Below are 110,781 nucleotides of genomic sequence, written 5' to 3' on the forward strand. Positions count from 1 at the left end.
TTCATGATAAACAGCATACAATATTAGTAAATTAGTGAGACAACTCTGAAAACATGCCTATGTTCTTTAAAACACTCATATTTGTTCAAAATGTTTTTATATAAAACCAGACTTTCTGTGATCAAACAGATATCATAAACTTAACTTTGATCAGCCTTCACCTTCAGTATACAAGCTCATATGTCCACTTATTTTGTCCTTGAATCAAATAATTATCACATTATTTTCGAAACAGACTCCTATATCCACCCTTAATCAGTTTGAGGGGCAGTGAGAGAACTAGGCATAATACATTCCTTCCTAAAACTGAATTTAGCCACTGCATGCTTTATTTCATTTATTCCATTCAGCTGGAATAAGGGGCAGAACTGATCAGCCGCTCCACTTAGAAAGCTTGCACACATTGACTGGACTGATTTTTTAATTATTCTTCATGAGATGTTACCAGGATGTGATCGTAATCTAAACTTGGCCAACACAATGGGTAAAAAGAAAGTTTCTCTAAATGGCCAATATTGTTTATTATTGTACAAAAAAAGAGCAAGGAAGAGAGAGAGAGAGAGAGAGAGAGAGAGAGAGAGATTTAATTAATTAGATGGTGTCATGAAATGCCTACAGTAGTTCATTATTATTGAATTTGCCATACAATTCAATCAAAGCAAATTGACACGTAATGTGTTTGGTCAGGTTATGTATTCAAGGGTAAACAGCGATGTGTGTGGTCTTGTCCTCTGTTACTGACATGCTCAAGGCTTCAGCTTGAGTAATGTGTTTTTTCAGCATTCAAGTAAGAAACAACTTTAATCATTTCATATTATTTGAAAGTGTACTTTTACTAATTTAATATTGTTTGAAACATTGATTATTTGTTTTGATTGTTTTGTGATATTTTTCACTTTTCCTGGTAGAATTTTAAATCGTTCTTGCTTTTATTTTGTTGTATTCCAGTAAACATGTTGCTCTTGGCTTATGCAGCATGCAAAAGGACCAGACACAAGTTAGTGCCAGATACCGTATGCCTTTCATATTTTGTTAGCCTACATTTCTTAAATTTTAGGTGCAGCATTTCTTGGTTTTATGAACAGCATAAAGTTTGAATGCCTGAAAAATGTGGTCACATAGGGCTGTAGTACTTGAGTCCGGTCACGGTCTCTTTTTCTGTTGTCTCGGACTTGTCTTGGACTCGGACTTGTCTCGGACTTGGTCATTGGACTTGCCAAATGTTCTAGTTGGTCTCGACCGAGTCCAGCTATGTATGCTTTTTTTCTCTCTTTCAAAACAATTAATTAACCATTAATCTGGCTCGCTTGTTCGGAAAATGGGTAATGTAATTGGTTTAATTTACAATCCATCTGGAACGGGCATTGCCATTGGTCGTCTGATAAATGCACGGCTGCATCATACGCCTGGCTCTGAGTGTGCGTGCTGCACAGAGGCATAATTCATTTTTATTTTGGCCACAGACACAATGTCGGTGAGTTGCATAATACAGTTTGGTTTTACAAAGTTCGTTGGAGTTTTCCCTCTCTATGCCATTCACACAGAATGTGCTTTTGTGTTGACAAAGATGCGACGCGGGCAGTGGAATAGGAAAAAATGCAAGAAGATTGGAGTTAAACATCTTTTAATAACTAGAGCACCGCGTTTTTAGAAAGCCGTTTCATGCACAAGACACTGCAAGAGACTCGAGCACAACAGTCAAACGCATCCATGTTTACATAGAAAAACAATGGAAAAGCAGCGTAATCAAATAAAAAAACCTGTGAAGAACTACTACTGCATGTCTGATATTTCATGTTTGCATCAAGGTGACAGGCTGAAAACCACTGTTCATTGTTTTTACAGAGCATTTATAGTTAATAATAGCACTCTAGCTGTTATACCTTCAGTCATTTTGAATTTGGATTACTTGAGAATTTTTTAAGCATTTTTCTTGTATTATTTCTGAACATATAATATGCATAATAAAAATTTGTACAAGATGTAGTTGTAGTTCATGCATCTTTTCTGCAAATATATTTAGTGATTTGTTTAAAGGTCCCATGGCATGAAAATTTCACTTTATGAGGTTTTTTAACATTAATATGAGTTCCCCTAGCCTGACTATGGTCCCCCAGTGGCTAGAAATGGCGATAGGTGTAAACCGAGCCCTGGGTATCCTGCTTCGCCTTTGAGAAAATGATCTGGAATCTTCCCCTTATGTCGTCATACAGGGAAAGGTTACCTCCCCTTTCTCTGCTTTTCCCACCCATGAGAAAATGAGCTACGACCATGTGAGGAGAGCGAGAGACATCATGGCTTGCAAACGAGCGAAGCACTGTTTTGCGTTTGAGTAATAAACTGCGTATATTAACAGACAAATTATGTTCATATTTAAAAGTCCAAACAGTCAGTAAGCGACAAGTGCTTGTAAACGATTTATTGATGAGTCTGCTGCTTTAAGGCAAACTGAAAGCGCTGCTTCTCTGCCACATGCTGCTCAGAACAGACGCAGAGAGAGGCAACACTCCGCTGGGAGAGAGACCTCGTGCTCTACTGGCAGTACTGGAGACATCTTCCAACTGAATGATAAGTTTTTTTTTTTTTTTTAAGTCGCTAGGTTTGTTAGTATGTACCCATTATGGGAAAAAAGCCGCCTAAAGGGTCTGAAAGTTACTAAATATTGTTCTAAAGTCACGCTCATGTGTGTGAGACGCGGGAGCTGATGGCAGCGGGCGGTGGATATTGTTGCGGTCCGCCCAGGTAAAGTCTATGTGTGGGAAACACTGACCGTATCCAGACACAATATTTTAAACTAACCATTCGGAGACATCCTGCTGTAGCCGCTGAGTTGCAACTTCTTCATCCGGTGCTTCTCCATCCGGATAAGATTCTGGGTCAAACTGAAAAGTTTGAACGACTGCGTGTCTACGAGCCATTGCGATACATCCACTGTCAAGATTAGCGCATGGTACCGTGGCATCCACCCTCCACCTTGCCCTGCCTCTCTCCTCATCATTAGCATTTAAAGCTACAGACACAGAAATGGCTCCTAAGGAAAGCTCATTTGGGGACTGGCTCATAATGGCTGAAATTCTGCACCAAGGCTGAATTTCGGGAACAAGACTTCAGATACAGTACTAGGGACCACTTAGGCCTATATAAAAGCATCCAAAAAACAGCATGTCATGGGACCTTTAACATTTACATCATGATGACAACTTCATGTGTGTGGTGCACTTAGAATATAATTTTCTTTAACTAGAGGTTTAATAAAAAAAAATTTGCTTGAATCATGTTGTAGTTATATTTTCAAGTTGACTAGTTAAAATTGTACAAAATCGAGAATTGGTCAAATATTCTATGAAAATCAATTTATTTATTTATTTTTTTGCCACATGGTCCAGCCTAGAAACAAATAAAAAACCTTCCAATTTTGAATTTCTTTAATTTTTCAATCTTTCATTGTCTGTTCTCTAACTGAACTAAATGATTTTTATTTCTACTATTAAAAATGGCCTCAGCTTAACACCTGCAATTCTGTCTATATCCCCCTATCCCCGCGGATATATATTGCACCTATATTATATGGCCTAAGGTAAACAGCAAACAAATGCATGCGCGGCCACACAAAGACACACAGAGCTGAAGGTGTTTATATGCTACACAGCCTTGCTTGGGAGGGTTACATTGTACTATGCTTTCTTTAGGACAAGGGTCTTAAAACTTGGTCCTGGAGGGCTGGTGTCCTGCAGAATTCAGCTCCAACCCTTATCAAACACACCTGAAACAGCTAATCTAAGCGTACTAGAAACTTTCAGGCAGGTGTTTTGAGACAAGTTGGAGCTAAACTCTGCAGGACACCGCCCCTCCAGGACTCACTGAGTTTGGACACCCTGCTTTAGAACAAGTAACAAGTTCAAGAATGGGAACATGTTGATTTATTTTTTAGACTTATGTTGCTTGTTCTTTGTAATATTTTCCATTGGCAACCCAGAATGTGATTGTTACACTTTAATAAAAATGCTGAAAATGTGAAGTTGCACTTCAGCTTATGTGACTTTAGTGAAATTGCTAAACCTAAAGTAAATAAAATAGCCTAAAATGATCCTACAGTGTTGCTGCATATGCTTTTAGATCATTACAAATAATAATGCAAAATGATTATCTTAGAATAGAAGATATGCTGTCTCTCGTGTCACATAAATGATCAATAATTAAGTATGTGGTTTTGAAGAAGATGCTTTAATTTTCTTTCTCTGTTTTGACTGTCTCATTTGGACTTGGACTTGACTTGGACTCGAACCTCTTTGGACTTGGACTTGTCTTGGACTCGACAAAGGTGGACTTGACTACAGCCCTACTTCAGGGTGCAACCTACTGTGGCTGTATTTTATTGATTTATTTAGTAAGTATTTACAAATAAATATAAATTTTGATAGAAATTGCATTAAAGTATATTTTAGTTTACCATTAATGCTTGTCAGTACATTCGACAATACACTTTAACCATATTTCAAAGACAATAGAATTATGAAATCACATATACAGATGTACTTATGTAGCTCAAAAAGCTCAAGTTCAGTTACATTTAATAGGAATTTAAACTAAAATAATTCATTTAATTGTAAGATTCAGTTAAGTGTCTGAGAACATTAAATTCAATTTGTACTTAAGTATATATTCTTTTAAAGTATATTATTTCCATAAGTAATATTTCTGCAAGTTTACTAAAGTGTACTTTTTTTCACAGGGGTGGTACCACATGATGCACATTTTTAAGTTAACATGTTTAATTAATTATTTATTTATTTTTCACTCTAAGAAAAAAAAGAGAAAAACATGACCACAGCATCAGCTTCTTTTTTTTCTGCTCCGCGTTGTGCTTTTTTAAAATCCTGTTGGTTGGACTCTATGGAGACTAGTTTTTATCCTTGTCCATTTGGAAAATGAATTTGTCTTAGAGTACATTCGATTCATTTACATGTAAGTGTTGGATTTTTGTAATTTACTTTAGAGTGATTTTCTGGCAAAGTTAAGTCTGTGGGGGGAGGTAAATGGAGCACAGCTCTGTCCCTGCCATAGAAACACCACCTCACACCTCACACGATTCACACCTACTGTCCCTGTGGCTTGAATACTTTCTGAAGGTTCCATGCAGTGTGTGTGTGAATCAAGAGATCCTGAAGATTGTAAATACTGAGTGAGAGATCTATAAAAATTCACATTAAAGTGCACTAAATAGATAGATTTCTAAGTAAGCCGAAGGATTGTTTTTGAAAGCCTCTTTTTCAGCAAATGAATCCCAGCATGTAGGAGCATTCATTCTCTGCCATGTTAACCATAACAAATCTGCTAATGATTATGTCGGATAAAAACTAGGCCAATATGGAACATCAGTGTGTATGTGGGAATTAAAAGGAGACAAGTTTTACTCCTTTCAGGTTGCTGTAAAACAGTTCTCTCTTCTTTTGAACGTCAATGTGAACAAAGCAGTCTCATCAGAGTCTCTCTCTGCAGACTGTGTGTGAAGGCGCCAGTGTGCATTTGCTTACAGAACATCTACTGTTAAATGACAGCGTAATAAAGGTCATGCAATTTTATGCTCACAGACGAGCACTTCTTTTTGAATTAAGCATCTCTGATGGAGAAATCATACCTCTGACTCTCCCTAGCTATCACTGTCTCATGGTTTTGTGCTTCTTTTATGTATTCAGTAGCCATACTTACAGCTGTCACTGCTCCAATGAATATGTGAAGGTGTCTGAAACACTTAAGAATCATATTTCATCATTTAATCTCTCTCTGCCGGCGTTGTCATGGACAAGGCTCTGAAAAAAATGTGGGATTTGGGATAAAGAGCATCAGAAAAATAGTGCCTTTATACACTCATCATATGTATGCCATTTGTCCACTTTCTCTCTATTTGCACCTGACACACACACAGACTCAACATCACTCAAGAAACAGATTTGTGTGTGCTGCCTGGCTGCATCTGGAGTCACTTAATCAAATTCTGGATCACAGTTGGTGGGTCAGCCAAAGGAGCATGAGTGAGAGGAAGCCGGTTGATGAGCACCATGCCCTGGGTCTTCTAAATCCCTCCGGTGCTCAAATTCAATTTGAGACGGCGGGGCAAAAATCATCTTGGGGTCTCCTGTTGCACTGGCCCTGTAGTTTGAAATAGGGTCATGAATCTCATCTAAAAACTAGTCACCTGCATAGACCCTCCAAGATCAGGCACAGTGAATACGAGCGAGGGCCTAGAGGAATAGCTAAGTTTAACCAACAGTCCGCTGGGTGGCTTGGCATGCTAGCAACAACATATGACATTCCACACGATGCAGAGAGTGGGAGAGCTAGTCCATTTGGCTCATACGAGCTTGTAGAGGGCAGTCCTCTGCATGAAATATTCACCATCCCAGCAGTCTTTCGCATGCAACAGATGGTTTTGGAGCACAAAGAGCCTCTGCCGTGTGCAACTGTGACACCGTAGTGAAGAAAAGCAGAATTATGTGATGCTTGAAGAGGAGCATCCAGTAAGACGAACCTGCAGATCAATTATTGAAGTATGCAGGCGAAGGAAAAATAAACAGATATGAATATTTTAGTGGGCAATGTCAAGTTTTAGAGAAAGTAGTGACTGTGGAAAATGTGAACTGAATAAAGAAGAAAATGAAAGGAAGCACCAAGAGATGGCACTAAATAACACTGACTGTACACTCTTAAAAATAAAGGTGCTTCACGATGCCATAGAAGAATCTTTTTGTCTACATGGTTCCATAAAGAACCTTTAACATCTGAAGAAACTTTCTGTTTCACAAAAGGTTCTTTGTGGTGAAAGAAGGTTCTTCAGATTATAAGAAGGTAAGAAAGAGATGGTTCTTTGACTGAATAGTTCTTTGTGGAACCAAAAATGGTTCTTCTATGGCATCGCTTGAAGAACCTTTTAAAGCACCTTTATTTTTAAGAGTGTAGAAGCCAAACCACACTAAAGATTCAAGTGACCACATGTTCATGGACACAGACTTGCATCTGCCATTATAGTTTAAGGCCGGCCAGTGTGGTAGCAGTGCATAACTGCTAGAACAGCATGATGAACTGGGACTTTAACGTCAGCCCACGTGTGAATTTGTGTGAATGTGTACTATAAAAAGACCAGTCAGCTAAAAATAAGATGGGTTGGGTCTAATATATGCATGTAGTATGTCATTTCCAGTGTATGCAGCATATGAGATTATGACAATGTTAGAATACTTTTGTTGTTTTGTTTTTGTGCTCAGTTTTATGTACAATACAATATGAAACTATTATTAATGTGCAAAACATCCATTCATCTAGCTGTAGATCACAGAACAGCACCCATATATAGTCGTGTTCATTTTAATAAAAAATAATCTCACTTTTAGGAGCCATCCATAAGAGACCTGGAACAGATAAAGGATCTACTATACCAATTAAATATTTGTGAGTTTTATGTTGCTTTCAAAGAAGATACAATTTTGGGTTTACTAAGATTATTTATGTATTTATTCAGCAATAAGGCATTAAATTGAGCAAAAAGACAGTAGAGACATTTATAATGTTACAAAATATATTTTATTTTTAAATGCTGTTCTTTTGAACTTTCTATTCATCAAAGTATCCTGAATAGAATGTATAATGGTTTCCACAAATTAGTATGCAGCACAACTGTTTTCAACAGTGATAACAATAAATGCTTCTTGAGCACCAAATCAGCATAAAAGCCTAAAACACTTCTAAAATCGAGTCTTTAGCTAAAATTAGCTGCTAAAATTTCTGCTTTGCCATGAAAGGAATTAATTCCATTTAAAAATATGTTAAATTTTTTTTTTTAATTATACTATTTGACTATATTACTGTTTTTAACTATACTTTTTGATCTAATGATTGCAGCCTTGTTGAGCACATAAGACTTCTTTCAAAAACACTAACTGACTCCAAACTTTTGAATGGTTTTGTAGATATCTCTCTTTCTTTCTCAAGGGTGTGAGTATCATGACAGTCTTACCTCATGTAAGGTCAGTCATCATGATCGCTGTATGATTTTCGTCCAACTGCACCACTGTCTTAATCTCTCCTTTTACCTTCCATAATGCCATCTGCTCTTTCTTTTCTTAACTGGCCTTTAGAGGTAAATTATATGATCGTTAAAAACATTATTTAGATAACAGCAGTGACAGTTTTCAGTGATTAGAAACCCTCACCACATGCTCACCTTGTCTTATCTGTATAGTGTTGTATGTGTACTCTAGAAGTGTGAAACTCTAAATGATATGTGATATAAGAGGGCCTCCTAACACCCTGCCTAACACCAATGACTTGTTTCTATGGATACAGTGAAGTCACTGAACGCAAACATGGGAGTGTTTGATTGTGGGGAATGGGTAATACGTCATTCATTTAATAAGAAAAGTGAATGAATATGCCATCTGGCACAGCCCTATCTAGCTTATCCATATCATACTTTTGAAGTCAAAGCATCATCATAAAACCATACTGAAGCATGGATGTCTGTGATGCCGTATAACCTTTCACCTACATTTATAAACAAGAGTGGTCTACTTGCAACCTGTCCTACTCTTGTTTTTTGGAACACCATCAGTTACCATGGAAACTATAAATTTGATCTAACACTTCAAGGTCGTGTTAGAAACGGCTAATGAATTTGACTGATTTGTCAGCAGTCAGGGCTCAAGAACCCAAGCCTTGTGAAATGTTATCTTGAGGCGCTAAACTTTCCATGTGTCTTCACCCTAATGATTAGATCAGACGAACTGCATGTTATTCACTAGCCTAATTATACTGCGAGGTTAAAATCGCACAGAAACGGTTTGATTCCTGTATCTGATCATATTTAAATTAGAACATGTGCTAGAATGTGTGTGTTTGTGCATCAAATCAGCAAAGTAGGATCGTGTTCCACTGCTGAAATTTCAGCTTTGCCATTACTGAAATGAATTACATTTCAAAATCTATTAAAATAATAAACAGCAATATTATTATTAATAAATTGCAATAATATTTTACAATATTGATCAAATAAATACAAGCTTGTTTACTATAAGAGACTTTTTCTCAAAATCATATCATTTATGCATATATTTACTGTATATTTGTATATATTGTGACGAGTCGGCTGTATGGAGTTAGAATTGTTGCATAATTCCAAATAAATACATTATGATCCACAAATAAATGTAAAGTGATTGACAAAAACAAAGCATATTCACAAAATAAATAGAATGAGATCCACAAATAAATCTTAGAGTTCCACAAACATGAATTATATTCACAAGTAAACAAATTAGAATTGCAAATAAAAAACATACTCACAAATATATTTTTTAATTTAACAAACACAACTTTGCCCGGCAAGTTACTTAAGCCAATCAGATACCGGCCAAGTGGGGCTGACCAATCGTTGCATGTTCTCGCTCAAACCAATCACGTTTTGCCTTACAATCAGCGCGGGACCAGCAGTAATTCAGGCCAATTAACCAGTCTCTTCAAAATGGACGACCAGGACAGTTTAAGACAGGTGAGTGGTGCTCATCATATAATAAAACAAGTAATGTTATGTGTAATGTAATCAGTGTTTCATGTATCACTGAGTCGATGCGTGTTTTGACCGTGAGTGTGTTTAGCAAACTGGTATTTTACGGTGACTGGGAGGGGAGGTCTTCGGTTCACTTAGTTTTGTCGTACATATAAACTCGTGAGAACGTGATAATATAACGTGGCCACGAGATATTAATTTGTGGGAACGTCATATTATGTCGTGGCCTCGAGATGCTATGTTGAGGGAATGACATCATTTCTCGTGGCCACGACTTATGATGAGGGAACGGTATATTTTTCTCGTGCATAAACAAACCTTCGTGACCATAGCAACCTGGGATTATCAGAGTTGTTTAAAACATTTTTACTAACATTAAACTTTTAATTTAATATTTGTATCTTCTTCTTATTATTCTTATTCTTATTAATAAGAACGTTATGTAAGATCGAAATGAAGGGAAAATATAAAAATATAATAATAGGCTAATAATAATGATGTTGATGAAGATGATGGTGATAATAATGGCCTAATAATAATATACAAATATTTTGAAGACGATTGAGGGATGGGTAAAAATGTTTTCTTGTATGCCTATGTTATTTAGACTACTTTAGGTAACGTTTATTCATTATAAACTTAATATGAATGCTGTTTACATTGCGTGCAATATAATAATTTATATTTACAAGCTTCACCTTTCTGTTAAACATATTTGATTGGACTGTCCAGCTTTTAATGTACAGAGAAAACTATATGAAGTGAACTCAAAGAGTTTAGTCAAATTTTGCCAGGAAAAGTTTCAGAATTATCACATTAGTGTAAAAAATCTTCTGTAGTTGTTTTTTCTGGTATTTATTGATTTGTTACCGTTTTTTTATCGTCCTTTATGCTGAATAAATATATACTATACTACATGTAACCTTACAAAAAGTATTAATGATATTTGCATGCACCTTGTGACTATTTGTCCATACAGCTAGCACAGACCAGCTACAGAAGCTCATGTCATTTTGGACTGGATGGGAAGTGCCATCGAAGAGTCTGCAGGTTAAAGTTTGGAAGGGGAGATTCTTCAAGGCCTCCACCTGCAGCAGGACCCTGATGCTTCCTGCTGAAATACTGACAATGGATGACTTTTCTTGCACTTTGCAAGCCTGTGTAAACACAACATCTACTGGATTTGGACTTGTTTAAGTCTGGACACTTTTAGAATATGTAGTTCTTATGTTCTTAATTGACTGTAAGGAGTTGTTCACATATGGGTAACTTTTTCTTCATGTTTACGTTTAGACACTTAGAGAATCTGTAGTTATGTTCTTAATGGATTGTAGAAACCTCTTAGAAATGCTTCAAATTATTAATTTGACTGTTTTAGGTTTGAGATTTCCACTGTTTACCACAAGTCATTTCAAATAAACTATCAAGAAATAACATTTCACAAACATTTTGTTCCTCAACTCATTCTTTATTGTACATATATTGTTAAATTTGTTGCAGCAATTAAAGGTCTTTTGACAGTATTTATGGTCAATACAGCTACAGCTAAATGTACAAATGTAGTATATTACAATCAGTGTTAATGTATATTTATAACCCTGTCATCTGGTGAAGCAGGCTAAAAGAGTCAAACACTGCTTTTATATTCACGATGAGTGAATGGTGAAAATGAATTGCAAATAAAAAAAGAAAAAAAAAAACACCCTTCAAATTACCCTTTCTTGAACCATTGTCTCTACATATGTGAGAGTCTGAGGGTATATGTCTACTCCAAATGAATCAGACTCTCGTAATGGGTCAATCTGTGACAAAAGCTGCTCAATTTGCTCTCCTGTGAGCTGCGGCCTCTGAATTTCCGGCACGTTGACCCCTAAGTGAGTGTCTTCAGCATCTCCACTCCGTTGTTCAACTGCTGAATACTGCACCTAAAGGTAAACCAAAAATAATTTGTCAATTGAATGCTGGTAATTTTAAATCAAGGGTGCCCGATCTTGTTCCATGATTTATACCTACCTGCAGGGGTCAGTTCCAACAAACCCATCTGTAATTATCAAGTGTTCATTCAATGAGTTTATTCAGATGCATTTTATTAGGGTTGGAACTTTGCAATATGGTTGATCTAGAGCAGGGGTGTCAAACTAAACTCTGCAGGGCTCTGGCCCTCCAGGAACTGAGTTTGACACCCCTGATCTACAGGAACAGAATTGGGCACCCCTGTTTAAAACAAATAATTTCTACCACAGGAAATCAGTAACAGACACTGACAATTGTAGGGTGGTCCCTCTGTACAATAGGGAAAAAAACTGATCGACAGATCAAAACCAGGGGCCTCATTTATAAAGCGTGCATTTTCTGTACGTACATTAATTTTATGAATCACACGTATGCATACTTGACAGATTTTATAAATGAGGCGACATGAATGCACAATAAGAAGAAATAATTACCTCAGGGTTACTTATTGGATTCTGATACTGGCCAGTCTCCCATAGTTGATTTGGGGTTAAGTTGCTCTCTGTCCTCATGGAATGGTTATCCCATGCATCCCTGAAAGCATCAAGGCTGGCTTGTATGCGAGGCAAAAAACCGTATGACAGCAGAAGAGGTGGGTGAAGTTGCTTAGATCAAGAAGACCACAGTCCTCAAGACGATGTAAGATGTCGTAGTACACTGAGGTGACGCACATTCGAACATCTCGCCAGAGGCGTTCCACCCTGATGAAACAGAGCCCATAATAATGACTGACTAACGTGACAAATTCACATGCCTAATTAAAATGAAGCAGAGTTTAACTATAACCCTAATCAATCAAAATGAGTAAGGATGTGGTCATTTTACCTCTGATTGTGCACACTCTTGCCAGCCATGAAGCTTGCATTCTCTGTTCCTCTCACCAAAAACATCAGCCGTGCCACTCCTACATTCTCTCCTCCATGATCTCCACGTACTCTATGAAAAATAACAGAAAAAATTTATAAGTTATGATAACACCATTATGACACCATCAAATAAAGTAAACCAACAAAGAATCATTAAATAAATATATATTTTTAAATTATTTACATTCATTATTATTTGTTTTTGGCATAACAATAAAAACAATACTAACTGGATGAAGGGCAAAACTGTACAGTATTACAGAAACTATTTACAATTTAGACTTTGTTAAATTTGTGGATAATAATACATTACCTTAAGGGAAAGCCAAACTCTTCCACTGCCTCTTTGAAAAATCGGAGGGTTGTTTCAGAGCGGTTATTGTCTGCGATGCATAAATACATGATCTGAAAAATAAATAGCACTCATTCTGGCGAAAGTTTTTTTGAAGAAAAAAAAATTATATATACACACACATATATATATATATATATATATATATATATATATATTGTAACGGGGTGAAGGATCACACGACAAGATAGCGGACACGCGTCACACTCCCCCCCCCTAAGCGTTGTCCTGGTCCTGCGAGACAAAGGGGAGATTAGGGGTGGATGGGAGGTGAACCCTGACAGACCTGCGAAAGCTGCCCAGACCCGGGAGAGTCCGTCCGCGTTGGCGTTGGCCGACCCCGCCCGATGTCGTACGACGAAGTGGAAGTCCTGGAGCGCCAGGAACCATCGAGTCACTCTTGCGTTGGTATCCTTAGCTCGTGCCATCCACTGTAGGGGAGCGTGGTCAGTGATGAGGGTGAATTTGCGTCCGAGGAGATAGTACCTGAGCTCCAGGACCGCCCACTTGACGGCCAACGCTTCCCGTTCGACTGTGGCGTAGCGACGCTCTGCTGGGGTCAGCTTTCGACTGATGTAGACCACCGGATGTTCCTCACCGTCCACTACTTGGGAGAGGACCGCTCCTAATCCGGTGTCAGATGCATCGGTCTGTAGGAGGAAGGGACAGCCGAAATCCGGGGCCCGTAATACGGGCTCTGAGGTGAGCGCTGTTTTTATCTGTTGAAACGCCTGGGCCACCTCGGGGCTCCATGAGACCTTTTCCGGCTGTCCCTTCCGGGTCAGGTCTGTCAGGGGGCCGCTAAGGAGGAGAAGTTAGGGATAAAACAGCGATAATATCCCGCCAACCCCAAAAAAGCCCGTACCTGAGTCTTGGTGGTGGGTCGCGGAGCTGAGAGGATGGCCGTCACTTTCTTTTCCTGAGGTCTGACCAAGCCCCGATCCACTTCCAGGTACTTGGCTTCGCACAGGGCAAGATGGCACTTCCGGGGGTTGGCGGTCAGTCCAGCCCGTCGTAGCTCCGTTAGTACCCTCCGTAGGCGCTCCAGATGTTCCTCCCAGCTCTCTGAGTGGATGACAACGTCGTCTATATAGGCAGCGGCATAGGTCTGGTGGGGCCGCAGCAGGACGTCCATCAGGCGTTGGAAGGTCGCTGGGGCCCCGTGAAGGCCGAAGGGAAGAACCCGGTACTGCCAGTGGCCGCTAGGGGTCGAGAAGGCGGTTTTAGCTTTGGCGTCCTCTGTCAGTGGCACCTGCCAGTATCCCTTGGTGAGATCCAAAGTTGAAATATACCGGGCTCTCCCCAGACGTTCTATCAGCTCATCCACTCGAGGCATGGGGTAGCTGTCGAATTCGGAGACCTCATTCAGACGGCGGTAGTCGTTACAGAAACGGAGGGTGCCATCAGGCTTCGGTACCATGACGATGGGGCCGGACCATGGGCTGCGAGACGGTTCGATTACCCCTAACCTCAGCATCTCCTGTATCCCTTCCTCAATGGCGTGTCGCCGAGCCTCCGGGACACGATAGGGCCGCTGCTTGACAACGATTCCTGCTGGTACTCTGACATCGTGCTGAATGACGTTGGTCCGTCCCGGCAGGGGGGAGAACACATTGGAGAACTGACTGACCAGACATTGTAGCTCCTTCTTCTGGGCCGCCGAGAGGTGGGGGTTGACGTCGACAACCACGGGGTCCGAGGTGGCAAGGGCAGCGACCTGGGCTCCAGTTCCCACCCAGCGTTTCAAGAGGTTGACATGATATAGCTGGTCTTCCTTCCTGCGTCCGGGCTGGCGGACTCGATAGGTGACGGGTCCAATTCTCTCGTTCACCGTATAGGGCCCCTGCCACGAGGCCAAGAACTTGCAGGCGGACGTTGGGACCAGAACCATTACGTGGTCACCCGTCTGGAACTCCCGTGGCTGGGCGGCCCGGTTGTAATGGCGTTGTTGGGCTTGTTGAGTACCAACGGCATCACTCTGTCGATCCTCTCCCTCATGTCTCGGACATGCTCGATAGTGGAACGGTGCGCGGCCGGTTGCTGCTCCCAGGCTTCCTTTGCCACATCCAAAAGACCCCTCGGTTGGCGGCCAAATAAGAGCTTGAAAGGCGTGAAGCCGGTGGAAGCCTGGGGTACTTCCCGGATTCCAAAGAGCACATATGGCAGCATTTTGTCCCAGTCACGTTTGTCTTCGGCCGCTACGCGTCGGAGCATCCGCTTGAGCGTTTGGTTAAACCGTTCCACTAAGCCGTCGGTTTGGGGGTGATAGACAGAGGTCCTGATCTGTTTCACTTGGAGGAGGCGACAGAGGTCCGCCATTAGCCGGGACATGAACGGCGTGCCCTGGTCGGTCAGTATCTCCGCTGGGATGCCGACTCGGCTGCTGAGCAGGAACAGCTCCTGAGCAATGGCCTTGCGGAGGGGAATGGCCTCGGGGTATCGGGTGGCATAGTCGACTATCACCAGTATGTGTTCGTGCCCCCGACCGGACTTTGGCAGCGGCCCTATGAGATGCATCCCGATGCGCTCGAAGGGCACCTCGATGATGGGCAGCGGAATCAGCGGACTGCGGGGAGGTGTCCGTGGCGCGGTTCGTTGACAGGTTGGGCAGGCTTGACAAAATCTTTTCACATCGGCCTCCAGGCCCGGCCAGTGAAAACGATCCCGTATGCGCTGGGTGGTGTTTTGGGCTCCCAGATGTCCTGCAGTGTGTGTGCTAGTTCCAGCACCACTGCAGTCTTGGACCGCGGCACCACCAGCAGCTTTCTTTCCTCCCCCCTCCGCTGGGCGACACAGTACAGCAGGCCATTCTGAACCACGAAATGAGGGACTGGGCGGGGGCCCGTTTGCACCTCTTTTCCCTCGAGTACCCTCACTTGTGCCCAGCAGTGTTTTAGGCGGTCGTCCCCAAGCTGCTCTTTTGCGAACGCGCCCCCTCCCATCACCTGCTGGAAGACATCAAAATAGAGATTAGAACTGTGGGAGGGGGACTCACCGTCTTTAGCGCTGTCCGTCGTTAGCAGCACGGGGCGGTCGCGGGCACTGCGTCTCCGTCTCTGATGGTGACGGCTCCCGGCTGGCTGGGCGGCTGCGAGGAGTTGGTCTAAGCCGGGCCAGTCCCTTCCCAGGAGGACGGGCACGGGCAGGTCCTTCACAATCCCCACTTCTACTGGCCAGCCCCCCTGGGCCGCAGAGATGTTCACTCGCCGGACGGGGACCTGACGTGTGTCTCCGTGAACACAGGTGATGGCTAGGGTAGCCTTTGACTCAGCCCGCGGGGGTAGGACGGAGGGCTGGACGAGGCTCACGGCACTGCCAGAGTCGAGGAGGGCTAGGAACGGCCGTCCGTTCACCTTTACTTTGGTCCGTGGTGCCGCCCGGGGTGGTTCGCGGTGGACTGCGCAGCCGGCCAGCCAGGCCCTATTGGGTGACCGGGGGGCCTCGGTAGGCATGGGTTCATCCTGGGGCCCGGGAGCCGCCGGCCTGCTTACCGATCGCATGGTGCCCTCCGGCGTGCGCCGCTCCTGGACCACCCTCCGAGGAAACGGTGGCACTCGCTCTCCAGCCTCTCGATGTTGGGTGGCCTCAACGAGCTCTTCAGTGGTGAGCGGATTCCTCATGCCAGCTGCCAGCCGGAGTGGGCGTGGGAGAGCCCTCAGCAGTTTATCGATGACGACCCGTTCGGCGACTTGGCGTGCGGTGGGACCCCCAGCAAGCAACCAGTGGTGGGACAGCCGCGTGAGATCGGCGGCTTGAGTGCGGGCGAGAAGCCGTGACTTATACTCCCAATCCTGGAAGAGCTGCGCCACGCAGACTGGTGAGAGACCAACTCGGGCAAGGACTTCTCTCCGTAATTCGTCATAAGATTCACTCTGGTCCGGGGTCATCGCGAAATACGTGCGCTGCGCTTCTCCAGTCAAGAGAGGGGCTAAAATCCGCGCCCAGTCCTCTCGCGGCCAATCTTCCCGAACTGCGATGGCCTCAAACATCTGGAGGTAATTTTCCACGTCGTCATGGGCCGTCATCTTAGGCTGCAGCTGAGTGGCTTGTGCCCGGGGATCCGGCAGCGGCACTCGTTGGGCAGCGGCAGCGCGGAGGGCGAGGAGTTCCCGCTCGGTTTCGCCCTGGCGGGATGCCATGTGCTCCACAATTTGCTGTTGGCGGATGCTCACCTCGGTTAGATGTTTCAACAATTCTTCCATCATGCAGAGGCTGGGAGGAGTGGCCACCTAGAACAGAGGTAAGATGGTAAAAAACAAAAAGGGGAGAAGGAAAAAAAACAGAAAAAAAATCAAGAGTCAGTCTTTGCTCCGGCAGAAGTGCTTGTCGGTGATCCTTCACTGATCTGCCTGCATTCTCCACCAGTGTAACGGGGTGAAGGATCACACGACAAGATAGAGTCAGTGAAACAAGTCCCCGGAGGGTGGCTTTATTTACAGGACGTGCTGGTGCAAAGTGACGTGCTCCGTGCGGTGCTTTTCCGTGTCTCCTCGTGTGGTCCCCAAGCGTGATCCCTTGTGGTGATGCTCTCGTGGTTGGGCAGGCCGGTCACACGCTGCTTTCTGGGAAAGAGAAGATAGCAAGGCATTAGTTGTGGAGCCGTCAGGAGATCTCTTCCCGTAGTGTGTCTCACAGCGGCTTTTGAGGCCGGAGGTTAATTGATCTCAGGTGTGGCCGGCCTGCCGGTGATGGTGCACAGGTGTTTCTCTTTCGTTTCCAGGGCGACGCTGACGAGCGCTTGGGACACGCGTCACAATATATATATATATATATATATATATATATATATATATATATATAATATACCAATATAATACTTTATAGAATACTACAGTGTTCTGTGTTCATTATTATTTTATTTTGAATTAATAAATTATTATATTAATTATTATAGATTATTTCATAATTTCTTTTATTGTTTTATAATATAAATTATTATATTGCACGCAATGTAAACAGCATTCATATTAAGTTTATAATGAATAAACGTTACCTAAAGTAGTCTAAATAACATAGGCATACAAGAAAACATTTTTACCCATCCCTCAATCGTCTTCAAAATATTTGTATATTATTATTAGGCCATTATTATCACCATCATCTTCATCAACATCATTATTATTAGCCTATTATTATATTTTTATATTTTCCCTTCATTTCGATCTTACATAACGTTCTTATTAATAAGAATAAGAATAATAAGAAGAAGATACAAATATTAAATTAAAAGTTTAATGTTAGTAAAAATGTTTTAAACAACTCTGATAATCCCAGGTTGCTATGGTCACGAAGGTTTGTTTATGCACGAGAAAAATATACCGTTCCCTCATCATAAGAAGTCGTGGCCACGAGAAATGATGTCTTTCCCTCAAAATAGCATCTCGAGGCCACGACATAATATGATGTTCCCACAAATTAATATCTCATGGCCACGTTATATTATCACGTTCTCACGAGTTTATATGTACGACAAAACTAAGTGAACTGAAGACCTCCCCTCCCAGTCACCGTAAAATACCAGTTTGCTAAACACACTCACGGTCAAAACACGCATCGACTCAGTGATACATGAAACACTGATTACATTACACATAACATTACTTGTTTTATTGTATGATGAGCACCACTCACCTGTCTTAAACTGTCCTGGTCGTCCATTTTGAAGAGACTGGTTAATTGGCCTGAATTACTGCTGGTCCCGCGCTGATTGTAAGGCAAAACGTGATTGGTTGGAGCGAGAACATGCAACGATTGGTCAGCCCCACGTGGCCGGTATCTGATTGGCTTAAGTAGAAGGTAGGTGGAGTCCATCCATTTGTGGATCATTGTGCGTCTTTGACGCTTGAAATGTTTCAAAATCCACAAATATGCGCTGCGATCTACAAATGCACAGAGAGCAATCCACAAATATGCGCTGCGATCTACAAATGCACAGTATGCGATTCACATATAAATGCCGGGCAAAATTGTGTTTGTTAAATTAAAAAAAATATTTGTGAGTATGTTTTTTATTTGCAATTCTAATTTGTTTACTTGTGAATATAATTCATGTTTGTGGAACTCTAAGATTTATTTGTGGATCTCATTCTATTTATTTTGTGAATATGCTTTGTTTTTGTCAATCGCTTTACATTTATTTGGAATTATGCAACAATTCTAACTCCATACGGCTGCCTCCCCCCTTTCTATCATCACCACCCCGTCCCGTATTCGCCGCCCTTCACCAGGCTCCCGATGGGAGTGGATGTGTGAGAGAGGAGGGGCGCTGAAAACGCAGGGCTGGCGGCATGTGATGAGGCGCACCTGACGTGAATAGAGCCTCATCACCGCCGCTGTTTAAACGCCGAGCGCGCCTCTCCTCGAGAGACCGGTCTCTTCCCCGTGCATGCACGCTGGTGTCCTTGTGGGTCCAGGAAGGGAGCGTCTAGGAGGACTGCCGCACCCGTTAGGCGGCTGACGGGCCAGGATGCAGGGCCGCCGAATCCCCCAGAAGCGCCGGGAACCCAGGAGATGGACGAAGCCGCGCAAGAGACGCCGCCGCCACTCGCTCCCGGCCCCGAGAGGGGAGCGCGTGCGGCCACCGGACTCCGCCCCTTCCCTGGACCCTTCCCTGACGAACACTACCCTCCTTCACTAGCCCCGCGGCACAACGAGGACACCAGATTCCCCATTTATTTGGACACTTTTCCCCTTGGACACTTTATTTTCCCTTTTTATTGTTGAATAAAAACCTCTCCGAGGCTTGATACCACGCCCACTGTGTCTGTCGTTTGTTCCTCCCGCCACAATATATATATACAGTTCCCTCCACTAATATTGGCACCCTTGATAAATATGAGCAAAGGCGGCTGTGAAAATAAATCTGCATTGTTTATTCTTTTGATCTTTCACTCAAAAAATTCACAAAAGTCCAACCTATCAATGAAGTAATACAATTGAAAGTGGGAAGAAAATCTCATGAAGAAAAAAATATTTTTCTCCAATGAATGCTGGCCACAATTATTGGCACCCCTAGAAATTTTTATGAGTAAAATATCTCTGAACTATATTCCCATTCATATTTAATTTTTTTAGCACACCAGGGTGACTAGGAGCATGAAATTGTCCAGCCATGACTTCCTGTTCCACAGGATTATAAATATGAGGAACACAAAGGCCAAATTCCCTTAATCATCCATCACAAGGAGTAAAACCTAAGAATATATTTCTGATGTCCAGAACAAGATTGTTGAGCATCACAAAATAGAAAGTGGCTGTAAGAAAAGAGTTAAAGCATTGAAAATCCTCATTTCCACCATCAGGATAATAATTAAGAGGTTCCAATCAACTAAAATGTTAAAAATCTGCCTGGAAGAGGACGTGTCTATATCTTCCTAATGCACGGTGAGGAGGAGAGTTTGAGTTTGAGTGGCCAAAGACTCTCCAAGGATCACAGCTGTAGAACTGTAGAGATTAGTTGAGTCTTGTGGTCAGAATCCTAGAAAAAACAAACAAAAAAAAAAAAACAAAACAAAAAAAAAATATATATATATATATATATAAAACATTCCCTACATCATCACATGTTGTTTGGGAGGGTTTCAAGGGAAATTCTCCTCACTCATCCAAAAACAAACTCCAGCAAATTCAATTGTCAGACACGAATGGAACTTCAAATGGCACTGGCTTCTATGGTCAGATTAAACTGAAAAAAAAAGCTTTTTGGCAGCAAACCCACTAGATGAGTTTAGTACAAACAGCAGGGCTTAATTTGTGCCGGAACAAGCCGGATCCGGCATCTCCGAAATCCGATCCTCATTTTGTCGGATCTCCCTCCTCACGCGCCGATGAAAGGCGTTTCTGCTGACCTATAATGTGCATAATATGAAAAATCCTCTATAATGACCGCGCTTGCAGCACATCTACATTTGAAATAAAGAACATGAGCACGCAAAAGACGCGACATGTGAACTGCTCTGCTCTCACAATCATAATGCACGGATCCATAGCCTATACACATGCGTTCCCTTTCAAGGGAACTTCGAACTGCGTCCTCTAGGGGTCGCTATGGGGAACGCCTTGGCGTGAACGGTGTCTTGAAGCATATATCTAATCACGACAATAACATTGGCCGGCGACAGCCTATGACGTTACTTCCTGCGCGGCCACAGTATAAAGGGGCGCCGGGAAAATACGTCATTAACTTCTTTGTCTTCACTGACCATTTGTTTATGTTAGCAGAAGCTAAGCACGACTAGGAGTGCATGTTCTCTTGCACGGAGGCTTCTGATACCCGCAGTTTCACACGGCTCGCGGGTTGTGTGTGTGTGTGTGTGTGTGTGAGAAAAAGGGAAGGTGAGTGCTTCACTTTTTACCCAAATTGTAATACCGTGTCTGCATGAGTGCGTTCGCCTCTCGCTGGAATAGCGACGCATTCATGGCAGCGGCTCCGTTCTCGCTTGATTCATAGGTAATCTAGCGCGTGGGCGGAGCATGTTTAGCTCCCGTGGGAGCTGAATACATGCTGCGCGATGCAAGTGTGGTGAGAATTATCTGCCCATTGCCCGCGATTCGCGGTTCATGGGCAGAACAGGGAAAGGACCTGATGGGAAATCTTCCCTATCAGTAATTTCCCTATCAGTAAGGAATTATGATGTGGGTATCTGTCTGCAGTTATTGGACAGATGATTTATAACATGTTCTAACCAGATTATACTGCACTCCGGGAGCCCTCTCGATCCTGTGGTATGGTCTCACCTGTCAGTGCTAGATTCAGCCTGAATGATGGCCTACATCTTCGGCCTCATGCTTGGTGGATCATGCAGCCAAGTCGCTAGGCTTCTGCGGTAGCCTCCTTGGCCTTCAGGTCCCAGTATAGCGCTGCAACCCAGGACTTGTGGGTCCTCCATTCAGGCTGAGCCTTTTTCGGAGATTATTGCTTCGTAATGTGCTCCCTGAGCTCCTGGCTGGGTGTTTGCTTCGAGAAGCCAGGATGCGCTACTCGTATCTCGCATCAAGAGGCTTCCTGAGATTTGAGTCACCCTGTCCTTATGGTCGAACCAGTGAATCGCCCCTCCGTGGAGTGGCTTGAGTACACTGCTTTCCCGGAGGTACGAGTGAGAGGTGTTTCTGCGGAAACCCTTCCTGAGTGCTTTTAGCTCTGAGGAGCAATAGCTTTTCAGACATGTATGGTTTATGGCACTGCCTTCCGGGTCGAGCTAGTGTGTGCTCCCCTCATTGCAAGAGCTAGCTATGCACCTCCTGTTCCCAGTTTGTGTCGTAAGGTCCGCCTCAGCCAACATGGCAGTGCTCCAAAACCTCACTGCGGGAGGTTCTTTATGAGCTCTGTGGCAGTGACATCAGGAAGTTGGTAAGGCTGCCTCCCTGTTGAGTTACCCTGTTGGTCACGCCTGGCAATGCTCTCCTCACCTAGAGGTTACTTTTGAGCTTGCCACTCCCGGTCGAGGATCTGAGGACTCCTCTCACTGGAGCTCCGTTGAGCAGCAACTTCAGGTTGTTAGGCTCCTCTCTGCCTCCCTGTCAGGTTGCTGTCTTTGTTGGTTGAGCTCAGCAGTGCTCCCCTCACTATAGAGGGTCACCTATGAGCATGCTGCCCCTCCCAAGCTCTCCTTGTTGGTCGAGCAGGCATTGCTCCCCTCAACTTAGAGGGTCACCTATGAGCATACTGCTCCCTCACAAGAGCTCCTTGTTGGTCGAGCTGGCATTGCTCCCCTTAACTTAGAGGGTCACCTATGAGCATGCCGCTCCCTTCTGAGTGCCTGAGTTCCCTCTCATGCTGAGAGTTAAATTCTCCGCTCTCCAGAGCTCTGCCTTGGTAGAGCTAGCATTGCTCCCCTCACTATAGAGGGTCACCTATGAGCATACTGCTCCCTCACGAGCTCTCCTTGTTGATCGAGCTGGCATTGCTCCCCTTAACTTAGAGGGTCACCTATGAGCATGCCGCTCCCTTCTGAGCATCTGAGTTACTCTCCAGAGCTCTGCCTTGGTAGAGCTACCATTGCTCCCCTCACTATAGAGGGTCACCTATGAGCATGCTGCTGCCTCCAGAGCATTTGAAAAGACAGTGTTTACAAATCCATGTTATGGTAAGTGCGCACGCTAGTCTCTGTGTACTTTCTGAAAGCCACGTTGTGGTAAGATCGCAGTGTTTTGCGGTCTTTCTAAAATCCTGTACGGTATGGGTTACACGCTGCGGCTTCGTACCCATTCTTTGAGTTGGTCTCTACCTATGTATGTGCTGAGTGCCTTCTCATGCTGAGAGTTAAGTTCTCTGCTCTCCAGAGCTCTAAGCCATGGTAGAGCATCTGAAAAGAATTCAGCTCTGTGAGTCAGCAACTTCAGGTTGTTAGGCTTCTCTCTGCCTCCCTGTAAAGTTGCACTCCTTGTTGGTAGAGCTAGCTTCGCACCTCTCAGCATAGAGGGTCACCTATGAGCATACTGCTCCCTCCCGAGAATATTTCAAATCCATGATATGGTAAGTGCGCACGCATGTCTCTGTGCACTTTCTGAAAGCCACGTTGTGGTAAGATCGCACACCAAGTGTTTTGTGGTCTTTCTAAAATCCTGTACGGTATGGGTACGTGCTACGGATTCGTGCCCATTCTTTGAGTCGGTCAGGCCCCGGTTTCACCTTGGGCCGCACTCTACCTATGTATCCCCAGTGATACTACTTGAACAGGGTATTGCTACCAAGGATCTGTTGAGACAGTTCCTTCAGCGAGCTCTTGCAGAGCAAGCAGTAGCCCCTGGATGACATTAGAGCCAAGGCTTGGTTACTATCCTAAGCGCTTGGTCGTATCCCCTTAAAGGAATCTCTTCTTCTGATTCCAAGCCTTTGAGCTCTACCCTGGGTCCAGGAGGCCCGGCCCCTAACAGGTAAGTTCTGGGGTATGCAGCTCAGGCCTTTGGCGAAGCGGATAATATCACTGACAGCCGTCCTACCGTCCCAGGGGCAACTCCCTTAGCCGGGTAGAGTTGGTACTTAGTGCTTGGCTTTTGTGCATGGCTTGCACTCCCCTCAGCATGGTGGCGTGGGTATTCTGTTCCCCATAGCGGCCCCTAGAGGACGCAGTTCGAAGTTCCCTCGAAAGGGAACGTCTCAGGTTACGTATGTAACCTTGGTTCCCTGAGAGTAGGGAACGAGACACTACGTCCTCTAGGTTCGGTGCCATGCTTCGGATGCAAGCTTCAGACGAAGAAGTGAATGACATATTTTCCCGGCACCCCTTTATACTGTGGCCGCGCAGGAAGTAATGTCATAGGCTGTCGCCGGCCAATGTTATTGTCGTGATTAGATATATGCTTCAAGACAGCGGTCACGCCAAGGCGTTCCCCATAGCGACCCCTAGAGGACGCAGTGTCTCGTTCCCTACTCTCAGGGAACCAAGGTTACATACGTAACCTGAGACGTTTTCTTTCTCAGCTGTTTTACACATTTACTTAAGAAAAAACCTGAATACTGGCCAGGACGGCCATTTTTGTGTAATTTTGTGTGTATTTGGCCACTGAAACTCAACAACAAACTACGAAAAATAACTCAATATGATACTGGCTAGGCGGCTTTGGATGTGACTGTGAGCTCTCAGCCTTGAAACAGCCTCTGGAGCGCGCCAGTACCGTTTGGCTTAAAAAGATGTGCAAATTACACATTTTTGTGAAGATGCAACAATGACCCGATTAAGCAAGTGACAATTTTGACATCTGTCCTGAAATGCGAGCGCAAGCCTTGCATCAGCAACAGCGTGCAGCAGCTCATATTGAAGAGGAGATGCGCTGATGTGATCTGTTTTGAGAGAGTGAGCGAGTGAAAGAGAGAAGACACAGTCCATCTGAATCACTCACACTGTTTTCAAATGACTTATTTAATCTGCTAGTTTGTGTGGATTTATTTACCCATACAGGGCTCTAGACTCATTCTTCCCACTGGTCGCACTTTTGCGACTTTCTCAGTTTGTCGCACAAGCACATAATTTGGTCGCAATTTTTTTTTTTTTAAATGGTCGCAGTTTAGAGCCCTGCCATACTTGCTATATTGAATAAATGTTTGCAGGAATTTCCCTCATAAACTTGAAAGCTGCGGATATGAGTAAAACTGTGATATACACACAATCCCCCACGAAATTCTAGACAGGATTTATTATAACTCTGTTACAGAGATTTGTGAAATAAAATTCCCTTATTTTTTAGTAGCCCCCCTGAATGTTACCTCTCCCTCCTCTAATCACATGCCGGATCCATCACCCCACTTTGTTCCGGGACCTTGAAATTTACAAATGAAGCACTGACAAACAGGGATAAAAAAAGTACCCCATGTCCACGGTTAATTATACTGCTGGATCTTTAATTGTGGGCCTGCTTTTCTGACAGAGGTCCTGAACATCTTGTGTGTGTGTGTATATATATATATATATATATATATATATATATATATATATATATACATATTAGTGCTGGGCAACGATTAATTGATTAATCACATCCAAAATAAAAGTTTTTGTTTATATAATATGTGTGTGTATTGTGTATATTTATTATGTATATAAAGACACACACATACAGTATATATTTTGAAAATATTTACATAATTTACATAATTTATATTATATATAAATACATTTAATTTATAAACATTTTCTTAAATATATACATGAATGTGTGTGCACTCTGCCCTCCAAAAGTTTGGAAACGCCCTAGAAAAGTGGGGTTTTGGACAATATTGGCATGAATAGTTTTTTTATTTGTGATAATTTTGCACTGATAAGGGACAACACAAAATACGAAAACATATTTTATTACATAAACAGTTTATACATAGAAAAAAAACTAAAATTTTCGATTCATCAAAATATCCACCATTAGCAGCTACTACAGCTCTGCATAATCTGGGCATCCGAGCTGTCAGTTTATTCAAACATTGACTTGATATTGTATATTACTCCAAACCTCCTGAAGGATTGCCCAAAGATGATTCACACTGGTTGGACACTTCTTACGGACATCACGGTCCAGTTCCTCCCATTGTAGCTCCATTGGGTTGAGGTCAGGTGATTAGGGAGGCCATTCCATGACAGACATGATGCCAGCTGACTGTTTCCTTTCCAAATAGGATTTGCACAGCTTGGAAGTGTGCTTGGGGTCATTGTCTTGTTGTAAGGTTTAGGAAGGTTGGGGTGTTTCCAAACTTTTGGAGGGCAGTGTTATGTAAATATACATAATAAATATACACAGTACACACACATATATTATGTAAACAAAAACTTTTATTTTGGATGCGATTAGCTGGCCAGCACTAATATATCAAGTTCAAGTTCAAGTTGAGCTTTATTGTCATTCCGCTACATGTGGGGACATGCAGTGGAACGAAATGTCGTGTCTCGCAGGACCACGGTGCTACATAAATACAGACATTACAACAATGAAGTAAAAAAACACTATAAACCTATACACTACTAACAGATTTAACTATAGGTATACTATATATAAGTATTTACCCTATACAAACTAAAAAGGATAAAAAATACAACTATATGAATGCTTCACATAAATATTACCCTATACAAACTAAAAAATAGAAGATAAAAAATACAAACTATACGAATGCTTCACAAATACTGTACATGTGCAAAGAGAGACATTTGAGTCAGCAGCTGGTTGGGGAACAGTGCAGGATGATTTGTAGTGCATGAGCATGTAAACATACATATATTGCTGAGTTTTTTGTGAGATTGTGCACACGCAGCAGTGTGTGTAAGTGTCCATAGTGCACATAGTGTAAAGTGTAGGTGTCCATAGTGCACATAGTGTAGAGTGTGAGTGTCCATAGTGTAAAGTGTCCATAGTGCACACAGAGGAGAGTGTCCATAGTGTAAAGAAAAATAAGAATAAAATAAATTAAAAAAAATAAAAAATAAAAAATAAAAAATAAAAATAATAATAATTAAAGTTCCATACAGTTTTTCTTTGGTGTGGTAAGGTTTGGGGTGGGGGGTGGTCCATGTTCAGGAGGTAGAGGTTTGCATGGGGTTTCACAGGGGGGCGGGGTGGTTTGAGTTCAGGGCTCTCACAGCCTGGGGGAAAAAGCTGTTGAGCAGTCTGGCGGAGCGGGCTCTGATGCTCCGGTACCGTCTTCCTGATGGTAGGAGCTGGAAGAGACTGTGGGAGGGATGGGTGGAGTCCTTCACGATGCTGTTGGTTTTGCTGGAGCATCGTGTAAGGAAGATGTCCAGGATGGAGGGGAGAGGGGCACCGATGATCTTTGCAGCTGTGTTCACTGTCCGCTGGAGGGTCTTGCGATCAGCAGCACTGCAGTTCCCGTACCAGACAGTGATGCAGCTGGTCAGCACACTCTCAATGGTGCCTCTGTAGAATGTGGTGAGGATGGGTGGAGGGAGACTTGCTCTTTTCAGCCGGCGGAGAAAGTGTAGGCGCTGTTGTGCCTTTTTGGAGAGTGACATGGTGTTGGTGGTCCAGGTGAGATCCTCTGTGATGTGCACCCCCAGGAATTTAGTGCTGCTGACTCTCTCCACAGTCGAGCTGTCGATGGTCAGTGGGGGGTGGTCAACGGAGTTTCTCCTGAAGTCCATCACAACCTCCTTTGTCTTCTCCACATTGAGGGACAGATTGTTTGTGCCACACCATTCAGCCAGCTGTGCCACTTCCTCTCTGTAGTGCGTTTCATCGTTGTTGCTGATGAGACCTACCACTGTTGTGTCATCAGCAAACTTGATGATGTGGTTGGAGCTGAACTTGGCAGTGCAGTCGTGGGTCAGCAGTGTGAAGAGCAGCGGGCTGAGCACACAGCCTTGTGGAGCACCTGTGCTCAGTGTTGTAGTGCTCGAGGTGTTGTTGCCGACACGGACTGACTGAGGTCTTCCAGTTAGAAAGTCCAGGATCCAGTTACAGAGGGAATTGTTAAGGCCCAGCAGGTTTAGCTTATTTATGAGCTGTTGTGGGATTATTGTGTTGAATGCCGAGCTGAAGTCAATGAACAGCATTCTAACATAGGAGTCTTTATTTTCTAGGTGGGTAAGAGCCAGGTGGAGGGTGGAGGAAATTGCATCGTCCGTAGAGCGGTTTGGACGGTATGCAAACTGGAGCGGGTCGAGTGTATTGGGGAGGCTGGTTTTGATGTTATGCATGACTAGCCTCTCAAAGCACTTCATCATGATTGGAGTCAGTGCTATGGGACGGTAGTCATTGAGACAGGACACAGGTGATTTCTTTGGTACCGGTATGATTGTTGTGGATTTGAAACACGTGGGGACGACTGCCTGGCTCAGCGAGGTGTTGAAGATATCTGTTAGGACATCTGTCAGCTGTGCAGCACAGTCTCTCAGAACACGGCCAGGTATGTTGTCAGGTCCCGCAGCCTTGCGTGGGTTAATCCTAGATAGGGTCTTCCTTACGTCGGCTGGAGACAGACAGAGCGCCCGGTCGTTGGGAGGTGTGGGCAGTTTTTGTGCAGGTGTGTCATTCTGCATTTCAAACCGTGAATAAAAGTGGTTGAGTGCATCGGGGAGGGATGTGTCCTCATCACAGGCCTGTGGCGGGGGCTTGTAGTCTGTGATGGTCTGAATGGCTTGCCACAGGCTCCGTGTGTCTCTGCTGTCTGTGAAGTGGTTTTTGATTTTTTGGGCATATGACCGTTTTGCTTTTTTGATGCCACAGGACAGATTGGCTCTTGCTGTTTTGAGGGCTGCTTTATCTCCTGATCTGAATGCTTCATCTCTGGTCTTTAGCAGCCCACGAACCTCTGCTGTCATCCATGGCTTCTGGTTTGCACGTGTGGTGATGGTCTTGGTGACTGTCACATCATCAGTGCACTTTTTGATGTAAGCAGTCACAGTTTCAGTGTACTCATTCAGGTCTGTGTGGTTGTTGTAGGTGGCTGCCTCTTTAAACATATTCCAGTCTGTGTCCTGGAAGCAGTCCTGCAGTGCTGAGGTGGCATTGTCTGGCCATACTGTGATCTGCTTTTCAACTGGTTTGGTGAGTTTGAGAAGTGGTCTATATGCTGGGATTAGCATAACAGTGATGTGGTCGGAGTACCCGAGGTGGGGGCGGGGTTCAGCCTTGTAAGCGTTCTTTACTGTTGTGTAAACAAAGTCCAGTGTGTTGTTTTCCCTTGTTGCAAAGTTCACATGTTGGTAGAACTTTGGCAAAACTGTCTTTAAGTTTGCGTGGTTGAAGTCACCGGCTATGATGAAAAAGGCGTCGGGGTTTTTTGTTTGTTGTTCACTGATGGCGCTATACAGTTCACGAAGCGCGTCCTTAGCGTTTGCACACGGGGGAATGTAAACCACAACGATAACAATGGCCGTGAACTCCCGCGGCAGATAGAACGGTCGACACTTCACAACCATAAACTCCACCAGCGATGAACAGTGTTTTGATAGTATCGCAGCATTGTTACACCAGTCTTTGTTGATATAAACACACAAGCCACCTCCGCGTGTCTTACCAGACAGTGATGAATCTCTGTCCGCTCGGAAGTGGGATAGCCCGTGCAGTTGAATGGCGGAGTCCGGGATGTTGTCGTTTAGCCATGTTTCGGTGAAAACAAACACGCAACAGTCCCTTGCCTCATGCTGTGTAGATCGACCGAGTTGAATTAAGTCCAGTTTGTTTTCCAGAGAGCGGACGTTTGAGAGCATGAGTGTTGGAAGAGCCGGTCTTGAGGGGTTAGCTCTTAGCCTAGCTCGTATACCTCCGCGCTTACCGCGCTTCCGTCCTCTCTCACACCGCTTGCGACGCTGCCTTGTGCGGGTAGCGTCAGTAGGCGAGGCCGCGGTCTCGAGGTCCGGCTCCAGCAGTAAACAAAGGCCTCGTAGCTTCTCAGTAGCCGCCGGCGAGAGTTGGTGTACGTAAGCGTTGCTGATATCCAAAAGACTTTGGCGATCATAGATGAATTCTGGGGTGATTTCCTTAAGAGTTAGCGGTAAACTGACACTATTTGGAGACGAACAGACAACATTAAACGACATAAAAGCACCGTCTTTGGGACCCGGAGCAGCCGCTGCGATCGATCGCGCCGATCGCGCCGCCATATTTCAACATATATATGTGTATATATGTATATATACATACATACATACATACATACACACACACACACACACACACACACACACACACACACACTATATATATAGGTACATCTGAGAGTTTCACACACTGGTTTGTTATTGTGGCGACATTTTCACAACCCTAAATGTGACGCTAAACGAAACGAACTATGATTGGTTGTTTGATATGTCGGTCAAACGGCCTCATGGGCAGGCCTTGGCCAATGAAAACGGCCATATATTCCAGACCTTCAGACAGCTCAAGGTCTGGTTACGCGAGACTATTACATCAGTGTCATTCATCTATCATTTCCTCTGATTTTAGGGATTACTCATGGTCTAAGTCAAGTTTAGATGTAGGGATATGGTGGTCAAGACTAAATTTTTGGATTAAAATGTTGTTCCAGTGTCAACAATATTTGTTCACTGCACGCATTTGTGGACTAGTCGCTGTGCATTTGTTAATGACTTTCTGTGCATTTGGGAGATAAGATATTTATTGGTTAAAATACTTGATCACACAAATAATATTGCATATGAATCAGCCTTGCTAGTTTTGATTGTAAAAGTTACTTAACAGCATCCAAAGTAAATTCACAGCTTTTATTTACATCGTCCACTCACAAATCCCCAGCACATGCTGCAGAGATGCTGAGGCTGGTACCCAGATGGTCATGTGGGCCCATATTTGATATTATTATTTGTTATTTATTTGTTATTATGCCCTATATTTGTCACTGCTATTGTGCTTTAAAAGGCCATGTCTTATGCCATGTCTACTCTGCTCGCTGTCTCGCTGCGCTACAACAACTGTAACTGCAACCGGATGCATCAAAGCAAATGTGCGAATCGTTTGTCCCTCATCATGTTGCACCTCGTCCAGTGTAGACAGTATCGCTGATTGTAATGATTTCAAATTGCATTGGACACATCGCGAGGGTATTATTGATGATGCTTGGGATCTGTAAATGATCATAAATTGTGTATAATCCTGAGTTTATCCTCATTCACTGATCCTGATGGAAATATAAAGAAGCCTTACACTCCAACAATCTTTTTGGAAACAGGATTTTTTTTTTAAACCACACAAACAGCACTTCAGCTCGATTTGAATGAATTGACCATAAAATGCTGTTCCTTATAGGAGTGCAAATGAATCTGCTCCCGGCTGATTGGTGAGTGATTGGTTATAGTGAGAAAGTGATTGGTCAGTGAAGTGAAGTTGTTATCTGATTGGTTTGAATAGACAGCGGGTGGAGTCCACGCATTTGTGTATAGTCAGTGTCTTGATGCTCCAAATGTTTCAAAATTCACAAATTAACAAAAAGCCATTCACAAATGCACAGCGACTGATCCACAAACGTGTGCAATGGTGTACAAATGCAAAGGATGCAATTCACAATTATTATTATTGTGAATTTAATTCATGTTTGTGAAGCTCTAAGATTGATTTGTGGATCATAATGTATTATTATTATGCAATTATTATTAATTATGCAACAATTCTATCCCCATAAGCACATGCCATGGCTAAATTAAGTGCTAAGGAAAGAGCAATTCCAAACACACACACACTCACAAACACCTGTACTGAGTAAACGTCTGTGATACATGAACCTGATGGGGCCATCTGCATAATGACACATGGCCCCCAGTCGATTACAGCAGTAACAAACCCACATAAGAATTCTATTTCAGATGACTATCCACTCAAATCAGGATAATGTATTCCTGTAGCCATAGCACTTAATGGAATCAATTATCATGATAAAAAAATTAAATAATAATAATAATAATTTGAGAAATTATCAAGACAGAACCTACAGCAAACATAAAGGAATGGTTGAGAATGTCAGACACCTCCAAGAGAACCTGTATTTCAAGTAGCAAAAGAACGGACCGGTTAAGTACAAGTTGTACATGGCCTGGATCATGCGTGCACATGCTCACTCCCACATCTTTCACACCCATCCATCTGGACACTTCAAAGCTCAAATCACTGTAAAAACGAACCAGATCTGAGGGATTAAATATCAGCCGTTACAAGAAGGTGAAAAGGTGGAGAAGAGAGTGGCAGATGGGTGATTTGATGCAGGTAAAGGGATCTCATTCAGAGTTAATAAAAATACCATCTTGTGTAGAGGTCTGGTGAGGTGTGTGTGTGTGTGTTTGAGAGAGTACATGTGTGCTAGTCTTTAATAAGCAGTCTGGAAACAATTAATTAGTCGACACCTGCACATTTGGGAGTTGTGCTTTGATCTCCTGACAACCACAATCATCTGAGCATATGAGGATGTGTATATGAGTATATCACCTCCCTAAGTGTAAACATGCATATCCTGGGAGTATTGTGTAATATAAACACTTGCACCTAAGGCCATTGCTGTATGCTGTAATTATAATAGGGCTAACAGTAATACCTCACATTTATGCATTTTTAAGATGCTAACATTCTAAACAACTTACAGTGCATTAAATGTGCATATTTATTTATTAATTAATTAATTTAATATTTTCTGGGAATTGAACTCACAACACTAGAGTCTTGTGCTACTGACTGAGCTACAGGACAGCAATAATAGATACTAGATAAAATATAATTATTCAATAGTACTTCTCGAGAGAACAAAACTTTAAAAAAGTTGCAATGGTGATTTGGAACGTTTTAAAATCATTTTAATGGCATGTAAGAATTCTTCAATCATATTTTTAAGTTAATTTCATGTGCTGAAATGTACAAATTGCAAAATAGTAAATTCCATTCCATTTTGTACACTAGAGGGCAGTAGTTTTGCATGGTTTATATAATGGCCAATCAATTATCCTTCATGTATACTGAAAAATATGGAGTTCTGTTTTCAGATTCAAACTAAAGTAAAAAAATAAAATTATTGCTTACTGCAGCAATAAAAACAACAATAATGATTAAATTGATGAAGTTGTTCAAAAGAGATTGTGCTCATACATGCACACACTCACAGTCACTTTCTGGCAGTAAATCAGTGGAATGGCCAGCTCCATGTGGGCCTGTGGTTTCCTTGCTTGTGGGAAATGCTGCCTGTCTGGAAAACAGTGACAGTGCCAGAAATGAGCAGTTTCTATATAAATCAGTAATACAGTTTAAACAGAAATACATACTTTTAATCTGACTTGTAGTCCTGTGACCATTCAGGCCATGTGCACAGTATAAATGCTTATTTTCTGAAGAGGCCTGATGAGGCTCCCAGAAAAGTGTTTCTAAGCAGCATATCCTTCACATGTACTATCCATATATAACTAAAGTGAAAATATAATAAAAAGACAAATATTATTTGCCAGATAAGCTTCACATTTCCTGTTATTGTAATGAAAAAAAAAAAAAACGTGGAATAAAATAAATAAAAATAAAATAAAATAAAATGCTCAAAGCAGCAGCCTTACATTTTTTGTCATTGTGTGCAAGTAAAAAATATCATATACAATGTAGCTATAAACTGTATCTAATTTGCATATTAATGTGTTATTGGGGCAAATTGTAATAAAAAAAAAATAAGTGTAATAATGAGAGTAATAAGATTCAAAATTTTCATAATAATATCTAATATTTCATAGGAATATTGAAATATAATTTCTTTCCTTATTCATTTGTTGTGTCTCCCAAATGCATAATAAGCATGCTTTTAGTCCCGGTGTCTTCATATGAGAACATGCATGAAATCAATGTCCTGTTTCATAACAGAAAGTCATATTTTAATTTGAAACCCCTTAACATTTTCCTGAGAAGTTGATTTATGACACACAATTTAAAAATGAGTCAGATTTAAATGATCATTACAAAATATGATCATTTTTTTCGTAGTGTTACTTATGATCACTATACTAATATCAGACATTTTTAAGGCCAAGGAGAGGGAGTGTTCATGGTGAAACATCCAAACATTTAGTGTCTCTGAAAAGCCCTGAATGTGCTCTGTACAGGACATCCAGACTTAAAACTGCGGCATGTATAGTCTCAAAGAAATTCACTAACATATAATGTCCTCATATGAGAACACATTGTCAGAACAAATTCATCTTAATAATGTCAGATAACTTTGATAAAAAGGTATGTAATGGATTAAAATCAACCAAAAATTACTCAGCTGTTCAATTTGAGTACACAATTATATATAATAACAATTACCAAGCAATGCTTAATTTTGTTCAGTCTCTGGTGTAAAAAAGTTGCATTAGCAATTGAAGAAAAAACACTCAAGCAAAACACGGTCAGGTCAAAGTGTCTGAATATTGTTTTATATTATTTTATTTTACACTTGTTTTAAAACAAGTGTTTTTGATCCCACATTTTACTCTTAGTCCACTTTTTGGGTATAAAATGTCACCGTTTTCTTTATTTTGCTATTCTCACTTACATAAATGAGCTATAGTGTCCCGCACACACTAGTAAGAAATATCAAAAATTATATCTTGGGTCTGAACCATTTTTGGTTTGACTGTATTTGCTTTTTGTTCTTTGTGGATTTTAATTTGAGAGTTTGTAACATTTGTAAACCAGCAGTTATAAGCAGTTGCTTTCTGTACTTTCTGTAAGTCATTTTTCTGTTGTGTCTCCCTCCCTCTCTCCCTCTCTCTATCTCTCTCTCTCTCTCTGTTTTGGTTTCACTTGAACTTTTCATAAAGAACAAAAGTAAAAGACACGATGACGCACTTGTGCATGAGTACGAATGTGTGTTTTGCTGCACGAGTATATCTGTGTACTCAATCCTTTCTTCCCATCTCTGATCTCTATCCGTGGTTTGTCGGCCAAATCAGCACTTCATTATAGGTGCAGATATCTGTGAGTGGCAATGTCAGAGCAGGAATGCAGAGAGATAGATTTCATCAGCTACTGCCTACTTAACATGCCTGCGGTGAATACAGATCACCCACTAATGTGGCTTGGGTCCCTGGGACACACAAACACTGATAAAAACACACCAAAATATTCCATCAAAACAAACTGCAGACTCACCTCCTGTCACAATAGCAGCGAAATGCAAGTTAATTACAGGTGTCATTTATGGGTGGGTGGAAAACAAAGTCTTATTATGCTAGAGAACTTTAGAATAAATTATGTAAAATGTTGGGGATGTGTGGGATGTTTATTTTCTTTGTTGTCCATACTGCTATGAAGAATACAACAATAATGAAACAAATGCCTCACATATGTTATCATGGTCACAGCAGGCCATATATTATATTATATTATATTATTATATATTATAGACATATGCTAACATCAATTATTCATTAAACACTTTAGAGAGGAAATTTGCTGAGAGCGTTTGTAAAATGTGACATTTTCACAAATATATTTTTATCTATATACTGTTTGAGCTACTACATATAGAGGATATGACTGCCGCACTCTAATTAAATTAATTAGAGTTATTAAGATAATTAAGATAATTTTTAATCTTTTTTCTTAGAAGGCAAAACAAATCTCAGTGAATAAATGCCTACACACTTCTTAATTTTGTCATTTTATCTGAATATCAGCAATTTTGAGATTTGCTCTAGTTGCTATGTGGCTACCTTGAAACCAATAACGGGTCTCTTTTGATAGGCTAATTGATGATAATAGCTCTCTGCTTGTCCAAGTGTCCTCTGCTGGTGAAAATAATCACAATCATACTATTTCCAGCTGGCTATATTTGTCAGGCTTTTACAGTGCATTTGTGGTTTGTTTTGAACGTGCTATAAAATGAGGACATTTCTGGGGACAGCTCCAGTCGGGGACAGGACACCAAAAACCGGGACTGTCCCTGGAAAAAGGGAATGTCTAATCACCCTAATTTTGCCTATCTGGAATCTAGTGATCGGTGACATTATGTTGAATAAGTTGAAGTTTTTTTTGTGTCTATTTGCACATTGTGTTTTTATTTTATTTATTAATTTATTTATTCTGCCTTTTTCTGAGTGTCTATTTACACTAAATGCAAATAGCCCGCTTTGTTGGCAGAGGCTATTTACACTAACTCCACCCATCAACGTGTAGTTGGGCTAGTCAATATGTCAAAAGACGGATGAAAAGCGAGAGCTCCAGTGGCGTTGATGGTAAACCGCATAACGCTCTCTTCTTGACGTGATCGACCAGGGTTCGAACACCCCAAATTTTTTTTCTTCCCTTTTCAAGTCTCATATCACATGGGAAAGCCATTTATTTTTTAATAAAAATTAAGGAGATAATCAAAAAGTTGAAAATAAAGTATTGGATAGGGTTAGGGTAGGTGTAGGGAAGGCTTTATTGTCCCAATAAGGTTGCATCCATTTAATAATTTAATAATTAATAATACACACTTAGTGTAAATAGCCACTGCTTGTAATACTCATGGGATAATTATTCAGTAGGCTAATTCCATGAGTTACATGACTATTTCAGTATCAATTTGTTCAAAGCTGTAGGCTAATTGAGTGAAATCGTTCGATCTGAATTGTTGCTATTATGACATATCTTCATTTAAAATAAAGGCAATTAAATCTAAATGTATTCATACCCCAGTAGTGGGGTAAAATGGCCTCTTTGAATCATTTAACATTTTGTGCTATGAGAACTAAATTAGCAAATATTTAATTTTCCTCAGGGCAAAAAAATCTTCCTAAAAAGAATTGTCATTACTGAAACTATTTTAAAGAGTTTTCAGTTTTCAGTTGAAAGATTGAGATGCTGTAAGGGACACAACATTTATTTGGTGTTGGCATGAATCTTAGTAAATGCCAAGAGTAATTTCAGGGGAATGGAAAAATGCTGAGAAATGATGGGCTTATGCCAGCACACTAATACCAAACAGACCAACTAGATAAAGGCACAGGAAGCAAGGGGATGACCTGAACCCAGAACTCCCTAAAGCAAGGCCTGCACTGTCGGAGTGACAGAATCTTAGAGAGACTGCAAGTTTTATTGTGTAAAAAACAGATTGATATATATCAGAAAAGAAAACAAGGTGCCGATAAAGTTAATGCAAAAGGTGGATGTGGAGAAAGAGAAAAGGAAATAAATCTGTTGATGGCGTAAGGGAAATTATTAGTGAGTCTTAACAGGGGGGGGGGGGGGGGGGGGGGGTCTTCTCACTGAACTACCACCTTCCAACTGGTCTGCAGTCTTTTGTACTCCCTTTGGACAGTCAGATAACAAATCACATAAGAGTGGTCCTCAATTCTCCTAATAAACACATTACACCACTACAATATTTTAGATCTCAAATAACCTCTGGAGTCACCGAAGGAATCATGTCCTGGTGTGCGTCATTATATTAAGTGCACTGGGCTCTCAGTGACGGTGGAAGAAAAGTTGGTTCATGATACAACTGATTGCACAATACAACAGAGTGACTGCATATGGTAATATGAACTGTGCTGCAGTGGAATAGATTGTTTTCCAAAGTCGCTTTGTCAAAATATAAATGTGGACATAGCGATTCTATCTGTTTTAACTGATCTAGAGTAAAACATAAAAAAACTATTAGAACACAAAAGACTTGGAAAAGAACATGCAAACTTGTATCCATTTCAGAATTTGTGTTTTAGGGGATCGCTCTTGTAACATATTATATTGAAACACATTAGGCCTAAAACATGTTTAAAATGACTGTGACCATAGTCTGCTGCATAGAGAGTAGACCTATGGTGTCAAATTGCCCTATAGTTTCACTACCATGTTAAACTTGTGGCATGTCACTGACCTCACAGGTTTGTGCTGTATTGACCTTCTGCTGTTAAATGGTAATATGGGGAAACAGCAGGGTCTGGAATAGTGCAAACAGTCCTTTCCAACATGCGAAAACACAAAGAAATGCAAAGCACTTATTAATTGAGCTATTTTACAGTAACTTATAGCCTGATCAAGCTTGTTATTTCTACATTGACTGCAAACATAATGCTTTATTTGTCACACAGCTGCAATTATAAAACATTTCCACATTTTCAATATTGAAATAAACAATGTTCTGGTAACTCAGACATAGCCTGCTTTATGCAATGCTATTTATCTCCCATCTGGCTATATGGGGCAAGCTGGTATGAAATACATAATTGCAATATAATAAAAAAACAGCAACAAGATGTTTTTTAGTTTTAGGTGTGGTGGATATTACTCTGGTAAATTCAGCCAGAAGTGAGACATTAAGGGTAAAGCAAGACAAACACGTTTCATGATCGTTGCCCTTTAAAATATCAGGGCAATGAAAGTCGACAATGATTAATACTTGCTCCAAGGGTCTTGTTTTCAAATGCTTTCATTTGTCTGCCATCATCAATGTGGACATAGTGTATACATTTATAAATAATGACATTTTGTGAATTATATGGGTTGGGATTAAAACCTTAAACCATAATCAAGGTCTTCGAGAAACCCCCCCCACAAAAGTTAAATTGTTGCACATGAACAAAAGTCGTTTGAAGACGTTGCTATAGCAACAGTACGCTATTCGAGCGCTTGTAGATATAATAAATAAAAATAATCACAAAACAATTTGAATGGTTTGTTTAAACGTCCTGAAGACATTTGACGGTTATAGCCAACTGTTCTAGAGGAGCCAACAGAACACTTTGCGCGAGAATATAAAGGGTATTATTCTCCGAAAATTGCTGTCGCAACCCCTTAATATCTTAGTATAACTCTCGCTGTAAAGAAAACCCTACAGATTCTAGAAAAAGTACATAAGTGCCTGTAATATGCGTATCTAAGTGGAGCGCGGAGTTACGCGCTGATCCTTTACTGGTGAGAGATCAGCGCACAATTGCGCGCTCGACTCCGCGCTGGCATTGCTGCCAGCCTCAGTCACTCCTAAACACCGCCTTTCGTGGGAGGCAACATTAGACACCGGCTGAACTTAAGTACTTCGCGGTTGTCTCACATCGTTCGTTTCGCTGAATTAATCCTAAGGCGTTTTCCAGGTGTTTTCTTATGCGCACCAATAATAACTGTGTGACACAAGGACACCCCGTTATCGCGACGTTAACAGGTAGCCAAGGGAACTGACAGCATTGAATGATTTGTTATTGATATCCTGGGAAGCCAGAATACTCTTAAAAGTCATCGATCTGGAAGGTGGATATCTTTCTCACGGATTTGATGGATGTTTGATCGGTTGGTGATGCCCATTTATATCATCGATCGCAAATTTCCAGAGACACCTGGTGAGTCTGTTACGCCTGCTGCACATGGCTTAGAAACATGGTGTGCTGACCAAGATTTCATTTAGGCACTGGTTGGGAAATGCTAAAAGTTTTTTTAAATAACATTTGTAGATATATCTTTATTATATATTAAGCTACAAACTGCTCTGAAAGTATGGGCTGCATACTTAATGCATTTCAGTATTTATCTGCCTTTAAATAGCATCTCAGATAAAATAAAATAAAAAGTAAATCTAAAATGAGATGAATAATTAACTTAACTCAGAACTGCTGATGTCCATGCTCCTTGGGAATTTAACGACTTTGTTATTTATGTGGCATTTATGTTAATGCTTGTGACCTTTCAAGCAGTGCAACACATTTTACTGTACATCTCTAAGTGTTTTCTTCCCTCTTGCAAATATTCACATCTTTGCTTGTTACAAATAAAAGTAGTTCAAAAATGTATAACATTCTAAAACTGTGCTGTTTATACAGTACAACCTACCCTTGTAGTGTAACACATAGGATGCATAGCCTATAGGAAACAACTGACAATCAAAAAAGCAAATGAAATTGGAAACATTTTGTTTTGTCTCATTTTGTGCAGTCTTTAGAAGAATATTGAAAGTGTTACAGATCTTCATCTGATCACCCATGATATTTCTAGTTTTATATAAATATTAAATACACATAGACATAAGATGGTTATGGTCATGCATGATGGTGATTTCGTACATGCAACTCATTTCTAATTCAACACAAGGGTGGTTTTACAACTCACCACATGCTACAACACTCTCTGGTCTTGAACGGTTCTCTACAGCTGAATTATCATGGGCTGAAATGTAAATTTAAATGCATCAGTCATGTTTTGCATATTTGAAAACCTTATAAGACACGGATGTGTTATCTGCTCAGGTTGTCCTAGATAAATGTTCTAAAGTGACATACTGTCTGTGAGGACATAGAGATGGAGAAAAGTACATACCAGGACCTGTAAGCTACAACAGTGGTGATACCTCCTCACTGAACACGATAAGTCATGTGGTCATGAGTGTTTTATCTCCGATCACCACAACATACTCAACCAATCTGTGGTTGCTGATAGAATTGTATGAACGCTTTTTCCAAAACATCAAAGAATGGGAAAAAAAATCAGGCGTTTAAGTCTCCGGCCTGTTGTGTCTTTTACATCTTTGAACATGTCAAATCTCCATGACTGGAACATCTGCACTAATATTTATCTGTCAGTTGTTTTAAAACAAGATTGTTATTTATCTTAAGTTTTGAGATATGTGAAATGAACTCTGAATGCAATGTTCCTGTTGCTGAGTGACATTGCTCTCTGTGATGTTCCTCTTAAAATGAAACCTGAAGTCCTCATCATTTCATTATAGTTTCGTTTACAAAGCCCTAGAAAACAAGATATTATAGTTCTGCTAAGGTGTTTTAGAGATGTTTCAGAGTACAACAGACAAATTGGTAGGTGTTAAAAGAGGCCCGGCAAACTCAGTCCAGCTTTGGACATCTTGTTGCTGATGTTGTTGTCAACTAAATCTAAAAAGATGTGGTTGTAATATATATATACTTTTAGATACTATAAGTATTTAATAAACAGTGTTTTGTGTTTAAAAAAATGAATAAGTCATGTTGATTTTAAGTAGAAACACTGTGACCATGGGACACTTTCTTCTTTAACCAACAATTTCTTTAACTAACAATTTCTCTAACGTTTACACAAATTATGATATAGGGCAGATTATTCAATCAAGACTTATTTTCACATGGTTCCTTGCACTGTTCTTTTTTTTCACTAGCTCCATATGTATCACTTTTCTGATATATAGTAAACTTGCTGGGTAGTTCACCTGTTACAGCAATAAAAGAGCACACACACTTGTAAAGACAAGCTAAAATGGCATGTTTGTTTCAGCAAATGCATTTTCATCTCACTGCTGCTTTTGTTAACATGATCCGTTAGGTTTAGGGTAGGGCTTAGTGTATGTGGTACTTTATTTTCAAATGCAAGGGAGCATCAACCTTTTAGTGCCACTCGCTGGACATTTCATTTTCCGAACTGCCAGCAACCAGCATAATAACGGCACATATTTCCAATGAGACTGGGTTTAAAATTCAAAATGTTTGAACACCTTACTATCTGACATGTTTTTGAGTATTACCTCATTTTGTGCACTCTTGAAAGATATGGATATTGCCAAATTAGCATGAATCTTCATATTTTCTGTTCCTCTTTTTTTCAGTTTGCGCAATCTATTTCCAATTTAATCATCTTAAACATTAGTGAACAAGCAACTGTTATTTTAACAAAGTGATTCACTAACAGAGTAGTTTTGATGTTGCTTTAAAGATTTTATTGTTGAGGTTAGGGCTGGTGGTTTGGGTTAGTTGCAATAAAAATACAATATGTGACACATTCCTTAAATGCATTTCATAGGACTCACACCTCACTCCATGAACTAACCATTTTGTACCAATCCTTAACACTTATTTTATTAAACAGTGTTCATGAGAGGTGAGGAAAGGTTTGAAAATGCAGCATAATTATTGAAAAAAATTAAGACCATGGCAGATGCAGAAATCTGATGTCCCAACTGGCAGCATTTGAAGTACACTGTGAGACTTGTAAATAGAATGTAACTGTGGACACCTTGTCATGTATTCCTGTCAAACTTCAGCCAGAGTGCAAAACCACAGAAAAGAGCTTCTGGGATTAATTTTATTTCAAAAGAACAAAAAGTCGGTGGATACTGCTATTGTTTCTATAAAGTATTTAAAGCCTAGCATAAACATTGGGGCTGAGTTTAACAGCATCAAAAGTTCAGAAGCCTGATCAAAGTCATTTAAGATGGAGGTGTAAACAGTGTGGTTTAGTTACAGAACAGATGTTTTCTCTATGAGCTGTACAAACACAACAGTTTCCGAGAGCTGTTATGGATACATTTTGATGGTGAAGTCATCTGGAGGGTGTGAGGATGTGTCTGTCTTAACAGACATGCTTAGAGGATTCACCATTGCTGTGCCAGAAGCAAAGCAGATGGCAGATATTATAGCCAAGGCTGTGATTCACCATGGCAGTGCCAACAAGAAATCAAACAGAAGCTCTTACAGTAAAAGCTGCACTGAAGCACTAAATTTGCATTTTGGGTGACCCTCACAGTTATGCTCCGACCTAGAATCTTTGCAGCAAGTGCGAGGCAACTTTCTCTAAAATATTAGATTGCTAATTCGATTCTAAAGTCTCCACCACCCTTAGGGTATTTGTCACTGTGAAATATCTATGGAATTTGAACTAATTTACTAATTACTAAAATGCTACGATCTTTATTTCTGAAAAAATAAAACAAACAAAAAAAAAAAACATGGAAAAAGCACTCAATCTAGCTGATGATGGCTGATAATTACTAGTGGCTTATTAAAATTAGAAGAAACCCTTAAATCGTCTGTGTTTCCAGCCAAAACATACGCTTGGTTTGTAATTGTTTAGTGGACAGTGATGAAGATCTTATTGTTCCACAACTGTCAAAGTATGTATGCCTACTTTTAAAGCAGTGGTAAACAACAATAATCAAAAACCCATGACTTTTCCAGTTTTTTTCTGATTTACAGGATAACTTAAGATTCTACCTGGGAAAATATTTTACAACTTGGCATAACTAGAAAAATGTATAGGGTAAGATGCCTCCCAGGGCAAGATGACACCCTCCTAATTATTTTTATGGCTGTTTATGGATGTATGTATTTATTTATTTCATCTGCATATCAACATTTGTGAGATTTAGTCAGTTGAAACAATTTTGAGGTTAGTTTTTGTGTGTGTGTCTCTGGTCCATTTTTGTAGTAAAAGTCAAAAGATAAAATTAGACTTATGAGGAAAGAAGGTGGAAAAACATGCAATAGCGAAATTAAACCAAGTCAAGGAACTGAACAAACTGAAGGCAAGATATGAATAATAATGAGGGTTAAAACAAGGCACAAATGGGACTGATCAGTTAACTCTGGAAAAAAACTCTGGGTGAATATGGAAACAAACTAGAAACGGGAACTAAGGAAACAGGGACTAGAAACAGGGACTAAACATAGAAACAGGAAATTACAAACTAATCCATGAAAGAAAAGACAGAACTGAACCAGATTTCTACAGGTTATTATTCAATATTCCATGAATTAGCTGCACATTTTAGACATCTTTGCTTTTCATTAAAACTATAGGCTAATTGAGTGTAATCATTCACTTTGCATTCATAGTGATCCAAAATATTAGCAATTAAATATGTAAATATTGTACCTGTATGTAAGTCATAGAATACATTTACCTTTTACAAATATCTGTTTTACTGTGATTCTGGGAGCTCTTTAAATATTTTATATTTTGTGCTATAACAACTAAATTAGCAAATGTTTAGATTTATTTCCATTAACAACACATAAGCTTATGCATCATCATCATCATCATCCTGCACATGCATACATCTAAATATATTAGAATTTATAAGTAAATGCGCATCGTTCTTAAGGAGGGCATTATCTGCATCTTATTCCTTATAATAAAAAAAAACAATGGATTTATGATATTTTATTCATTTAAATGATTTTTCCAGATTGAGAACTTTTAAAACGAGGCCTCCTATATCATCATTTACTCACTGTCATGTTGTTCCAATACTTTCCTCTGTGTAACACAAAATAAGATATATTGAAGGATGTTATTTCTTGTGCATTTTGTTTTGGACTCCCCAGTGACGGTCAGTGTATGAAAAACAAACAAACAATAAATTTTTTCAAAATATTTTCAAATAAATGGGTAAGTACGTAAGTAAGTAAATACATACAGTACATACATACATAAATAGTCTCTCCCTGAAACTCATGTCATTGGCAGAGTCAGTTTTGCTGTGGGCTGGCTAGCTTCAGGGACATCAATAATAATAATAATAATAAAATATTAAGAGAATAATTATCTCTGCATATTATTTTAACATACATACTTTCTCCAAACCCCTTATCTTTCCGTGTGGAGGGGACCCTGAGGCCTATCCCAACGTCTCAGTCCACAGGGAGGGTACAGGATGGTAGTTTAACATTAAAATTACAAATATATCCTTTACACATGTGGTTAACTGCCATAACTTCCTGGAGTGAAAACATGATTCATTTTCTTAAATTTGGGTTTGTGAACAGCATGAATGTGCTGGAAGAGATTAGGTTGAAAGGTCTTCCTGTTCCCTACTCCTTCAGGGAGATGCAGTACCTCCGCTAAGGAGGGTTGGTTCCCTGCCGATCCACATACGTCAGACGACATCCGATCCGGGGGTCCTGGGACTCTCCATGCATGTCAGGATTATGTCTGGTGCGGCAAGTGACGCATCTGTCACTATCTCTCCCTCCCCTTTTACAATAATCTAAATCAAATCCTGCCTGAGTGTCCTAGATGGATTTGGAAAGTCAAAGCTGATGAAGATGCCCTTGGTTCTGATTTGCTCCAGACCTGTCGTGGCCACGAGCAGATAAACAAGGAGAAACTGTTTGCCCTGAGCTCTGATCATGTCCACAGTGGGGTGTCAGAGGACATGCATAAGCTGTTACATAGCCACTTAGGGTAATATCACAGACCAGGGCTGGGAGAGATACACAAATTTGTTCATCCCTGTGGATGCCTTATCTAAACAAAATTTAGTAAAGATATTGCCCACAAGATAAAGGTTTATTTTTTTTTAAATGTGAATGAAGGAATTTTTAAAATAGAAGAATATGCTCGATCTTACATAAGGTACAGCATGTTTTGCTGCTGGCATCACACTCACTGAGTTTAATTGATTATTATATTCCACCATATACAGTGCATATATAGTATATTATACACTACCGTTTAAAAGTTTGGGGTCAGTAGGAGACTTTTTGTTTTAAGTAGTAGAAGTAAATACTTTTAATCAGCAAGGATGCATTAAATTGATATGTGACAGTGACAGTAAGTATGTTTATAATGTTAGAAAAGATTTCTACTTCAAATAAATGCTGTTGTTTTGAACTTTCAATTTATCACAGAACCCTGAATATTTGCATCACGGTTTCCACAAAAACTGTTTTCAAAATTGTTTATAATAAGAAAAGTCCCTTACGCAGCAAAACATGATATTGCTGCAAAACAAAAGGAAAAATATTCATTCTGTTATTTTTAGCACAATTTTAAAGTTCAAAAATTACCACAGTTTAATTTAACTACAGATCTCTGACACAATGTCATTAAACTCCCTGCAGTTTTAAGAGAACCCCCTGTTGGAAAACTCTACTCGATGCAAAAAAAAAAAAAAAAAAAAAAAAAAAAATGATGAAGCTAGTATTAAAAAATAAAGACTTTGAAATTTAGACTTTCTCTGTATCAGCTGAAAAGGCTGGATCTCTACATGAAAACACGTAAAACTGCCATTTAGTGGAAAGCCCTGGAGCGGTTCTGTGGCCAGTAAAGCCTCTCAATTATCCAGCTCAGAGTACAACGCTCTCTATTTCTTTAATGGCCTATTATCAGCACATATGGAGGAAACTACAGTCTGACAGCATATGCTAAGCATTCTAAGCCACAGTCGTGTTCTATACATTTAAAGGTGAAGTGCAAAATTTAGCTTTACCGAAATACAAAATACCTCTCTACCCTTTACAGTGGTTTCTAAGCTTTCAATATAGTTACATTTACATTTATTCATTTAGCTGACGCTTTTATCCAAAGCGACTTACAATTGCTATATATGTCAGAGGTCGCACGCCTCTGGAGCAACTAGGGGTTAAGTGTCTTGCTCAGGGACACATTGTCTCACAGTGGATTCGAACCCAGAACCAAATGTTAGATTTTCAAAGTGAGTAAATGAGCCAACTGCTTTTAATTAAATGCAACTTTAAAAATAATCTCACTGATAAATACAATAGAATCAATCCCAATTAAGTACATTATTTAAATATTTACTGATTAAATATGATTTGTTGTATGTCTGTAAACAAAAGAGATTTATGCTTTAGATGCTATCAGTAGTATTGTATGTTTTAGTGTCTATACAAATGTAAGTAAATGTATGTGTGGTAGAACTACATTTAATGTAAAATACATATGAATATGCTCAAAATCACGTTGGCTGCAGGGGTTTTAGGAGAAGATTCAGAATTGTCAAGTAGTGTTATCTAGCCTTGATAGGGTTGTCTGCACATGCAAATGCTTACACATGAAAAATAGTATGTGTTACAAGTGTGATCAAGTGTGTGATTAAAAGTGTGCCTGTCAGCTTACAGTTTTACAAGTTGTTTATTATTCATGTTTCAGTATAATTAACTGCAGTGCAGTTATAAAACCAGCCTCTGTCGAAAACCCTGGAAGTACAATTTAGCCAGACTATTTTGACAAATTATCCCTGGCATTTTTCCTTCCTGCCCCCCCCCCAAAAAAAAAAAACAGCACCCTGTTGCTAAAGAGACTTTATTTTTATTATCCATGAATACAACAGTAATGAAAAGAGACAAGATTGTGTGAATGTGCCGCATGTGAGTCTGGGTTTGTGTGCATTTGGCCTGAAATGCTGTGCTGTGTATTTGTGTATGTGTGTGAGAGAGTTTCAGCCTCCTTCAAAGGACGACTTTAAGACTTTGTCCCCAGGTCGGGGTCCTGTCATGTCAGCCAGAACACAGCAGGAACTGCCCATCTGCAGAGTCAGGTCTCTGCCTCAGCTTGTAACTCAGTGTGTTACAGTATGAGCACTTCATCGTATGTGTGACTATCTGTGAATCAAGAGTGTGTGTTTGTGTGGCGTAGAGGGATCAATAATTAATTCACTGTTGCAAACAATTTAACAGCTTGAAGTGTGGACTGTGCATGTCTGAAATCTGTAAAAACAGGTAAGTTCTGTGACCAAGGACAGGCGGTATTTGTTTAGAGAGACCACACTCAAATAAACTCACAGTGAAATTACCTGTGCTTGAATTCCACTGAATCTGAATCTCTTCAACTCTTATTAGGTGAGATTCTACAGGCTGCCCCAGAGGGACAGCAGACCATGGCTGACAACAACACTCAGAAAAAAAAGCCCAGCTGGACGTCACTGGAGATCGGTCTTCTGACAATTGTTTCTCTGCTGTTTGTCATTATTGTGGCCCTCATCATCCTCTTCATGTCACAGAGTGGCAAAGGTGAGTGCATGAGATTCTTTTTGTCATTGTGTGACGGAAATATTGGCGGTGCTGCTTTTTCCATTGTGGTCAGTTCAGAAATGATTGGAAAAGCTAAAGTTTAAAGTTTCCTTTTTTTTTTTTTTTTTTACCTTTTGTCTATGAAAACACAAGAAAGAATGATGTACCAAAATAACAATACAAAGAAATAATCAGCAATATTTACTTCCACACAAAGCATATTACACAGGGAGTTATAACACAAATGATTAATTATAACACTAATTATTAAATCACAGATATTCTTTTCCCAAAGGAAACATTCATACAACATGAACCAAAAATGGATTATAAAGATGATATTCTGAAAAAACATGTGTTGGATTTACATTATTTAATCATGTATATAAGTTCCACATGAACCAGTTAACATAATTTGTAAATTCAACATGTGTGTGTGTATGCAGCATATTTTCTGGTATGTTCTAACAAAAATAAATAAAATAATTAAAATAAAATAAAAAATATATAAAATAAAGCAAGAAAAAAAATGAATAAAACCTACCGAAAAGTTGTGCAGTCAGCAAAGGTAGCCAGTAGCCAGTGCAGTGTTCTGCACATCAGCACTAAATGAAAAATGCTGTTCATTCATTCATTCATTCTATATTATTTCATTTTATCCAGCTGAATGAAACAGGTTTAAACTGGAAATCATGATTTTCCTATTAGAACAATGTGAAAAATTACTATAAATAAATGACACAGATGTTTCACTTTTTTTTAGAGTACAGTGCATTATAAAAATTTACTGAATTTTCACAAATTTGATTATTTAATATTGCCAACAAAATCATAGTGAATAGGCCTGTATTGCAACTATTGAATACATTGCCATGCCTCAATAATAATGTTTTATGTGACCCAGACAACTGTTGGTAAGTGAAAACCTATTTAGATTCTGCGGTAATTTTCCCAGGGCAGTATTGAATCAAGCTGGCACATACTGGAGTTCCCCAAATAATATCTACTCCTTAATATGGTTGGTTACCCATGTAAGCCCCTTTCCCTCGTTAGGCCTCTGAGCAGCAGATGGAGCTTATAGGGACTCATTGCAGCTTGCCTTTCACACCCTGATCATCTGCCATTAATGTGCTGGATAAATGTTTAAACAGCAAAGGCAGATAGAATGCTGAAATACAGAGATGATCTCCACATGCTCTTCCTCTCAGCCACGGGGGTCTGGATATAAGGGCAGGGCGGTAGGGACAAAGAGTGGATGCCTATTGAATCTTAGTTTAGTGAGAGATTCTCATAAATAATACTGTACATTTATGGACAGATATAAAATGTACAGAGAGAATTTTCTGTGGAGATGTAACTGAACCCACCACAGAGAAAGAATTTTTAAATGGCAGTTTGATTTATTATGAAATAAATTATTAATAGTGTTAATTTGCTCCTGACCTCTGATCACTTGTGCTTCTTTTTCCTTTGTAGATGGAGTCTGTATAACAGCTGACTGCACACAGTCAGGTAAAGATATTTTACAACATACTGCAATGAATTAATCATGTAATGCACACACACACACACACACACACACATATATATATATATATATATATATATTTTTTTTTTTTACATTATTATTATTATTATTATTATTATTATTATTCGTTTTTTAATTGTCAAAAAGTTCATACATAAAAATATTTTCTGGCATTGTAGCATCCCGCCTCATTGAGAACATGGACCCCACAGTGAACCCCTGTGACAACTTCTACCAGTATGCCTGTGGTGGCTGGCTAAAGAAGAACATCATACCTGAGACCAGTTCACGTTACAGTACATTTGACATTCTCAGAGATGAACTGGAGGTGGTACTCAAAGGTAGAATGACACCACCTTACTACTATGGGCTGTAGGGCCTATTTTTAATACGACTGACTTTACATTTAATGTGAATATTAAAAACATTGTAAGTTAGGCTACTTATAACACTTTCATTTTACAGAAAGAAAGCAAAAGAACATTTACATTAGACTGTCAGTGAAAATGTTCTTTGATAGAGTTTAAGCACTCTCAAAAACTCCCATTAAAATCACTGAAGCTGTTTACACTGTGAAATTAATAGGGTAGAGTGGGGGAAAATGCCCCAAAATAACCACAAGATAAAGTCAAGATACATTTTTATTGTAACTATGGACTACGTTGACGAGAGTGATGTAGAAGAATTTTGTAATTCATAATTATTGATTATATTCTTTTTTAATTTTATGCTAAAACTGTCTGTACTCTGATTTTGCTGTAAATGTATAAAGCAAATTGCTTTGTCAGACTGACCATAGGTGGGGTAAAACGCCCCCTTGGCACATATTTCACATATTTTGTTAAAAATCTAACATGAAAATTCTGGACATTTTACATACTTGGTTTATAATTTATGTCATAGTCACTAAAACTATGATAACTTTTCTGAACACATTTAACCTTTGTTCCACTGAAAAAAATAAAATAAATACACAATCCTTAAGGGGGGCGTTTTCCCCACTCTACCCTATTTTACTTACAGATTCATTCACACATCTGCACTTTGTTGTTTCTAACGAGAGAAGTCGCCAGAAAGATGTAATCAGTCAGCGAGCGAGTGAAGAAAACACTGTCATTTTAGCGATGACTCATCTGAACACCTCTGATTGGTCATTGCATTCATAAGCTCAACAGCATCATGTGTGATTGGCCGTGGCGTACCGTAGGGTTTCAGTCAGGGCCAGCAACTGTAAACTGCATGAACACATCTTGCACATCTCTGTTACAGCTGTGGCCTATGAGTTGTAAGGAAGCAACACAGGATACAAAAAAAAATATTTTAGAGGCTTTATTCTGACAGCTGTCTCTCTTCTCCTTCCAAGATGGCGCCGCTTTGTTCGGACGCCGTCCAGGTCGCTCCGCTAAGATTGTGTTTTTATTTACTTTTTTACTTAGTTTTACTTTCTCTTTTTACACATCTCACGTCGGCACTGATCACTTATAACAAAAAAAGAAACACTTTTGGACATTGGAAACCGCTACACCAACCTGTTTCAGGACACTTTATCCAGGAATCCAGCATGGCCTTTGGAGATTCTTCGGAACGCGGAGATGAACAATAACCCCCCGAGGCGAAGGATCAAGAAACACAGCGGGAAACGCGCTGGGATTCGAGATAGACTCAGGAAAAGGGCTCACAGTCCTCCCCTTCCGACCATTCTGCTCGCAAATGTCCAATCCTTGGAGAATAAGATGGACGATCTTAGAGCCAGGATTAGTTTCCAACGGGACATAAGGGACTGTAACATCCTTTGTTTGTCAGAAACGTGGCTTTCGTCCATGGTCCCGGACACTGCTGTAATGCCACGTGATAACTTCTCTGTTTTTCGCACGGACAGAACAGCAGAGGCCAGTAAATCCAGGGGTGGAGGAGTGTGTTTCATGATTAACAAGAAATGGTGTGATCCCAGGAATATCTCCATTCTGTCGCGTTCCTGCTCGCCTCATCTGGAACATCTTTCCATTATCTGCTGCCCATTTTATCTGCGCCGGGAGTTTTCATCGATCATTGTTACTGCTGTGTACATTCCACCACAGGCGGACACCTGCTTGGCTTTGTCTAAACTTCACGATGTGCTCAGCGGCTACATTAACACACATCCTAACGCTGCCTTTATCATCGCGCGGGACTTTAACAAAGCTAACCTCAGACGGGTCATGCCGAACTTTCACAAAACATGTATCCTGTCCAACTAGAGGACCAAACACACTGGATCATTGCTACACTCAGTTCAAGAATGCCTACAAAGCCCGCTCACTTCCGGCTTTTGGTAAATCGGACCATGCCGCCATTTTTCTCACACCGGAATACAAACAAAGGCTCGTTCAGGATCCCCCGGTGCAGAGAGTAGTGACGCACTGGTCCTCCCACTCAGAAGCTATGCTGCAGGCGGCTCTTGATGACGTCGACTGGGACATGTTCCGGGCGAGTTCTTCTGACGTCAGCGAGTTCACGGATGTAGCATTAAGCTTTGTAAACACGCTAAACGAGCAAGCTACAGAAACAATAACGATAAGAACATTCTCCAACCAGAAACCGTGGGTAGACAGTACAATCCGTGCTGCGGTTAACACAAGCACTGTCGCTTACAATGAGGCTCTTCTGACCAGGAATATGAACGAGTACAAAGCATCGTGCTATGCTCTCCGACGCGCAGTAAGAGCCGCTAAACACAGATACAGAGAGAGAATTGAGTCTCATTTCCAGCTCAATGACTCTCGACGGATGTGGCAGAGACTGAGGACCATCTGTGACTTTGGAAACGAATCCTCCGCGGAGGTGAGAGCAGATCCGTTGCTGGCCGACGAGTTAAATACCTTCTTCGGCCACTTCGAATGCAACAGCGGCAGCGCGTCTCTGCCGTCCAGCACGTCAGGAAGCAGCAGGCAGAGAAGCGATGATCCTGTAATCACCGTGTCAGAGGATGAGGTTCGGAGGGCGCTAAAGAAAGTGAACGTCAGGAAAGCAGCCGGACCTGATGGGATAACCGGCAGTGTTCTGAGGTCCTGCGCTGATCAGCTCGCTGGTTTGTTCACGTCTATCTTTAATGAGTCCCTTGCTACCTCCGTGGTTCCCACCTCATTTAAAAAATCTGTAATAATCCCTGTGCCTAAGAACAATAAACCCTCTTGCCTGAATGACTATCGCCCAGTTGCCCTCACATCTATAGTCATGAAGGTTTTTGAGAGACTTGTTAAGAGCCACATCTGCTCCTCCATCCCTGATACTTTGGACCCTCTTCAGTTTGCCTATCGCCCAAACAGATCTACGGACGATGCCATCTCTCACGTCCTCCACTCTTCCCTCACACACTTGGACAGCAACAATGGGAATTATGTAAGGCTGCTATTCATTGACTATAGCTCAGCTTTCAACACTATAGTCCCAATCAAGCTGCCTTCTAAACTCACAGACATCGGCCTAAACTCCTCACTCTGTGACTGGATTCAAGACTTCCTCACCGGCAGACCTTAAGTGGTGAAAGTTGCCCAGTTCACCTCAAACTCCCTCACCCTGAACGTAGGAGCCCCACAGGGCTGTGTCCTGAGTCCCCTGCTCTAGTCTCTCTACACGCATAACTTTAGGAAGAGACAGCAGCAGCCCTACACTCCTCTTATGATCAGTGGGACCCCTGTGGAGAGGGTGAGTAGCTTCAAGTACCTCGGTGTAAACATTTCTGAGAACCAGACGTGGACTACACACATCCAAACACAGGTTAAGAAAGCCAGGCAAAGACTGTACCATCTGCGACAGCTGAGGAAATTCAGGGTCTCACCAGCAATCCTGAAAACTTTCTATTCAGGGACCATAGAAAGTGTATTGACTCAGTGCATCTCAGTGTGGTATGGAAACAGCTCAAATCAGGACTGCAAAGCACTACAGAGAGTTGTGCGCTTAGCTGAGGGCATCTCAGGGTCTGCTCTCCCCTCTCTGCAGGACATCTACCTCAAACGCTACAAAAGTAGAGCTGTCAAAATTATCAAGGACTCAAATCACCCTGGTAACCGACTATTCACTTTGCTTCCATCTGGTAAGCGCTTCCGTAGCCTGATGGCAAAAACTGTGAGACTTAGGAGGAGCTTCTTCCCCCAGGCCATCAGGCTCCTAAACTCTAACTCTGTGTCATAACATCACTTGACTCCATGTTAACATCACTATATCAATAAGCTATTCATAATTTCTACCTCATATGCTGCTATTTAAATACCCTGTACAACTTTTTTGCATATTCTTTTGCACATTGCTGTTATATTACTATTTATGTCAACAACATACTGACCTGCACATTTATATATTTTTTTATCTTTTATTTTATTCTTTTTTTTTTTTACTTTTCTTTTTCTTAATATTTATATTCTATACTATTGCACTGTCCTTGGAGCAGACCTGACTTACATTTCACTGCTGGTTATACTCTGTATAATTGTGTATGTGACGAATAAAAATCCTGAATCTTGAATCAGAAGGACAGCAATCGATGGGAGTAAGTACTGATGGAAAAAATTAATAAAAAAAAGTAAATCTTATGTCTCTGTTGTGCAAAAACAAGAGATTAAGCACTAATTTGAAAATCTGATAAATTCAGTCATTCAAAAAGTTCAGGGTTCAGATACCGGAAAATACTGTCTTTCTGAATTGCACTAGAATGAAATAAAATAAAATAAAATGAAATACGGTAGAGGCTAATATTTGAATAAAATGAAAACAGTACGTTAGCCTCCTATTAAATTCCACAGTTTTCATGAAAATACATGTTGAGTACGGAAAAATAATCTTTTAAAACATTCTAATAATATTATCAAGGTATGAAATGCTTTAAGAACACTCATAACCGTTTTTAACATGCATATTCCAATGTAAACAGATTCAACTACAACCAGGCAAATGCACAGGGCTTTAAATGAAGAAAATGAAACTTCATTAACATTCATTGTACATACCCAGTCCTTGCACGTGTCCCAAGACCCGATCCACCTCGCACATGCAATCCATAAACGTCCTTAAAGACGGTCCATAAAACATTCATCATTAACATACAATGCTCACATACACATTTTATGCAATTTGTTCACCACTTCTGTAAGAATGTACATTTACCTCGCCAAATTCCAAATAATGGCACAAAACCCAGAGTACTAGTTTGCGGTCATTGCTCTGCTCACACTGAAATATGCGCACGTATATTAATTACCATGCTGGAGCGCAGCAAAGCAAGTGTATTAACCACAGTTTCTTAAAGGACCCACAACCAATTTATATTGAACTTTAAGTTTTGTTCGTTTTCTCCACGTGGCTACACAGCTAACACAGCTATATGCATATAATGCACATATTATGCCGCACACAGGCTTTCAACAACAATGACGGCTGATCAACAATTTCAACAGTAGGCTAGATTAGGGTGGGTTAAATGCAGAGTAAATCTCCCTACGTTGGTCACTAAAAGTAATCCCGCCATTACACAGGAATGCACATTCACATCACTCTAAAATGACGACGCGCCCACAGCAGCAAAACTGTACAAACGCTGGACATCCACAAATGACACCACAGTATTATCAACGCACCACGTAACCTCCATAACTGAATGATACAATACTCATCAAATAATAAAGCACTCAACTGTCACTTGTAAATAAAGTCCCTGGGTCTGTCATTCCATGCCCCTTTACTCGTATTAAAAAGTAAACACGGCAAACAAAATAACTTGTGCTCGGTGCTAGCTGTTAGCCACTCATAGCACTCATATTTGCAATCTTTGAAATGGCGCATAAAAACTTTGCTAGCCTTTGTTAGTGTATACGATTTGGGTGTTGGTCTTCCTTTCTCAGTTATTCTCTTTTGTCTGCCAAAGAGCGCTTTTAAAATGTTTTTAGTAGATCGGCAACAAGATCTGGTGTAGGCGCCGATGACAGCAGCTGTCATTTTCTTTTCTTTTTGAAACCTAAATAATCAATCAAAACATTTGTCACACAATTTTATTTTTTATCGGGCCAGCAGAGAAGGCCCTGCTTCGCCATGCACAGTGCTGTAAAAACGCGTCTGCATCTGGCTCAGCACCAGCCAGCGAACGCAGATTTGAATTTAGCAGCTGATGATATGACGCACTGAACAATTGAATCACGCTGGTGTGATTGTATCAAATATAGAAAATATTATTATTAATATATTACTCTTTTGGAAGCTGCATTCAAAATCCACTTGGCTCAAAAATCTGAGGGGCACGTGCCCCCTCACTTTGAATGGGCATGACGGCTCTGAGTGAGCTGCTTGTTGTATCCTACCTACATAGGCAGTTATCTACTAAGGTAGCATACTAACCAATTTAGAATGTTTTACATAGGCAGCAACTCATGGGGACTCAACTCATGGGGTGAAGTGCAATTGATTTCAGTAGAGTTTGATGTTAGCATGTACTTTAATGATCAGTAAAATATGGAGCCCCAGACATGATATACTGGGAAAAAATATATTGTGTCCACAAATTAACGATTAAGTTCCCATGGCCTAATAATTTGTGGCTGTGGTTTATTAATTTGTATTTCCCCTGTTTTTGGTAAATCTTTACCATGTTGTACTAATTTGTTCCCTCATTTAGGTAATGTAATTTGTTCTTTTGTTTTCATTTATTTAAATTATGGCCACAATTCACCTAAAACGGGAACAAATGAATACGTTGAGCGAAATAATAAGTTGTGGGAACAAATTCCTAATTATATCACTATAATGTTTTATTTTCCTCCTGTGTGCCATGTGTGGGGCTCAGTACAAAAAAACAGCACACACAAATATTTTTAACATTGATTCCAGTCTATTTATATATAGTATAGTATAGTATAGTATAGTATAGTATAGTATCTTGTAGAATAAATTAATATATAAAATAAATGAATTCAATTAAATGACACACTATATTTCAGATATGAGTTTAGATAGAGCCGCTTGACCACAAAAGCAGCAACTAAAAACAGGTAGAATCCATTGAATCTACAATTTAGTTGTGTCTGATGTGAGCTATTTTAAGCTCAGTGAGACTCTGCCTGAGGCTCTGACGTTGAAATTTAAAGCTTTGCCTCTTGTTTCTTTTAACACAGTAGTGGAACCTGTCAGACAAATACAATTTAATCTGTAAATGCTGACAGCACGTATGTCTTAAGGGACGGAGAGAGCATTAATGTTATACTGCGGGGTTGTACAGGATGTGGACTGAAGATGTGGGAATGGCTCTGGGGTGATCGGAGGCCTCATTTTAAGGGCCCTCAGCTCCTGGAGCCATGAGATCTCAGCTGTCTGACCAGGAACGAGGAGCTTATTAACCCCAGCATGGGCACTGATTTTCAGGGACAATTTCAGAGCAGCCCGTTGAGGTCAAGAGATGTTTTAGAGGGGGCATAAATGAGGAAGCATGTGTGCTAATGATCATGCTCCAGGAGGTTGAGGGAGGAAGGCTTGACCTGGTAAACGCAGGAAGTTTGCATGGAGAGGTTAGAAGCTGTAGGGGGCTGTGCACAGACAGAGGCTTGTGGAGGTAAATGTTACTGAATCTGAGGGGAGCTCAAGATTCAGGGGTCAAATGCTACCAGAGCTATAACTTAACCTTGATGGTAGTGCTTGTCAAAACATAGCTCGCGCAGTGCTTTTTTTTTTTTTTTTTTTTTTACAATCCCTTCTCTCTGTGCCACCTTTTAAAAATGAATGATCAGCCTTTTTTATGAGCTTTTAATTCAGAGTGGTAATTAGTTCTTGATTTACAGCAAAATCAACAAGGGCGTTCTTCATTTTTCATTTATTATCGCCTTGATGAGAATTTCTATGACTTTTCTCACCTTATTTAACGTTTAATTAATTGAAAATCATTGCTAATCAACGAACAAACACTGAGGATGAAATAAAAATAACCATCAAGGAGTAGTGAGAATTGTGTCTTCCCCAGAGAAATCTAAATCCCCTCATTAGCATTTTTCAGTGTGCTGAGCTTTTGAGGCATGAAAGGAAATGCTGATTGGAAAATAAGAGTCTATTTAGAGATTTGATTAGACTTTTATGCAAATGCAGTGTTGATGAAAATAGTGTTCAGGGCCTATTCTTCGGTTTCCCAACCTCACTTTTGTATTTCAGCTGTTGGGACTTTGAGAGATGGGTTTAATTTGTGGAGTAAGTGCTTATGAAGACTCATACATCATTATACATGGGACCATAGCCACTATTCCATTCTATATTCACATTAGTGTTCAGCCATAATCGTTTTTTAGAAGTTCAGTGTCAAATGATTACAATTGGTCTTCACCAATTGTAAATATGTTGTCACATACATGATTATACAACTTCTGGTCCCACTTTATATTAGGTGGCCTTAACAACTATGTACTTACATTTAAATTAATCATTTGGTACAATGAACTTATTACATTTTTTTTTAAAAGCTATGTGTAATTACATCTGTAATTAATTTCTGTAATTACATTTATAAATACACTGTTGACCCATCCCTTACACCTTAACCTACCCTTAAACCTACCCATACCACCAAACTTATCCCTAACCTTACCCATATCCCACCTCAATAGGAGCAATAGTGTTTTGCAATACAGTATGGACACAATAAGTGCATTGTACTTATTTTTTGATGTAAGTACATAGTAAAGTCCACCTAATATAAAGTGTGACCCAACTTCTATTTGCATAAAAGCAGAAAGAGCTACACACACTTTCACTTGCTGCATAGCTATTGTGTGTATAGTAAGATTAGCCAAAGTTCATGCCATAAAAGCCTCTACAAAACTGCGTTGAAAACACTTTAATAATGCTTACATTGCACCTTTGCCAGTCCAGAGTCTGTCGTCTCAATAATGAAAGCAGTGATCCTTCACAACAGTTCAATCTGATGGGGCCACAGCGAAACATGTTCCATTTCACTCTTGGTGCAGACTTTGATCATTTCTATTTAATATTACTTTTATTTATTGATCCTCATGCTTGGCACAGAAAAGCAAGCCTATATTAAATCTGCCACTAAGAACATACACAAAAGAGTATTTTGAATGGAATTCTACTCCATTTTATTCTACACAACCTATTAACAAATTATCTATGCAGTTTTTGCCACAAATAACCAGTCTTCCATCTTCAGCACCAAGCTTCACATACTTGTGACATTAATTCAGTACCTTATTACAGTAAATGTGGCTATTTACCCTGGATGCTGGTCAAATTATTTATCTGGACAGGGGGGATTTTCTGTTCCTGGTTGAGAAGCATGTTCTTTGCTCAGGTGTGAGGAGTTGCAAAACTTTGTAAAACTAGCTAATAGGAAGATAAAGGAAGAGGAAATTGAAAGAAAACGATGAAACATACATGAAAAGAAAACAGAGGCATTTACATCGTTCTTTTTTCCTTTTTCTCCAGGCAGTGCACTTTGCATTAATTCATTCCTGTAATCAGGGATATTTTGCCATCACAGAAAATGGAAGATAAATACACTACATTATGGATCTTAATGTCTAAATGTTAACATGTCTCTAGCAGACTTCATAGGCTGAGAGAGGCATAATCCAGATCAAGCTGACAGAAAATGGGTTATAAATACGAGGAGCTTTCTGAACAGGGCCAGCAGAATACTCATGCATATACATGCAGGAGATGCTCGAGGGAAGGGCTGTTTCCTGCCGGGACAGAGTGGGCTTTGTCAGGAGATGTGGGTCAGATAAGGCTACTGATCTCAATATCAAAAAGTAACTTTCAGTGGAGCTGTATACAAGCTTTCCATTAAGAGAGAGAGAGAGATACCAACAGTAGTTTGGCTTTGATATAGATACATCTGTTTTCATTTATTTCCACTTCAATGGGTGTGTTTGGAAATTCAGTGCTCTTTTAGGATTTTTTTTTTTACATTTATAATTTGTGTTCCAAAAACAAAAACAGAATATAAAAACATTTTATTGCTGGTTAAAGTACTGTTAGGGCTAACTAATGACAAAATCTGTGGTGTATTTAGTCTCGAAAAGTTGTGAAATAGTTGTGAGAGAATTGCACAAGATAGGGAATTACACAAATTTGGGGTTTGTTTGTGCAGTTACCTGAGTTGACTCTAAATATTAAAATATTGAATATCCCAATAATTGAATTAGCTGCTAAAACAAAGTACCGGGCACAATATCGACACAATGTCTCTATAGGCTGATCAATGATACAAGTGTTTCAAGACTTGAAATTAGCTCTACATATAATGTAAGAGAGAAAAAAAATAGCAAGTAATCTGCACATGTCAGATGGATGGAGAAATAGAGTGACTGAGATGAAGTGACAGAGTTTTGAAGCTGTAGGGGTTCGTGCCACATGGCCACCAGGCGGTCTCTAATCCAATCACTCACACATGATCTGTGCCCTTTCACAGGATATACTAGGACCCAAGCACTAATTAAAATAAAATCTGAACACAAGTACTGCAAACAGGATATAAGAGATTTAAAGCAACGGCTGGGTCACTTACCGAAGGAGAGGTAGACAGGAGTAAAGTAATCACAAAAGCATGATGTATGAGGTTTTCATTTGGGAGGATGTTTAGCTATTCTCTATGATGGTGATGCAAAACTGACATTTGAAATCCATCTCCAAGACAGTCTGTTATACTGTCCAACAAATGCAATGATACTTTATATTCTTTTAATATAGGAGTGCTGGAGAGAGAAGAGAGTGGAAGCAATAGCTCACTGACCAAAGCCAAAGTCCTCTACAGGTCCTGCACTAATGAGAGTGAGTATCAATTGATTGAAGACTTCTGGCAATATTGCTCAGGTTTAATATCTTCATAAATTGTCAGAAAGATGCTGTTACGACTCTGCATAATGATTTGATAAAGACATCTTCCATGGACAGTCCTTCAAATGAGCTGCAAACATGAGATTCAATAGATATTCTCAACAAACAAATTCAAATTTCAACAACTTCAGTATTCACCCGATGCTTAAATAACGTTGCATTACTTCAATATTTTCCTGACAGGCCTCATTGAACAGAGAGGGGGGGTACCTCTGCTTACAGTGCTGCCAGATGTCTTTGAGTGGCCTATAGCATCAGATAATTGGGACACCAATTATGGTATAGGAGAAGATTTCTCAGTAGATTTTTATGCATGTGCTCAATTATCTCATAGGTACTTTGTATCCCAATTTCTCCTCTCTCATCTCCTCTACAGGAATGAATTGGAGAGCGGAAGATGCCATAGCCAAACTGAATGAGAAATATGGAAAGCAAGTCCTAATTAGCTTTTTTATTGGTACAGATGACAGAGACTCCAATGCGCACATCATTCATGTAGGTGTGCGCAACCACAGACTACCTCTTTTCTCTTTTGCATACAAACACAAATGCATGTTCGCTTTAGTTGAACACACTTCTGCATAATTGCTTTAAACAATCAGTATCCATATTTATTGCTTTGTGAGGCTTTTAATTGAAGTAATTGATAGTTTTATTGGGGTGGCACTACATGTGCACGCATTGGGTTTTCTATTAAGAATGAAAGGCTGATTGTCTCTTGGTTTTATTCTCTGTGCCAGTTTGACCAGCCAAGTCTTGGCCTCTCCTCAAGAGACTACTATGTGTGCACCGGACCATATGAGGAGGTAAGAATAGACTGTTAAACAGGAACAGGTGGATTTTGTCAAACTTATACTCGTGCTTCTATCTCCCTCTCTCTTTTTTTCCCTTCACCTCTCTTTTCCCTGCTATAACAACACGTTCTCACTCCCAACTCGTCACATATTGAAGCTTGGCCAGGACCACTTGGCATCCCTTTTTGATGCTCAAGGTACCCCTTTAGAGTCATTTTCAACTTGAAGGGTCCTCCGTTGCTTAAAATAAGAAACCCTTGGTGTCAATATGCCAACGCGAAAGGTACTGGGAATTTTATCGTCATGATTAAATTATATATTGGGTAATAATATTGCCATTATTGCATATATTGGGGTGTGATTTTTCAATGTAAACAGTCACAACTATTTACACAATTATGAGAACGTAACCCACTGCCCCTAAACCTACCATTTGTTAATAAAACACAAGATATAACAGGCAGATACAACTACCATCATAATTTATTCAAAAAGTATTAATATTCCAAGTCTTCCGAGGCAAAACGATTGATTTGTGAGAGGAATAGATGTGATCCCCGTGTCCGTCAAGTCAAGTCAAGACAAGTCAAGTCACTATTATTTGTATAGTGCTTTTAACAAAGCAAATTTTGTCAAAGCTGCTTTACATCAGCTTTATATAAAGCTGGGTGGCTTTATATCAGCTTTACAGTATTTAGGCGGGGAAATAGTGTGTCGAAATAGTGTCATTCTCCTCTGGCCAGACAACATCAGCAGTTTAAATCTAGGCTGCAACAGAGTTAGATTGTGCAAAGGACTCATCTTCATAAACTCATCATACAGTCTGTATCTGGGTGGCTACAGTGACCTCGGAATAAGAAAGAAACAGACGAATATTAGCATAGATGCCATTATTCTAAAAATGTAACACGTACATCAGGTGTTTTGGGAAGTGTTCCCAGTTTCCGTCCGCCGTAAAGCTCTTCCTGTGTGCAGTCTCTGTGTGCAAATTAAAAAATGCCACCAGAAGAAGCCTTACGTCAGCCTTGGTTGCGAAATGCTATTGGCTGTTGTGTGTCTCGTGACACATTGCGTTATGGCACGGGATGGGAGTATGCTTTTGAATGAGATGTGAGTGCATTAATGGAGCAGGATCATTTTCGGTGATTAAAACCTTATGTTTTACTCTCTTCTTCACATAAAGACTTTGTATGGCTTCAGAAGACTTGTAATGCAACACGACTTGTTTGTAATGCTTTTATACTGCTTGTTTATGGTCAGTTTTTGAAATAAATACCTTAGTGATTCTATAATTAGGGGTACATGTCATGTCCATGGACTCTATTATCAATTTTACTAATTTTTCATTAACTTTTCACTTCAAACAATGATCACTTTTATATCAGGGGACATTTCTAATTAATTTAATACAAAAATCCAACAAATAGCCATCTTTTATCTTGCAAAAATGGCTTATTCTATACTGGAAGTTGCCGTTTTTGTGCTGTCCGATTTGGTAAATGTGAGGTTTTGCTCTTCAGATACATTTTTCTGCATATATTTCTTATAATTATTTGTGCAAAATAATAATTAAAGTATGAGAAAGGTGTTTTAAAAAATATTTTGCTCATGCATCTACATTAAATCATCCATTTTGTGTACGTACGAGAAATCAGTGTCAACTGTGTTACTCACTATAAAGCCCCCTATAAATAAGCAATGGTTTGTTCCAAAGTCACATGTCCAACATCACTTGATGTATTTTCCTTTTTTGGAGGGAAGTTTGAAGACGTGGAAAGTTATAACTTCTCCTCTTCAATATTTTATCTATATTATTGTCTACACGTAGAGTAGAGTAATTGACCGTCAAATATCAACATGTTCTGGTGAGCTTGCGTCACATGTTATATTTATAAATATGTAGAGAAAGAATATAAAAACATAAGTTAATCAAGGTCATGTACTAACTAGTCCAAGGTCAGCAGTTTGCACAAGGCCCTAAAATGGCCGAAATGTCAACTGTATTATCTGTCAACTGTGTTACCCATCAGCTGTAACACAGTTGATAAGCATTAACACGGTTGACATTGTTGGCAATTCAGGGTCAATTTATGCAATTTATACACACGGAGGAAGGCCTTTGAACCGAAATGTATGTGTTCTTGTCCTATTGGTGATAAAATGTAGAATAAAACGAAAAGAAAAGACTACTTCGTGTGAGTGCGGCTCATGGTTTTGTATAATAAGTGATTTAATGGATCAACGCGCCTAAGCGAAAGATCAAGCGACGAAAGAATGCGGTGCAAACAACTTTTGTTGGTCAATTTATGCTCCCACTGAGTGCTGTTGATAAAAAACATTAATATTCACAAACTATTGTCATTACAGGGAAATTACATAGGAATTGCCTAAATACCATTATTTGCATTACAATGGATAAAATTAACTGATCTAATCACGGCCACACTTTCTATGAACTCAGTAGGCCTATCCATAATATTATATGCACATTATATTCATATTTGTCAAGGGTTATAAAGCATTCAGAATTCCTCATGATTGACTTTAACCTATATAATATTATAGATTTGGCATATATCTGTTTCTGTAGGGTGACCATACGTGCCATTTTTCCCAGACATTGCTTAAAATATTTAGGTTTTGGCTTTGTTTGCGTGTGGTGTATGAAATCGGTTCCTTATGTTTTCGAAAAGCTTTCAAGTTTCTTTGAATCAAAGCAATATAGAAATCCTGGCCAGGACATGTCCGGGAAGATTGGCATGTATGGTCACCCTAATTTCCGCATAATCATGACTGATAAAGTGTTATGATGTTATTGAACAAGTCCTTACAACTTGAAGTGTCATGATGCATTATAAAACTTAATTTAACTTTATAATAATGTAATATAGTCATTAACTGTATAATGCATGTTATTATAATGTGTGTGTTTAAATTGCTTTATGGATACTAAGTTCATACCTGTCAACTGTGTTACTTTGTCAACTGTGTTATGCGTGGTTTTTATGTTATAAATCTTTTAAATGTGAACTAAACCGTCAGACAAAAAGATGGGGATATCTCTGGACATGGATGTCTTTGGTAAGGATGGCGAATAATGCTAACTTCAGGATACTTTGGATTTATGTTGAAGAAAGTTTCATCCTTCATGATAGCATCTCAAAGAACGTCCATTATGATGCCCCAAATTCATATTTTCAAATCAGTTAGACAGATAACATCAAAAACTCTGGTGAATAGACTCAAAAACCTTCAAACAAATGCATTATCAAACATGTGGTACTTCATTCATGTTTCATTTGACACAGAATTTGTCCGTAACACAGTTGACAAAATAATGAATCAAACGTTAAATTTCATTAACATATTTAAAAAGTCATTAGAGCTTAAGATTGCCAAATAATTAATTTAGCACATTAAGGGGATTTATTATTCAACCACCTAGTTTATTTATCAAAAAATAATACAAATTTTTTGACATCTTGGCTGACCTGAAATGTACCCCTAAATATAGAATGACTCACCTGTGACTGCAGTTATATTTGCTTGTTACATGTTTTATATTGTCCAGAAGTGGGTAGGTTTAGGTTTAGGGTAGAGAGGGTGTTAGTTGCTCCAATGAAAGTATACATTTATATACAATTATTTATATTTTTTACAAATGCATGCAAACCATTAAACTAAGACAAACAACTGAAAGCAACGGAGGACGCTGCAAGTCGAAAAATACCACTAAAGGGATACCTTAGCACGTCAAAAAGTGACGCCAAGTGGTCCTGACCAAGCTTCAATATGTGATGAGTTGGGAGTGAGAACGTGCTGGCTAAAAAGATGAGCTTAGACCTTAATGAATTTTCATGTTGGTTCAGGCTAGTCTAACCAATGGACAAGAAGGGTCTCTAGCTGTCTGTCTTTCTCTTCAACATTTTCTTTCTTATTTTATTTATCCAATAAAAAGTCCTTATTTATGAAATTGACAAAATTTATGAGTTACAGATAAAACAACCCACCTTGGATTTGCCCAGACCACACAAGCTAGAAGTGAAAGATAAGCCCAGCCCATCTCCTAAAAGATCCAACAGTTTACTTAAGTTTGCAGTTTAATTAAAATAAGCTAATCAATTTTCATATAATTTCTATTGAGACTTCACTCTTGTACTGGAGTGTTCAGACTCAGTGGACACAAACTGTTAGTTATCATCAACTGATCGTTATTCAGGTTAGACATATTAGTGCTATCTGCCTTTATTATGTTCCAGGACTGGCTAATTTAATACAAAAAGGCAATAAAAAAAGTTAGAAAGGGACAAACAGATGAAAATACTTGGACCAAGATCTTGTCTTTTGTTTCCAGTTTGAACTTATGGTTATGCAACTTTTAGCAGGAAAGCAGAGAATGAGAGGAAAGAAGGAATTAGCTTGAATAATTTCTCACACAATGCCCAAATACTTCCTAAATGACTGGGAGGCCAGAATCTAGCTGCTATCGTAAATGAATGATGAAAATATGCATGCTAACAGGTATTGAATATAGCACTAATGTGTTTTCAATGTGTGTTTTTCTCAGGCCTGTGTGACATATGAGAAGTTCATGACTGACTTGGCGAAGCTTATCCGAACAGACCGGGGTCTTAAAGTCAATGACACTAATATCAAGCAAGAGGTTGCCCGGGTGATGATGATGGAAAAGGAAATTGCTAATGTAAGCATGGAAGACTTTTAAATTAAAACAACAACAACTCTGATAAAATCTACTGGTGTCTTATCAGACCTGAGACACTGTAGCAATCAACACCTTTCAACCTATTGGAAAGGTTAATAGTAACTGCAGCATTTGAATGTCACCAGATGTTCAGTAATTCATGTTGCAACTACTTAATGTTTCTGTTTTAGAGAATATTAAGGTATGTTGTGCAATTTACGGTAACACTTTATAATAAGTAATAAAGTACTTACAAATCATTACTGTAGTTAATACATTTATAGACAGGGGTGCCCAATCCTGCTCCTGGCGATCGACTGTCCTGCAAAGTTCAGCTTCAACTCTGTTTGATTAGAGTTGGAGCTGAACTTTGCAGGACAGTCGATCACCAGCAGCAGGATTGGGCACCCCTGCTCTATACAAATGTATATTAAGTGCTTTAAACCAACCTTTACTTTTACACACACACACATACATACTGTAAACCACATACGGTACAGTAAATGCTATGTCAGTTAGCGCTGCACTGCATTTGTTTGCATGCTTTTTTCATGCATGTATTCTTCGTGTTTTTTTTTTTTTAAATTCAGCTTTACAGGGAATCACTGGATGTCTTTGTCCTTATTAGGATTTCCTGGCACGTCATAAGTTATTGTCTCTATGAGTCTATTTTGGACTTTCTGCACGAGAGCGCCCTCCGGCTTCGAGTATGAATGAAACATATGCTGCATGAGAGTGTTTAGCACTCCGTGATGTCAAAGTCCCTTTCAAGGAAAGTCTGTTCACTTGGTGGCCATATTTGAACGCCCCCATATCAGGGCTCTGCCCTGGCAGCTTTGTCTGTGATGTTTTTAGCCCTATTCGGACGGGACTAGTTTTACAGGGGGTCATTAGAGAAATTTGTGTTTCACAGACGTAGTTGGTGATTTTAATCCCGTCCGAATCTGCCACATCTGTGTTTTTCTCACACAATCTCTGTAATAATCCCAGAGCAAATTACCTACTGTTTTTCAGCAAACTCAGTGATCCTCTGAGAAAACTAATCCCGTCCGACAACGTTTCACAACGTTTCCTTGTGTTTTGGCCAACGTGAATTACCGTAGATTCTCTTACTGCACGCATGTTTGATATATTTGCCTCCCGGAAAAGAAATAAAAAATAACAATAATAAGATCAAGAGCCAGATCACGTAAACTGTTAAGACTGGCTATTGTCATATCACCGTCAGGTAAGATTACTCACGTTCATTTCTGCACTCAATAACAAATAAAGTTAAGTCACTAAAAGGCGTTTCGCACCACAGGAACCTTTTCATAGTACCCGAACTAATTGTGGAACTACCCACTTTTTGGCGTGTTCGCACCGCGGGAACTAGGAACAGTTTTAGTTCCAGAAACTCCGTTTGGAGGAACTAAATTAGCTCCTACTTCAGAGTAGGGTCTAAAACAGTTCTAGGAACTATCTGTGACGTAAGTGTATGCTGATTGGCTAAACGTGTAAGAAAATGCCCTCATCCGCCATGATTTAAAACACTGTGTAAACATATACTGTGTAAAGGATTTAAGTCTTATTTAGAATTTTAGCTTTAGGAAATCGAATCATAGAGATTGGATATTGATTTGATTAATTGATATTAATCAAAACGTATGATTTGTACTTTATTAACGACTCGTCCAGCGAGCATTAAACCAGTATATCTTAGTAATTCTGTTTATTTTGTGGCCACGATAATAATACAGAATTGGTTGGGTAAATTCTGAGCGCAGGTAGCAAGCTCTGGGCAAAGTTTTGACTTGACTATTACAAAACAGAAGACAAAAGATTTCTTTATATAAAGATACGTTTATTTGCTAATCTACGATAAAATACTACACAAAACACACATACACACATATACAGGAATGCGATTTGAAGAAAGTTAAAGTATAGCACTATTTGCTATTTCCAAAAAGGTCTACCAGGGGCAGATCACGAGCAGAGAACCTTACTATCTTTACTTTTAAAGATTAAGACCACCAGCTCAGTGAGATATGAAGATAGTTTGTTACTTGCTCTGAGTTTTTTGGCTGCTGATTGGCTGCTGTAGTCGTAATTGCATGACGCGTTTCAAGGGATACCCCTCCGGTGGTAGATTGGCTTCTCTGTGACGTGATGATGCTCTTAGGAAGTTTATTTGGAGTTCTTATGGCTTCAGGTGTTAAAGTTTCTTCTGCCCTCAGTATTATCGCGGACGAAGGGTTTACTTGGGCAAAGGAAGTGAATGTCCTTAGTGAGCGTACACATCTTTAGGTTTGGGGCAGATACAACTGCTTGTTGTCATCATGATATGCAACGACTTCAGGAGTGTGGATTTTGACATAGGTATTCCCTTGCCAAAATCCCACATTCACAACGTCTTTGAGCCGGTATATGAGTCGATAATGGGCAAACTGAGGAGTAAGGCCAAGTCGCCTGCTTCCGGGTCTATGTACAAGGGAATAGCGCTACCCAGGGAAAAGGAGAGATGGGTTTGGAAGGGACTAGCAGGGCCTGCAGTTGCCGAAGTTAGGATGTTTTGGACAAGGCTAAGAGGTATCAAGTAGTGTGGAATCCTTCCCATAGCTAAGTTATAAATCGAGGAACTTACTTCATGTAGCATGTCGGTCATGAGGGTAGTTAGAGAGTTGCCGTTCAGAGATTTCCCAAAGGTCTGTAGGGCGTGACTCTGGACTAAGAGCTGTTGTTGTATTTCGGGCATTTCAGCCTGAATTTCGCCCACATGCAGCCTGACAGTGGCTAGATTAACAGCATTAGCGGTGTTCATGCCAATGTTAAACAGAGTTCCTACAGCCACAGCAGCCCCCAGCAGGGCGCCCAAAAATCATTTGGGACACTGGTTGTACCCGCTTAATTCAGCCTGGGTTACAGGTTTTTTCTGTAATTGGTGCAGCATGTGGTTCACATCTGCCTGGGAGTGGGCAAGGACTTCTCGAGTGCAGCGGGCTCCAGTCCAAGTGGTTTGGGTGGCTGAGAGGGTGTAGTGAGCTCTGAAAACATCGCAGGGATCTAGTCGGACGTACACCTTTCGGGTGTAGGTTTTGCAGTTCGTTATCAATAACCCCAGTTGTTCACAGAGTACTATCCCTGATGCTGGTCCGGGCGATGCAACTTCTGGCTGGGGTGTAACCCCAATTATGCAGAGAAACAAGGCGGCGAGTCTGAGAATCTTCCTGTTGATAGAACAGACAGAAGGCACAATTAGCTGCGAAGATCATGATTGGGTGGGTCGCCTTTATCGGCTGACAACGGTTCTCACATCGAGTTACGACGTCTTTATTGAAGGGAGTCAATCTCAATTTCGGGACCTGGATTTAAGGATTGGTTAAGGGAGTTCCTTGATGAGGGGACTAGAGGGGAAAGGAAATTATAGTGAGAGAGGAAAAGGAAAAACACAAAAAGAGACACCAAAGAAAACACAAAGATACACAAGGACACCGAATGAGGTGATGTGGTTCATTAACAGGCAGGCTATTGTTTCTGCTGTATCATTGGGAGCTGGGAGGCACTCTATCCACTTTGTGAATTCGCAAACCATGGTGAGGAAGTACTTGTTACTCTGTGTTGACTGTGGCAGGGGTCCTACCCAGTCTATTTGGAGGTCCGACAATGGGAAAGTCATTCCTTTCCCTTGCAGTGGGGCTCGGTGGTTTGGGTTTGCCGGTTGGAACTGGCAACACACCAGGCATTCCTTAACATATTCTGCTACGTCTTGCTGCATGCCAGGCCAGTATGCTACTTGCTTGAGTGTTCCATAGGTGGCCTTGGCGCCGTGGTGTATCGTGTGCATCGTGCATGGTGCATCGTGTGCGTGTGTCAGCATCCTACGGTACTACGAGCTTTGGCGCAGTGAGGGGCTCAGGGACATACGTGAGAACACCGTCTTGTAAATGAAACATGTGCTTGATTGAGTGGGGCGTGCCGAGCTCGGACGAAGTGGATAGGTCGGAGGTGGAAATAGGATGAGTTAACCCTTTAAAACCGACAGGAGCGCCCGCGCTCCGGTTTGCGTGTCTCTGTTTAAAAGCCAATAGAAACCGAAACCAAAAAGGTAGCACAATAATTATTTTTGCAGACAAAATCAGAGACGTTACACATTCAAATCAAGCCTACAACATGCTCCTGTTGCATTGTTTTCACCCTCTAACGAGTCTGCACCAATTGCATAAAATGCGTTTTCAACAAAAACACTAACCAAAACATTGCACGTCTTTGCACACGTTATATAGATCTGAGGTTGCTAGTTACCTTTTCCTACGACTACTATGACGTAATCACGTTCTGTGCACTATGACCCCAAGGTTTGTCGCATGTGGTGACATCACAAGCCGCGACATTTGACATTTGCTGTACATACTATTCTATGCGTTCTATTCGTCACTCTCTCTCTTTATCATTGCAATCTGTTGCTTTATCTTTTCTTTTTCACACATACACACAAATGCACCTTTACAAATGCAAGCACAATCACACACTCGCGTGCATAATGTTACGACTGCATGAAAAAATAAGTACATGGACGCAGAGGTTTTGGCGCTACTAACTTACTCGCATCCGACGACGAGTAACTCTTCGACTGCTCATCTGCTCCAGATTTTGTTTCTAGTGGGGTTTATTTTTGTTTATATATGCTTTTTTTTTTTTTGTTTTTTACACAAGAATAACTGAGATGGTCTTTCTTTATTTTTAATCAACATCGCTCTCAAAAGCAAAATGCTGTCTTTTTGACCCCACAAATTGAAATGCACTCCATTAATCCGTGAGGCATGACACATGCCCCTCTGCATTATTCTGGTCAGGAACTGTCACAAGTGTTATCACAGCCTTTCTGTATTTTTATTTCTGATAAATTACAGATTTTAGAGTAGTGTAACTTATTATTTTACATAGTCTTTTTTAGTTGTTCAATCAACTTTGCTCTCAAAAGCAATGTTATCGGTTTGACTTCATAACGTTGAAAATGAGTGTATCTCACAAATACATTTATGTAATCAGTCCAAATCAATTGTATGCAGTTTCAAAGTGTTTTATGCAAGTTTTTTGCATTGACAAGTTTGAGGTTGACATTTGTGATATTTCTGTATTTAGTAAAATATGTTGATTTTATTTTCTTCAATTTTCATTTCTTTGATGGTTTATTGCACTTTTGAGCCATTTATCTAGAAACTATGGTTTTTGATGAACTCTCGTGAGCAATTGCACACTCCCAGAAATCTTTGCAGCTCAGAGATGTTAGTCAGCGTCTTTATGCTTTGGATTGCTTGGATGTGGTTAGACTGTGGCTCGATGCCGTTTCTTCCGACAAGCAGTCCAACATAGTTCACCTTGGTTTTGCACCACTGTCCTTTGTGAAGGGCGACCTTGGCTCCTGCAGTTGTCAGCTGGTTTAAGACATGATCGATTTCTTTGAGGTGGTCCTCCACACTTGAGCGTTTCATTAAAACATCATCTGCGTAGACAAGGTTGCCTCTGGCTCTGGCATCAGGGCATGCTTTGTTCAGAAAGATGTTGAATTCAGCTGGTGAGTTGGCTTAGCCGAAGGGGCACCATGTGAAGGTGTACTGTTGATTGCCAAAGGTGAATGCCAGCTTGTGTTGGTCATTGGGGTGGACAGGGATCGTCCAGAACCCGGAGGCGATGTCCAGTGTGGACAGGATCGCTGAGCCTTTGATTTTTTGGAATTTCCAACTGGGTCATAGGCCATCGTGACAAAGGTACTTGCTGATTCAACTTGCGATAGTCGATGGTGGGCCGCCATTTGCCGTTGGGTTTTAGGACTGGCCATATCGGGGCAGAGTATGTGCTGTTACAGGGCCGGATGACCCCCTTTTCCAGCATGGAGACAATAATTTCTTGCACTGGCTCATATGACGCTATTGGAATCTTGTACTGTCGCACAAATGTGGGTGGCGCATTTGGGTTTGTCGGGATGCACACAGTGTGAATGTTGGTCAGTCCACAATCCAGGGAATCCTTTGCGAAGGAGTCCTTGTACTTGTGCAGAACCTCTTTGAGTCCTTGGCGATCCACTTCACTGTGGAGGGCATCCGCCTCACTCAGGATCTGTTGAACATGTGTGTTGAACCCGGCGTAGGGTTCTTCCGCAGTTAAGTCATTTGAGGGGCTTTGGGCCCCGATGTTCACCTGTGTAGGTGATTCTGTTTCAGGCTGTGTTGAGACAGCGTAGACAGCGAAGTGAGTGTCATCTGTTAGTTCTGAACGGCAGACGCTTTCTCTGGACACCGGCAGAATGGAAGTGATGGCAATGATTTCATGGGGTTTTGTGAATGTTACGGTGTCGTCGTATTCGTCTGATATTAGCTGTGCTGGTATAGGGCCTATGACAGGTACCATCAGTTCAAGTTGAAGTCAATTAAAGTCGTGGAACGCCTGGCTGATGAGTCATCCCAGGTGATTGACTTTGGGAACGTGGATGTCTTCGGTCGTACAGTTGTTGAACAACACATACACAGCACAAGATGACACTTCAATGAGAGGTGTGGCTTCCAGGGTCAGTCCTAGTTTCAGGCAGGCCCTGGAAGCTTGGAAGAAGCCTAGCTTATTGTTGAGACTTTGGCCAGATCGCATGTTGAAGTGGACGTTGACACTCTTGCTGTAGGCAGGTATTGTGACTTCTTGCTCTGTGATCATAGCGCGTGCGTCTGGCATGATTTGACCAGATTGGAGTTTCTTGAGGCTGACCACAGTTGTCAGTTGGTGTTACAGGGGAGCCCATATGATGTTGTTCACGGTATCAATGCAAGCATTGAGCCGGACCATGATATCCGCTGCAATGTAGATGTCATGAGGCAGGTCTGGGACAACAAGGAAGTAGTGACTCAGATGTCTATTATTCCATCGTATGTCCAGAGCGCAGATGATCTTGGAGGTGCCAATCGTTGTTGACCAGGGACTGAGAGGAAAGCGGCTGTGCTTAGCGATTTGTGGTAGACTCTGATGTCTTTGCTTCAGTGTTCTGAATAGCTTCAGGCTGATGGCTGAGTTCTCTGCCCACAGGGCTAGTGCCGCGTCGGACACTGATGTGCCTTGGACATCTATCGCAGTCATGATTTGAAGGGGACCTGCGTTTGATTCAGGCTCCTGCAGTGAGCAGAGGAGAGGGTCCTGGTCCTTGTTGCTTGTGCTTGATCCAGATCCTGGCTTTGATACTGCATCATCAATCAGTGAATTAGGGGCAATGTCTGTGACTTCACACTGCGACTCGTTGGAGTCCAATGACTGGCAGGGCAGAGGTTCGCAGACTTGTGTCCACATCTTTAGGTGCTTGAAGTCTATTAGAGGTTTGAAGCGAATAAGCAGGTCTTTCCCAATGAGAAGTGGATACGTCTTGAGTGGTGAAATGTATACTGGATGGATGAAATCCATCGATCCCATCGTTAGGTGGATTGGGGCCACATGTTTTAGTTGTAGGCCCGTGTGGGAATATGCTTAGAGGTTCAGTTCACACCTTTGGAGTTTGAGGGTTTTGTTAGTCCTCTTTGTTCTTTCTTGGACTTCCTCGAGGAGTTCGGCAGACATTAGAGTAATGTCGGCTCCCGTATCGTGGGTGTTGAGTTAGTGTTTAACTCTGTTGCTGGGTTTTCAGGTGGGTTTTCGTGTCCCTCTGAAGTTAGGATAGTTGCTGTTCTCTGTGGCTGGTTGGGTCAGCTGTTCGCTGCCTTCTCGTCAGGCGGCTAGTCAGGCTTTATCTGGTTTCTCTTTGTTTTCCCATTTCCGATCTTCCTCTTTCCGTTGGAAGAATTCTTTCATCTTCAAGAGTCAGTTTGAGCTCGGTCAGCTTGGAATCTTTGCAAATTCTTTCGTCGATTCCTTGGACTGGTTACTCCAGGGTGAGTTTGTCATTTTCCCTTGGAGTTTCCATTGGATTCCCATGAGTTTTTTTCTCTTGAGTTTCCAAATGAGCTTGGCTGGTTCCACGATCTCTCCCAGTTATTCTCTTGAGGCCTTGATTGGTCCCATGTCTTTTCCCAGTGCCGTGCACGTGAGCACTGACGTCCACGCGATTTATCCCAGCAGTCATACCTTTGTTTAGGTCAGGTGCCAGTGTGTGAGTCTCGTTCTTTGTTGGACAGGGGTGCATTCCACTCTCTGGGTGGCGTCTTGGCATTGTCTTGGTGTTGGGCGGATGGTGGCTTACGCTGGGGTGAAGGTTCCTTAGGAAGAGAGTTTTGAAGTTTAGTTCATCCTCCATGTCGGGTTCGTTGCGAGTTCCGAGGTATGCTCGTTTGAGTCAGCTGTAGTAGGCTTGAGGAGGTTCGTGACATCCACGTGGCCTTGTTCGGACTCAGGGTCGGAGAACTCTTTAATGAGGGCTTCTCGGAGCAGTTGGTAATCAGTCTTTGTGTGAGCAGGCTTTCGGTCCAGGAAGCTGCAAACTTCAGAACTGGATGTCGTTCGAAGTAAATAGAGTCTATCTTTGTCAGTAACGTTAGGTCGCATTTCCAGATGGAAATCGATATCTTGAAGGTAAGCTTAGACATTTTGGCTATTTAGCATTCTTGGGGTGAATTTGCCAATGTTTCTGGTGAGCTTGTCGAGGTCTTTTATCTCCAAGCCGTGCGATGATCTGCGACTGGCTGCAGCAGATACTTTTGGCTGAGGTAAAGTGAGGTAAAGTTCTCCAGAGGGAGTTGGGGAATATTTCAACACCACCCCCTCCAGCTTTTGCTCACATGTCAGTCCAGGAACAGGTGATCCGGTCCTGCTCGGCAGGGGTGAGGTCGGTGCGCGTCGTGTCCTCGATAGTTCATGGTGCAGTTCGTAGGCGTGCTTGAGTTCCTCTTGGAAACTATCAGATTCTTCTTTGATGTAGTCTAGCTGTCGTGTTAGATGGCTGATCTTGTTTCTTGACTCAACCAGGTGAGCTTCAAGGGCTTTGATTCTGCCGTTTTTGTCCCTGAAGTCAGCCTTTGCCTTCTCCAATAGCTGTTCGGCATACTGTAGCTTTTCGAAACACTCAGCATAGTCTGCCTTGATTTGTTCCATTTCTCGGCTAGTATCTGCTAGGGTCTCTTTTAGCCTGTTGCTCTCCTCCTCAGCGCCTTGTTCCACCTCATTAGGGCCTTCCTGTCGTTCCTGAGCTTGTGTTGTGCTGGAGCTGTGCAGCGTGCTTGTCGCTCAACTTGAGGGTGGCGATGAGTGTGTGGCTTAAGGATGGTGGCGATGAGTGTGTGGCCGGTGATCTTGGCTAATTCTTAGTGAGTGTAGCTTTGACTTGGGTCTTGTGCCATGAGGCTTGTTATGTTGTCATCCATGTCTGATGTTTGAGCCTTCCTGTAGCTCAAATAGTAGAGCATGGCGCTAGCAACGCCAAGGTCATGGGTTCGATTCCCAGGGAAAGCAAGAGCTGATAAAATGTAAAAACTGTAACTTGAATGCAATGTAAGTCACTTTGGATAAAAAAGCGTCTGCTAAATGCATAAATGTAAATGTAATGTAAATGTGTTTCAGCAGCCTTAGGGAGGAGGCTGTCTGTTGCCACACTTAGCCATGTTTCAAGATCCTCCCAGTGACCGACATGTTCTGTCGTGCGAGATGGGGTGAGGGAAGTCTCAAACCGTGACTGACACAGACCTTGAAGAGGAAAAACAAAACAAACCAAAACAAAACAGACAGGGGTGTAGATATGTAATGTAAAGTGTGTGCTAATGTTGAGTGTGGTTCTCTGCGACTGTGAACCTCTGGTGGGGAAAATTGAGCACACACAGGTAGCACAGCAAGAGAACAGATAAAGAGAAGAACATCACCAACAGAGCAAGGAACAGGGTAATAATTGAATGCTTCACCTTTTTCCTGTAAAGGAAAGCCCCCCCCTTTTTTTTCCAAGGATGAAGGTTAGGCTAATGCCAAAGTGAGGGAGAGGGACAAGATCAAAATCTCTCGTTCTTATATTATTTCCTTCTTTTTTTTTTTTTGTTAAGTCTGATGTTTAGAAGGTTGCTTCCAGTCAGAAGATTGTAAATGGGAGCTTTTTCTTTTTATAAGTCTGTGATTGCTATGAATTTTCTCCGGGGTGGAGAAACACAATAGCAATGAACGTACAGGTCCCTTAATGGCAAAATTGACACCGTATTAGAGTGTCCTTCGGGTGTGTTAAAATTTTTGCAGACGCCTACATTGACCTGCTTTAGCCTGGCTGGGTAGGATTTCACAAAAGACGAAGGTAAATGGAAAACAATTTTGAAATGTCGTTCTCAAGTTTCACAGATACCTGTTCAGTTGCTGAAGTACTCCGCTCAAGATCTTCCTTCAGGCAGTAGTCGAATTAGAAGAGTGGCAGGGAGAAAAGAGAAGGAAAGTGAAGGTTTGCTCCCAAGGTTAGGATTAGTCAAGTCAAGTCACCTTTATTTATATAGCGCTTTTAACAATACAGATTGTGTCAAAGCACTTAACAGTATCAAATTGGAGGATAGAGTGTCAGTAATGTATAATAATAAGATTAAACATTCAATTTTCAGTTAAAGGCATTTCATTATTGAATTCAGAGATGTCATTGTCTAGCTCAGTTTAGTTTAAATATTATCTGTGAAATCAAATTGACGATAATCGTTAGAAATTATGTGTCCCCAGCTGAGCATGCCAGAGGCGACAGCGGCAAGGAACCAAAACTCCCTCTGTGACAGAATGGACAAAAAAAAAACCTTGGGAGAAACCAGGCTCAGTCGGGGGGCCAGTTCTCCTCTGGCCAGGATATTATTGTTTATTTATTGTTTACTTATTGTTTTAATTAATTTTGAATGTATAACTGTATTATATTTCTATTTTTATATTGTTGCAATTTCTAACAATAATAGTATTATGTAGTTCGGTATTTTATTATAATTTTAGTTATTTGTTTTATTTTAAGTTTTATTGTATTTTAAGTTGAGGTCTTCACTGGGGATATGTCCCCGGGGCTCATCCAGTTGTCCGGCCTCCGCCGACAATCAGGGCCATATACATCATCTCCCGGCACTGATCCACCATCTGATCCGGACACAGACTGAGAAACAGAATAGAAACAGACAAATATTAGCATAGATGCCATTCTTCTTATGATGTAACGAGAACATCATGTGTTATGGGGAGGGTTCCCGGTTCCGGTTGATCTAATTAATGCAGCCTAACAATCCTTTAACGGATTTGAATAATAGAAGTGTATTAGTGTGTTATGTGTAAGCCAGTTTAAAGAAATGTGTCTTTAATCTAGATTTAAACTGACAGAGTGTGTCTGCCTCCCGAACAGTATTAGGTAGATTGTTCCAGAGTTTGGGTGCTAAATAGGAAAAGGATCTGCCGCCCGCAGTCGATTTTGATATTCTAGGTATTATCAAATGGCCAGAGTTTTGAGAACGCAGCAGATGTGGAGGACTATAATGTGATAAGAGCTCGCTCAAGTACTGAGGAGCTAAGCCATTCAGGGTTTTATAAGTAATTAACAAGATTTTAAAATCTATACAATGTTTGATAGGGAGCCAATGCAGTGTTGACAGAACCGGGCTAATATGGTCATACTTCCTGGTTCTAGGAAGGACTCTAGCTCCTGCATTTTGGACCAACTGTAATTTGTTAATCAAGCGTGCAGAACAACCGCCCAATAAAGTATTACAATAGTCTAACCTTGCGGTCATAAACGCATTAATTAGTATTTCTGTATTTGACGTTGAGAGCATAGGTCGCAATTTAGATATGTTTTTGAGAAAAGAATAAAATGAAAAATTTTCAAATGAAAAATTGCTATCAAACAACACACCTAGATTCCTAACTGATGAAGAAGAATTGACAGAGCAGCCGTCAAGTGTTAGATAGTGTTCTAGGTTATTACATGTGGGGTTTTTAGGTCTGATAATTAACACCTCTGTTTTTTCAGAATTTAGCAGTAAGAAGTCATCCAGTTTTTTATATCGACTATGCATTCCGTTAGTTTCTCAATTTGGTGTGTTTCACTGGGCCGCGATGAAATATAGAGCTGAGTATCATCAGCATAACAGTGAAAGCTAACACCATGTCTCCTGATAATATCTCCCAAGGGTAACATGTAATGCGTGAAAAATAACGTCCCTATTACTGAGCCTTGAGGTATTCCGTACTGCACTTGTGATCGATATGATACCTCTTCATTCACTGCCATGAACTGATGGCATTCAGATAAGTACGATTTGAACCATGCTAATGCACTTCCACTAATGCCAACAAAGTGTTCTAGTCTATTTAAAAGAATGTTGTGGTCGATAGTGTCGAACGCAGCGCTAAGATCCAGTAGAACTAATAAAGAGATACAACCACGATCAGATGATAGAAGCAAGTCATTTGTAACTCTAATGAGAGCAGTCTCAGTTTTATGATACGGTCTAAATCCTGACTGGAATTCCTCACAAATACTATTTTTCTCTAAGAAGGAATAGAATTGCGAGGATACTACCTTTTCTAGTATCTTTGACAGAAAAGGGAGATTTGAGATTGGTCTGTAATTAACTAGATCTTTGGGGTCAAGTTGTGTTTTTTTAATGAGAGGCTTAACAACAGCCAATTTGAAGGTTTTGGGGACATATCCTAATGACAGTGATTAATTAATAATAGCCAAAAGAGGATCTATGACTTCTGGAAGCAGCTCTTTTAGTAGTTTAGATGGAATAAGGTCTAACATACATGTTGTTGGTTTAGATGATTTAACAAATTTATACAATTCTTCCTCTCCTATAGTAGAGAATGAGCGGAATTGTTCCTCAGGGGATCATCTGATGCGATACTGTAGCTGACGGCTGCATGGTTAAAATTTTATCTATGATAGAATCGATCATGGAAGTAATGTAGTTCATAAAGTCATTACTGCTGTGCTCTTGGGAAATGCCAACAACTGTTAATGCTTTATTTTTCGTTAATTTAGTGACTGTATTGAATAAATACCAGGGGTTATGTTTGTTTTCTTCTAGAAGAGACAAAAACAAACATTAGTAACAAGGGTGGCAGCGCGGTGGCGCTGTTGAGTCGATGCACTTAGGGGTTTGGCTTTGCTGTTTTAGTAGGATAAAACACACTGGCCTAAGCTTTGAGAAAACAGTGAGCCTTTCAAACATCTATGGCTTTGGCACAACCGGGCTGGGACTCCGGTGATGCACGTCAATGACTGCTGGCCTGAAAAGGGGCGGAGCTAAATCTCGGGAGCTATCCGTCAGTGCGGACCCGGAGTCCGACGTACCTCAGTCAATAGCTAGCCAAGGTGGTATTTCCGCACCTTCGCCCAGTCAGCCCGTTAACTCCTCCTCTGATACCCAATTGCTAGGCCTGCTGCAGGCCGTCACTTTGCAACACTAGGACAGATATATTCGCCCCCCCCCCCAGCCCGCACAAGGTGACGCCGGAACGGGTGCTGTGACCCACAATGGAGGCAATGTCACTTCACCAACCAAGCACTAGGGAGAGCGCTATCTACTATCAGGCCTAAGCAAAAGGAAAACTTAATTAACCCCCTGGGGTCGAAGCCCGCACCGGTGCAGGTTGTCTCGTATTTTCTTTATGATGCGAAAAGAACTAAAAATACTCCATGAGTTTTGATCGTACAGATAAGAACAAGGTATCGTTTGAAACTGCAAATACTTTTATTTGCGTATAGTCATAATAACAACAAAACAATACGCTTTTAAAAAATAGAGAAAATATACAGGGTGCGTTCTCTGCCGGCTCTGTTTCTGCCATCTCTCTTCACAGACACGTAAGTAAAACAACGAATGAATCTCCGCGAATACTCGCCTCAAATACATAAGAAATATATGTATAGAAAGCTTGAAATGTCTACTTTTAAACGAAGTCACATCCAAAACAAATATTGTCCGTTAAAGTAATCCATATGAAACCAACGTAATGCCAGTTTTCAGTCTATTCAGTCTGTCCAGTGTGAGCAAGAAAACAAGATGATTTCACATTATTTTGAAGCAAAAACTCTAGACTACAAGATCCAGTTCTCAAACGTCTTGTGAACAAATGTTCTGTGTTTTTTTTATGGCCTTATTTCAGTGACTTCAAAATTTTCGTTTTTCACTAACCACGCATAAACGTTGCTCTCTCAAAAACACAATCATGTACATAAATGCAGCTAACACATTATTGTAGCCCAGTTTGTGCTGTTTACAGTGTTATTAGACTTAAGCCATTTATATGTTTATCAGCAACTGAAAAAAGCACAAATGTCAGGGTATGTCAAAAATATTTGGCCAAAAAATCAAACACTTTGATAGTTAATGATTAAGATCTTAATGTTATCAAATTATCAGAGAACTCATAATTACATCAATCAGTCTATGTGGAAGAAGGAACTGGAATTATTTTAATGAACTGAAATTAATTTCAAATCTGGGATTAGTTATGAAATTAAATGATCAAGTTCAAATACTTAATAGCAATTCATCCTCTTATATTCTTGAAATCATGAGCAAACTTATAATTAAATTAATTATCTTCCTATCAAAGCAATGAGGCTAAGGTCCATCATTAATTTAATATAATAAACCCCAATAGCGTGGCAGTTTAGTGCATCTAGCTACAAGGGGAAAGGACCAATCTTGAATAAATGCTTTATCAAAACCACCTGTGAGATCGCTTGTCTAACTTCCTATGAAAATTAGCTGCCCTGCACAGCAATGGTTTATTTAAATTTGCATTTGTTAAAGTCCTTTCAAATGAGAGATAGCATGAGTAAAAGAGGGAAGGAAATGATGTGAACAATCTCAGTGTGAGTTAAAGCTCGGCTGAAAAAGGGTAAAGTCGCATCAACACTTCAAAAACACACTGCAAAACGTACTCAGTTACTAACGTAACCTTGGTTCCCTGAGATACGGGAACGAGTACTGCGTCGCTAGACGCCTTTTTCTCAGAGGACTGAAGACTTTTTCAATCATGCAGTGTGACTGCACGGCCATTGGTTCGCACAGTAAATAAAAACGAACCAATGGCTCGTCAGCGGCGCTCTGGGCGGGGCCATCTGGCTATATAAGTGGGCGCTTCACCATAGTACATCAGGCCAATTCGACTGAAGCGACGACCTGAGTCGTGCAGCTGAATGACATGGCACGGTACGCAGTACTCGTTCCCATATCTCAGGGAACCGAGGTTATGTTAGTAAGCGAGTACGTTCCCTATCGATACTTCACTCGTACTGCGTTGCTAGACGCTATGGGGAACAAATACAATCCCGCCATGCCATGAAGAGAAACGACCAACATAAACTGGCCTTGAGCAATAAGGCTCAGAGGGACAAATTATGAGCAGGAAGATCCTGCAGGAGGCATGAGGACCGAGCTCCTAGAGGTCAGTCCAGCCTAGATATCGTTTCAACGGTCATAAGTACAGCCTCAGCACCAGGAATGGGGCCAAGAGCGTTCTTGAAGAATCAGGCAATGCCTGAAGGGACCGCTTAAGATAGGTGTGTGCCTTTTAAGCAGAGAGAACCCGAGCCTGTAAGGCCAGCACATCCAAGTTATAGAACCTGGCAAGCGTAGACGGCGAGGCCCAGCCGGCCGCTGCACAAATGTCTGCCATGGACACACCACTAGACCACGCCCAGGAAGAGGCCACGCCTCTAGTGGAATGGGCTCTCACTCCAATGGGGCTCTGGAGGCCCAGGGAGGAGTATGCTAGTGCAATAGCGTCAACTAACCATCGAGATATCCTGTGCTTTGTGACAGGAGACCCTTTGGTGCGGCCGCCAAAGCAGACAAAGAGTTGTTCCGATTGCCTAAAGGGCGCAGAACGCTCGATGTAAGTTCTCAATGCCCTGACCGGGCAGAGAATGTTGAACTCCCGGTCCTCCTCAGAAGGGGGGAGTGCAGAGAGTATAATAAACTGGGCCCTAAACGAAGTGTAGAGTGCCTTCGGGACATAGCCATGTCTTGGCTTTAGGAGGACCTTAGAGTCGTTAGGCCCAAACTCAAGACAGGCAGGGTTTACAGAGAGAGCCTGCAAGTCACCTACTCACTTCACTGCATGAGGCGGAATTAGAGGTTTCAGCCAGTACTGATGGGGTCTCATCCTGTGAAGGCCCAACTGAAGAACTGGCGGTGCGGAGGTCATGAGGCCCAGCATCCTCTGAAACGATTTGAGTGGGTAGAAGGCTGCAATTCTGAAGGAAGCCGCGAGCTGCCCTATGGCCAAAACGTGATCTGGCGCGACTTTCGCCTTCATGTGGGCTGAGTCGAAAACTGTCCCCAGGAACGAAGTTCGTTGGCAGGGGGACAGGGAGCTCTTGGCCAAATTGATCTTGAGTCCCAGGCTGAGGAGGAGGAACCTGTGGGCTATCAGCTCTGCCTTCGACTGTGCTAGAATGAGCCAGTCGTCGAGGTAATTCAGGACACGGATTCCCATCTGTCTCAAAGGGGAGAGAGCCGCGTCTATGCACTTCGTAAAAGTACGGGGAGCTAGAGCCAGCCCAAAGGGCAGGACCGTGTATTGATAAGCCACTCCCTTGAAGGCGAATCTCAAGAATCGTCTGTGACGGAGGGCTATCTGGATGTGAAAATAAGCGTCTTTCAGATCCAGCGAAAAGGACCAGTCCTCTGGACGAATTTGTGAGAGGATCTGCTTCAGTGCAGTCATTCTGAATGACCGTCTCATGAGGGCACGGTTCAGACGTCTGAGATCGAGGATGGGCCGGAGGCCGCCATCCTTTTGGGGACGAGGAAATAACGGCTGTAGAAGCCTGACTCGCTCTGAGCTGGAGGAACTGTTTCTACAGCCCCCTTTTTCCAGCAAATTCTTCACCTCAGCTGGCAGGATGTGAGCGTTGCTGGCTTAGCACTGAGGTGGAGACCACACCGCTGAACCGCGGGGGTCTTTGAGCGAATCAAAGTGAATAACCTCATTCTATAATCCCCAGAACCCAATGAGACACTCCGGGGATGGCCCGCCAGGCCTCGGCCCGTGTGGCAAGGGTGTTGGAATTCATTCAGGTGGTAAGTCGCCGTGTGGGAACTCGACACACCTGTTAAGAAGAGAAAATTACTTCTTTGAAAATGTTTGTGTTTTACTTTTCCTCACTATAGTAGTGATCGGCTGTGTGGGCGCTATTTGAACTGGCTCAGTTCACAACAGTATGTACACAAACACATTGCCGTCGACACGCCGAGCTAAACGGGGTGTTCGTAGGCATGACAGAGGCCGTTTCGGGGCGCTAGACTCAATGCTTCCATCAGGAGAGAAGTCAACCCCCCGTGGGTGTGGTCTAGAGTCTGAAGCTGACAGAGATAATCATAATGACAGCCTTTTCTATCGATCTGCCTAAAAAGATCAAACCACTCATTAGAAGAGGGGTGCTGATGATCTTTGATCTTTGTGTGTGAACACCCTGGCAGATCAAAAACTGATGCGTGCATCCCATCAGATCCGTTCGTAGCGGACGCGGGGAGGCAGGGCAAGACACAGACTGTCACGCTGTCAGATCAAAGCTGTATGGAGATTGAAACACGGGGCTTTGGCCAGCGTAAATTCACTCAAGCTTGAACGCTCCGAGTTCACTGGGAGAGGAGAAACAGGAGAGCAGGGGAGGCGGGGCCAACTTCGTTGAAGTAGGATAACTGCGAGTGCAGCAAGGACAGCTTAATAGTGAAAGTAGCGCTAGCAGATCAAAGAGCTGCAAGAGGCGCTAATCCTTACTGTAAACACACCGTCAGATCAAAGCGCTGTGTGCAGAGTGAAACACGCTGGGCTATGCCGGCACGCAAAAATCACTCGAGCCTGACTGCTCAGCCCCGCGCTCTCTCAGTTTCCAGAGAGTGAGAGCGGGGAAGGCGGGGCCAACCAGCACAGTATTGTAAGATCTGTATAGAAGGATTGTGCCACTCAGTGCGATGAGGGGCGCTGATCCTCACGTGTTAACACACTCTAGCAGATTAAAGTGAGCACACGAGATAAACCGGCGTGCAATCACTCAAGCCTGATCGCTCTGCTCCACGAGTTAAGTGTTCCTTATAGCGAGCGAATCAGGGGCGGCTTTCTACGAAAGCAGTCTGTATGTGAGGGAGCAGCTTCAGCGACTCACACGCACACGCAAAGCTGTCAAAGATAGCTTTCTACTCCGGTCCGCCCAAGAGAATATAGTCGCTCATGTAAAGAGGGGCGGTTATTCTCACATTTAAAAACACCGGCGGATCAGAGCTCTGCGGTAAGAGTGAGCTCCTGAGCCGGCATGGGATCATTCAAAACCGGTTACTTAGCCCGTGGCTCAATCGTTTCATTCTCCGAGCTTGCTGAGAGAGGAGAAACGGAAGAGCGGAGCTGCCTTCATAGAAGGCCAGCGAGTGGAGAAGAGCGAGACTCATACTCGAGTGAGCATTCTGTCTCAGTGAACGCGCAGTTTGTGTGGGTGTTGCCCACACAGGCGAAGCGCTCACCACCCTACTGCATCGTGCAGAATTCCCTGCGCGAGCCACACTCGCAGCGCGACATTTGCAACAACATTCCTTGAAATTTGCTCTTTCAGAAAAATTTGATTTTAGACTCACCGGATGGCCGAAGGGGACGAGGCTGGCATCTGCACAGGTCACTGGAGCAGCTCGAAGAGCAGGCAGAACAGCGAGAGTGCGCAGAGGAAAAGGCAGCTTCTATCCGCAGCGAGGCGTTTCTACGGCGAGCATCTTCAGTCCCGAGTGTCAGCGAAGGGATGATCGTCGTCGCTGAAGGAGAATTGATCTGATTTCCTATGGCGAAGCGCTTGCTTATATAGCCAGATGGCCCGCCCTTTCTGGTGGGCTTTGCCGCCATAGGCTCGTGCAGCACCGCTGACGAGCCATTGGTTCGTTTTTATTTACTGCACAAACCAATGGCCGTGCAGTCACACTGCGTGATTGAAAAAGTCTTCAGTCCTCGGAGAAAAAGGAGTTTTTCCCCATAGCGTCTAGCGACGCAGTACGAGTGAAGTATAAATAGGGAACACGCTGCACCCCAACTTATAGGCTACCCAAAATGCTAGGTGCTAATCGCTAGCCTTCAATGCTACCAGCTTTGCTATGCTCTTTGTTTACAAAAAGCTCAAAGATGGCATGGGGACTGAGCCTGCGCACTTCCTGGGTTGGGCTGTCACTATGGAGACACACACCCGCATGTGAGTTATGCCCAGTTTCAGTACGAATGCATCTCACACTTGCACGACCACAAGAACACTATTTAGATTCTTTCTTTCATATAGCGGTACCAATCTCAACTCGAGATAGCTTAATACACAGATTCATTTTCAATTCAACAGCGTTATTGAGTCTTCGGCGAGTCTCAGTTCTGGTGTCAGTCAGTTCTGACAGACAAAAGCAGTGGATTTATCATCACACAATTTTCACTTGATCAAGATCAATATTCTCCCCACAGATGCGTTTTGGCCACTCCTTCTGAGTGCCGTAACGTTCACTAGCGGTAACGTTAGTGAACCAAAGGACAGAGAAATAACAGTTAGCTAATCTGACATCCTCACACCAGGGAGATAGCATAGTTTAGTTATTTAAATATTGGGATACGCAAATCAAATGCAAATCAAAACTATGAAAAGGCCTTATAGGAGAGAGAAAGCAAGGGACACGCTTGCTCCTTTCTCAGTGCGCTTTTGAGCGGCTTTCGTCTTAAAAGACAATTTATTAATTACTGCAGTTTATTTTCTTCTTAAACAACAACTTTCTTTCATTCAATCGCATTGTGTACCACACCTAAGAATAGAGTACCACAAACAACTTTGTCTCTCTGTATCTACTCTATTTCTTTACGGTTAAAAATAGACAAGATACAACATATGCTTATGGTTATGAATTTTCAAATCAAAGTTTGCCAACATTCTCCACCATATTATGTAAAGGATTTAAGTCTTATTTTGAATTTTAGCTTTAGGAAATCAAATTGTAGAGATTCGATATTGATTTGATTAATTGATATTAATCAAATATATGATTTATACTTTATTAACGACTTGTCCAGAGAGCATTAAACTAGTATATCTTAGCAATTCTGTTTATTTCGTGGCCACAATAATAATACAGAATTGGTTGGGTAAATTCTGAGCGTAGGTAGCAAGCTCTGGGCAAAGTTTTGACTTGACTATTACAAAGTTTCTTTTGGTCGGAACTTGGACGACATGTGTGGATTCTCGCCAGATGGTATATAGCTGAGGGTGCTTCGCAGCATGATCAAATGACGAAGCCAAAGTTTTCAAGCAAGTCAGCGAGCAAGCAAGCAATGAGCAAAGCTTTTGCATCCATTTTTAAACGGCCCGATTTGGGTCCACCCACGGGCGACTGTCCCAATGAGATTATTCCTGTAGGGCGGAGCCCCGCCCCACACAGTTCATTATCTGTGGCGGTCTGCCAACTAGGCCTGGTGCTGAGAACCTAGGGCCTCATTTATATAGTGTAGCGTCCCCGTTATACACATGGGGGAGAGCCACGCAGATGCACGTGAACAATCAATTCCGTTCATCTCCGCATCTATTTGTGTCTGAAATGACGAGCAAAACTATGTCAAAATGCATGTCTCTGCAGTTATCCTTGTAAACATGGTTGCTTATGGCTTAGGTGAAGGTAAACTATTGAGAAAGTAAATGCATAGTATTGGTTCACAGCAGTTTAATGTTCCTGAGGCTTTCTGTGTCATGAATGTTAATCAAACAACAAAACACATAGAGAAAAATCACTTTTGTAGTTTTATAGATTTATTAGATTTAATTTATACAGTGAAGACTATGCACTGTTATTTTACATTTAATTATTAAATTTCTCTACCTGAATACTGTTAGACTTACCTGAAGAATGTAAAGCCCTGTTTATTTAATTTGTATAATTTTTCTATTATATTTATCTGTTTGTAATTTTCTTATTTTCTATGCTGATTTATTCATCTACAAAATCACCCCAATCATTGATTATTTTTTTCCAAATAGAGCTGTTCAAGTCATCTGGTGATTTTTTATTTTTTCATATCGCAATATATATTACAGAAAAAAGAATATCGCAATGTGAGTTTTTTCCAATATCGTGCAGCCCTATCGCCAATGCTCATATTTGTGAAAACTGCCTTTGACGCGGAAAAGTGCTTAGCGTCACATCAGGGTCTGAGCAGATGTACCTACTTTTTCTTGTCGGTATACTGCAGGTTTTTAAAAATGTATGCTGTTCTTGCAGCTCGCTGTTCTAAATGAAAGGATTTGGACAATGACTGATGATGTTTTATATGGTAATTTCATTAATTAGGAGTCGTTTACAAGGCAGAGAGCTGAAACCATTCAGTTGCACGCAAGTTCATTTGCAAGTCGTATATTTCACATCTGAAAGAGAGGCATACGTGCATATTCTGTGCGTACGTTTGTTCTATGAATCACATGTACGCACATGTGATAGATGATCGTAAGATCAAAGATAGGATGGTTTCTGCACAACATTTTATAAATGAGGCCTCTAATCTCTAATACTGGCCTGCTTTGAGTCTCTTCACTCTGATTGCATGCTCTGCTGTTCTCTGCTCTGGTCTTCTCATCATCCTTCTGCCCAGTTTGGCCAACAACTTAGACCATTCTACCTCCTGGGGCATAGTTGTCTCCCTGCTGGTTGGAGCTGTCTCAATATTGTCCACCCCTGTGCTGTGTGACCTTGTGTGTTTTCAATAAATATTTGATTTACTCTCTCTGCATTTGGTTCCCTTCCTGCTGATCTTGAAACTCCGGGCAGCTCATACAAGAACAAGTCCTATCTAAATTAATGGCGGAATCTTGAAATCTCAAAATCTGCTCACTGAACTTGCAAATAAATTACATATTTAAACTTAGCAAAATCTGAAATGAACTGCCCAATGTTGTTCCTTATGCTTAAATTATGTTTTATTAACAAAGTTCGGGAGGAGCACGTGAGATACTTAGCCTAATTAAACACAAGTGGCACGCAATCAAGTCAATCAATTCACGGATATAAATACAGCTGACATACCTCCACTCATTCGACGGTCTATCAGCATCCCTCCACCACCCCTTCTCCACCAATATCACTAAGTTCTCACCACACTATGGGGGGGGGATACACTGGGTTCGGGCCATTCCCGAGATCAGAGCCCTTCCCCAGGACAGCACGCCAACTACATATTACCATACTTGCCAAATACGCATTACGTAACTCGTGCTAAATATATGTAAGTGTGAACTCGTGAAATAGCATTCAAAAAGCTTATTTTTCAGGGTAGACCAACCAATGTGCATGCGCAGCCATAACACGCTTATGGCTGTGCATGCGCACTGGCCGGTCTAGCCTCAGGTTTTTATGGGAACTGGAGTTTTGAACTGCAGCTGCAGTGACGCAATGACTTTACCAATCAGCGATTGGCTCTTTCATTTAGAAGGTGGGACTAATCAACCATATTGCGCATTGCAGTTTCTCCCATTCATAAGTATAGGAGTGAACCGTCTTTGTATCCCTATAGTCTTTGCTAATGTTTACATTTACCCATTTTGGATACAAATTAGTACTGTCAAACGATTAATCTCGATTAATCACATCCAAAATAAAAGTTGTGTGTGTGTGTATATATATATATAATTTATTTTTAATTAATTATATATATATACACATATATATATTTATATAAATATATAAATATATAATTTATATATTTATTATATATATATAATAAATATATACAGTACACACACGTATATTATGTTAACAAAAACCTTTATTTTGGATGTGATTAATCGTGATTAATCGTTTGACAGCACTAATACAAATAAAATGTCAAGTCATGCATAGACTACGGTGACCAGACGTGCCACTTCCCGGGAACACGTTCTGCACAGGATTTCTAAACTGCCTAAAATAACCAGGTTTTGGTTGTTTGCACTAAGCCTGAAAACCTCTAAGTGAACAAACTTGCCCGAAAAAGTGCCCTACATTTACAGTTAATTTAGGTTTGATTTACATTTTATTTTATATTTATTGTAATCTTCATATTTAATTGTATGCACATGTATTATTTTTTTAAATAATATATTGTTCACTACATGGTCTAAGGTATGTCGATATCCCTTTCTGATTAAGGGGATTTAATGTTTAATATATATTTTTTTAGCTAAATCTGGAAAATACTTGGAAGTTTAAACTTTATAGTACATTTATTGGCCAAGAAACAGTATGTTTCTTTGTTTAACCCATATAATGTGTTTGTGCCCCACACTGAGCCTGTTTGCTAGAGTGGCTACACAGCTTAACATCTCTGCCATGTTTTCCCCAGTGTTCCTGGCGATGTTTTTACCTTTTATGATAGTGAGGTCATTCCTGTTTAGTGTACACAGTATGGATTAGAGGCCTGGTAATTTGTGTTGGAGCTTGAGTCATACCCACACTGCTTTTGAGACCTTTCCCTTGACAATAAATGCTCATACTCATGCTCATTGTAAAAATTTGCATTTGTGCATTTGGGGTAAGGTTTAGAGGACTTTGCACAGCAAAGTTATGTTCTAAATACTCTAGAGGCAATGGCATTTGAAACAGTTTGAAAAGAATATTACAGTATTAGGGGACTGGGCTGCTGTACGTATAAAGTGAAGAGACTCAAATAACTGGACAAAAAGTTGTTAAATCTCTTTCTCACATTCTATGAAACGGTGTCACCCTTTTTGCAGTTTCATGCTCTCCTTGTCTTTACAGGCAACAGACACACCAGAGGACAGAAACAACCCGGTTCTACTTTACAACAAGATGCCTCTGGAGATCCTGAACAACAACTTCACTCTGGAGTTTGATTCCAGGGTAAAAAGAAAAAAGTTTCACCTTCCATGCAGTGAACAGTATTGTTATCCTCATAAAACCTGCAATGAAATTATGAATTTTCGTTTAGTTCTACACTGCTCCTATTCAGGTGTTCAACTGGACCCTCTTCACTAATAAGATCATGGACACAGTTGGCATTCCCATTACAGACAGTGAGGAGGTTATTGTGTATGCCCCAAACTATTTTAAGAGGCTCAACCCTGTCCTTGCCAAGTACACAAAGAGGTAATTTCACATACAATCTTCTGTCTAGTGCTTTAGAATGTGTTATTAATATTGCTATAGAACACTACCATACTTCTCATATTATTTTTGTAGTGTACAATATTCATAAAGTGCTTGCATTTTCTGTATACATGGTATAATATATATATATATATATATATATATATATATATATATATATATATATATATATATACATATATATGTATATATGTATACATATATATGTATGTATATATATATATATATATATATATATATATATATGGCCTACTACCTTTTAAAAATATGTAGAATACACTGAGTGAGATCCCAGAATGAAATGCCCTTAGCTTGAAAAATAAATGGGTAAAAATGAAATGGAAATTCAGATTATTTTTAATACATTAATTTAATTTAGTTCATTCAAAATAAATCTGTTTAGTTGGGTCAACACAGTTTAGTTTGTTTAGGTCATATTAATTAAATGTATATTTAATTAATGTATGTTTATGTATATTTAATACATATTAATTTTATTTATATTTATGTATATTTAATACATATATAATGTATAATTAATGTATATTTAATTAATGTAAGGGGGAAGTTGTGGCCTAATGGTTAGAGAGTCGGACTCGTAATCCAAAGGTTGCGGGTTCGAGTCTCGGGCCGGCAGGGATTGTAGGTGGGGGGAGTAAATGTCCAGCGCTCTCTCCACCCTCAATACCACAACTGAGGTGCCCTTGAGCAAGGCACTGAACCCCCAACTGCTCCCCGGGCGCCGCAGCATAAATGGCTGCCCACTGCTCTGAGTGTGTGTTCATGGTGTGTGTGTGTTCATGGTGTGTGTGTGTTCACTGCTGTGTGTGTGCACATTGGATGGGTTAAATGCTGAGCACGAATTCCGAGTATGGGTCACCATACTTGGCAGTATGTCACTTCACTTCACTTCACTATATGTTTAACTTAATTAAGTTTTTTTTTTTATTATTATTTAAAAAAAAATAATTTTTATTTTTTATGTGGGACCAAATCTTTTTTATTACTTTACTGAAGTTTAATTAATTTTCTTATATTTAAACAAGCAGTTGTTCATCATTATACAAAATGTATATAATGAACAAATAGGAAAACTGTTGTCATTACTGACATATATAATTTCTTTCTAACTGAGTGCCCATAGCCCTTTACAGAAAAATATAAAATAACATTTCATCTCTAAATTTACTCTTCTAATACAGTCCCTTGCAAAACATGCCAAGAACTAGAGATCCACTGCCCATGATTCATGCAGTTTTGTGACAGGTGTCAGACTTTGTTTCCCTGTGTCTTGTGTTTCCATGCCCATATTTGGTCTTCCCGTCCCGGTCCTCGTTTCATGTCTTCATCAATTAATTAGTCCCCTGCCCTGTGTTGTTAATTATCTAGTTTAGTCTGCCCTTTTAAAGCCCTCCGTTTCCCTGTGTCTGTGTCCGGTCTGATCGTCTTCATCTGTGTCTCCAGTGATCCCTGAGTTTGGTAAATAAAGATCTTAGTTTATTTGAAAGAAGTTCCTTGCCTCCTCATTCCGAGCTCCAGAGTGTGTTGTGACAGAAGACCGGACCGACACCGATGCTGCGATGGAAATTGCAGCACAAGTCATCGCCCTTGCCCGCCGAGATCTCCCCTTTGTTGAGTTTTCGTGGGAGTTCTGCAGGCTCGCCGTGGCTACGGTCTTTGATGACGCCACCATCCTCTCGCTGTTCTGGCACGGGGCCAACTTCTATCGTCCCGTAGACCTCCCAGACACCACAGGACTAAAATGGAGGGAAGGGATCCTCCGGTGTCTGGAGAGTATCCTGCCCCGTGCCAGAACCAGCCTGCCGTCGTCCACGGCTCTCTCAAGCCCGCCGTTGTTTACGGCTCTCCCGAGCTCGCCGCCGTCTGTGGCCAACACAAAACAGCCGCCGTCAGCGGCCAACGCAAGTCAGCCACCCGCGGCTCTCCCGAGCCTGCTGCCGTCCGCGGGGAAGTTCACGGCGCCGTCCGCGGCTTTCCCATTCCAGCCGCTGTTCGCGGCCAACGCAATGCAAGCCATCCTGAGTGGCTACACAGCTTAACATTGATAAATATCTCTGCCATGTTTTCCCCAGTGTTCCTGGTGATGTTTTTACCTTTTATGATAGTGAGGTCATTCCTGTTTAGTTTACACAGTATGGATTACAGGCCTGGCATTTTGTGTTGGAGCTTGAGTCAGACCCACACTGCTTTCGAGACCTTTCCCTTGACAATAAATGCTCATACTCATGCTCATTGTAAAAATTTGCATTTGTGCATTTGGGGTAAGGTTTAGAGGACTTTGCACAGCAAAGTCATGTTCTAAATACTCTAGAGGCAATGGCATTTAACAGTTTGAAAAGAATATTACAGTATTAGGGGACTGGGCTGCTGTACGTATAAAGTGAAGAGACTCAAATAACTGGACAAAAAGTTGTTAAATCTCTTTCTCACATCCTATGAAATGGTGTCACCCTTTTTGCAGTTTCATGCCGTCTGCAGCTCTCCCAAGCCTGCCGCTGTTTGCGGCTCTTCCGAGCCCGCCGCCATCCGTGGCCAATGCAAAACAGCCGCCGTCAGTGGCCAACACAAGTCAGCCACCCGATGCGGCTCTCCCAAGCCTGCTGTCCGCGGCTTTCCCATGCCAGCCGCCGTTTGCGGGGAAATTCACGCCGCCGTCCGCAGTTCTGCCAAGCCCTCCGGCAGAGATTATGGCAAGCCACCCGGATGAAACTCTCTCCAAACCTGTGCCTGCTCCTCGCAAGTGCCCTCCAGTGCCTGCTCCTCGCAAGCACCATCCAGTGCCAGCTCCTCGCATGAGCCCTCCTATGAATCCGCTGGTCCCGTTCAGCCCTCCTGTGTCTCCTACGTCTCCGCTGGTCCCGTCCAGATTTCCGTCAACACCGCTGGTTCTGTCCAGCTCCGAGCTTCCAGAGCGCCCCCAAGTGTCCCAGCCCCCTGCTGAAGAGGCCGATGTGGGGGCTGGGGCCGTGGTCTCGGAGGTGGACCCCCCATGGCCGCCCAAGCTCCCGGATCCGCCATGGCCTCCCGAGCCCCCTGTCCCGCCATGGCTCCCAGAACGGGTGCCGCTCTGGAGGCCTCCAGGGATCAGGGAGCAGGGCTACCGGCCTCCAGAGCGGCGTTGGATGGTATATGGAGCGGGGACGCACCTTCCGGAGGGGGGCGTGATGTCAGACTTTGTTTCCCTGTGTCTTGTGTTTCCATGCCCATATTTGGTCTTCCCATCCCAGTCCCCGTTTCATGTCTTCATCAGTTAATTAGTCCCCAGCCCTATGTTAATTATCTAGTTTAGTCTGCCTTTGTTAAGCCCTGCGTTTCCCTGTGTCTGTGTCCGGTCTTCATGTGTTCATCTGTGTCTCCAGTGATCCCTGAGTTTGGTAAATAAAGGTCTGAGTTCATTTGAAAGAAGTTCCTCGCCTCCTTGTTCCTAGCGCCAGAGTGTGATGCGACAACAGGTTGCTTGAGGGGAAGTTTTGAAAATCGTCTGGCTATTGAAAAACCCTATTGCCCAGCGTACACATCATCAGAGATGGCGTTGTGAGGTGGAGGGGACCTTAATATTCTTGATAAAGGATTATGAGTTAACAGAAAGGTGAAATGTGTACAAAATACAAATTCCTGGTAACAAACATATCATCTTAAAAAGATCATTACAATTTTTTCATCAAAGTCATTAATATGCTGGTTTCTTACCAATGTTGGAAACAACTGCTTAATATTTGTTTGAAACCTCTGATTCATTTTTCAGGAATCTTTATGAATAAGTTAAAAAGAACAGCATTTATTCAAAATAGAAGTCTTTTGTAACAATGTAGGCTAAGTCTTTACTATCGCTTTTTATCAATTCGACATGTCCTTGCTGAACAAAAATATTTATGAAAAAAAAGGGGGGGGAAAGTACTGACCCCAAACTTCTGAACTTATTGTTACTAAATATTTCTACTTTTAATATGAGATCAACTTATAGACGATTTTCTTATAGTGGAATGATGTATTTAAAATAGTTTTAAAATATTTTTAAATCCCTTTTCAGACTCATAGGATTTTTTTTCTAAAGACCTTGCAGAACTCTTGAGATTGTGGCATGATGACACCACACAACTCAATAGCAAACGGAACATCACACTTTATATGACATATGAGAGGTTTAAATAAGACAGGTTCCACCTGCACTAAACAGGTTTGAATCACTGACACCCAGTCTTGACTGCCAATTTACCTATTAATTGTATTTATTTATTTTATTTTTTTTACACTTACTGAGTCTACATACTTTTTCCATGTGACTAGCATGTTTTAAAGCTGAATTTCAGTTTAAATTGTGAAAAATTCTACAAACTTTTAATGCGTCATTTGTTAGGGTGCATAAATTTCATTAATATGCAAAAAGGGTCAAATGCTTTTGAAAGTGCTTAAAAAAATGTCAAAAAAGCAATTTCCATGGTATGTACTTATTTTCTCACATGACTATACATAACAGTACACATCATTCTGTAATTGTTTGTTCAGAGATGTTCAGAACTACATGGTGTGGCGTTTCATTATGAATCTGGTGGTTGGTTTGAGCAGGACATACAGGGAGACCAGGAAACCATTTAGAAAGGTAAAGAGCAAAAAAACAAAAAAACCTTCAAACTGTGAATTAACAGGCATAATTTTAAACACATTTATAATCTTGCTACCACCCCTTTCAGGCTATATATGGGACCACCTCAGAACCAGCAGTTTGGAGACAGTGTGCCATCTATGTGAACAACAACATGGAGAAAGCTGTGGGGAGACTGTATGTGGAGGAAGCCTTTGCAGGAGATAGCAAAGACATGGTGAGTTGTATGTGCACAGTATATGCCTGTAAGGGTCCTATAATCGCTCTTGAAAACGTGCTTGTGTGTGTTTGTACATACTCTTGAGTCCTGTGTGGGATGATTTGAATTGGATCCATTTTCTTGTATGCATGTAAGAACAGCTGAGCATTGCATCAGTACCACCTGTCATAAAACACACTATCTAACACTCTATTAATCATTGGACTCTCCTGACCTCAAGTCCACCACATGTACATGGCAGCACCCTGCACAGTTTCTTCAAATATGGCCTCTGGGAATAGGAAAAAAAAAAATCACACTCACTAATTTCATTTTTCTACTAACATTACCAAACAGCAACCATAAATTAATATATGTTTGCGAAACCCTGACATGAACAATTCCAGCGCATCTCAACCTATGTGTGTTTTATGTCTGTTCAACAGTTTTTTATAGAAATGACATTTTAAACACTTTAGAATAAAATGGCATACTGCTTTGTTACAATATTTGTAACCTAAATAATAGTAAATAATATTTACTATTACAACCTGACTGGAAATTAATATAAATATTCTGCTCACAATTTATATTTTCGCCTCATATTTCGCATGCATTTAATCTCATTTGCTCTTAAGTGACTTCCCCTTGGTAAACAAGTACACTAAAAATTGAACAAACTTACAACTATGAGTCAGCCAAGTTTTTGAAAAACTGATAGAAACCATTTAAAAAAATAAAAGTTTTATATATACACCCCTGGTATATAAAAGTGCCTGTAGCTAAAGAAAAACTTAAATTGTAGAATTCTCTTCGTTTTCCTGAAAGGAATCTTCAGGAAGATTGGTATTTTTTATATATTTGAATTGACAATGTAATGTAATAATATGCACAATAATTTCATGTACAGGATGTGCTGTGTAGATTGGTGAATAGCAGCTTGCTTTATGAATTTTTTTTTTTTTTGGCACATGTCAGCAGCATTTGGGTTTACGACTATACTTGCCTATAAAATCACATGCATAACAGCAAGTGTTAGCGTTGTGGGTGCTTGTCCATGATCAGGTGACCCATACAAGGCCCACCCATAAATCATTCCTCACATCAATGTCGTGCCAGTGGGTTTGAGGTCACCAGGATAATGTTACAGATATTCACACCAAGTCATATGTCAATAATTAGCCTTATCCAGCACTGCCTATCTGTCAGAAAACAACATTCAGTGAACTATCAGTGGTCTCTCAGTCTGCCAGTTTTATAAATGAGAGAACAAGATATCTTGTAAGTTCCAGTTAAAACAAATCCATCATGCAGAGTGTGAACATGCTTTACAGATAGTTGATTATTTTTCCAATTTTCCATAACTTTATCATTGTCAAACATAAACAGAATAGATAAGTTTTGGTATTTGCACAGTTCATTGCTTTTAAATGGGTAATAAAGAACAGAAAACCAATCTTTTTTTTTTTTTTTTTTTTTTTTTTTTTTTTAGAAAGGTTAGGACATTTTTGTTTTTTCCCCCCGACAGACATTTTTCTAAAAATGTTTGTCGTGGATCTTGGCTTGCCTACTAGCTGCATGTCTAAACCACACTGAAACTTGGTCTTGTACAATATTCCTTGAAAGCCTACATTTTTAATGTAAACATGAAAACGTACTTTAGATCATTTGAAAATTTTCATTGTATCACAAACATCGTCTAGTAGCTAATTTATATTAGACTTGCAGAATAATGCCTGTTCATCCAAAGGATGAATAGTAAGAACACAACCTACTAAACAATTCCCAACCAGAATGTGTATAGAATTTCTGTGGAGAAATGGTGTCTGATGATGTCCTTCTCTGTGATTTTCTCAGATGGATGAGATGATCACTAACATCAGAGAGGTATTTGTGAGTAATCTGGATGATCTAGCCTGGATGGATGCTGAAACTAAGAAAGCTGCAGAGGAGAAGGTGAGGCTTATTTTTAAATCTGTGTTTCAAGTTAAAGGTTAATGCACAATCACTGTTGATCATAAATGCTAGGACATGACTAAAAGTATCTTTGAAAGCTCATTCCAAAGAAATGTTTTCTTGACTAAAGAAAGATTTTGCTTTTAATTGACTTTTTGCTGTACCAAAGACACATTAAAAATACTATGTTTTACTCTTCTTCACTACAGGCACGAGCAATCAGAGAAAGAATTGGTTTCTCAGAAAATATCATGAACAACACATGCTTGGACCAGGAATACCAAGATGTGAGTGCCTACAAGATGAAGGGTGAACTGAGGAGTCAGGAGGATCATGTTAATTAAAATAATTTAAAGTTAATCTGTTGTGCATATTTTCCATTTTCCTATTAGTTAAGCTACAGCGCAGAAGAATACTTTGAGAACATTCTAAAGAACTTGGAGTTTGGTCAGAAGAAACGGCTAAAGAAACTGAGAATCAAAGTGAACAAAGAAGAGTAAGAACTCATAAGATATACGAATGTATAACTGTGCTCTAAAATAGTGTTTCCATTTTCCCAGTATAGTAACTGTCATAAAACCCTAACGAATAAAGAGCTCTAATTAAATATTTAAGTGATATGCATCTTTAATTCAAGGTGGATCACAGGAGCTGCTGTTGTCAATGCATTCTACTCCTCTGGCAGAAACCAAATAGGTATCGAATCAGATTTACACAATGTAGCAGTAACTAAAAAAAAGAAATAATAATAATAACAATCTGCTTTGTCTAACTAATGAAGAATTAATTTTAATTAACTGCTTTCTCTTAGTATTTCCTGCAGGTATTCTTCAGCCACCATTCTTTGGTAAAGGTCAGCCCTGGTCTCTGAACTATGGCGGTATTGGGATGGTCATTGGGCATGAGATCACTCACGGCTTTGATGACAATGGTATCAGACTCCAAACAGATCTCTCTTACATATTATTTCAAGTAACAGCGTTGCAAGGCAAATTTTTCAACATTTCTTTCCTTGTTCAGGACGTAACTTTGATAAAGATGGTGACCTCAAAGACTGGTGGACTCCATCTTCAACTCAGAAATTCCATGAGCTTTCCAAATGCATTGTGGACCAGTATGGAAGCTACTCTTGGGATTGGGCGAATGGACAAAATGTATTCAATAACTGTCTAATATAATCATCTTTAAAATTCCATTTCTATTACATTATCTATAATTTATTATTACAAATATGATAGGTATGTAGTACATGTCCAGTCAAATAAAGCTTGCCATCTTAAACCATTTAGTAAACATTGTTTAACAGAAAATAATAGTTCTATCTACCCTACTGTTATTTTTTTATTTTTTTATACCATATGTGACTTTCATGTCATTGGTTCCTTATAGCTATCTGTGAGTTTCTGACAGCAGTAATATAGAACCTTATTAGATACACAAATAGTTTTCCTGGAACTACAATAAACTGTGATTTTTTTTAGAGATGTAGAAAGACATCTAAATCACTGTCTCATTTTCCATCCCCTTTCTTCTTTGTTTTCTCTCTTCTGTCCTTTGTGTGAACAGTTAAATGGGAATAATACCCTTGGGGAGAACATTGCTGACAACGGGGGCATTCGCCAGTCTTATCAAGTAAAGAGAGGGCAACTTAGCCTTCACTGCAGTTCTTTTGACATCCCTTTTTACTGCTGTAAAAATTGGTTTAGTTTAATGTTTTCTCACTTCCAAAAAGAGACAACATTTGAATCATTTTGAAATGTGATCATAATTAAAGTCTTTGCAGTCAAAATGAGTTAGTTTGAAGGTTAAAAAACATGATGATAGATACTCATATGCTGAGCAGAGAGGGCAGCTCAGTTTGTTCCACCATGGATGGATTTCTGTCAGACTGTGATGACAGAGTGAATCGGCTTAATAGTTTGGATTCTTAGAAAAGCCAAAGGGGGAGAAAATTGCTCAAGTACTACAGTTCAGTGTGTTTAATACTAGGCCTCACTGAACCATCAAATATAGTCAACAGTATATAATATATAATCCCAAATCTGTCACTTAGGAAAGACTTCAGAAGGCATTTGGCTGTAACATAAAACTTCATGTCTGATGTTAATTATTATTTTGACATTTGAGAGACAAGAGTTTGTTTTCAGTAACTGCTTCCCAAGATTCATCAGAATCACTGTGCTTACTTTTCCAGGCCTACCAGAACTATGTGAAAAAACATGGAAAAGAAGCTCCTCTGCCTGGAATTGACCTCAATCACGAGCAACTCTTTTTCCTTAACTTTGCACAGGTGAAACACTTTAATATAACTTGCAAGAATATTCCAGGTTCATTACCTCTGAAGTTAAGATCAACTGAAGTGAAATGACATACTGCCAAGTATGGTGACCCATACTCGGAATTCATGCTCTGCATTTAACCCATCCAACGTGCACACACACAGCAGTGAACACACACACACCGTGAACATACACCCGGAGCAGTGGGCAGCCATTTATGTTGCGGTGCCCGGGGAGCAGTTGGGGGTTCGGTGCCTTGCTCAAGGGCACCTCAGTCGTGGTATTGAGGGTGGAGAGAGCACTGGACATTCACTCCCCCCACCTACAATCCCTGCCGACCCGAGACTCGAACCCGCAACGTTTGGATTACGAGTCTGACGCTCTAACCATTAGGCCACGACTTCCCATTAGTTACACAAATAGTTTTCCGGGAACTACAATAAGCTGTGATTTTTTTAGAGATGTAGAAAGACATCTAAATCACTGTCTCATTTTCCATCCCCTTTCTTCTTTTTTTTTCTCTCTTTTGTCCTTTGTGTGAACAGTTAAATGGGAATAATACCCTTGGGGAGAACAACACTTGTGGCATAATGTTGATTACCACGAAAATTATTTTAACGTTGAATGTTAAGTTAAATTAACTTTTACAACTTTATTGTCTTGACAACACATAGAGGCCAGATTTACTAACAGCTTGCACCACCGCAAACCCTCTTTGGGCCTAAATCACTCACACTAGGTTGTCCTGTTTGGGAAATCTGGCCCTTAATGCCAATAAAACCTTAGGCTCAAATACTTGACAGTTTTAACACAATAATTAATCTAGATGCATATATATATATATATATATATATATATATATATATATGTATATGTATATGTATGTGTGCATATATATAGTTCAGTCATGAAACTCTAGATGGCGCAGGGTGATGGGTTGTTAACATAACTGATGCTATTCAGAGAGTTAAATGACTTGGCACAAGCTGATTGATTCAAGCTGCATATGCAGCCAATGAGCTTACTGCCTTGCATTTATATGGCTGGCTAGCATTCACTTGAGATTCCTGCAGCGCGCTTGCAGAGTTTCTCTGATGGTTTATATTTTATGCTAATTGTGCAGCAGCTGTATGTCTTAAGTACTCACGGCACCGTATCGCCATATGCATTGGCAGCAGCAGCAGCAATAATCTACAACTACAGCAATAACCAACAACAGCAGCAATTCAGCAGCAGTGTAGCAGATCTATTCCTCCAAGACCAAATACATTAACATTGTCATATCCATCACCATGCTAAAATCTTCAGAGAGTTGTCGTGATTGAAATATATATAATGCTGCTATATATTTAACTTCTGTTTTTATTTCTTATCTTTTATTTATTTATTTTATTTTATTTTTTGTAAATCAACATTGTCACAAATGCAATACAACTAAGCTTACCTTCTACTGAACTCCTGCATATGACCAGTCTGATGGATACAAACAGGAATGCTTTAATTAAGGTTTTTGAACAACCTCTTTTTTTTTTTTTTTTTTTACAAGGTTTGGTGTGGAACACACAGACCAGAGCATGCTGTCAACTCCATCAAAACTGATGTCCACAGTCCAGGGAAGTTTAGGTATGTTAACCTTCTTTCACTGGCAATTATGCACTTCTGTTTTATGCCTTCAGACTCATGTCAGAATGTGTTGGTAATCACTACTTTACCACTTCTGTTTGTACAGAGTTCTTGGGTCATTACAGAACTTCCCAGAATTTGCCAAAGCCTTCCAGTGCCAGAAAAACGCCAACATGGTGCCTGAGAAGATTTGCAGAGTGTGGTGATTACTTGAGGAACAGAAGATGAGGGTTCTATTGAGGGCCCGTGGTCCGTATAACCTCTCACCTCTCTGCTGACTCTTATACCACTATGGCAGATGCTGATTAATGTTCTCATCGGTGTAAGCACTGGCCACTATGCTCAACTCCACCAGTGCACTTGAGCCATATATAGAGAGGGGGAGCTTTCTCAGAACACTCCTTCAAGCATCAGCCAATTTATTTGATTACAGTTTGTGAGATCATTACTCAGTTCATGGCTCTTACTGTTTTATACACGATGTAAAGTAAGTCTGTAGTTAAAAAAACAAAACAACAAACAAATCTAAAGTAAAGGTTATGTAGAGATACTGTCAAAAATGATCAAATAATGTTAATAAAGTAAAACTGTGAATTGGAGATATTAGTAGCATTATGTATATACATATTTAACACAATACTAGTATACATCCACTGCTTATACTGGTCAACTTGATTAGATTCAGTAAGTAACTATGAAGCTACCCAAACATGCCCAAGAATATTATGTGTAGTACCATGAGAGTTAATAGATATTTAAGTGAATTCCAAGAAAATTGTTAAACTCTGTATTAATTCATCTCATTAGGAAATGATCTGATTTGTACACAGCACATTGTAATTTAAAATATGTAGATTAATTTGTAATTTGTGTCATTGATTTTTTCCTTTGAAGATTTGCTTATTATCATAAAAGATTAACTGGGACAATATACATTTTCTGTAAATCAGATACTGAAAGTTTGATTTGAACATCTCAAACATGACATGATAGACGTATTAAAATGCGTCTAATTTCTTCTGTCATTGTGCTGTCCTTGATATTTGTATGAATGGGTGTGCATGTCATTCTGTCAAGCGTCACTGAATTAAAGCCTTAAAATGTTCTTAATTCTGTTGTTTTCAACATTTGTCAATGTTTTCATATGATATGGAGGACTAAATGAATCATACTGAGACCAATTCATGCAGACAGTGTTTATACCAAAGATTTTTACACACATACGTACTGTTTTTTTTTTTTTTTAAATCTATATCTTATACATAATTGTTTCTGAAATGCTGGTCCCAACATGTCTATTATATCTTCATTAGCAATGACACAAACTGCCAAATTAATGTTTTTTGTTGTTGTTGTTCACATTTTTGAAAATGTAGAAGCTTATATTTGTGATATTGTTAGTTATCAGGCATAGTGATTTTACATGTATTTTACATTAGCATTACAAAATATATTCATTTTCGTGGGCATTGGGATAATGTAAGTTTAAAAACAAGAAACTCAAAGGAGTTTTGCCTAGCAGCTCCTCAACAAAACCTCTCCTGTCAACAAAAACATCCAAATGCTGCTGTTATTTTCTTTACATTTTTGTTCAGTTCTGTCCATTTGATTCTTCACAGTATTTTTTGCTATTTTACATCTTTGCACACTGTTTTCCCCTCTCTGATAAAATGCTGTTCACCAAAATCCATCTCAACCACTTCACAGACAAATATACCTCAGATGCCTGTATTTAGATACTTTGTAATAAGCATATTCAAAAGAGAATTTTGTTTTATTAATAAATTGTTAATGTAAAAATTTCTTTGTTGTGCATTTTGTTTTCTCAAGGTCTCTTGCTTCTTTGATAAAGTGTTGAACAAGGAACAAAAAACAGGCCTCAAAAACCTCTGTGGTGTTTTCTTTGGCAGGCAAACAAGCCCTGGGAGACTATAATGCAGAATATCAGCAGCCCAGTGAAAAGAAACACTGTTATTTTTTCATATGTAATGCCTTTACACTGCACTGAGACAGATTTACTCGCTCCCATATGGGGCCTTGCAAAAGTAGTAGTGTACAGTCCTTTGCAGTGCATGCTCACAAATCTTCTGACCCTTGTAAAGCTTCACCATAGGGATTTGCTGCTCTTCACTTCATATTAGTCCTGTCCACCATCTTTACTGCCTCTTTGCAGATGGGTTAAATATACCTCACGCTGCCACCCACCTGATTAAAAACAGATTTGTTGGCTGACTGGTGACAGGTTATAGTGAAAGCTGAAACTTGAACTGCAGGTCTACCATACCCTCTACACTCCCTGCTGCATATCACTCTTCAACTTGCATTGTGTTTAATGTTTTGATATTAACACACAATGTATTCATTTATTTTTTTTATTATAAGGACTTTCCATTGACTTTCATTGTTTTCAGAGCTAGTGACATTTTAAAACCTGACAAAACACAAACTGTACAAAATCACAAACACTAACAAATAAGAATTTATTTAGCTACTTATTAATTTAGTATTATTTATTTTGCAGTTTAAAGAGAAAATTCAAGCTTACTTCAAAGTTGTTCAGTTTCCAGTCTTGAAACAGAATAAGTTTGCTATCTTGTTTTGATCTGTTTTTTAATTTGGTACGGTTGAATAGTTTAGTCCACTATTTGTAATTTTACCATCTTGTGATTGCATGGGCATCAGCATGACCACCTAAAATTAAAAAAATGTCCAAAAAGTTGTATAAGATTATTTAGAATTATCAAATGCTTGTACGCTTCCTCTTTTTGGCCCGTACCACTCCACCACAGAAGATCATTTAGTGACCGTAACAAGTTCCTCTTGTTGGAAAAACTATATAATGATTGTAACTATGATTTTAACCTTAATACCTGGCAGTTTCTTTCCCTTTTATGAGATTATTTCTAATCTAAAGAAATAATCTAATCTAAAATAAAGTCTTATAGTTTCATGCCAAGCAAAGCTGATGAGTACAACACTTTCCTGCATGCACATACATTACAGGTTTTCTCTTGCTTCTTAACCCCTGCACTGTGGTTAAGTCATTATAGTTCATTTAAATTTGCTATACAGTGTCATTTCAGTACTATTCAGAGAGGCAAATGGAAGTTGCATTGTCATGTCACCAGATATGTTAGATGAATGTGTGGTCAAAATATTGTCCTGTGTATTTGAATAGAGGAAGGTGAGATTTCAAAGAATAATATTCACCTTTTTTGTTTTCAGTGTATCTGAATTCATGTGAAACAATAGTGAAAACATACTACTTTTGCGAGATTTCGAAGTGTGCCCCCAACTGAGACTCTGAGACCATGGGAGAGAATTTGTGAATGGCAATGAAGAAACACAACTGACAGGTAACATGATAATGATAACATGAGCAACATGAATTTAAATAATATATTATTTTAGGGTGACCAGACAGGGGACAGACCGGTTTTTGGTGTCGTGTCCCCAACTGGAGCTGTCCCCGGAAATGTCCACATTTTACAGTAAGTTCAAAAAAGCTGCATTTACTGCATAAAAGTCAGAATGTCTGCTGGTTACCAAAGCAATCATGTAGTGGTCAGTTTTACCAATAGAGGGGGCTGCAAACTATACATTGATTACTTGGTCGCTTGCAGCTACTTTAGCCATTAAGAATTTAATGTTGACGAGAGCAGAACGCTATTATCAATTATCAAGAGAGACACCGCGATCGGTTTCTGGGTAGTTACATTAGAGCCCTGCATTTCGACCCGGGCCCGACGGGCCCCGACTTTTTTACGCCTCTAGGGCCGGGCTTCGGGCCAATTTCCACGTCATAGTTCAGACGCGGGCCGGGCATCGGGCCTGTTTTGGGTTTCTCCTTATTTTATATTGTAGACATCTATTGATTAGCGATGAAAAAATTTGCCGCGCTGGTGGAAACAACACGATACCGTGCCGCGACTGAGAGCAGCTCGATGGTGTTTAGTGTCCCGCAGCAGCAGCGAGCGCAAGTGACTTCAGCACAGCTGAATACTTCTGCGTTCAAATGCATGCTATAGGCTAAAGCTTGCTGCAAAACCCCAGCAAACATAACCATGAATGTGTCTGCGGGAAATAGTAAGGAGATATTTTAATTATTTACTAATAAACTAATGTTTTCTGAGTCTGTGTCGCAAGGATGAAGATCCTGACTCGCCGTCTCCTCATTAGACAGGCCTTTAGAGAGAAATGCATCTTTATTGATTATGATTAAAATTATAATAAAAGAGTTTTTGTTTTCAATTTTTTTATTTCGTTAAGTGATAATTTAAAACTTTCTATAGATATATTTATCATGTCTGTGAGTAAAAGTCGTGACGTATTGTCAAGTATGGTGACCCATACTCAAAATTGGTGCTCTGCGTTTAACCCATCCAAGTGCACACACACACAGCAGTGAGTAGTGAACAAATGCACACACACACACACACACACCGTGAACACACACCCGGAGCAGTGGGCAGCCATGCTGCAGCGCTCGGGGAGCAGTTGGGGGTTCGGTGCCTTGCTCAAGGGCACCTCAGTCGTGGTATTGAGGGTGGAGAGAGCGCTGGACATTCACTCCCCCCACCTACAATCCCTGCCGGCCTACCTTTCGATTACGAGTCCGACTCTCTAACCATTAGGCCACGACTCCCCCGTTATTAGCATTAGAAAGAAGACAAATTACTTGGTTACACTTTATTTTAAGATGTCCTTGTTACAGTGTAATTAGACATGTACTGAGTAATACTAATTAACTATATGTACTTAGTATATGGCTAGGTTTAGAATTAGGGGTTGGCTTAGGGTTACTTGCATGTCAATTTGCATAATTAATTGTTATTATAACAGTAAGTAAGTACATGTAACACATTTAACAAGGACACCTTAAAATAAAGTGTTACCAATTACTCTACTACATGAATTGGCATTTATAAGCAACAACATATACAACAGCCACACTATTATCTCAAAGTCATTATATATATATATATATGTATGTATAGATAGATAGATAGATAGATAGATAGATAGATAGATAGATAGATAGATAGATAGATAGATAGATAGATAGATAGATAGATAGATAGATAGATAGATAGATAGATAGAAAATCTCTCCACTGTTTAATTTGTAATTTCTGCTTTATGTTTACTACTCTGGTACTTTATTACTTTATATAGTACTTTATTAGTTTAGTAATGCTAATAGTATTCACTGTTTTTGTGTGACAAATTTTGCTTTGTGCTTTTTGCTTGTGTTTTATTTATAAATCTCTTTGCATTAAATGTAAATGCACTAGCTGGATACACAGCACAGGATGATGCAACGACATCTTGTGGCGGTATAAGGTATTGTAGATAATTGTAGAATTCTATAAATGTGCACTTCACTAAATTAATATCTGACAAACTTTTAACTTAACATCAAATATGCAATTTTGTTGGCAACGAGATATACTTGAATTTCTAAGAGATATCTGTATACCTCCATGTGGATCAAAACTCTCCACATTTTAATAGCCTCCATATTTTTATGACTTTACTTTTTTGTGTCTTTAAATTTTGAAATATGAGGAAATTTTATTAATTGGCAGATGTAAAATATGACATTGCATGACACAACAAAACAACTGAGACCCTAACTAAGCCCAGTTTGGCAGCTGGGCTCCAAATCAGGGCCAGCTATGATATTCAAATATAAGTTAGTGTTGAGTTCTTTGGAAAATATTGATGTCTCATATAGGAACGAATGAATGCAGCTAGGTTTCCCATATGCAGAAACGTGGCTGTTTCACTCAGATAAATGTCACAAAAAGGGGAAAAAAAGATATAAAAGATGATTGTTCCATGCTGTTCTTTGTTCTTTCTGCAAGGATTGTGAGATTACAGCATAGCATTACCAAGTAAACACATTTTAACTTAAGCTGGACTGTAGAATAGGAGAAATCATTCACACTGTTGGAAATGCTTACATTCAGATGCAAATACTTGAAGTTGGATTAAAAAAACAAAAAAAACAACAACAACACTGTTTCATATACATAAGCATGAATTAATATTACTCGAGTCCTTGATGGAACATTTGTAACCAGCCTTTCAGAATGCAACTCAAAACTCAGATGTTTACAGAACAAAATGTTCAAATAACCCACTGGTCCCATGTGTCACCATAGCAACAGCATCCCTCTCAACACCCGATGTTTAGTATGTGTCTCTGGACCTCTGCACTCCCCCAAGCACTCTCGTGATCACTTAAGTTCAACAGCACTCAATAAGACAGCCAGACAGAAGAAGAAGAGAGAGAACATTGTTCTTTCAATGTGACGGGTTGCTTTTTTGCTTTTGTGTTTGTTTGTTAATTTTGCCTACAATTAACTGTTACAAAACAGCCATATTTATATCATCGATGGATATAGAGGCACCTTGTTCTTTAACAGCTGAAACGTTATGCAACCCAACCATCTTTTTAAATGTCATTGGAAATGAATGGTCATGTGTTGTGAAGTCTTTTAAATATATTTATAATAGAAAACATTTAAATGGAATATCTATTTTAAATGGCAAACCTAATATTTTTTATAAATTAATTAACATCAATTTTAAGAATTTCATTAGATAGTCGCTTCATTTTGAAGTGCCTGCTCCTTTAATCATCAACGCTAAAATGGCCTTTTGGTCCTATTGAGGTGCCCCAGACCCATTTTTACCAAGAGGGGATGAGAAGCCCCTCCCCTAACCCCCAGTTGCTGCCAGAACAATGAGAAAATTAATTTTAAATGTACTGAATTGCATCTTTATTATAAATCTGAACTTACATTTATATTTAAATACAGTGCCCTCCAAAAGTATTGGAACAGTAAAGACAAAATTGCTCTGTTGGCTGTGGAGTCAAGAAATTTGCAAATATGATTAAAAGATGAATATGAGACAAAACTACAGAATGTCACATTTTATTATTAGCCATTTCAACACATACATGTTTTACCAAATAAAAAGAACAACACTTTTAGAGTTCATCCCACTCATTGATGTGAGCATAAGTATTGGGACAGTTGAACATAAGGCAGATATAAAAGATTAAAAGCTATTATTTAGTTGCAGATCCCTTGCGCACAATCAAAGCAGTGAGTCTGTGACCCACAGACATCACCAGAATCTTGGTCTCATCCTTTGAAATACTTTGCCCAGCCTTTAATGCTGTCACGAATCTGGTCTGTGGACTTCCGTTTACTCACCACCAGAGGTCACTCCTCCATCACATTGACTTTTGCACCACACTACTGTTGCACTTCACCCACAAACTACAATTCCCATCATCCTTTGCACTGACGACACATATACAGCTGATTGCACTAATCACGCTCACACCTGAGAATTATCACACAATCACACACCCTACTTAAACCATGGACTTCTTCTTCCTCTCTGCTGAGTATTGTTCTGTGTATAACACTCTCCGAGTGTTAGCTGCCTTACCAAGCCATTCTGTGTTTTCTAAGTTTAGTTTGTTTTGTTTATAGTCTCGTTTCCTGTTTCCCGCCCTTGTATCGTGTATTTACCCTTGTCTTAACGTTTTGTACTCTGTGTCTACATCGTTTGGATTATTGCTCAGGTTATTGGACTACCCCTCTTCTCAAGCCCTCTGGATATTGTTCACCGATCGAGGACCCACGCATGCCCTAGGATTACTCTTGTGTCTTGTCCGTGCCATACTCGTTTGCTGGTGTTTTGACCCTGCGTGTTATTTGACTGAAAGGTTCGTCTTTGTCTCATCGGTCCATAAACACAGTTCCAAAACTCTTCTGGCTCACCTTTTGTGCTTTCTTGCAAACTCTAATCTTGCCGTTCTATTTTTGGTGCTGGTCAGAGGTTTTCATCTTGCTGTGTTGCATCTGTAATTCTGTGTCAAAGTCTCCTGAGGACAGTAGATTGTCAGAGCATCACTCTAGTTTTCTGGAAGTTGTTGGTGATTTTACAGACACGTCTTTTAGGATTCATTTTCACAGCTTTTATGATTTGTCTGTCATCACCTACTGTTGTTTTCTCAGCCGATCAGGTAGTTGCTGGTGGTTTCCAAACTCTTGATTTCTCCATGCCCATTGTTTTTGCTAGAGCTCTAACTGACTTCCTCTTTTCTTTTAGCATCCAAATTGTTTGCTTTTCTCTCAAAGTCAGCTCCCTCATCTTCATCCTGGTTTGTGTCGTCATCGAATGCAAGATTCAGAATACAGAAGTAATGGATATAACTGATACGACACGTTCCCTGCATTTAATATCTGAAGAATTAATGCAACAGGACACAGCTGATCCCTTAGAAAGACCTGTGAGGCAACTTTTCCAATACTTTTGCTCACATCAGATAGAGGGATGAAACTCTAAAAGTGCTGAACTTCTTAGCTGGTAAAACATCTGTGTTGAATCACCCAATAATAAAATGTGACATTCTGTAGTTTTGTCTCCATATTCATCTTTTAATAATATTTGTACATTTCTTGACTCCACAGCCAACAGAGCAATTTTGTCTTTACTGTTCCAATACTTTTGGAAGCCACTGTATATGATAGACAGATTTCAATTACAATGTATTATAAATGCTGATTAGTAACCATATTTCAAATACAACAGGAGTAATTAAAAAAATTACATGGGAAATACTTTTTTTTTTTTTTTTTTTTTTTTTTTTTCGATTGCGTACACTAAAATTAAAAATAACACATGGTTATTGAAACCTGACACTCAAAGAGCAAAACCTCAGCCCAACTGGACAACTATAAGCACATTCTCAGCCTCCCACTTTGTAACCCGCTTAAAATTAACCTAAAGCAGAGTTAAGATATTTTAGCTTTATTTTTTCACCGCTCAAATTGTCAGAGTTTTGTTCTGCACGCACTCAAATCTTCTCTTTAAAACAAAGTTTAGACACTATGTAAATAAGAGATTCACTGCGCAGAGTGGAGAGAGATTCGTTGATTGTAACTTAACTTTGTGAGATCGCAATGAACTAGATGGGTGACCGCTTTTTAATTATTATAAAGGGAGCTTTCTATGTCATAAAATCCATTCAGAATTTGAATCTACGTTTTGTTTTTCATGCTGCCAAGAGAACCAAATGCCACGTACACTCTACAAAGTATTCTGAGTGACATCCGCAAATGAAAGATTCACTCTTGAAATTGCAATAAGTAATAACCACAGCAATGGATGGGACGAAAAATGTGTCAAAAATATTCTATGCATTAAGGACATGACTCGCAATTAAAGCTTTTCAATTTCCAGCAACACAATAATACAACAATACATAGGCTATAGCAATATAAAATCGTTAACATAAAGCATATTAGTGCACTAGCCTCACCAATAATTGAAGGCGGAGGGTCTTTGAGTGAAATCTCCTGAGAGCGTTATTAATACACTTATCCTACATGATAAACTTGTTGCTAGTCACCGCCAAATTTGATTTAAGATCACGTGCTGCTGAGCAAAGGAATATTTTTTTTTAAGGAATTTAAGGGTTTTAGGCTATGTTATAAACTTAAGACACTATCTTATATGATTTATCTATAGCCTACATCATATGCTACGCTAAAACTATTTTCTGCTATCTGTGGGAATAGGCTACAATGAATTTATGACAATGTTTTATACATTTAAAAGGGGGAATGTGTAGGTTTTCACTTAAAAAAATCTTTAAGATAGAGTTTTCATTTGTCCATTTATGAGCCAACCATAATGTAATAGGAAGAATGATACCTTGACTGTTCACCACGGTTGCCTCTATCAGCCTGTAGGCTCAGTTGTGTCTGGAGGAGTCGGGTCCGAATTGGTGCGAAAATTCACAAAATGTGACGTCATGCGTGTTTTCGTCTAAAGTGGCAATCGTTAGCGGTAGTGTTTGAAATGGACTCTGTGGACGGAAAGAAGCGACCAGCCTCCAGCACAACCCAGACACCCACGGAAACTCCTCGTAAGCTTAAAAAAAAAAAAAGAAGCCTTATCTAGTGCGCACGAGAACGAGCATGAGACTGGCTGCAGTTCCTCTAATGGCCACTGGTGTCAGTAACAGTTAGAAATTTCAGAATTTACGCAGTGCTCCTTTAAGCTACCCAAGTTAATAGTGAAAAGCTCTTTAAAAGAATCTGTAATGCAATAAAGTAATTTGCTAAGTTTTTTCGAGCTACTTTTAAAACATTTGCTGCATGCTGCTATAGCTTAGACACATATCAGACAAAATTGCATTGAAAAAAAACCATGAATTTGTCGACAAATCCTTTACATTTTATTTTAACAAAGGAACATACTAATTAGAAAATAGAGCCTAAGCATTTATAAATTACAGTACAAATTTATATATACAAATCATAAAGTAAAACACAAATTATAGACTAATGGCATTCATTATAAAGAACATATACAAGTCTAGCCAAAACTTAAAGAGAAACTGAAACATACCATAGGTCTATGTTTTATTCGGCACAAATACAAATGTTTCCCACAAGAGGCTCCGGTGCGATTGCTTGGATTCACTTTTATTTGTGTAGGCCTACATTCACAATAAAAACAAATGATTGTGCTTTTGTAAAATAAAGAAAACAAATAGGGTGAGCTTTCAGTCTTCTCGGTTTCCTTGAACTTGCGCAGTCACAAAAATAAAACAAAACTCAGTGTAGACATGTCCACAGTTTTTTAATTTGGTCAATGTGTGTGTGTGTGTGAGTGTGTGTGAACCACGAGTGAAATTGTGTGTAGAACACTCACACAGCTGCAGAAAACTGAAATAAATGATTAACTCTGGCATCATAGCAATTGCTTAATTTGCTATAATTACCTCAATTTTCCCTGTAGGCTGAACAGCATCCTCAATGGCACAGACATGCAAAATGGCTTTGAGGGCTCTATTAGCATAAAAAATATTTTGTTGTAGTCTTTTTTATTGTCTTTCTATTGCTATAGTGCGCTAATCTTCAAAATGTCAGTTCTAAAAGCTGATGT

General features: G+C 40.3%; 1 protein-coding gene across 1 annotated transcript; it reads left to right on the top strand.

Annotated features, from left to right (window-relative positions):
- The first annotated feature begins 38,603 nt into the window (after positions 1–38,603).
- LOC306843131 (neprilysin-like) lies at positions 38,604–101,594 on the top strand. Its single transcript, XM_079374422.1, has 23 exons — positions 38,604–39,009; positions 47,008–47,178; positions 48,655–48,690; positions 48,886–49,047; positions 59,420–59,500; positions 59,750–59,845; positions 59,943–60,061; positions 60,307–60,372; positions 64,928–65,062; positions 88,750–88,851; positions 88,961–89,097; positions 93,646–93,739; positions 93,831–93,959; positions 95,799–95,897; positions 96,107–96,184; positions 96,290–96,393; positions 96,535–96,593; positions 96,709–96,828; positions 96,918–97,051; positions 97,464–97,529; positions 98,092–98,187; positions 99,723–99,799; positions 99,906–101,594. The coding sequence occupies exons 1-23, from the start codon at positions 38,949–38,951 to the stop codon at positions 100,003–100,005; spliced, it is 2,322 nt and encodes a 773-aa protein (XP_079230548.1). The 5' UTR covers positions 38,604–38,948; the 3' UTR covers positions 100,006–101,594.
- Positions 101,595–110,781: the final 9,187 nt, after the last annotated feature.

The sequence above is a fragment of the Barbus barbus genome, assembly GCF_936440315.1.
Source record: "Barbus barbus genome assembly, chromosome: 23".
Classification (NCBI taxonomy): Eukaryota; Metazoa; Chordata; class Actinopteri; order Cypriniformes; family Cyprinidae; genus Barbus; species Barbus barbus.

Coding starts and splice junctions, on each gene's coding strand:
- LOC306843131 (XM_079374422.1), top strand. CDS start 38,949: ATGTTTGATCGGTTGGTGATGCCCATTTATATCATCGATCGCAAATTT. Junction 60,062..60,306: donor CCAATGCGCACATCATTCAT/GTAGGTGTGCGC, acceptor TCTCTGTGCCAG/TTTGACCAGCCAAGTCTTGG. Junction 89,098..93,645: donor CTTGCCAAGTACACAAAGAG/GTAATTTCACAT, acceptor TTGTTTGTTCAG/AGATGTTCAGAACTACATGG.